Below are 136,704 nucleotides of genomic sequence, written 5' to 3' on the forward strand. Positions count from 1 at the left end.
TACAACATGATGAACCTTGAAAACATTATGCTAGGTGAGAAAATCCAGACACATAAGATCAAATATTGTATGATCCAATTTACATGAAATGTCCCTACTAGACATATCCATAGAGATAGAAAACAGATCAGTTGTTGCCTGGAGCTGGGGGTGGGGAAAGGGATTACAAGGGATACTAGGAAACTTTGGAGCATGATACTTTCACTATCTTGATTGGGGTGATGGTTTCACAGATATACACATATGTCAAAGCTCATCAAATTGTATGTTTTAAAAATGTACAATTTATTGGATATCTATAATGCCCCAACAAAGCCGTAAAAAAAATGGAACTCAGAAAAATAAATAAAAACATTTCAAGGTTAAAATAATCATAGCCTTGCAAGATGTAGAACCATGGGGTCTCGCTTGCCTATGTATCTGTGCACAGGATCAAAAAATTTTTGTGCAGGTCAGTGGAGATTCCTGTGGTGAGTGTGTGTGTGTATGTGCGTGTGTAAGAAAGAGAGACATCTCCCAGTTATCCACGATCATGGCCAGGCTCTTGCCCAGCCAGCTTCTCCTCATGGTCTCAAACACACAGCTGCTTGAAACATGCTAAAACTATCCCACAGTGGTGATAGTCATTAACTTTGAGTTAAGGTGGTGTGATGTTTGACTATGTAACCCAGAATAACGTGTTTGTAAAGTTAAATAGTTTTCCTGTGTGAACCCATTGTAAGTAGGACATTTTGATAAGGTTACTTCAGCTAAGGTGTATCCCACCTCAATCAGAACGGGTCTTAATCCTATTGCAGGAGTCCTTTATAAGAGAATGAAATCCAGACAAAGTGTGAGAAAGCCAGAGGAAGCAAGAAACTGAAACAGAACGCAGAAGAGAAGGAAGAGGCACCACCGCCTTGCCATTTGACAAGCTAAGGATCACGAGTTGACAGCAGCCAACCCCAGAATGCCACGGTCTTGGGGAAAGAGCATAGCCGTGATGGTGCCTTGATTTGGACATTTTCCAGACCTCAAAACTGTGAGTGAATAAATTCCCATTGTTTAATCCGATACGTTTTCATGGTATTTGTTTAAGCAGCCTAGGAAACAAAAACAGATTTTGGAATTGGGTAATATGTAGAGTCTGGAAGAATTGTGAGGTGCCTGATAGAAAAGGCCTAGATTGCTTTGAAGAGACCGTTGGTAACATATGGACACTAAAGGTACTTCCAATGAAACTTTAGAAGAATATGATGAATGTGTTCCTGGAAACTGGAAGAAAGGCAATCCTTGTTTTAATGTGGCAGAGAACTTGGCAAAACTGAATTCTAATATTAGATGAAAGGCAGAATGTGGGTATTTAGCTGAGGAGATTTCCAAGCTAAATGTGAGAAGTGCAGCCTGGTTTCTGCTTGCATCTTATGGTGAAATGTGAGAGGAAAGGGATAAGCTAGGGACTGGACTCCTGGGCACAAAGAAACCAGAAATTGATGGTTTGGAAAATTCTGGGCTTCCTGAAAGCCAGTCCCCAGAGAACAGTGCTCCATTCAAGGATTTAATTGAGCATGGAGCCAATCAGCAACTCTTGTGCTACTCAGGATTGGAAATGCAATTATGCAGGAAGGATCTGTGGAAAGTTCTTTTGTTTGATGGTTTAGATCCCTGTGTACTACATGCAAACAGATACATTTTTTTGCGTAATTTATATGAACAGAACCACTGCAGCCTGGACTAAAAGAGGTAGAGAAGGACAAGTTGAAGGGAAGATCATTTCAAGGGCAGAGCCATGGAAGCTGAGAGTAGGCCCACTCATGTGTGTGGAAGTCTGCCCCAGTGCTTGGAGAAAGCAGGCATTCTGCCGCATTGTTCAGAAAGAGTGCTGCTACCCCAATGTTCTCAGAGGGTGGAGCCTGTGATCTGGAGATTTCAGAGAGTCTAGATGCCACCCCACTGCTTGGAGAGAGTGAAACCTTCACCCCAATGTTCTGAAAGGGCAGGGCTGCTGGGCAAGCACTCGGAAGGGGTGGGGCTCCTGTTCTATCAGGTGCAGAGGACAAAATATTCTTCCATAGATGACTCTCAGATCTTGAAATCTAATGGGGTATATCCTACAGGGTTTCAGAATTGTTTGGGACTCATGCCTTCTGTTTCCTTCCAATTTCTCCATTCTGGAATGGAAATGCTTAACCTATGCCTGTCCCTTCTTTGTATATTGGTTGCATATCACTTGTTGTCTAGCTTTCACAGGTCCACAGACATAGGGAAATTGTGCCCTAGGAGAGACCACATTCATAGCCGACTTTTTAAAAATTTAAAGTATATACCAATAATCTTTTTTAAAAATATATTTTATTTATTTATCCCTCCCCCATTGTTTGCACTTGCTGTCTGCTCTCAGTGCTCATGTGCTGTGTGCTCTCTCTGTCTGCTTGTCTTCTCTTTAGGAAGCACTGGGAACTGATCCTGGGACCTCCAATGTGGAAGCAAGGCATTCAATCACTTGAGCCACCAGAGCTCCCTGCTTTGTTGTGTCTCTCGTTGTCTTTCCTCTTTGTATCTTCTGTGTTGCATCATCTTGCATCAGCTCATCATGCCTGCCTGTCACTCCAGGTTGCTGTCTTGCTGGTCTTCTCCAGGAGGCACTGGGAACTGAACCTGGTCCCTCCCATGTGGTACGCAGAAGTTCAATCACTTGAGCCACATCCACTTCCCTCATAACTGATTTTGATGAGACTTATACTTAGCATTGCTACTGAAATGATTTAAGACTTTTGGGATATTGTGATGGAATTAATGTATTTTGTATGTGGAAACAACATGTTTTTTGGGGCCCAGAGGTTAAAGTAGGCTGTTTTTACTGAAAATACGTCTGATTTTCCCACTATTCACCATAGCCAAAAGGTGGAAGCAAACCAATTTGTGGTAAAATCATACAATGGAATGTTATTCAGCAATAAAAAGAGTGAAGTTCTGATGCATGCTATAACATGGATGAACCTTGAAGACATCCTGTTGCATGAAATAAGCCAGGCGCAAAGGACAAATATTATATGAGCTCACTAATATTAAGCAATTAGAATATGCAAATTCATAGAGCCAGAAATTAGATTATGGGCTGAGGTGGGGCGTCATAGAGAGACAACAGAATCCACTCCACTTTTAGGCCAAAAGGAACTTTTAAAATGGGAAAAATTACTCTCAAGGAGGGCAGAGAACAGGCCTGGACACTACACAGCCAGAAGATGTGGTCTGTCATGGAGCTCTTGTAACAAGCACTGCTGCTGTTGGCTCCCCTTACTCAGCACCTGTGACACTAGGGGTTGGAAGCTAAAACCGTGTGTAGCAGTTTGATATGGTTATGAATTCTAAAAATAGATATTGGATTATGTTTGTAATCTGGTCTGTTCCTGGGCATGATTAAGTTGTGATTAGGGCTTTGATTGAGCCACGTCATTAGGGAGTTGAGTTCCCACCCCTTGGTGGGTGGTAACTCACAGGTAAAAGGCATGGGAAAGGACAGAGTTGAGGGTTTCTGGTGTTAGAGTTTTGATGTTGGAGTTTGATGCTGAAGCCTTAAGCTGAAGGCCCAGGATGTAAGGACACAGAGGAAAGAGAAGCAAGCCCCAGGAAGAGAGAACCCCTTAGCCCAGGAAGAAGCCAGCCCTAGGAAAAGAGGAACCCTGAGCACAGAGAGAAGCAAGACGCTGGAACGGAGGAACTCGGGAAGCCTGAAACCTCATAGCTGTTGACAGCCATCTTGCTCCAACATGTGGAAATAGACTTTGGTGAGGGAAGTAACTTACACTTTATAGCTTGGTATCTGTAAGCTCCTACCCCAAACACCCTTTATAAAAACCAACCCTTTCTGGTATTTTGCATCAGCACTTCTTTGGCTGACTAATACACTCTGCCTCAATGTCACAAAAGAATCACGTGCTTTCACCATCATTCTGACCAGGTGGTCTGATTTCTCCACACAGAACCACCATCTCATATGGTCACTTCCCCATGGCAATTGCATGGGGGCCTCTCCTGGAGGAAAGCAGGCTGTGGGAAGAATCCCAGCTGCAAGAAATACTGTTTATCTATTTCCAGACAAGCTAGAAAGGGATGTCATGAGTATGTAATATCCACTCAACTGTTTTCTGCACTAACTCTGGTCCCTTTCCCCAGTTACCCTTCCCTGCTCGCCAGGTTCCACCCCACAGGAGTAACCAAAGTACATATTTATCTGGAAACAATATACATTTTAAGTTTATATACATTGTATTATGGTTTCTATTTTGAGGGAGGAATTTTTTCTCTCCCCCTGCCCACCACCCTGCTGTTTTGCTGTCTGTGTCCATTCACTGTGTGATCTTCTGGGTCTTCTTCTTTTTGTCCTCTCTTCTTGTTTTCTTCTCTAGGCTTCCCCGGGATTTGATCCTGGGGACCTCCAATGTGGGACGGGTTCCCTGTCACTTGCACCACCATAGTTCCTGGTTTCTATTGCGTCTCGCCTTGACTCTCCCCCAGTCTCTCTTTTGTTGCGTCATCATCTTGCTGCATTGCTTGCCACACAGGTCTAGCCCTCCTTTACGAGAAGATCCTGGGGATAGAGCCCAGTCCTCCCACATAGCAGATGGAAGCCCAATTACTTGAGCCACATCCACTTCCTGGGAGGGATTTTTTTGATGGATACTTTTGCCAGATATTTTATTTGCTTTTTTCCTAACTATTAAAAAGACTGATGCTATGTACAACAGGGAAAGAATAGAAAGATTGAAGGGTGAATAATTTTGTTTGTTTATTATTATTATTGAAATAATGAAAATACTCTAACGATAATTGAGGTGATGAATGCACAACTATGTGATTATACAAAATACCATTGACTGTGCACTTTGGATCAATTTTATGTATATCTGCTTCTGTGTTCTTGATTAAGTATCTGTTTATATAGCTCACAAGGAGGTTGAGTCTGTTACACTATACTGATGTAGTCGAATCAAAAGCCCTAACCTTACCATAATTTAATCAAAGGCATCTCAGCTGAACCTAATACAATCAAAGGGTCTCATGCCCAGAGGAACAGACCAATTTACAAACATAATCAAATATCTCTTTTTGGAATTCATAAATAATATCAAACTGCCACAATATGTATCAGTAAAATTGCTTTATTAAAAAATTAAAGACTGGTAAAAAAAATTTTTAAATTCTTTATTGCATTCTTTTTTTTTAACATTTTTTTTCCTTATTTCTCCCTCCTCCCCCATTGTCTGCTTTCTATGACCGTTCAATGTGTGTTCTTCTGTGTCTGTTCTATTCTCATTAGGTGGTTCCAGGAACCCATCCTGAGACCTTCTGGAGTGGGAGAGAGGTGATTATTCTCTTGCTCCACCTCAGCTCCTTAGTTCACTGCATTTCATATTGTCTCTTCTTGGTGTCTCTCTTTTGTTGCATCATCTTCCTGCATCAGCTCTCCATGTGTTGGCTCCACTCCTGGGCAGTCTGTCTTCCTGTGAGGGGCAGCACTCCTTGCGTGGGGACCACTCCTTGCACAGGGGGCACCCTGTGCAGGGCGATACTCCTTGTGCATGGCAGCACTCCACATGGGCCAGCACACCACATGGGCCAGGAGGCCCTGGGTATCGAACCCTGGACCTCCCATATGGTAGGCAGAAGCTCTATCTGTTGAGCCATATCTGCTTCCCTATTGTATTCTCTTAGAATCCTTTTAATTTCTTTAAAATTGGTAGTATTGTCCCACTCTCACTTTTTTTTTCTTTTTTGAGATACTAGGGTCAGGGATTCAACCTGGGACCTCATATGTGAGAAGCTGGTGCTCAACCACTGAGCCACATCAGTTCCCCTGAGTTGATTTTTTCATCTAGTTTACTTGTTGTTGTTGTTTTTTTATGAAGGCACCAGGAACTGAACCCAAGGCCTCCCATGTGGAAGCAGGCACTCAACCACTTGAGCCACATCTGCTCCACTACTCTAACTCCTGACTTTAGTTACTTGCATCTTTTTCTTTGTTAGTCTAGCTAAAGTTTTTGTCAATTTTATTCATCTTTTCAAAGAAAAAACTTTCGGTTTCTGTGATCCTTCAGTTCTTTTTCTAGTCTTTATTTCATTTATCTTTTCTCTAATCTTTATTATTCCTTCATTCTGCTAACCTTGGACTTAGTTTGCTCTTTCTTTTCCAGTTTCTCAAGATGTAAACTTAGGTTATTGAATTGAGATCTTTCTTCTTTTTTAATGTAGGCATTTACAGCTATAAACGTCCCTGTGAGCACTGCCTTTGCTACATCCCATAACTTTTGGTATGTTATGTTTTCATTTTCATTCATCTCTAAGAACTTTATAATTCTATATATGGCAAAATTGTCTTTAAAAAATAATGGGAGGCAGGGTGCATAAAAATGTTTGGATATTTTCATAGTGGTTACAGTTGGGAATGACAGCTGGGGGAGTGCTGAGTTCCTGGCCAGGGGAGCTGTGTCGCATTCCCTAACGGAACAGCAACAATCCCCCGAGTGCAATGGCTAAGACCAATAAGGAAGGATGGTCCAACAATGAGCCCTTGATGCTAATCAATATGCTTGTGAGCCTGTGCACCCGAAATAAGAACTAGGCCTAGAGCTGCAGGGTGCCTAAGAGTTACCTCCTGGGAGCCTCCGTGTTGCTCAAATGTGGCCAGTCTCGAAGCCAAACTCAGCATGTAAATGCATTGCCTTCCCAGCATGGGACACGACTCCTGGGGGTGAGCATCCCTAGCACTGAGGGATTTACTACCAAGTACCAGCTGATGATGTGGCTGGAGAAGGACCTTGAATAATAGGGTTAACTCAGACCAGCAGAATATCTCAGCCTACATGTAATATCAGGAGTTAAAAATGCTTTTTGACCTTGAATAAAAGGGGGAAATGGAAAGGACAAATGAGTTTATATGACTATGAGTCTCCAAAAAAGAGCTGGGAGATCATCAGAAGGGTTGCCCTTATGCACACCTCAGCAGGGTCCCAGAGACAGGTAAAGTAGATACAACCCCAGGTATTAGTTCTTCTGAGGGCTACAGAGACCCACAGGTCCTATGGTCATGGCAGATGGACTTCAGTGCCATGTCAGTTGGCCCTACTTTGGAGTTTGTGTTCCTGAGTGTGATGGAGTTGGACTCAGATGTGATCTTTGTTCACAGGCCTCTCCTGTCACTTTTACCGGACCTGTGGTTGGCACCAGGGTTTAGTGTATACTCAGGGGACTTGAATCTCTGGCCTGTCCATGTGATAGCCAGGCCCTGAGCCTCAACAGACTTGTAACTCCTACACTCTTGTTTATTGAACTTACCCCAGCCAGCTAACAGGGAGGTGAAGAAGGTCAACCACCACACCAGGGAACCAAGAGTGCCTACAACTGCAAACAGGAGTATTGCATCCATCATCCAAGTGGAATCTAAGCACCCTCTTGATACAGAGGTAGAGTGGACATAACCATCCCAGGTCCACAGAATGGAGGAATAGAGTATGGATTAGAGTGGACTTATTGATACTCTGTTCTGGAACTATTGTGATTAGTAATGGAAGTAAATATAGCATTGAGATGGAGAAAGTGGCCATGGTAGCTGCTGAGGGTGGGGAGTGGGAAGAAGAGATGTGATTGTGGGGGCATTTTCAGGACTTGGAGTTGTCCTGGGTGGTACTTCAGGGACAGTTACTGGACATTGTATGCCCTCCCATGACCCACTGTGTGGACTGGGGGAGAGTGTAAACTATAATGTGGACCATTGACCATGTGGTGCACCAGTGCTCAGAGATGTATTCACCAAGTGCAATGAATGTCCCATGATGTTGGAGAAGATTGTTGTTATCGGAGGAGTGGGGTGAGGGGGGTGGGGAGGGGTACATGGGGACCTCATTTTTTTTAATGTAACATTAAAAAATAAATAAAGACAAAGAAATTTAAAAAATAAAAGTAAAAAATTAATAATAATGGGAGTAGCAGGATTCTTGATCACATGGCAGTTCTATATTTAGCTTCCAGAAGAACCTCCAAACTGTCTTCCACAAAGGCTGTACCATTAGACATTCCCAGAAAAAAATAAAGGAGTATTTCTATGTGACCACATCCTCTATAGCACATGTAGTTTTCTGTTTTGTTTTTTTTTTTTTCAATAATGGCCATTCTGTAAGGTGTCAGATAATCTCTCATGGTAGTTTTGTCCTGCATTTCTCTAATAGCTAGTGATATTGAACACATTTTCATGTAGTTTTTCACCATTCATATTTCCTCTTTGGAAAAATATGTACTTATGTATTTTTAATGTATTTTTATTTTTTATTTTTATCTTTAAACAAATCAATTTTACTGATACGTATTAATAAAGCACACAATCCATCCAAAGTGTATAATCAATGGTATATGGTATTCACATAGTTGTGCATTCATCAGTTCAATCATTATTAGAGCATTGTCATTATTCCAATAAACAAACACAAAAAACAAAAACAAATAATGAAGAGAAGAAGATGTGGCTCAACTGATAGAGCGTCTGCCTACCATACAGGTCCAGGGTTCGGTACCCAGGGTCTCCTGAGCCATTTGGTGAGCTGGCCCATGCACAGTGCTGCCGCACACAAGTAGGGCCATGCCACGCTGGGGTGTCCCCCACACAGGGGAGCCCCACGTGCAAGAAGTGTGCCCTGCAAGGAGAGCCACCCTGTGTGAAAAAAGCACAGCCTGCTCAGGAGTGGTGCCACACACATGGAGAGCTGATGCAGCAAGATGCCGCAACAAAAAAGAGACACATGTGCCACTGACAAGAATGCAAGCAGACATGGAGAACACACAACAAATGGACACAAGAAAGCAGACAATGGGGAGCAGGGGGAGAAGGGAGAGAAATAAATAAAAATAAATCTTAAAAAAAATTCACAGTTTAGAAAAAAATAATGGAGAAATCAAGACATTCCTAGAAAAACAAAGGCTGAAGGAGTGTGTTACCACTGGACCTTCCCTACAAGAAATGCTGAAGGGAGTCCTTCATATTGAAAGGAACAAACACTAAACAGTGATCTGAAGCTGTATGAAGAAATAAATATCCCCAGTATGGGTAACTATATGGATAAATATAAATGCCAGTATTATTGTAGCTTAGTTTGTAATCCACTTTTTATTACATGATCTAAATAAAATTCATAGAAAATAATCATAAATCTACGTTATTGGCAAACAATGTATAAAGATGTAATATGGGGAAGTGGATGTAGCTTAAGCATTTGGGCTCCCGTCGACCATGAGGTCCAGGGTTTGATTCCTGGGGCCTCCTGGTGAAGGCAAGCAGTCTGTGAGCTGGCCGGAGCAGAATGCTGGCCTGCACAGGACTGCTGGCCCATGCGGCAAGCTGGCCCGAGCAGAGAGCTGGTGCAGCAAGATGATGCAACAAAAAGAGACATAGAGGAGAGACAATAGAAACACAGCAGACCAGGGAGCTGAGGTGGCACAAGAGCTTGGGTACCTCTCTCCTACTCTGGAAGGTCCCAGGATTGGTTCCTGGTGCTGCCTAAAGAGAAGACAAGCAGACACAGAAGAACGCACAGCAAATGGACACAGGGAGCAGACAATGGGAAGGGGGGAGAGGATAAATAAATAAATCCTTAAAAAAAAAGATATAATATGTGACATGAACAAGAGAAAATGGTGGGATAAGGACAGGTAAGGAGTAGGGATTATGTGTGGTATTTTTTTTTCTCTCCCCTTCCCCCACCCTACCCCCAGTTGTCTGCTCTCTGTGTCCATTCGCTGTGCGTTTTTCTGTGACCGCTTCTATCCTTATCAGCAGCACCAGGAACCTGTGTTTCCTTTTGTTGCATCATCTTGTGTCAGCTCTCCGCGTGTGCGGTGCCACTCCTGGGCAGGCTGCACTTTTTTTATGCTGGGTGGCTCTCCTTACAGGGTGCACTCCCTGCATGTGGGGCTCCCCTACATGGGGGACACACCAGCGTAGCATGGCACTCCTTGCGCACATCGGTACTGCACATGGGCCAGCTCCACACGGGTCAAGGAGGTCCAGGGTTTGAACCGTGGACCTCCCATGTGGTAGGCAGATGCCCTATCCATTGAGCCAAGTCTGCTTCCCTATGTGTGGTATTGAAGTTAAGTTAGTATCAATTCAAGGCAGTACTCAAGGAAATGAGGGGCAAAAAAGGTTTAGCACATAAAAAATGTGTATGACAAAAGTAGGCCTGCCTTACCAGTAATTTAACTTTAAATGTGAATGGATTACAGTCTCCAATCAAAACGCAGAGGTTAGCAGAATGGACATTAAACATATATTCACCTAACAAGAGAGCCACAAATACATAAAGCAAACATTGACAGATTTGAAGGGCAATATAGAAGGTTCTACATTAATAGTAGCAGAGTTCAATGCATGACTTTCAATAATGAAGAGATCTACACAGAAGATCAATATGAAAGTAGAGGTCATGAACACTGCTATAAACCAATTAACCCTAACATACCTAGAACACTCCATCCAACAACAGCAGAGTACACATTCTTCTCAGGTGCCCATGGAACATCTCCAGTATAGATCATATGTTAGGTTACAAAACAAGTCTCAATAAATTTTAACAGATTGAAGTCAAACAGCGTGTCTTCTCCAATTACAATGGAATGAAGTTAGAAATCAATAATAGAATGAAAACTAAAACATTAAAAAATGTGGAAATTAAACACAATCTAAACAACCAATTGATCAAAGAAAAAATCATTCATCCTTTGCTTTAGTTTCCGAAGCTGCTCAAGTAAACACCAATGCAATGGGTTGGCTTAAAGAATGGAAATTTATTCACTTATGGTTTAGATGCTAAAAGAAAGTCCAAATTAAGGTGTCATCAAGATAATGCTTTCTTCCTGAAAACTGCCATTCTGGGGCTGGCTGACAGCAATCAAGCTGTCACACGGCAAGACACACAGCAAGGTCTCCTGGTGCTCTGTGACTTTCTGTCTCTGAATTATACTCCACTTATAAAGGATGCCAGTAACAGGAGTAAGACCCATCCTGATTGAGATGGGCTACACCTTCTTAATTGAAGCAACCTCATCGGAAGTTCTTACTGACAATGGCTCCATACGCACAGGAATGAATTCCGTTTAAGAGCATGTTTTTCTGGGTACAGTCAGCTTCAAGCTACCACACCCTTCAACAATAGAACCCTTAGGACAGCAGCAACCATTGGAGCCAGGACCACAGGGGACCTCATTTACCCCCAGCAGAACTGTCTTTCCAAAATAAGGGAGGGGCTTAGCTTTGCATTTTGGTCCCCTTCTGTCATAGATCTGGCACTGGGCTACTCCTGAGAAGAACATGCCAAACCCAGCCAGTTCTGACCCCTGCCCATTTCTGAGAAAGCCACCTGGGCCACAGCTGCCCTTGCCTTCAGTTCAGCTTCCTTCTCGACACTCCTGTGGTTGCCTGCCAGAGGCCATGCCTAACCCTGATCTTAATTCAATGCCTCTTGCTTGACTTTTGCTGGAGGGGTCTAGGGTGGTCAGCTAAGCTGTTGGGCTCTACTCCTAGACTTAAGAAATGAATGGCAGGATGAAGGAGAAGGAGGACTCAGACAAGTGTGGCTTCCACAAGCCTCAGTTTTCATCTCTGTGGAAATGGAGACAATGGCAGGACCTCTTTCCCAGGACTGTTGTAATTATAACATGAGGTTATGCAAGACAAGCCCCTAGCACAATCCCAGGACATAACAAATGCTGAAGAAACTGGCCCCTGTTCAGCCCAGAAAGGGCCCTGCCCTGTGACGAGTCACTGAATCTCTGGTATCAGGAATTGAGACAGAGATAAAGGGAAGGAAGGAAGGGAAGCTGGGTGGACAGGGTGGGGGAGGGGAAGCTGCATTTATATCTCTGCCCAGGGCTGGGCTCCACAGAGCTATGGACGCCTCGGGGTACAGCAAGTGGAGCAGTGCGCCCGACGAGGTCTCCAGCGGTAGGGGCAATGGGGCTCCTCCCTGGCCAACTGGCCTGGGGTTTGATGGGAGAGGAGAAGGAAGAGGGTCTGGGCAGGGGTTACAGGAGAGAGAGCTCAAGCCCTAGATCCAGTAGGACCTGGGTTCAAATTCCAACTCTGTCACTGGGGGGTTGTGTAACCTTGAGCAAGCAACTCAATCTCTCTGAATCTGTTTCCTGGGAGGGACTCAAGCATCCAGGTCTGGGTCCCGGGAGGCCAGGGCTGCAGGAAGCTCCTGGTGCAGAGCACCCAAGAGCCCATCTGTGTTCTCCCAGGGCCCTGGGGACGCTGGGAGCGCTGGGGTTGGAGGCCCCTCTTCGTGGCACTAGCCCTAGTGGCTGGCATTGTCCTGTGGGCACTTGTTCTCAGCATCCTGTTTTCAAAGGGTAAGTGACAGCGGGATGGGGGCAGGCTGTGTCAGACGCCCTCCCCATGACGCAGACCTCAGGGACACATGACCCACCAGCTGGGTCCAGGACACTTCCCTGGGTCTGAGTTGTGAGTACCCGTGAGCAAATGTGTGCGTATCATTGTGCTGTGCGCTCACACGTGTGTGCACGTCCCTGGGGTAGACATCTGTGTCTTTGTTCCTCCCCGCACGTGTGCACACCTTGTACTCTGTAAGCCTGCCTGCTCCCTCTGCACATCCCTTGACCCTGCCAGGCATCCCCGGGGCGTGGAGAGGGTTTCCGATTCCCTGGGCCAACCCTGCAGGAGCCTCTCTCTGCAGCCTCCACGGAGCGTGAGGCGCTGCTCCATGGCCAAGACCTGCTGAGGACAAATGGTGAGTGTGGAACACTGGTGCCAGGGCCCCAGGGGTGTGCAGAGTGGGAGTGCCCGGGACTACCGAGACAGGGCAGTGGGTAGACAGGAGCCCCATGATCCCAGGGGCTGGTGGCGGGGCGGGGAAGCGTATCCCGTTAGCACCTGCTGGTGACGGAGAATGTGTGGGGGTGTGTATGTGTGGGGGTGTCGTTCCAGCATCGAATCAGAGCGCGGTGCTGGATACCTTGACGATGGAGGTCGGAAGCTGCAGGAAGTGCTGTGAGCGGGCAGGCTTTGGTCGAGGCTTGGGGTATGAGCGGGGTGGGACTTGTGGCCCAGACTGGAAGAGGGGAGTCCGCAGTGGGCTCGGGAGATGGAGCGGGGCTTGTGGCAAGTGGGGGTGGAGCTGGTCGCAGATCCTCTGCCCCTAACCCCTCTCCTTACCGCTCCCCTACTCCCCCTCCATCAACTTCCCAGGCTTGGAGACACAGGGGATGCTAAAGACTGCGCGGGTAGACCTTGGGGAGGCGCAGAAGAAGCTGCTGGAGCAGGAGAGCACCTTGAAAGAACTGAGCGAGCGAGGTGAGGCGGCAGGACATATCGAGACCTTTCAACTCTGACTGCGGCGGTGACATCCTAAACCCGCGGTGATTCCGGCCCTATCTTGTCATCCAGATCCCTGAGCCCCTTTGTGCCCTCCGTGCTGACCCTGACCTTGACCACGCGACTCCTAACCCCAAACAACTGGACCCGACCGGGCTAGCACAGTCCTTCAGCATGATCTCATTTTTAACCCACAGTGACACTGACCTCTAACATGGATCCTGACCCTTCCCCATTCTTGACCTTCCTCCGGTTCCTGATCCCCGCTATAATCTCCACCCTGACTCCGCAGTGACCCAGGACTTGGCCAAGGCAGGCGAGGACCGCGAGAACATCCGCACTGAGCTGTTGCGAGCGCTGGAAGCCGCCAAACTTGGGAACAGTGAGCAGACCCGGGGAGAGCGGGGGGTTACAGTGGACCCTTCCGGTGGTTCCCAGATCCGCCTGGTCCCGCCCTTTGACTTCGGTCGGGTTTCTATCCCACCGCTCCCGAGTCCGGGGTACAGCGCTCCCTGTTCTCTGACTGCTCTATGTTTTGACACCCTGACTCCCGCAGGCTCCTGCGAGGCGTGTCCCGCGTCGTGGCTGCCCTTCGAGGGCTCCTGCTACCTTTTCTCGACGGTGCGGGCCCCGTGGGACGAGGCGCAGAAAAATTGCGCGGGCGCGGGCGCGCACTTGGTGATAGTTGGCGGCCTGGAGGAGCAGGTGCGAAGCCCCGAAGAGTCCGGGGGCGGTTGCGGTGTTGGTGGCCTGAGCGGGCGCAGCCCTGGCGACGGCGTGGGGCGGAGCTGCTGGCTCAGATCTCCTCTTTTGCTCAGACCTTCCTGAGCCGGAACACACGAGGCCGCGGTTTCTGGCTGGGCCTCCGGGCTGTGCGCCTTGGGAGCAAGATCCAGCGCTACCAGTGGGTGGACGGCGCCCCGATCAGCTTCAGGTGAGGAGAGGGATGAGGACAGGTGAGACACTAGGTGGAGTACTTTGGCCAGACTTCAGGGATTAGATCCTAGGGGTTCACACTCTAGATCCCAGGAACCTGCTGAGTTAAATTCCAAGGGTTAGAAAGTTATATCCCCTATGTGATTAAACCAAATACCATTGATTGTAAACTTTGGATCGATTTATGCTTTATTAATATGTATCAATAAAATTGATTTGTTGAGAGAGAGAAAGAAAAAGAAAAAAAGAAGGAAGGAAGGAAGGGAGGGAGGGAGGGAGGGAAAGAATTTATATCCCAGGGGCAAGCTCAGGTGAGACCCTCGCGAGTGCCTAGGTTAGACCCAAGAAATAAACCGGCAACGCCCTGGGAAGACAGGCTGGCCCCCGGCCCCTCCTCGAGGTAGACTCCCAGTGACACTGCACCCAATCGCTGCAGCCACTGGAACCAGGGGGAGCCCAATGACTCCCGAGGACAAGAAGATTGCGTCATGATGCTGCGTACAGGGCTGTGGAATGACGCACCGTGCACCAGCTTGAATGACAACTGGATCTGTGAGAAGAGGCGCAGCTGCTGACCCTGCCCAGTGCCCCGGAGCCACGCCTGCTGCCACCGTGTAGGATCGCTGGGAGCCGCCCACCACCCGGCTCTGCCCCCAGCCCGGCCCCTCCCCACCTGGCCACCACCCACTACAGAGACCCTTGTGGCCCCTACATCTCCTGTCCTCAGGTCTCCTCCTGGTTTCAAGGGCCTCGTGCTCTGACTCCACCACCTCCTTCCCTAGCCATGGTCCTAGCAGTGCAGGATGGAGCAGTTTCCTTTTCCTGCATTTCTCCCCAGAAAAGCAAGCCCAAAGGATTGGAGTTTGGTGAACTGTCTTCACAGCCGGTGGGGGCATGAATAAATATTTTAGAAATGAATCTTGGCTCCTGGCCCAGGCCAGTTATTTTAAGTTTTATCCCAGTGACCCTGGCATGATTCCTGCTAGTAACCCCTGGCTTTTTTATTTGACCTCATGGTCCTATGATGCCCCCAAATTGGTGACTATCCTGTGCTGGGTGGGGAATTGCCCACTCACCTCTGTTACATCTTCATCATCTGGCACCCAGCTTGGATCGTAGGGTGCTGGGGACACAGGGATGGGTCAGCCCCAGGCCTTACCCCTGGAACCTCCCCATTCTGGACTAGCTGGGCACAGAGACAGTGTGACCTGTGACGTAATGGATGAAAGCACAGTGGACTGACACCTGGTGCCTGTGGAGGAGTCTCCTTTGTCTGGGGAGAAGGACAATGCTGAGATGCTGCACTGACCCCTTCCTTCAGGAGATGGGAGCCCCACTGTGCAGGTTCCAGGCAGCCTGGGACAAGGCCCTGAGCAGGTTGGGGAGGGGCGGCCCTAGGGAGGCATTGAGCCTGGGGTCTGTGAGCAGGTCCCCTCTGCCTTCGGCACCTAGGTCCTGGGACTATTGGATGGGGCAGGCAGGAAATACAGCCCCAAGAGGATGGAAGTTTTGGTTTTCCTGGCTGTTGAAGTAAGCATCAATGCAGTGGATTGGCTCACACAATGGGAATTTATTGGCTTCTGGTTTTGAGGCTATAATTCAAATCAAGGCACTGCCAAGGTGACACTTTCTTCCTGAAACTGGCATTCTGGAGTTGGCTGCTGGTGATCCTTGGTCCTGGGCCCATCTGTCACATGGCAAAGCACAAGGCAGCCTCTCCCAGCTTCTCCCTTCTAGTCTGAATTCCACTGATGTTCAGCTTCTGGCTGCTCCTCTGTGGCACACACTCTATCTCTGTATATATATATGAATTTCATTCTACTTATAAAGGGCTCCAGTAATAAGATTAAGACCCATCCTGATTGGAAACAGTCATACCTTAACTGAAGTCACCTCATCAAAAGGTCCTACTTATGGGAACTAGATGTGTCTCAAGTGACTGGACTCCCGTCTACCACATGGGAGGTCCAGGATTCCATTCCTGGGACCCCGTGGTGAAGGCAAACTGACGTGCTCTGCAAGCTGGCCCAAGTGGAGAGCTGGTCCTTGTGGAGTGCTGGCCTGCGCAGAGGGCCGGCCCATGCAGTGAGCTAGCCTGAGCGGAGTGCTGGCCAGTGTGGCAAGCTGGCTGGAGCAGAGAGCTGGTGCAGCAAGATGATGCAACAAAAAGAGACACAGAAGAGGGACAATAAAAGATACAGCAGACCAGGGAGCTGAGGTGGTGCAAGAGATTGAGGCCGTCTCTCCCACTCCAGAAGGTCCCAGATTCAGTTCCTGGTGCTGCCTGAAGAGAAGGCAATAAGATACAGAAGAACACACAGTAAATGTGCACAGAGAGCAGACAACGGGGGTGGGGTGGGGTAATAAACAAATAAATAAATCTTTAGGGAAAAAAAGGTCTACTTACAATGGATTCACACCCACAGGAATGGATTAAATTTAAGAACAGGTTTTTCTGTAGTACAGGTATCTCCAAACCAACACACCTTCCAGTGCCAAGAAGGACCTTGTCCACCCCCAGCACTCCCAGCCAGCATTCCCACAGATGGCCCTGGGCCCCCTCCATTAGGACCTTCCCGGACCCCTGGGTCCCACAAGTGTTCCATGGAGTGGTATCCATGGAGGTGCAGGTGCTGCAGGCATAGGTATAAATTTAGACTCCACCCCCTGTCCCACCCAGCCTCCTGCCTTCCTTCCCATTGCCTTGGTCTCAATCCTGGGTACTAGGGACCCAGTGACCAATCTCAGCATGGGGATCCTCCTGGGGGGGGGGGGGTTGCGGAGTGGAGGCAGTTTCAGCTTCCCTGGCCTGAAGGCAGCAGTCACATCCCCTCAGCTGATTCTGGGGGCTTTGCTTTGGAGCTCATCTGTGACTCATAGGTCTGGGACTGGGCTTCCTTCTGAGAGAGACATGCCAAACCCAGCCAAGTTCTGGCACCTACTCATTCCTGAGAAAGCTCCCTGCAACACAGCCACCCTCCCCATCAGTTCACTTTCCCTCTCAATGCCACTGCTGTATCCGACCCTGATCTTAATTCAGGACCTCTTGTTCGACATTTGTTGGGGGACTGGTCAACTAAGCTACTGAGCTCTATCCCACGACTTCAGAAATGAAGGGGAGGGAAGAAGATTTGGCTCAAGGATAGAGCATCCACCTACCACATAGGAGGTCCAGGGTTTAAACCCAGGGCCTCCTGACCCGTGTCATGCGTTGGCCCGTGCGCAGTGCTGATGTGCGCAAGGAGTGCCCTGCCATGCAGGGGTGTCCCCCATGTAGGGGAGCCCCAAGTGCAAGAAGTGCACCCCATAAGGAGAGCCACCCAGCGTGAAAAGTATGCAGCCTGCCCAGGAATGGCACCGCACACACAGAGAGCTGATGCAGCAAGATGACGCAACAAAAAGAGACTCAGATTCCAGGTGCCACTGACAAGAATACAAGCGGACACAGAAGAACACACAGCGAATGGACACAGAGAGCAGACAACTGGGGGTGGGGGGTGGGCAGGGAAGGGGAGAGAAAAAATAAAATAATCTTAAAAAAAAAAAGAAATGAAGGGGAGGGAGGACTCAGATATGTGTGTAGCTTCTAGAAGCCTCGATTTTTTCCTCTGTGAAAATGGGGACAACGACAGGACCTCCCTCCCAGAAATGTAATAATACATGAGGTTTAGCAGGACAAGCCCTTAGCACCATCCCAGCCCTGTACTAATACCACAGAAATGGCCCGCGCTCCCCGTCCAACAAAGAAAGGAGATGGCCCTGTGATGGATCACCAAGTCTCTGGTACCAAGAATTGAGAAGGAGAAAAAGGGAAGGAAGGAAGGGAAGCTGGGTGGACAGGATGGGGGAAGGGAAGCTGCATTTATATCTCTGCTCAGGGCTGGGCTCCCACACAGCGATGGACGCCTCGGGGTACAGCAAGTGGAGCAGTGCGCCGGGCGAGGTCTCCAGCGGTAGGAGTGATGGGACTGACTCTGGTCCCCTTGGGCCCCTCCCTAGCCCACTGGCCTAGGGTTTGATGAGGGGGGTGGGGGGGGTGGGGGAGGAAGTAGAGGGTCTGGGTAGGGGTTACAGGAGAGAGACCACAAGCCCTAGATCCAGTTGGACCTGGGTTCAAATTCCAAATTGCCACTTGGGGGCTGTGTGACCTTGAGCAAGACTGAAACAGATGCAATCTCTCTGAATCTGTTTCCTGGGAGGGACTCAAGCATCCAGGTCTGGGTCCCGGGAGACCAGGGCTGCAGGAAGCTCCTGGTGCAGAGCGCCCAAGAGCCCATCTGTGTTCTCCCAGGGCCCTGGGGACGCTGGGAGCGCTGGGGTTGGAGGCCCCTCTTCGTGGCACTAGCCCTAGTGGCTGGCATTGTCCTGTGGGCACTTGTTCTCAGCATCCTGTTTTCAAAGGGTAAGTGACAGCGGGATGGGGGCAGGCTGTGTCAGACGCCCTTCCCATGACGCAGACCTCAGGGACACATGACCCACCAGCTGGGTCCAGGACACTTCCCTGGGTCTGAGTTGTGAGTACCTGTGAGCAGATGCGTGCATATCATTGCGCTGTGCGCTCGCACATGTGTATGCATGCTCCCGGGAAAAACCTGTTTGTACTCTGTAAGCTTCCTCTGCACATCCCATGACCAGGGACCCCACACCCCCATGGGCGAGGGAGTTCTCAAGTCCCTGGGCCAACCCTGCAGGAGCCTCTCTCCGCAGCCTCCACGGAGCATGAGGCGCTGCTCCATGGCCAAGACCTGCTGAGGACAAATGGTGCGTGGGGAACTGCGGCGCCTGGAGGCCCCCCGGGGGGGGGGTCAGAGCGGGAGCGCCTGGGACGCTAGGGACAGGGCAATGGGTGGGTAGGAGCCCCACCGTCCCAAGGGCTGGCCCCGGGGTGGGGAAGGGCGTCCCAGAAATACCTGCGGGTGACCCCAGCGTGTGTGTGTGTGTGGGGGGGTGTTTATGTGTGGGGGGTGTCGTTCCAGCATCGAATCAGAGCGCGGTGCTGGGTGCCTTGACGAAGGAGACCGGAAGCTGCACGAAGTGCTGTGAGGGGGCGGGGTTCGCGGTTCCGAGTCTGAGCGGGATGGGGCTTGTGACCCAGCCTGGAGGAGGAGAGCAGGGGTGGGCTTGGGGAACTGTGCGGGGCTTTTCGCAGGTAGGGGTGGGGCTGGTTGCAGACCCCCCGCCTCCATCCACTCTTTGCCGCCCCCACCCCACCACCTCCCCAGGCTCGGAGGCACGGGCGCAGCTGAAGACCACGCGCGCAGATCTAGCGGAGGCGCAGAAGAAGCTGCTGGAGCAGGAGAGCACCTTGAAGGAACTGCGCGAGCGAGGTGAGGCGGCAGCTCGCACCGCGGCTTCTGAGCCCTGACCGCCGCCGGGACAGTCCGAACCTCCAGGACCCGACCCTACCTTGTGATTCGGACCTTTGAGCCTCATTGTGCCCTCCATCCTGACCCTGACCACGCGACTCCTAACCCCAAACAACTGGACCCGACCCGGCTAGCACGGTCCTTCAGCATGATTTCATTTTTGACCCACTGTGGCACTGACCTCTAACATGGATCCTGACCTTTCCCCAATCTGGACCTTCCTCCCGTCCCTGATCCCCGCTATAATCTCCACCCTGACTCCGCAGTGACCCAGGACTTGGCCAAGGCAGGCGAGGGACCGCGAGAACATCCGCACTGAGCTGTTCCGGGCGCTGGAGGCCGCCCAGCTTGGGAACAGTGAGCGGAGCCCAGGAGAGGGGGAAGGACGGGGGCGCGGGTGTTGGTGGGTTGTTACAGTAGACGCTGCCGGTGGTTCTCAGGTGTCCCCAGATCCGCCTGGCCCTGCTCTTTGACCTCGGTCTGGCTTTTATGACTCTGCCCCTTGGCCCATGGGTCCAGAGCACCCCATTCTCCGACTGCTCACCGTAGAGCGGCCCCGCCTTCTATGACACCCCAAATCCCGCAGGCTCCTGCGAGGCGTGTCCCACGTCGTGGCTGCCCTTTGAGGGCTCCTGCTACCTTTTCTCGACGCTGCGAGCCCCGTGGGACGAGGCGCAGAGCAGCTGCGCGGGCGCGGGCGCGCACTTGGTGATAGTTGGGGGCCTGGAGGAGCAGGTGCGCAGCCCAGAAGGGTCCTGGGGGGCGGTGTTGGTGGCCTGAGCGGACGCAGCCCTGGTGATGGCGTGGGGCGGAGCTGACTCGGCAGGCTCAGATCTCCTCTTTTGCCAGACCTTTCTGAGCCAGAAGACGCGAAGGCCGCGGTTACTGGCTGGGCCTCCGGACTACGCGCCTTGGGAGCAAGATCCAGCGCTACCAGTGGGTGGACGGCGTCCAGATCAGCTTCAGGTGAGGGGGCGGAAGAGGACAGGTGAGACACCAGATGGAGTACTTTGACCAGATTTCAGGGACTAGATCCTAGGGTTCACACTCTAGACCCCAGGAACCTGCTGAGTTACATTCTGGGGGTTAGAAAGTTATATCCCCGGGGCATGCGCAGGTGAGACCCTCGAGAGTGCCTAAATTAGACCCGAGAAATAAGCCGGCAACGCCCTGGGAAGGAAGGCCGGTCCCCCGCCCCTCCTCAGGGTGGGCTCCCAGCGACGCTGCTCTCCATCGCGGCAGCCACTGGAATCAGGGGGAGCCCAATGATCACCACGGACGGGAGGACTGCGTCCTGATGCTGCGGACCGGGCTGTGGAACGACGTACCGTGCACGGGGGAGAAGAACAATTGGATCTGCGAAAAGAGGCGCCACTGCTGACCAGGCCCTGAAGCCACCTTGGGGAATCGTGGGAGCTGCCCACAGCCCTGGCTCCGCCCACAGCCCTCCCCCTTCACCCCCCTCCACCATGGGATAAAATATATTTGGCTGGCAATTTCTTTTCTTTCCATATCTTAAATATACTATACTACTGCCTTCTAGTTTCCATGGTTTATGAGGAGAAATCTTATTGGTTATCCTTTGTATGTGATGGATCACAATTCTGAATGCTTTCGGAATTCTCTATCTCTGTCCCTTGACCTTCTGAGTACTATGTCTCGGGGTAAGTCAATCCAGACTTACTCTGTTTGGAGTATGCTGCCCTTCTTGGACATGAATATTTATGTCTCTCATAAGAGTTGGGAAATTGGGGACCATTATTTCCTCAGATAATCTTTCTGCTCCTTTTCCTTTCTCTTCTACTTCTGGGACACCCATAACAAGTTTCGTTTTGTTTCGTTTTGCCTTTTTTTTTTTCTAAAGATACATAGGTCACACAAAATATTACATTAAAAAATATGAAAGGTTCCCATATACCACCCCCTCCCCCACTCCTCCCACATCAACAACCTCTTTCATCACTGTGGCACATTCATTGTATTTGGTGAATACATTTTGGAGCACTGCTGTACTGCATGGATTATAGTTTACATTATAGTTTACACTCTCCCCCAGTCCATTCAGTGGGTTATGGCAGGATATATAATGTCCAGCATCTGTCCCTGCATTATCATTCAGGACAACTCCAACTCCCGAAAATGCCCCCATTTCACATCTCTTCTTCCCACTCCCTGCCCTCAGCAACCCCCATAGCCACTGTCTACACATCAATGATACAATTTCTTCCATTGCTAGAGTCACAATAGTTCTATAGTAGAATACCAGTAAGTCTACTCTAATCCATATTTTTAAAAAGATTTATTTATTTGTTTCTGCCCCGCCCCCTCCAGTTATCTGCTCTCTGTGTCCATTCACTGTGTGTTCTTCTGTGACTGCTTCTATCCTTATCAGCGGCACCAGGAATCTGTCTTTTTGTTGCATCATCTTGTGTCAGCTCTTCGTGTGTGCGGTGCCATTCTTGGGCAGGCTACACTTTCTTTCGCGCTGGGCAGCTCTCCTTACAGGGTGTACTCCTTGCGTGGGGGGCTCTCCTACACAGGGGACACCCCTGCATGGCAGGGCACTCCTTGTGCACATCAGCACTGGGCATGGGCCAGCTCCACACGGGTCAAGGAGGCCCAGGGTTTGAACCAAGGACCTCCCATGTGGTAGGTGGATGCCCTATCCATTGGGCCAAGTCCGCTTCCCTCTAATCCATATTTTGTTCCTCCATCCTCTGGACCCTGGGATGGAGATGTCCATTCTACGTCTAAATTGAGAGGGGGTTTAGATCCCACATGGCTCATGGATGGAATTCTCCTGCTTGCAGTTGTAGACTCTTTTGGTTCCCTGGTGTGGTGGTTGACCATCCTCACCTCCCTGTTAGCTGACTTGGGTCATAACAAGTATCTTCCCTGTCTGTTCTTTTGTCTTTTCAAATTCAGTCTTCCAATTCACTAATTTGTTTCTTTGCCATTTCAAATCTGCTGTTGTATGCCTCAAATGTATTTGTAATTTCACTCATTGTGTCTTTCATTCCCATAAGATCTGGTACTTTTCTTTGCAAGGTTTCAAATTCTTCTTTATGCTCACTCAGTGTCTTGTTAATATTCTTTCTTTCTTTAGCCATACTTTCCTTCAACTCTTTAAATTGATCCAAGAGATTTGTTTGACCATCATAAATTAGTCATTTTAAATCCTGTATTTCATCAGGATTGTTTTTTTCCTTTGACTGGGCCATATCCTCCCATTTCTTAGTAGCGCTTGTAATTTTTTGCTGATGTCTAGGCATCTGATTATGTTGGTGAGTTTACTCCAATGGACAATCACTCTCTCGACTAGGACTTTATATTTTACTGGTTTTGTTTTATCATGCTTCTTTGACTTTTTTAAAACAATGATTTTTTATTAGGGAAATAAGCTTACAGAACAATCATGCATAATGTGGGCCTCTTTGATTTGTGATTCAACTTATTCTAGATCTTTAAAATTGCCTGTGTTTAAGGTATGAAAACAGGGTCAGGGACCCACTAATTGGACACAGACCAGCTCCGAGGGGGCCTGGAGATAAGGACAGGAAAGATGCCAAAGAGCCTTTTTTCCCCCTTCACTTTGCCAGCCTGCCAGCAGATGGCTATCGTTGGCAAACCTTGCCCCAGAGGCATCTCTTCCAATCTCTACCAGAGGGTGTTTCTGGGCCCCTTGGAGTCACAAGTCAAAGCTGGGCCCTGCTGATTAAACTCCATGAGCAGAGTCCACACTCAGCTCTCTTCCCTCATCCTAGGGAGGAAAACATCTGCTCCCCTTTAGTCGACATCAGTCACCATGGTCTTTACCTAGGCTATTTGCCAGGGAGTGGGGGGTGGGCACTGTTTCCTGCTATGTGGGTGCAATTAACTCACAGTTTTTGTTTTGGCCTCTTGGTCTCTTTGCATGGCATTGCCCTGGTCTGCAGATCCCAAAGCAGGTGCTTTGACAACTTCTGCCTTTCCTCTGTTGTTTTTGTAAGAGAGGCTCACCCTGCCGATCTACTCGGTTGCCATCTTGCTGGAACTCCAAGGCCAGTTACTCTAAGCTTTAGTCCAGTGACCTTGGTATGCTCTCTGTAATGACCCTGACCTCTCTATGTGAACTCAGGGCCCTATGATACCCCCAAATCGGTGACTATCCTGTGCTGGGTCAGGGGGCTTATAGGTGGGGAGTTGCCCACTCGGCTCTGTTACATCTTCAACATCTGGCACCCAGCTTGGATGGTAGGGTGCTGGGGACACAGGGATGGGTCAGCCCCAGGCCTTACCCCTGGAACCTCCCCATTCTGGACTAGCTGGGCACAGAGACAGTGTGACCTGTGATGTAATGGATGAAAGCACAGTGGACTGACACCTGGTGCCTGTGGAGGAGTCTCCTTTGTCCAGGGAGAAGGACAATGCTGAGATGCAGCACTGACCCCTTCCTTCAGGAGATGGGAGCCCCACTGTGCAGGTTCCAGGCAGCCTGGGACAAGGCCCTGAGCAGGTTGGGGAGGGACGGCCCTAGGGAGGCATTGAGCCTGGGGTCTGTGAGCAGGTCCCCTCTGCCTTCGGCACCTAAGTCCTGGGACTATTGGTTGGGGCAGGCAGGAAATACAGCCCCAAGAGGATGGAAGTTTTAGTTTTCCTGGCTGTTGAAGTAAGCATCAAGGCAGTGGATTGGCTTACATAATGGGAATTTATTGGCTTCTGGTTTTGAAGCCACAAGTTCAAATCAAGGCATCTCCAAGGTAATGCTTTCTTTCTGAAAACAACATATTGGGTGTGACCACCAATCATCCTTGGTCCTGGACTCCTCTGTCACATGGTAATGCACGTGGCAGCTTTTCCTGGCCTCTCCCTTCTCTTTCATGTTCCATTGATATTCAGCTTTTGCCTGCTCCCTCAGTGGCTTTCTCTATATGTATCTGAATTTCATTCTGCTTATAAAGGATTCCAGTTAAGACCCATCCTGACTGAGACTTAATTGGAGTCACCTAATCAAAAGGTCCTACTTACAATGGGTTCACACCCACAGGAATGGATTAAATCTAAGAACATGTTTTTCTGGGATACATTGCTACAAACACCACAATGCACAAGGAGCACTGGAACTTCTGCAGGTAGATATGGGGAGGAAGGGCTTTCCAGGCAGAGGACCCAGCAGGAGCAAAGGCTGGGAGGTTTGGAAGATTTGCCATATGGCTGAACTCATGGGTGATGGTGTGATTTGCATAGAGCCTCTCTTTATTGACTTGGGGACTTTTGATCTGAATTCACCCTGCACTCCCAAAATTTCCTGCTCCCATCCTGGGAACCTGGGGGCTCTCCAAGAATTTCCAGCAGAAACTGATCCCACGAAGGGAGAGAATCCATAACTGAATGCTGCTAGGAGCATCCACTGAGCAGGGAGAGGAGGGAACGTCATCCAAAGTCCCTCAGCCGAGAGAAGCCTTTCTGTTCTGTAACTAGACAGCCCCCCCAACACTTCCGTGGATCCTCTACAGCTGAAGCTCTCAGCAAGACATGGAGCCATCTAACTTCTGGACAGACACCTTGTCTGCTCCTGCTGACACCCAGCCTGATGCATTTCCAGTCACCCTGGAGGAGCGTATTAGTTTCCTCTGGCTGCTGTAACACATTGCCACAATGGAAACACACATTTCTTCTCTTCCAGTTCTGTAGGTCAGAATTCCAAAATCCTTTTCACTGGGCCAAAACCAAGGTCCTGGACAGACCATGCCCCCTCCCTTTGGAGATCCTAGGGAAGAATTCATTTCCCTGACTTTTCCAGCTTCAAGAGCTGCGTTCCTTGAGTTCCTTAATCCAAGGCCCCTTCCTCTTCAAGGCCAACAGGATAGCATCTTGCTTCACCTTGCCTTCATCTTCAATTTCAAATCTTCCTTGGCCTTCTTCATATAAAGATGTTTGTGATTGTGTTTGGAGTCACTGGATAATCCAAGACCATCTCCCCATCGCAAAATCCTTAATTTGATCCCGTCTGTGATGTCTCTTTTGATATATAAAGCAACCGTCAAAAGTTCCAGGGCTTAGGATCTAGATATCTTGAGGGGGTGGAGAGAAGAGGTACTTACTATTTAGGGAGTAACCAGCTGACAAGCAATCGAGTCCCTGTCCTGATAGCAATCAGAGTCCCTGCCGGTTGGCTTAAGTGCCTAACCGCCTGAGGCAACTCAGGTCTGGAAGACTCACAGCCAGCCTCCATTCAAACACACTGACAGTTAGATGGAGGGTCTGGCCCTCTGACTTTTTTACAGTTCCATAGGTCAGAAGTCTGACGTGGGTCTCAAAGGACAAAACTCAAGGTGTCAGCAAGGCTGCTGTTCCCTTCTGGAAGCTCCAGGAAAGGATCCCTTTCCTTGCCTTTTCTAAGTTCTAGAAGGAGTCCACGATCGTTGGCTCATGGTCCCTTCCCTACCTTCAAGCCAGGTCGGGTCCTTCCCAACACATTGCATCTGAGTTTTCTTCTGAAGTCATGTCTCCTTTCCCTGACTTTCTTTTTCTGCCTCCTGACCTACAGAACTGTAAAATGAGTGGAAACATCTGTATACTAACTGTTTTAATTTTCTAGGCTGTACAAGCAAATACTGTGCAATGGGTTGGCTTAAACTATGGGAATTTATTAGCTCATGGGTTTTGAGGCTAAAAGAAAGTCCTAATCAAGGCATCTCAAGACAATGTGTTCTTCCTGAAGCCTGTGGCGTTCTGGGGCTGGCTGCTGGGGATCCTTGGTCCTTAGCTTGTCACTTGGCCAGGCACATGGCGGCATCTCCTGGCCTCTCCCTTCTCTTCCGGTTCCGCTGATGTTTAGCTTCTGGCTCCTCCCTCTGTGGCTTTTTCTCTGTGTCTGGATTTCCTTTTTTTTTTTTTTTAAGATTTATTTTATTTATTTATTTATTTATTTATCCCCCCTCCCCGCATTGTCTGCTCCCTGTGTCCATTTGCTGTGCATTCTTCTGTGTCTGCTTGTCTTCTCTTTTGGCAGCACTAGGAACCAATCCTGGGACCTTCTACAGTAGGAGAGAGGTGCTCAATCTCTTGTGCCACCTCAGCTCCCTGCTCTGCTGTGTCTCTTATTGTCTCTCCTCTGTGTCTCTTTTTGTTGTGTCATCTTGCTGCATCAGCTCTCTGCTCGGGCCAGCTTCCTACATGCGCCAGCACTCCAACATGGGCCAGTCCCTCCACTCTGGTCAGCTTCCCTTCACCAGGATGCCCTAGGATTCAAACCCTGGATCTCCCATATGGTAGATGGGATCCCAATCACTTGAGCCACCTCCATGTCCCTGGATTTCTTTTTGCTTATAAAGGACTCTGGTAATAGAATTAAGACTCATGCTGATTGGGTAGGGCCACATTTTAACTGAAATAACCTCATCAAAAGGTCCTATTGTAAAGTGAGTTCACACTCACAGAAATGGATTAAGTTTAAGAACATGTTTTTCTGGGGTACATATCCCCAAACCACCCTAGCCACTTGTGAGATATAATTGTAATCCTCTCATGCTGGATGATATACACACGTGACTCATCTTAATTAGGGTGACCTTAGGTGTCTGTTTTCCTCTCACAACCCTAGTTTGCACTTGTTCTCCCAGGTGTGATTCTGATTCTTTTAAAGTGGTTTTTTTTAAAATCATCTTTATTGAGGTATAATTCACATACAATAAAATGCACCCATTTCAAGTATACAGTCAATGAGTTTTGACTACATTCAAGACAGAACATTTCCAATGCCTCAGAAAAGTCCCTCCTGCCCCTTCCCAATTCATCCTCTCTTCCTGTCCTAGGCCACTAATGATCTGTTCTTTATCATTGATTAAACTTGTCTTTTCTAGAATTTCCGATAAATAGCATCACACAGTATGCCATTTTTTTGTATGTCCAGCTTCTTTCTCTCAGCATAGTCCTTGAGATTCATCTATGTTTTGCACATCAGCAGTTTGTTCCTTTTTATCACTGGGTTGTATCTCATTGCATGGTGGGACCATAAGTTGTTTATTCATTCACTTGTTGATGGACATATGGGTTGAGTCCAGTGGGCCATTATGAATAAAACTATGAACCTCCCATACAGATCTTTGGATGGATGCAAGTTTTCACTTCCATTGTATAAACACCTAGAAGTGGGATGGTGGGGTCATATGGAAAGGTGTATCTTTAACTTCATAAGAAGCTGTCAAACAGACTTCCAAACTGGTTGTGCCATTTGTCACTCACGTCCTCCGCCCCAGCAATGCATGGGGACCCTGGTTGTTCAAGGAAGAAGACACTTCAGCAGTTCTAGAGGGCAGTAGAGGGGCTTATTTTAGATAAGAATGTGACGGAAGGAAGTAAAGCTGGAAACTGAAGCAGATAATATGAGCAGGGAGGAAGCAGGTGATGTTCTGCCTGACAGCATGTGTCCTCATGGGATGACAAGACTGACCGGGGGTAGGAAGCAGGGACTAGAGGGTCTCTGCTGATTGGAAGTAGAATCCCAAGTAAAGGAGCAGGAGCCCCCAAATTGAGACAAGTAGAAAGATCAGTGGCTTTACCCAGAGGACGGGTCTTCTGGAGGTGAAATAGATGGAGGAGGGCTGGAGCTTCAAGAGACAAAGGAGGAAGTTGGCAAGAGAAAAACTGGAGAGAAGGGGTCTCTGCCCTCATGGGAAGAGTGAGAAGTGGGAGCTGGAGGTGAGGGAGCAAGTTTCCAATGAACAAGGGACAATTTCATTCATGCAATCATTTTCTCAACCACAAACATTTCTTGAGCCCCTATTATATACTAGGCACTGGAGTTCCAACAGAGAACAAGTAGTCAGGTGCTCTGAACTTGAAGGAATCTGAAAAAACTTATGTTGGGCAGCAAAAACCTTCCATAACAGAGTCCAGACTATTTAAATCCATTTATATGAAGTTCTAGAACAGGCAAAACTATTTCATGGCAGGAAAAATAAAAAAAGAAATATTGTTGCCTGGGAGTGGAGAGAGGGATTGCCTGGCAAGGGTCAGAAGAGAATTTTCTGGGATAATTAGTGATTTTTTTTTTGTATCTTAATAGGGGCTTGGGGGAAGCAGATTTGGCCCAACAGATAGGGCGCCCGCCTACCACATGGGAGGTCCAAGGTTCAAATCCAAGGCCTCCTGACCCCTGTGATGAACTGGCCCACGCACAGTGCTGATGGATGCAAGGAGTGCCATGCCATGCAGGGGTGTCCCCCATGTAGGGGAGCCCCAAGCACAAGGAGTGCACCCCATAAGGAGAGCCACCCAGTGTGAAAAAAGCGCAGCCTGCCAGGGAATGGCGCCGCACACACAGAAAGCTGACACAAGATGACACAACAAAAAGAGACACAGATTCCGGGTGCCACTGACAAGAATACAAGCAGACACAGAAGAACACACAGCGAGTGGACACAGAAAGCAGACAACTGGAGGGGGAGAGGGGAAGGGGAGAGAAATAAATAAAAAATAAATCTTAAAAAAAAAAATAGGGGCTTGGTTTACTCAGGTGAGTGCATTGGTCAAAACTCAAAGAAATGTTCCCGAGATTTGTGCATCTCACAAATGTCATTTTACTCAAAAGAAAATGTATGTCATTTTACTCAAAAGAAAAGAAAGCGAGGAGAATACTGGACTCTAGTTAATGCTCTGCATGCTGAAGTGTTTGGGGAAGTGGCAGATGACTACAAGTTACTTTGAAATGCATTTTAAAAATAAGATGAATTGATAGGTGAACAAAGGGATAGATGGATTTGTGATAAAGCAAGTATAGAAAATCTGAATGAAAGAATCTAGGAATGGGATAGTCATTCTAAAATTCACCTTTTCTGTATGCTTGCAAACAGTCATAAGAACCTGTTGGATTTCAGGTCTTGGTTGCAAGCCCTCCTGGGGCTTACAGCTTAGTGGGGAATGGAGGCAATGAGGACCACTCAAATGTGGTGTGGCTGTGTGGTGAGGGTAGAGGTGGAAAGTGCTCTGGGAAAGTATCTCCAGCCGCACTCCTGGCCTGAGAGTCTGCCTTAGAGGGGCCAAGGGGGCTTGTTCTGGGAAGCCTGAGGCAGAGGCAGGGACGGCCGCTCTCCAAAATTTCCTTGGGCAAGTGCACATGACTTTCCTCTCTGGGGCTGAGGCAGCAAGTCGGGTTGACCTTGGAGCCCAAATGGTTTCCTGGGTGGACTGACCCCTCTACCACCTGGCTTTCCAAGGAAAAAGCCTTGAGACAGAGTAGCTTGTTTTTATTCAGTCCCTTTCCTCCCTACTATCCCCTCCCTCAGTCCCAGGAAACTCCCTTGGATCCCAGCGTGTCCCGCAGAGGTCTCACACCAGGGAAGCTGAAGAGTCTGCAGAAGCACCCAAGGGACTCCCTGAATTATGGGCAGACCACACTCTCCTTCAGTCTCTGGCAGCCCCTTCCCCATCAGCTTTGATGCCTTCTCCTCCCCCAGTGAGGGCCTGGACTCTCCTTTCTCTCAGTTCACCAGTCTCCTGCACAAAGCTGGATGCATGGATGAATTTGTAAGAAACTGGCCTGAGGCCCAGAGTTCTAAACCTGTGCTTTATTTTAGTGGCCAGCTGATTTTAGGAGGAATGGGGGATTGAACCTGGGACCTCGTACATGCAAAGCAGGCACTCAATCACTGAACTACACCCACTCCCCGAGTTTTTTAAAATTTATTTTATTTATTTATTTATCCCCCCGCTTGCCACTTGTGCTCGCTGTCTACTCTCTATGTCCATTCACTGCACATTCTTCTGTGTCTGCTTGTCTTCTCTTCTAATCTCCTCTCAAGGAGGTTCTGGGAACCAGTCTTGGGATCTTCTCAGGTGGGATAGAGGTACTCAATCGCTTGAGCCAGCTCAGCTCCCTGGTTCGTTATGTCTCTCATCGTCTTTCCTCTGTGCCTGTTTTGCTGCGTCATCTTGTTGAGTCAGCTCTCTGCGCAGGCCTGCTCTCCGTGTGGGCTAGCTCACCACGCAGGCCAGCTCACCTTCACCCAGAGGCCCTGGGAACCAAACCCAGGGCATCCCATTTAGTAGACAGGAGCCCAATGGCTTGAGCCACACCTGCTTCCCTCCCTCTGTGCTCAGGCCCGCTCTCCACGTGGGCTAGCTCACCACACAGGCCAGCTCACCTTCACCAGGAGGCCCCGGGAACTAAACACAGGGCATCCCATATAGTAGACAGGAACCCAATCACTTGAGCCACACCTGCTTCCCTCCCCGTGATTTTTGACAAGGGTGCCAGTACACTCAATGGGGAAAGAATAGTCTTTTCAACAAATGATGCTGGGAAAACTGGATATCCACATACAAAAGAATAAAAGTGGACAGCTACATCATGCCATATACAAAATTAAGTCAAAGTGGATAAATGACCTAAATATATATGAGGTAAAATTCTTAGAAGAAAAATCTTAGGGAAATATCTTTAGGACCTTGTACTAGGCAATGGATTCTTAGACTTTACACCAAAAGCATGAGCAACAATAAAAATTTAGATAAAATGGACTTTACCAAAATTTAAAACTTTTGTGCATCCAAGGACATTATCAAGAAAGTGAAAATACAACTAACAGAATGGGAGGAAATATTTGGAAACCATATATCATATAAAGGTTTAATATCCAGAACATATTAACTTCTATAACTCAATGACAAAAAGCCAAACAACCCAATTTAAAAATGGGCAAAGGACTTGAATAGATATTTCTCCAAGTATACAAATGGCCAAGGAGCACATGAAAAGATGTTCAACATCATTAGCCATTAAGGAAATGCAAATCAAAGCCCCAATTAGATACCACCGCACACCAGCTAGAACGGCTACTATTAAAAAATAGAAAAGTGCTGATAAGGATGTGGGGAAATCAGAACGCTAATACATTGTTGGTGGGAATGTAAAATGGTGCGGCTGCTGTGGAAAACAGGGTTTTCTCCTTTTTAAAATTCTTTAATTTTTATTTCTGTAACATATATATGACATGACATTTCCCATTTTAACCCCTTTCAAGTATACAATTCAATGGTGTTAATCCACAATGCTGTGTTACCATCACCACCATCCATTACCAAAACTTTTCCATCATCCCAAATAGAATTTTTGTATCTATTAAACATTAACTCCCCATTCCTCACCCACGCCCCTGACCTTGCTACCCTGTAATCTGCTTTCTATCCGTTATGAAGTTGCAAATTCTAGTTCTTCCACATCTAAGGGAGAGTGTACAATGTTTGTTCTTTTGTGCCAAACTTATTTCACTCAGCATAATATTTTCAAGGCTCATCCGTGTTGCCACACGGATCAGAACTTCATTCCTTTCTACAGCTGAATAATAGCCCACTCTGTGGCTACATCACAACTTGTTTATCCATTCATCTTTTGACGGGCATTCTGGTTGCTTGCACCTCTTGGCTATGGCGAAGAATGCTGCGATGAGCATTGCTGTGCAGGTGTCTGTTCCTGCCTTCAATTCTTTTGGGTATAGACTGAAGGTGGAATGCCCAGGTCATATGGTAATTCTATGTTTAACTTTCTGATGAACCACCAAACTGTTCATGTGGAAAGTTTGGCAGTTCCTCAGAAAGTTAAGTATAGAATTTCCGTGTGACCCGGCAACCCCACCTCTAGATACATATCTCAAACCTGTGCTTGCCACACACTCCTGGGGTGAGCCTGGGCGTGCGAGTTTGCCTCTCTGAGCCTCAGTTTTTGCATCTACCAAGTGGAAATAGTAATCACACTGTTTACCTCCTAGGGTGGGGTACGATGATGAATAGTGGCCCCCAAAGATGTCCATATCCTAATCCCTGGGTGCTGTGAGTAGGACCTTTGACGGTAAAAGGGACTTTGCGAATGTGATTAATTTAAGGATCTTGAGATGGGGGAGATTGTCCTGGATTATTCAGGTTGGCCCAGTCATCTCAAGAGTCTTTATAAGAGGGAGAGATTGGAACACGCTACCCTGCTGGTTTTGAAGGAGGAGGGGACCACAAGCCAAAGAATGTGGGAAGGTTCTAAAAGCTGGAAAGGCAAGGAAAGGAGTCTCCCCTAGAGCTTCCAGAGGGAACAGGCCCACCGACCCCTTGACTTTAGCCCAGTGAGGCTGATTTGGGATTTCTGACCTCCAGACTGTAAGATAACACATGTGTGTTGTTTGAAGCCACTACATTTCTGACCATGGTGGGAAAATCATACAGATATGATGTCTGTGTGCCAGGACCTGAGCCATGGGTTAGGGACTTTGTGGTGACAATAGACACTGTCCCTTCATTTTGTTTTAATTTAAATTTTAATTTTTTTGAAGATACATAGATCACAAAAATTGTTACACTAAAAAATATAAGATGTTCCCCCATACCCCACACCCCACACCCACTCCTCCCCCATTAACAACCTCCCTCGTCATTGTGGCACATTCATTGCATTTGGTGAATACATTTTGGAGCACTGCTGCTCTGCATGGATTATATTTAGATTGGGGTTTACACTCTCCCCCAGTCCATTCAGTGGGTTATGGCAGGATGTATAACGTCCTGCATCTGTCCCTGCAATATCATTCAGGACAGCTCCAAGTCCCGAAAATGCCCCCACATCTCATCTCTTCTTCCCTCTCCCTGCCCTCAGCAACTACCATGGCCACTTTCTCCACATCAATGCTACAATTTCTTCCATTACTGGTCACAATAGTTCTATAGTAGAATATCAGTAAGTCAACTCTAGTCCATATTTTATTCCTCCATCCTGTGGACCCTGGGATGGTGATGTCCTTTTATTCTGTTGGGGGACAGACAAGAAACAAGCAAACCAGACACATTCGCTCAACAAGGGGGTTCACAGAGATCATGAAAGAGGTGACGGAGGGACCAGAGCTCCGTTTAGCTGGCACCACTTCCCTCTGAGGACCTGAAGGTGAGAAAGGGCCGGCTGCTCCATCGTCAGGGAGAGGGAATGAGCTTGTTGGGCTCAAAACCCAGAAAAGCAGGCTGGTGTGGCTGGAGCAGAGCAAAGAGGCAACGGAGTGGGGGAGGGGCCAGCCACGCGGGCTCTGCTGGAGTTTGGGGGGTTCTAATAAACACGAGTGAGACGTGGTTCTGGAAAGAGCACTCATAATGCTTCTGTTTACCGAGCGCTTCCCTGAGCCCGCCACACAGGGGAATTCTTGCCATCCCCACTTGACTGATGAAGAAACCGAGGCTCAGAGAGGATGATGTCCTGCCACAGGGAGAGTTGGGGAGCTGGGACTTCAGCCGCTGTGGGGGCTTCAACTCACCTAACAGCCAGGCTTATCCAGGGGGAAGGGGACAGTGAGCAGGTGTTTCCAGCAGGGGGCAGCACCCTTACTGTCCTGGCTGATGCAGGGAACCAGCGAATACAGAGATGGGAGAGGGAAAAGCCAGTCCTAGACCAAAGTCCCTGAAGGGTGGTGGCCATGTCCACCAGGGGGTCTCTGATGACCTAGTAGCTGGCTCTTCTGCATCCTTCAGGTCTCTGTCCTCTAAGGGATGTGACCCTGGCTATGGGGCTGGGGGCTGGGTCTCTGAGGATGAGAATTGGGGTTCCCGACCCCTGGGGGCCTGAGGGGTGGGCCACCCTCCAGCCTGGCCCCCAGATGACATGCCATCTCTCAGAGAACCACGGGCATTTGGTAGGGGAATCCTGAAGCCCAGGGCTGGCTCAACCCCTTTGATCCCGGGGGTTTCCTGGGGTGGGTAGTGGTCCTGGACCTCCCACCTGGAGCTCTGGGGTGCCCTCAGAGGGAGGGTGGGGACAGGCTGACCTCCATGCCGCCTTCATCCCTGCCAAACAACCTGGTGGCCCCCCTCCAATATCTCCCACCCATGCCATTTCCACACACACACAACAAAAAGCAAAACCACCCCAGGGGGCATTTTTGGGACTTGGGGTTGTCCTGAATGATATTGCAGGGACAGATGCTGGACATTAGATATCCTGCCATAACCCACTGAATGGACTGGAGGAGAGTGTAAACTACAATGTAAACTATAGCCCACGTGGTGCAGCAGTGCTCCAAGATGTATTCACCAAATGCAATGAATGTGCCATGATGATGAAAGAGGTGTGGATGTGGAGGGGTGGGGATCGGGTGGGGTGGGGTATATGGCAACCTCTTATATTCTTTAACGTAACATTTTTTTGTGACCTATGTATCTTTAAAAAAAAAAAGACAATTAAAATTGAAAATTGAAAAAAAAAACAAAACAACCCCAGGATCCAGAGGCCAGGGTTCCAGGAAGGCAAAATGCAGAACCAGCCTCTTCCCACTTCCACACGCCCTGTGCTTCTTCCTGTTGATCTGCCGTCTGCATGAGTGAGGGTTGGGAAGGATGTGTGGAGCGGAGAGAGCGGGCGGGGATGTTCAAGACTCTGGACACAAGAGCTTAGGCCAATCCTCCAGAGGCTCTCCAGGAAGGGCCCCCCGAATCCTGACCTCAGAGAGCTCCCCAAGTGCTGGAGCTTTGGGCTGAGAGCACGAAAGGCTATAAGCATGGCCAGGTGACCACAGGGCAAGGAAGGGACTGAGGAGGGGTTGTGGGCAGGGTTGGGGTCATGACTGGGGCGAGACAGGGAAGATTCAAACAGAGAAAAGGAGGACAGGACTTGGGGATGCTGGTGGTGGCTCTGCTAGGGGCAGGAGGGGCCTCTGGGGACACACCTTCCCAACCCTTGCTCATGCTGCCCCAGTCACCCTGGCCTCCCTGCTGTTCCTCCAGCATGTCATGCATGGCCCGGCCCCAGGACCTTTGCACATGTAGCTCCTTTTGTCTGGAACATACTTTCTCCCGGTTCTCCGCAAGTTGGCTCCATCGTTCCACTTGGGTCCCAGCTCTGTGACACTAAACACCAACAGACAGGTCCAAGGGATTGTGGACTGGCTCACTGCTCTAGCCCAGAGGGCCCTTTACAGCATCCGGTGCATAGCGGAAGCTCATAAATCCTCCCTGTATGAATGCATAAATGTGTGAGTGAGTGAATGAATGAATGTGTAGCTGAATGGAGAGTGCTAAGGAAATAGGGCTGGGTCAAAGACAGAGAGGTGGGAATCAGCAAGGATTAGGGGTAATTGCAGCCAAGGGATGGTGGGGAAGTGAATAGGAAGGGCCTAAGGGGAAACTGAGGCTTGAAGTGGGGGAGGAGAGCACAGCCCAGCATGAGGGGTGGGGCCCCACTAGCGGGCCCTACTTTTGTCCTCAACCTGTCAGCCTCTCCCTGGAAACATCTCTGCAAAGGGCCAGCAGAGGGTGCACATGTGTCTGTGTGTGCGTGCACACATGTGTGGATGGGCTGCATATCTGTGTTGGGTGACTCCGTATGTCTGTGCATTTTGTTTGTGTATGTGTTTCTGTGTATTTGCGTATCTATATGCACTCTACATCTTTGTGTGTATAATTGTGTTGTGTGGGTGTGTATCTCTGTACATTGGCTGTATTTAGTATCTGTACTTTAATTGTAGTGTTTTAAATCTGTGTATTTATGCTGTGTATGCCTTCGTGTGTATTGTTTCTGTGTGTTATGTGTGTTTCCACATATCTATGTTTTGTGTATGCCTATACATAGTGTTTCTATGATTTGTGTCTGTGTATGTATCTGTATGTGTTATGTGTGTGATTTGGTTGTACTGTGTCTGTGTTTCTATGTATTTCTTTGTGTGTATATGAATAAATGTGTGTGGTTTGACTGTGTTGTATCTTGGTGTGTGTTATGTGGATATTTTGATTGTGTTGTGTGATATCTTTATAATGCATTGTGTAGACATCTGTGTGTTATTGTGTTGTGTCTGTGTGCATATGTTGTGTGGTTTGGCTGTGTCATATCTGTGTTTCTCTATATTTATCTGTGTCCATGCACTGTGTTGTGTCCATGTGTGTGTGTCTGTGGTTTCACTGTGCTGTTTTCTCTGTGTGTATGTGTGTGTGTGTGTATGTGTGGTTTGGTTATCTTGTGATGGTCTGTGTGTCTGTATCTTTGTGTATTTTGTGCATCTGTGTGTCTGTGGTTTGGTTGTGTCATGTCAGTGATTCTTTGCATTCGTCTGGGGGTTTGTATTTTGTGTGTCTACATAGAGGTGTGTCTGTGGATTTACTGAGCTGGTTCTGTGTGTTGTATATGTTTTGTTTTGTAAGGAGGTACTGGGGATCGAACTCAGGACCTTGTACATGGGAAGCAGGCAGTCAAACCTTTGAGCTACGCCCACTCCTGTGTGTTCTGTATGTGCCTGGGCTTGGTTGTCTTGTGTTTGTGCATCTGTTGTGTGTAAGTGTTGCGTGGATCTCTGTGTTGCACCTGTGGTTTGATTGTGTTGTGCCTGTGTGCTGTGTACGTGCATGCTGTGTGGCTGTGTTGTGCTTGTCAGCCTTTCTGCGTCTCTGTGTGTTTGTGTGAGTCTGTGGGTGATGGTGCTGCATCACATCATGGTGCCTGTGTGTTGGGGTCCCCCCACACCCCACATCCCTCGCTCTGCTGTCTTTGTCTTTGGGCCTGAACCTAGTTCCTCAGAATTCCCACTTCCAAGCAGCGCTCCATCCCTGGAAGGGGTCTGGAGACTTCCAGCCTGCCCGGAAGCAGCCGACAGGAGCCCCAGGACAACCAGGGGAAACTGAGGCCCCAAGAAGGATAGACAGCTTAGACTATGTGGCCAGGGCGAGGAGAGGCCGAGGGGCCATGGGGGACCCCTCCCGGGACCTGGGCTTCTGGGAGAATCTCCCGGTGTACAAGAAAGGATGGTGGGGATTTCCCCAGCTGGGACGGGGACAGGCACGGCTCGGGGCTGCAAAGCTGCAGGGGACACCACCAGGCAGCAGGAAGTGTCCAGGTCAGACACTCAGGGTGAAACCCCAGCAGCGGCCTCCGCTCCCCCCGGGGGCTCTGCTCGGAGTCACCGCACGTGCCCCGGGCTTCTAGGCTGCCCCGACCAGAGCTGCCCCTCCCCAAAGCACACTCAGCCCCGCTTTCCAACCCTAGACTGTCCTGTGTCTTTATGGGTTTCAGACCTCATCTTCCTCCCTTACGAGAGCTGGGACTGTGTTCCCTGAGGCTGGCAGGTGCTCGATAGTGGTTGTTGAGTGAACGAAAGAGGACAGAGGCGACTTAGCAGATGAGAGGGACAGATGGACGGAGACGAGAGAAGCAGCAAACGTGAGGGGCCAGAGGCCAAGATGTTCTCCTCGTCTATGGGTCTTGGTTCGGCAATGCCCGGAGAGTCTGGAATATTTTTGATTATCATCACTGGCTGGAGGGGGTGGGGGGAAGGTGGAGGTGGTGGTGCTGGAGTCCAGTGGGGAGAGACCAGGGATGCTGCTAAACGTCGTACAATGCACAGAACAGCCGCCCATGACGAAGAATGACCTGTCCCCAATGTTAAATGGGCCGAGGACGAGAAACCCAAATTTGAAGGCATCTCTTCCTGGAAGCCCCCCTAGATTTGACATGCCTACTGTCCCCTCCCCTCCAATTCTTCTCTTCTCCACCTCCCAATACTAAGAGAGGATGGCTCTAGGCGAGGTGAGCCCGGCTTGTGCTGGGGATGGGGGTCAGGATTCCGGGACACCCTCACTTCCTAGTGACCCCAGGTGCCCCGTCCCAGGAGCTGAGATTCTGTGCCATCACAGTGGATGTGCTCCTTTCTGCCCAGAGCACCGAGGTCAGGGCCGGGGGTCGAGGTGGGGGTACGGTCAGGGTTGGGGCTGGAGGTGGATGAGGGCCCCTGACCGTGCCGGACCCCCGCCTTGTTCTGGCTGGACCCAGGCTGGGCGACGGGCGAGCCCCAGCCCCAGGGTGGAGGAGCCCTCGGCCTGAAAGAAGAACCGGCCCTTTCGGCTCTCCGGCCCACATCCGCACCATTTCCTGTTTTTTCCCCCAGACATGAGCAGAGACGCGTGGGGTTGACACCACAGAAGGGAGGGGCCAGGGCGATTGCGTGACTGCGTCCTCTTGGTCCCCAGAGTCCTGGGTTGAGGTTTTGCCCCCAAAGCATCCCACTTCTCTGAGCCTTGACCTGGCGACTCGGGCTCCCAGTAGGGAACCAGCTTGATGGGCCCTGCAGGACATGGTACGGCCGGTGGGCATGGGGCGGGCATGGGGTGGGCACCGGGCTCCACAGATGTCCCGGAGGCTCGGGAACACATCCCCCACCATGGCCCTAACCTCCACCTGAAGACCCCCTGCCCTCGTGTCCTGCTTCGGCACAGTCCAACAGGACTTGCTGCCCAGCTCCCTCCTCCTTCCTCACTGTGCACCCCGCTGGCCACCCAGACATCCCGGCGAGACCCAGGCACTTCTGTGGCTCTGCAGCCCCCCGCCGCCATGCCCACGGCTTGTCCATTGCCAAGCCTTCTCGTCCACCTTCGTCACACCAGCCTGCTTTTCTCCATCCACAGGGCTGCTGCCCCAGCCCCTCCTTTGCCCCCTGCACCAGGCAGCAGCCCCCTCTTGGGGCTCCCCCTGCCCATCCCTTGTCCACCCAGGAGCCCCCAGGGACCTCTTTCTGATGCTCCTCTACTTACAAGGTTCCTCCTCTGCCCCTTGGCAACCCCGCGATGGGTTCAATTAGCTAAGGTCAAGGTTGAGAGGGCCGGTGGCCCACAAATGAGCAGCCTTACACCTCCACATCACTCATTCAGCAGGCGTGCCCTGAGGCCGCCTCACCCCCAGGCTTGGGAATGCGTGTGATGGACACGGCAGTTCCCAGCCAGGCCCCTCCCAGCCATGGTGCGGGTCAGGCATCCGTGTCCAGCCCCCGTGGACAACCCGGCCCCATCTGATTGGGAAGTGGGATGTGGGGCCTCAGGCGGGTGTCTGGGAAGTGGGGTGGCAAACCTGGGGTGGGGAGGCTGCCCATCCAGGAGTGGGGGTTTGTGAAAAGTGGGAGAGGGTCCCCCAACTGGGAGTGGGGAGGAGGCTAAGGGTCTGGGAACACATTTTAGGGAGGACGAGCTGGGCGGGCACTGCTATTTGTGAGCAAGTTACTTAACCTCTCTGTGCTTCCCATAGGTTAGCACATAACTTACCTACAGGAAAGTGATAGACAAAGGTATCTATCCCTTAGGGGGACGGTGAAAATTGAATGTGTGAACACCTGCGAGACACTAAACCATTTTCAGCACATTTTGCTACTAAATTGTCAGTGCCCTGGTGGCATAATGGTCGAGTGCCCAGTCGCCTCGCTTGCAGGTCCACCTCTAGGACTGACCACCTTCAGAGCTTCTGGAGTGAGGCTCAGCGTCTCTCACCCTCAGTTCGCTCACCTGAGAAAGATAAGAATAGCGCAGAGCTCACCGGGTTGGTGGAGGGTCAAAAGAGACGATGCGTGGAATGCGACGATCCGGGTGGCAAGTCCCTAATTAGAGCAGTGAAAATAGAAGCTGAGGACAGGTCGACTTTCAGAGGAAGGCATCTCTCCTATTTAGAGCTGACCCCCTTCCCAGGGCCTGTGTAGTGCCTGCTGACCTCTCCAATTGCTTCCATCTGATCAGAAGGAGAGACACACTCAAAACTCACGTAAGTGTGTGAGTCTGCGATTGTTGTTCACGTGTGTGACTCTGTGTGAATATGTGTGTGATTTTTTAAAAAGATTTATTTATTTATTTCTCTCCCCTTCCCTCCCCACCCCGGTTGTCTGTTCTTTGTGTCTATTTGCTGCGTCTTCGTTGTCCGCTTCTGTTGTTGTCAGCAGCCTGGGAATCTGTGTTTCTTTTTGTTGCGTCATCTTGTTGTGTCAGTTCTCCGTGTGTGCGGCACCATTCCTGGGCAGGTTGCACTTTCTTTCATACTGGGCAGCTCTCCTTACGGGGTGCGCTCCTTGCGTGTGGGGGTCCCCTACGCAGAGGACACCCCTGCGTGGCACAGCACTCCTTGTGCTCATCAGCACTGCATGTGGGCTGCGTGTGACTGTATGTACATCTGTGTGAATATGACTGTGTTTCTCTGTGAGCGTACATGTGAGAGTGTTGCACATGCATGACTGTGTCTCTGTGTGGATGTGTACGCACATGTGTGACGGTATATGTGTGAGGGCAGTGTTTTTGAGTGTGTACACACATGTGCAAATGTGTGTGATTGCACCTGTGTGTAATGTGCACGCATGTGCACACATGTGTGTCTGCGAGCATGTGATTGTGCGTTTGCCTGTGTGAATGCATGTGCATGTGGTTGTGTCTTGTGTGAGGGTACACATGAGTGTGTGCAGGTGTGTGAATGTGCGCATGTGGGGCTCTGTGACTGTGCGCACACATGCCGCATGTGACCTGGGTGGGTGCACGGGCATACGTGAGTGTACGTGTGGTTGTGTATAATAGCGTGTGCATGTGTGAGTGTGTGTTGGGGGGGGAGTAGACATGAAAGGCTTCTTGGAAGGGGGGTGGCTGGGCTGAACCTGGAGGGCAGGGGTCCACAGGGAAGTTTGCTAGAGGGTGGTCAGCGTGGACAGAAAGGGGACGTGGCTCGGGGGTGTGCATGCTGGCCAGCTCCCGTGACCCAGCAGAGGAGGTAAGTCTGGTGCTGGCAGTGGACAGCGGAGGCCACAACCAGAAGTGGGGCTTCCCAGGTTCAGAAAGATGGCCCGGCCATGGCACCCAGCACACTGGCATTTTGCCAGCAGCCACCCACCAACTGGGGCGCCGTGTCCCAAAGAGGTTATGCAAACAGGCTCCTCCGCCTAACAGCCTGGTTCCAGTTCCGGTCCCACCAGCGGTGATGTGGACAAATGACTTACCCTTTCGGTACCCCAGTCCCACCGGGAAAGGCCAGGGCAGGAAAGGCCTTGCCCCGCTGACACCCTATCCCAGCAGGGGTTAACGGAGCACCCACTGCCGGCTCAGGCTGGCGCATGTCCAGCTGGCTGCTCTTTCACTGTCACGGCTGCAGGGAAGGGACACGTCTGACCTCCACCCAAACTGGCAAAAGGCGCTGGCTTGAGCTGCCGTTCATTAGAGCCTGGCTGCCCCCCAGCCCTGCTGCACCAAGGCTCAGAGAGGGGAAGCCACTTGCCCATTGTCACACAGCTGGGGGTAGCCAGGAGGCCCTGAGGCACATTGGACCCAGACAACCATGCACTTTGGCACATAGTGGGTGCTGCATGAGTCCATTGCTGAAAGGACTTTAAGGTCACCTGGGGGCACATTGGAAGAAGGAGCCAGCCAAGAGGTGGGTGACAAGAGTTGCTGTATTTCCCAGCAGGACCTGGCACAAGAGCAGGCACCTGGTACATGTGCCAGCTCTGAAGACCCACTGTGCGCAGCTGTGCCGAAAGCCTCATGTGCATTAGACTCTCCTTTGACCCTACCCCAACTCCCTGAGTTGGCTGCCGCCATGATCACCCTTTTACAGAGCGGGAAACAGACTCGGAAGTGTTGAGCCCTGGCTGAGGTGGTACAGGCAGTATTAGAAACAAGTCCTGGCTGCAGTGGAACAGGCAGAGATGACACGAGAGCGGAAAATGATCTCGGGGTTTATTGTGCACCAGGCTTTATCCACAGCACTTTACATACTCATGCAAAGCTCACCACCACTCTAGAGTATAGGTGTGATTAAAATCATCTTGTGGTCGAGGTGGACAGGTTCAGGCAGATTAAGCCACTTGGCCACAGTCACACAAGTGTGCAACTATTGAGCACTGGCTGTGTACCTCATGTGTGACGGGCCCTGGGGCATCCCGCTTCTGGTTTCAGGTCTGTGACCCTCCATACCCGCTGCCTCTCCCAGGTAGCCACAACACTGACTCCTGGTGGTGGGCTAAAAAATAAAATAGTCAGCCCATGGTGCCCCAGCACCCCGGGTCCCAGAGGCTGTTCTGTGCCAATAACGAGAAGTTGGTGTCTCACTTTAAATCTCATTAGAACCCAGATCCCAGCTTAAGCTGCGACTGTACCCCTCAAGTGGAGTGCCTGGGCAGGTGGTGAGCAACCCATCACCCGGAGAGTCCAAGCAGGGCTGCCATGGAGGAGCATCCCTATGCAGGTGGGAGGACCCTCTGGTGCTGATACTGGTGGTAGCAGGGGCCCTGAGGCCCTGCCTTATGCCCAGGAGAGGAGGGGGGCTCCTGGGTCCCTCTTTGGAAAGGAGGGTGAAATTTCTAGGAAAGGCCCAGGATGGGGGTGGGGGGTAAGCCCCGACTGGATTTCCTGGCCCAGGGCCAGTCAGGAGAGGGAAGCAGCAGGCCCCTCCCTTCTCTGACTCAACACTCTCCTGACCAAAAACGGCTCCAGCCAGGGGGCCGGGAGCCCGATGGCTGCGGAGGCCAAGCGGAGTGGGGATCCAGAACAAATGGAACCCAGCAGGACGGGTCCCCAGAGCCAGGGTGAGGGGATGGGGCCCCAAGCTAGAGCCTCGGGGGGGCGGGCAGGTGTTGGGAGTGAGACCTGGGGGAGGTGACATCTGAAGGGGCTGGGGAGGGGCTCAGTGGAGAGGGATGGCCTGAGACCCATGTCCTGGCTTGGGGTGGAGATAAGCATCAGGGTAGACCTAGAGAGCCTGGGGGTCAGAGGGGAAGGGGCAGGAGAACCCAGCCATCTGGGGGTGAGGGCATTTGGGGGTTATAACTGAACCCGCAAAAGGGGGGTGATCATAAGAGTTAAAAATGAAAGCTGGGTGCTATCTGAGGAGGGGGCCCTAAGGAGGAGGATCTCAGCTCCTGGTCCCAGGTCAGTTGTTCTGTACAGTGACCTGGACCCAAATCAGGCCTGAGTATGGCCAAAGGGAGTGGTGGACAGTGGAGCTGGACAGACAGAGGGCCAGAGGGGCAGCCTCAGAGATGCAGAGGTGGACAAAGGTCAGAGGGACAGATGGGATGCTGCGGACGGACAGGGGCGCGGAAAGCTAGCACATGCTGGGATGGCGTGCAGAGGAGGTCGGGGGTCCACTGAGACCCTCTGCTTTGGCGAAGGCTCAGGACAGGTCTCCAGGATGTTGGGGCTCTGGGTGATGATAAGACAGGCAGAGCTAGAGCCCAGTTTCAGCTTGCGGCCCTGCACCCGTAGATGTCGAGACCCTTCCCAGGAAGCCGTGCTGCAGGCAGGGGACGCGGCTCATGCTGCTGGGGCTGCTGACCACCGCGCTGTGGGCCGTGCTGCTGACGCTGCTTCTCCTGTGGCGTGAGGACACCCCCAGGCCCACACATCCCCCCAGCCCTCCCTGGGTCCCTCCCAGAGCCTGGGGAGCTAACACACCGTTTCCCCATGGGGAGCCCCATTTTCCCCTGGGGCTCCCACCTTTACCCTGACAGCCCCTATCGCCCAGCACCCCCATCTCCCACCCTTTCAGCACCTCCCATGTGTTTGGTCCATCCCCAGCTGGTGTGTGGGGAGGGAGGGGTGATGGGGACATCTGTCAAGCTCTCCTCTCCCCTTTTCTTACCTCTCCCTCTCCAGACTGGGACACTGCCAAGAACCTGAAACAGCTGCACGAGACCGCGTTCCGGAACGGTACGGAGGGCCGAGGGCGGGGTCCCAGCACCTGGCTCCCATCCTGCTCCTGCCACTGGCTGCTGTGGGCCCTGGGGGAAAGAATGTCCCTCTCTGGGCCTCTGTGTCCCCTGAGGAACTGAGGGTCAGCCTGTGTTACCCCCTTCCTTGGGGTGAAAACTCAGAGTGGCTTGGAGGGGAGGGCCCTGGCGAGTGCCTGGTAGAATGTTACTATCTGTAGCCAGGGGGCCTTATGTAACCCTTCCACGCCTCCGTTTCCCCCTCTGTTAAAGGGGTGTAATTTTCGTGCCACGAGGTGGGAACGAGCTAGGACTTGTGAAGCACTTAGAGCAGTGCCTGTTGTCCAATAAGCTTGCTTGAATGCCAGCTGCTTTGATCTTCAATTCTGTGGGGGGTGGAGGAAGATGTGCACATCCATTCTGTCCTTAACTGTATTTTTGTGAGTTGTTTCCCACCCCCCAAAAGGTAAAGCAAAAAAAAGCAGCAGCCATTGTGGTGGATTAAGGTGCTGAGTTAGGTTAAGAGAAATTTTCTCCTAGTTTCTAAACGTTCTTTGATGTGTGATTTATTTCACAGTGAGAAACATTCCTAAAAAAAAAAAAAAAAGCCAGAAAGCAGTGGCCATTGTGACTAAGTGAGGGGATCCCTGGCCCCTGAACTTGGGGCTAGAGTGAGGTTGGGGGTGGGTTTCCGGGATCCGCCTCTCCAGACACTGAGGACCCCTCTTCTCTCATGCTGCCCCAGTCTCTCGAGTTTCCAAGAGCCTGGAAAGAGAAAAGAATGACCGTCTGGCCCAGAAATCCCAGGGTGAGCACTTTCAAGCTGGAATCTGGAGCACAGAGCTGGGGGGGGGGGGCAGGTGGTGGCTTGGATGTCAGGGGGGCGTAGATGGTGCTATAGACCTACTGTGTCCCTTCCCACGGACTGCAAAATGAATGGGCAGCCCTAAAAGGCCAGTATGAGGCCAGGGAGGGGGGTGGGAGTTGGTGGGAGGCTCGCAGGACTTGCTTATGGCTAAGCCCCCTCCCCTGCCACCAGCTGCTCAGATGGCTCAGAACCTGGCGAGAATCCAAGCTGAACAGAATAGAATGGAAAATCAGGGTGAGAGACTGGCAGTGGGGTCGAAAGTGGGGTTGGGGGGTGTCAGGTTGACCTGGGGCCAGACTGAGGGTGGGGGGTGGTGGTGTCCCAGAGCCACAGGGAACCATGAGGCTGGGGGCCGGGCTCGGGGACTTTCCAGTTTATCTGAACTGTCCTAAAAGCAGCTTTCCACCCATCTGCCCACCCAGAAGCTGAGCTGTCCCGGAACCTGGATGAACTTCAAACTGATCTGAGCAACTTCAAGTCCAAGAGTGAGGCTTGGGAGGGGATGGGGGGAGCAACCAGGAAAGGGCCCTACAAGTCCATCTGTTAACACTAACCCTAACCTCCCCGTTCACCCAAGGCTTGAATGAGAGGCGCACAGACAAAGACTCACTGGACAGACTCCAGGAAGAGGTGATGAGGTTGCAGATAGAGCTACGGGAGTTGAACGGTGAGTGCTGTATGCATGCGTGTGCGCGCGTGCGAAAGTGTGTGTCTGCACGCAGATCTGGGTCTGGGCATTTTGGCATATGTGCATGTGTGACGACATATGTGTGTGATGGGAGGCAGTCTGACGATGTATTTGTGTGATGTGGGTGTGCTTGTGGGACACAAACAAAGGTTTGGGTGTACATGGAATACACAGTTGAGGTGCATGTGGCAACATGGGTTGTGTGTTTGCGTGGGGGACGGCAGGGCAGATGAGGGGCACACAGGCACCCCCTTGCTGATGCCAGCTGTTTCCCTCCACCGGTTTGGGAGGTCTCCCCACACTTTTTCCTCCTCCAGGTAAAAGCATTCCTGCATTCACCATCACTGGTTTCTCTTTGCTCCCCTGTCCTCCACCCAGCATGGCTTCACAGAGGGACAACAGTAGGATTCCCTTAACCATGACCCTCTGGAAGACCGAGCTTGCCTGGGGGCAGGAGAGGGGGACCCCTGCAGTCAAAGGGTGATGGTGATGACGCTGGCATCTTCCCTGGGGGTGGCAGAGATGGAGGTGGTGTTGGTGGTTGTGAGGGTCACATGGTGGCACCCAGAGGTTGCACAAAGACCAGATTGTGCCTTTAACCTTGAGTAGGAACCTGAGCTGTACAGCCTTTCGGGTGGCTTTTTTGCATGTCCTGTGGTCCGACCCCTTGGTTTCTGACCTCCCTCCTCTGGGAAGTCCCAGCTGCCCCAATTAGGTAAGAGAAGAGGAAGGATCTCTGCTTGGTGTAAAGAGGTCCTGTCCCCTGGGCTGGGATGTGGTGCGGCTTTGGGAATTCCAGCAAGAAACCCCGCTGTGCTCATTCTGGGGCGTAGGTGGGTCAGGATCAGGCTCACTTCCCACAGTTGACCTCCCCTTTCCTTCCCAGATCCTGAAGTCCCCACAGATTTGGCCCCATAACCAGGGGGTCCAGCTCTGGGGGCTGCCTCTTGGTGACCATGCGGCAAACATCCAAAGCACCTACCCCAAAGTTTTCTTTAAGGAGCCGGAGATGTTCTCTTCCTGTTTTTTTAAAAGATTTATTTATTTATTTATCTCCCCCCCCCCCCCCATTGTCTGTTCTCTGTGTCTATTTGCTGCATCTTCTTTGTCCGCTTCTGTTGCTGTCAGCGGCACAGGAATCTGTGTTTCTCTTTGTTGCATCATCTTCTTGTGTCAGCTCTCCGTGTGTGCAGCGCCATTCCTGGGCAGGCTGAACTTTCTTTCATGCTGGGTGGCAATCCTTACGGGGCACGCTCCTTGCGTGAGGGGCTCCCCTACGCGGGGGACACCCCTGCATGGCAGGGCACTCCTTGCGCACATTGGCACTGCGCATGGGCCAGCTCCACACAGGTCAAGGAGGCCCGGGGTTTGAACCGCGGACCTCCCATGTGGCAGACGGACACCCTAACCACTGGGCCAAGCCCGCCGCCTCTCTTCCTGTTTTAATGCTGCTCCCCTCAAGGGTTACATACTGATTATTGTTTCGTGTGCCACAAGCACCTCCAGCTCTGATCTCAAACTGCTGTGGACTCCAGATCCCTTAGAAAAATTCAACCAAGGCTACAGAATCCTCCCTAGATGTTATTATAAGAAAATCTATTATAAATCAATAGTGTGCTGATGCAGTAATGGTGGATTTAATCTCCCACCTGGTAATGTTGGTGACAGTGGCAGTGCCTGAAAGCTTCTTGAGTGTGGCGGCAGGGAGTAAGAGACAAAGATGGCTCCATGGAGAGGGTATGGGGACCCAAGACCCCTGCCCTCCTGTCCCTAACCAATCCCTTCAACTAGAAGAAAATAATCTCAATTTCCCAGAAAGTGGCCAGGAGTGTTGGTATCGAGGTGCTGGCAGTAATGATGGCCGGAGCTCTTACTGGAGCAGTTTGTGGGTGACTGCCTGTGCAAAAGTGATGGTGGTCTTGACCACACTGCTGTCTTGTGCTGCTGTTGGCACTGATGGTTAAGATGTGGTTGGTAATGTTGGTGATGAGGATGTGTTGCTGGCAAGAGTGGGTGTCTGTGATGATGTTGGTGATAAAGATGTTCCTAATGGTGGTGGCATTTGTGGTAATGGTGGTTGAGGTGTTGCTGGCCAGGAGGCGTTTGTGGTGATGGTGTTGCCAGTTGAGGTGTTCATTGCTATGGAGGTGTGGGGGTGATTAACTGTAAAGGTGCTGCTGGCCATGAATGCATTTGTGGAGATGGTGTTGGTGGTTGAGGGGCTGCTAGTCATGAAGTGTGTAGCAGTTTGATATGATTATGAATTCCAAAAATCAATACTGGATTATGTTTGTAATCTGGTCTGTACCTAGGCATGATTAAGTTATGATTAGGGCTTTTGATTGGGCCACATTATTAGGGTGTTGAGTCCCCACACACCAAGGGCATGGCAAAGCAGAGTTGGAGGGTTTCTAATGTTGGAGTTTTGATATTGGAGTTTGATGCTGAAGTCTTAAGCTGGAGCCCCAGGAAGTAAGCACACAGAGAAAAAGAGAAGCAAGCCCCAGGAAGAGAGAACCTAAACCAGGAGAAGAACAGAGAGGAATAGAAATGGCTCCTTAGACACCACAAAAATCCCAGGGAGAGAGACAGAGCTGTTCATCTGATAATCTACAACTGACCTTGTGGAGAGAGGCAAAGTCTAGAGAACCTCATAGTCTACAGCTGTCCTTGTGAAGAAAACAGAGGATCTGAGCCCAAAGGAAACCAGGCAGCTTGAACTGTCACAGACGTTGGCAGCCATCTTGCTCCAACATGTGAAAATAGACTTTGGTGAGGGAAGTAACTTATGCTTATGGCCTGGTATCTGTAAGCTCCTACCCCAAATAAATACCCTTTATAAGAACCAACCAGTTTCTGGTACTTTGCATGAGCATCCCTCTGGCTGATTAATACAAGGTGTTTGTGGTGATGGTATTGGCGGTTGAAATGTTCCTCACCATGGAGTCATGTGTGGCAGTGGTATTTGCAGTTAAAGTGCTACTGGCCATACAGTGTGTGTGATGATTGTGACTAAGGTGTTTCTGGCCATGGATATGTCTGTGGTGATGGTCTTGGTGGTTGAGGTGTTGCTGGCCATGTGGTGTGTGCAGAGATGGTGTTTGGTGGTGGAGGTGTTCCTTGCTGTGGAGGCTCCTATGGCGATGGTGTTAGTGCTGAAGAGTTGCTGGATGTGAGGTGTTTGTGGCAATAGTGTTGGTGGTTGAGGTACCTGCTGGCTGACCATATGCTATTTGTGGAGATGGTATTAGTGTCGGAGACATTGCTTGTCATGGAGATGTCTGTGGTGACTGTTGGTGGTTGAAGTGTTGAGCTATGAGGTATTTGTGATGATGTTGGTGGTTCACGTGCTGTTGGCCATGGGGTGTTTTCTGATAAGGGAGTTGGCGGTTGAGGGGTTGCTGGCTGTAAGGTGTTTGTGGAGATGGTATTGGTGGTTGAAGGGCTGCTGGCATGAGGCCTCTGAAGAGATGGTACTGATGACTGAAGTGGTTCTGTACATGAGGTATTTGTGGTGGTGCTGGTGGTTGAGGTGCAGCTGGTCGTGCAGTGTTTGTGGTAATGGTGTTGGCAGTTGAAGAGCTGCTGGCTGAAGATGTGTCTGTGCTGATGGTCTTATAGTTACAGTGCTGCTGGCCATGAGGTGTTTCTGACAATGGTGTTGGCTGTTGAGAGGCTGCTGGCTGTGAGGTGTTTTTGGAGATGGTGGTGGTGGTGGAGGTGCTGCTAGCCATGAAGTGTTTGTGGTGATGATGACAGTGGAGGTTGACTGTGAGGTGTCTGTAGAGATGGTGTTGGCAGTGGAGGCTGGCCATGAGGTGTCTGTGGAGATGGTGTTGGTGGTGGAGGTGCTGCTGGCCATGAGGTGTATGTAGTGACAGTGGTGGTGGAGGAGCTGCTGGCATGAGGTATCTGTGGTGATGATGGCAGTGGATGCTGGCATGAGGTGTTTGTGGAGATGGTGTTGGTGATGGAGGTGCTACTGGCCATGAGGTGTGTGTAGTGACAGTGGTGGTGGTGGAGGTGCTGCTGGCATGAGATATCTGTGGTGATGATGGCAGTGAAGGCTGGCCATGATGTGTTTGTGGAGATGGTGGTGGTGGTGGAGGTGCTGCTGGCCGTGAGGTGTTTGTGGAGATGGTGGTGGTGGTGGAGGTGCTATTGGCATGAGGTGTTTCTGGAGATGGTGTTGGTGGTGGAGGTGCTGCTGGCCGTGAGCTATCTGTGGAGATGGTGTTGGCAGTGGAGGTGCTGCTGGTACAAGGTGTTTGTGAAGATGGTGACAATGGAGCCTGTTTGACCCTCTGCTAGGCTCTGGGGTGGGTCTGCTTACAGCCCGAGCCCCAGGAACAACTCCAGGAGAAGTGCTGCCGCTCATTCTGTCCACTCTGTCCACTCTGCCTACTTCGGTGCCCACCACGGTCGTCCCCCTGAGCCTCTCCTCCACCCCAGGCTCCATGTGCAGCACATGCCCAGAGAATTGGGTCAACTTCCAGAGGAAGTGTTATTACTTTGGGGAGGGTGCCAAGACCTGGATCCAGGCCAAGTACACCTGCAGTGACCTGCAAGGGCGGCTGGTCAGCATCCACAGCGCCGAGGAGCAGGTGGGCCTGGGCTCTGCAAGAGGTGCAGTGGGTGGCGGCGGGGGGGTGGGGAAGGGAGGACCCAGGTGCAGCTCCCCATCCTCTGGCCCTGTCCTGCCCCCAGGACTTCCTAACCAAACATTCCAGCTGGAAGGGCTCCTGGATTGGCCTTCGGGACCTGGACATAGAGGGGGAGTTTATCTGGATGGACGGGAGTCCTGTGGACTACAGGTAAGGAGGGGGAGATGGGGAGGAACAAGACCAGCACTCAGAGAAAGGGAACCTCTGCGTTGAGAAAGGAAGAAATTCGGGGGCAGGGGCCCCAGGGAAACTTCTGGAATGCAACTGAGGTTGCCAGACCCAGACTAGGCTGCAGCAGGGGCCTAGGCTCAGAAAGGGGATATCTATGCTGCCGGGAATGGGATGGGGCAGGGGTCTCCTTGCTCTCCTGCCTCCCCTGACCTGAAGTCTTTTGTTCCAGCAACTGGCGGCCAGGGGAACCCAACAACGGGGGCCTGGGTGAGGACTGTGTGATAATGCTGGGCTCCGGGCAGTGGAATGACGGCTTCTGCCGCAGCGAGCAGAGCGGCTGGGTGTGCGACAGACTGGCCACATGCTGAGTGCCGCCACGTCACCTCGGCCTCCCCTCCCCACATCGGCCTCCCCACATCGCTGGGACCTGTTCCCAGCCCTTAACCCTGACAGCACCCCGCCCACCCCAGGCGGACCTCCCTCCACCCCCTACATTGCTCCCCCATCTTGCCCCCATCAACCCTTCCTGTGAGAACAGCCAGGTCCAGAGCAGGACGCTGAGAACCCCCCGAGTGAAGGGTTCCAGAGGCATTTTCTCTGGCCCTTAATGGTGGTCTGAGGAGACCCAGGCAACTGGCCTGTTCCCATCTCCCACAGATGCCCTCATGGCCCGCCTCTCCTCCTCAGCCCAGCTGGCCAGGTGTTGAGTTTCCTGAAGGCTAGAAGGTCCCTCCCTGCTTCCTGCCAGTGGGGACACCAACCCCTCACCCCAGTCCTCACTGCAGACCTCAGCATGCTTCCTCTAAGACCCCCACTTCCCCTCCCTCCCCAGCCTCACAGGGAGAGACCCCAGGCTCAGCAGGGTCCCTACACTCTGCTGCATCAATAAAATGGAGTGATGCTGATGGGCCCTCACATGTCAATAAAATGCGAGCTGGGGATTTCAGCATTTGGTGCCTGAGCACAGGGGCAACCCAAGTGGGATTCGTACCCTCCCCGCCATTTTTTCCTCCTTCATGCACAAGAAAGTGACTCGCCTGGTGATTAGGACATTGGAGTCCACCCCCCTGGGACTCCAGATGAGGAAACAGCCCACTCTGAGATTAGCTCCCCAGCCTGCAAACAGGCTCCTGGGGGGAGGACACGAGTCGGCACGGGGAAGGTGCTCAGGACCCAGGCCTGCTGGTACACAGAAGTTGCTCAGTAAGTGCTGACCAGCTGGAGAGGGAGGGGCATGGGGAGAGCCCCTGCCCTGGCCTTGAAAGGGAGGAGCTAGTCCTGCTGACGGGATTCTCCAGCCCTCTCCCCACATCTGCGTCCAGGCATCCTGAGGTCCAGTTGTGGCCAAGCAGGCAGAGGTCAGGGAGGAGCATGGACAGCTAGAGCGTTGGAGTCAGGGCCAGGTTGGAAGCCCCAGGCCATCTCTCTCCCTGCCACCCACTCCCAGACTCACCCCACCCCCACATCGCCCCTCCTAGGACTCCAGGCCGGAAGCTGCCTGCTCTGCCCACCAGGGGGCCGCAAGGTTCCATCCCAGCAGTTGCCCAGGCTGAGGATGAGGCCAGCCTTTGGCTGTCTTCTCACCGCCAACTTCAAATCTCTAAGAAAACCCCAAGGGCTCTCCCATCAAAACACATTCAGATAGATAAATAAATTTTTAAAAATTAAAAGAAAATAGAAAAAGGAAAAAAAAAACAAAACCCACACAACTCAGAACTCGCCCACACTCACTCCCACCCACAGGCACCTTGGTCCAAGACCCCATTTCTGCTCACCTGGACTGTACAGTAGCCTCCTCCCTGGGCTCACTCTCATCACTCCACTGATCCCAACCCTTCCAAAGGTTTCCTACCTGCTCAGAGGAAAAGCCAGAGTCCTGCAGGCCTGTGTGTGACCGCAGCACCCTCCCCACACCTCCCCTCCCCAACTTCATTTCCTCCCTCTCCTCCCCCCACCAGCCTTGAACCCATGCAGGCTTGCTCCTGCCCCAGGGCCTTTGCATTCGCTGTTCCTCCTGCCTGGAACACTGCTCCCATCTCCTGCCACATCACCAGGGTTTATTCCTTCAAGCCTTGGTTCAAAACTCTCCTTCCTGGTAAGGCCTATCTGGAGTGCCCCTCCACCCCATTTGAAATTCCACCCCTAATCCCCAGTTCCCTTCCCTCCACTCTGGTCCTTTTCTCCTTGTAACAAAACAGTTAACCTACTGATCGCTTGTTGCCCTCCCCTGTTGAGAATGTGTGGTTCACGAGTGCCAGGCCCTGGCACACAGTAGGTGCTTAAGGGCTGTCAGTTTTCTCTTGCAGCCTTTCTGCTGGGTGAAATGAGGTGATGCCGCCTGCCTCAGGGACTGGCGCCTGGCCAGTCCACCATTCACTGAGAGCGCCAGTGGATCTTTGACTTGTGCCCAAAGCATTCCAAGTCAGGCCATGTGGCTGGAAACTGCCTGATCACAGCCTCTTCCTGTCCTTTTTCCCCATCCTTGTTGGCCCCACACTGGGGCCCAGCCCCACGGTCCTACAGCTTGTGCCAAGCCCTGTCCACCAGTCCCCGACCTCACGCTCAGCAGGGAGGAACAGGCCCTGGGCCCCCTCTCTCGGCTCATCTCCTCTCACGCATTTTTCTGGCCATGCCACTTCAGCCTCCTCCCTCTTGCTCCTCAATCTGCCCCCACCCCACCCCGCCCCATCAGGCCCTGGAAACCACTTTCTCCAGGGTCCCTGAGGACCTTGGGCTGCTACGCCCAAAAAACACTCCTGCAGTTTCCCATGGAAACCCAGCTTCCCAAGCAACACACCTGCTGGGTCTCCCACCTCCTCACAGCCCAGGGCTCCAGCCACCTCCTCCAGGCCTCCCTCCTGAACTCACACCCCAAGTCCCCAGACCTGAGCACCTGGCGCCTCCTAGTCGTTGCCACCACACCCTCTCGCAGCAATCCTCCCCTCTTCTCTCTCCCAACCCTGCATTATTCCCCAGCTATTTCTTTATCCCCTGCTATATGCTATACCCTCTGCTAGACCTGGTAGAAGCTCAAGGTTTCCATCTGCCTTTGGTGACCTTCAGTGTGCTGAAGCCCAGCCCGGTCCACCTGTCCTGCTGGGACGACCAGAATTACGCACCCCTCCAACCATGCCCACTTATCCCTGGTCTCCCCATCCGTGCCACCCACCCCATGCAGCTGGATCAAGCATCCTGAAACAGCAAATCAAACCACTCCACACTCCACCCCAACACTGTTTTTCTCAGAAGCAGGGAGGCGGACCATATTGAAAGTACCTGTGATTCCTCTGCAGAAGAGACTTACTTGTTCAGGCCCCAAGGGCCAAGGGAGCTTCCCACCAAAAGCCTACAAGGACCCACCTCGGGGAGGAGGAGCAGTTGGGGGGCAGGGAGGTGCTAGTGGTGGGCAGAAGGGAAAGGCACATTCCCAGAGGTGTGATAATTTTTTTAACAAGGCAAATGTGCTCAGGTACCAATTGTGCATTTCCAAATTAACTTAAAAACACTTGAAAGCATCCAGATGAATCTGAAGTAATCCTTACCCTTGGAGAACCAGCTCCAGGGAACCTGTTAGTAAAGCAGATTCTCCAGCCTATTCCAGACCGGGAAAATCTGCAACCCTGGGGGTGGGGCCCAGTCACCAGAGTTCAAGCCCTCCAGGTGACCCTGCTGCTCAAGGGTGGGAACCACTGCTTTGCCAATGCCACTCGAAGAATCACCTGGGGAATCCTGCTAAAAGTCGGGAGGTGTGGGTGGCCTGGAATTCGTCATTTCTGGACAGTTCCTGGGTGACAGTGACACTGCGGGTCCTTGGACCACAGTTGGGATTGTAGGGTCTAAAGCAGGAGTCAGTAAACCACCACCTGCCTCCTGTTTCATGGGACCACAGCCACACTGGCTCCTTTTCATACTGTCGACAGCTGCTTTGCCTCTATAATGGTAGGGTGCTGTGGTCAGATGCAGACCCTCTTCTAAGGGAATCTATCAGCTTGATCCCACCCCACCCCCCATCTCTCCAACCAGCTCACGGGCCATTAACTGTGCTTCCCGATGTGACCATGTGACCCCCACCCCAGCCACATCAGCAGCTCCCTCTGCCTACTTTGTCTCCCCACACACATCCTCCTCCCCTTTGTAATGTCAACTTGTTTGGGCCTCCGCATCCCTCACCCACCTGGGCCAAGGTGCTGAGTGACTCCCTGAAGCCCCCCACACAAGACGTCAGACACACTTAGGGAGGGGGCTCTCTGCATCCTTTATCTCCCGAGGGCTCAGCGGCCCTCCAGGGCCCGGTCTCGGGCGATGACTGCCTCCTCGAACTTGATCATGAGGGTGGTGCCCTTATGCCAGTGCGCAGTGACCTTGGCGGGGAAGCCGCTGTGCGTGAGCACCGCCTCCACGATGCCCGCTGTGAAGCTGGCGCAGTTGAGCGTGCTGTTCTCCTTGGGCACGGAGATGTAGGTGTTGATAAGCGGCTCGCGCTCGATGATGTAGAAGGTGCGCGCGTCGTCGTTGGCCTGCTCCAGTTTGTCCGCCTCCTTGCCGAAGAGGGCCTTCCACACGGCGCCCTTGACGAAGAGCAGCGCGCCCAAGACTTTGGTCTCGCGCCGGGCACCCTTCTCGCGCGCCACCAGCGCGTCCAGCACGCGCACGCCCACCTGGCGGCCCAGCGCGGCCAGGCGCGCCTGCAGCTCCGCCACGGAGAAGACCCGGCTCTGGCAGTGCTGAACCAGCTCCGAGAAGAGCAGTGCGAAGGCGCTCAGGCTCACCTCCGTGCGCGGCCGCGCCAGCGCGCGCTCCAGCAGCGCCGACTTCCCGCGCGTGAAACGCGCCTCCATGGCGCCGCCCCTGCAGGGAAGCACAAAAACCAGCGGGTCAGGGGCGATGGGGAGGAGAGCACTGGGAACTGGCCCCCCACCGTTATTCCCACAGGGCTAGAGATAGAGGGAAGGCAAAGCACACACAACCTGCGCGTAAGGAATGCCTCTATTCGCGCGTGGTCAGCAAAGAATAAATGGGGGGCAGCAGGTAGGCCCCTACCCTGGACAGCGTGAGGACTTAGGGATAAACAGGTGGGAGGAGGGGCAAGAGGGTGACCAGAAGGGAGAGCTGGAAGCCACCCGACTACTGGGCTCTGGGGAGTGAGATCTAGTGCTTGAAAAGCGACTTCGTGCCCTCTCCGCCACCAGTGGGGGTAACTAGAGAACCAGAGCACTGAGGAGGGTGCGTGTCAGACCCAAGGCAGGGAGGGGACAAGGATAGGGGGCTGTGAGGTGAGGCGGTCGAGGACAATCGTCGCTCTCCCGCCTGTGCACCAGGGCAGCGACAGCGCTGACTTGCCGCAGGTGAAGCGAACCCCCTGCCGCCCTCGCCTGAAAGCCCGAGAATGGGAGACCCCCTGCGGCAGGAGAGTGTTTCAAGATCAGGCAGCCAGGAGGGTTGGGGGTTTGTGGAATCCCCCAATTCTGCGCCCTCGAGCAAAGCCAACTTGACACGCAAGAAGCGCGGGGGCCTGGGTTCAAAAGAAAGACGACGACGCGGGACCCGGAAAGGGCGATGGGAGCCCCCCGTTTCCAGGGACGGTGAGAAGCTGGAGGGAGAGGGCGGGCTGGGAGTCCTAAGGCCGAGGGAAGCCAGGAGGGGGAGCTGTGATCCTCGCATCCCCGCGCCAGAAGCGGGTACAGAAAGATGGGGAAGGGCGCTGTAGCAACCGAATCCCGATGGGGCGCGGGGACCTCCCTTGGGTGGCTCTGGGCGGGGGGCGGAGGGAGGCAGAGGACCGGAGGACCCCAGGGGCGCCGAGCCACCCACCCACACACACACCGCCCCCCCTACCCGCCCACTGGGATGAGGAGCCACCAGGCTGGGTGAGGTCGCGGCGGGGAGCTGAGGACCCCGCCCCTGCCGTGCAGACTCGAGGCCGCAGGGGCGGGGGGTGCGGAGACCGCCCCATCGACCTCTGCGCCGCGAGGTGTGACCAGAGGGGCCCAGCGGCTGCAGTTGCCCCCGAGGGCCCCGAGGGCCGTAGACCACAGGGGTTCTTGGATGCCTCCCCCTGGGCTGTGGTGCGGGTGGGCGAGCTATGCCGCGGCCGCCGAGACCCCCGGTCCCGCCCGGGGCCCTTCGGGGAAGAAGGAGGAGGGCGGCCGCGAGCCGGAAAGGCGACGACCCTCCTCGCGGCCCCCCTGGGTGAGCCGGGCCCAGCGGACCCCGAGACCCTAGCACAGGACGCACGGGCCCGCGGAGACCGGTGGCGGCGAGGACTAAGCCAGACGCGGGCAGGGGGCGCGGGCGAGCGGGGTCTCACCGAGAACTGCGGCCGCCGGCCCGGCCGAGCTGCTTTACGGCGCCGTAAAAGGCTCAGCGTGCGCAGGCGCCGCAGCAGGACGGGAGGGGCGCGCTCGCGCGGCGATTCCCGGGGACGGGCACTGGAGGGCGCTCGTGTCCGTGGGGCAGGGTGTAGGGGCGCGGCCACCGTCGCTGTTCTCCCCGCGGGCAGGGGCCTCTGTGGCCTTGTGGTCTCATGCTCCAGAGGCTCACGTGGACACCTGCTCAAGGGCACACGTACGCCCTTAGGCAACCATTCTCTTAGAGGCGCATATCCATCCTTTATACGTAGGCTTAGCACTCTTAGGAGCACACACAATCATGGATGCACGCTCAGGGACAAACATACCTCATGGGCACACACTCGCGGGCACAATTACACCCGCGGGTACCTGCTTAAGGGCTCGTGTATATCCATGGGCCCATAAAGGCTTAGGAGACATCATACCCCACAGACCATGCACAGCGGGGGCACTCATCTGTGGGAAGATACACGTTTAAAAGCTCAGGGGCACATCGTGTGCTTATGGGCACACACTCGGAGGCACAGCAACTCAGTTCCACCCTGAGTGCATGTTCACGGCCACATAAGGACATATAGTGGGGCCTTCATTCTCACACACTCATGGGGGCCTGGGGCCCAGCCCTTGGCGTCCTGTCCACACACGCTCATATGTGACTGGCCCCAGCCCCCAAGTCTGAGCACTTGCAGACTCCGCCAATCAGGTTCCAACGCCCCCCTCGCCCAACCCAGACCCCCAACAACCAGTCTGAAAGCCACATGATTTCCCATTATATTTTCTATTCACACATCACAACATGCAAGTGCAGAAACAAATGGACACATACAAACGTTATGAATGCACAGGATTACATAATCACATCAATAAGCCACGTTCACGTCCACCTGCACCCACCCACAGTAGCACAGGGGCACACATCTCACCACCCACATTCACCATCACACGAAGCACACACAACACGTCGCCAGCACCCACACTCACAGTGACACATTTTTGTGTCCTCACGCAGCCACCCACCATGGCATGATTACTCTCACAACACACAGCGGTACACACGTGTACGTCACAGGTGCAGTGAGCCCAGGCGTGATACTGCGCTAGCTGGGACATCCATGCTCACAGTAAATGTATTCCTGTGATGTGCTGAAACGCCCACTCTCGAAGAAATGCTGACATGCACACAACGCCACGACACTCATTCACCATGACAACGAATTTCTATATGTGGGGATGAGGACGGGTTCAGATTGGGCTAGGACCTCCGCGTTTTGTCTTCGCTGGGAGGTGCAACCCTTCTCCAAGCTGCAGATATGGCTCTGACGTCTTCTCATTTATACAGATTTGGGCTCTGGCGGGGGAAGAGACCCAGTGTCAGACAGAACAATGCCCCTGGGACAGTATCTGGGACCAAGTCCGTCCCTCACCCTCGCCCACCTCCCGCTGCCCTGACTTACGTGAATTCAGCTTCTCCAGCATCTCAGAGATTTTCTGAATATTCTGTACCTTACTCTTGATTTCGGTAATATCTGTGGGGAGGGGGCAGGAGGAAGCTGGGAAGTTGGGCCCCCACCTTCATTGGTAGGCCCCTTCCTCCCTGCCCAACCCCCAGCTTGGGGTGCAGCCAAGAGCATTTAAATAGCTCCCAGGCTAGTCTGGGGGCACTGGCCATCACCCCTCCAAACCCTGAGCTTTAGAGAGACAGGCACCCCGACTCTCCCCCATGATTCCCAGCACCCAGCCCAGCACTAGGCAGTGATACAGACTTGCCAATTGGAGACAAGCTCTGTGAGGGCACCTGTTTGCAGCTGACTCAGTTTTTTGTCCCCGCGCTGGACACTGGACTCGAACACATTTCTGTTCTGCTGGACAAGTCTCCTGATTGCCTTCTGCTCCTCCTGGCATTCCCTCACCGAGTTGGAGACTGAGGGCATGGAAGCAGGGGTGTCCATCTCAACGCCACTCTCCCAGGAGCCCCTGCTCCTGCCCCGACCTCTTGGGCTCCCATAGTCCTCCCTTACTGTTCCACAGCTCCTGTTTCATGACCAGCAGCTCCTGGGACCTCACAGAACCTGTCAGAAAGGGACAGGAGAACCTGTGAATCTCCCCAGTTCTGCCTTCCTGGGAGCAGGTTTGGGGAAGGAAGAGGGCCTGGGGGAAGACAGACAGGATGGAAATAGTGGGCCCACCCCACCCCTGAGGACTCCTCCCCACTGCCCCAGGCCAACTGCCCCCCACCAAACAACAACAACAACAACAACAACAACACTCACTCTTCACCAGGACCAAGGCTGAGAGAATGATGCAGAAGAGAAAAATCAGAGCTAGAAGAATGTACAGGCCCATGAAGACTTTGTGCAACTCGTGGGGGACCTGGGCAGAGTCCGAAGGTGGGCTGGGCTTCGCTGGGACTGGGGCAGAGAAACAGGCCAGGTGACTTCCAACATCCAATACCATCCTCAAACCCTCATACCTCTGTCACACATTCTCTCCCCAATGCCTCCAGAAGCTGTCCCCATCAACCACACTCTCACCTCTTGTCATCACCACCAACAGTTGCCAACACTGTCACCACAGCAAGCCTCTCCCAAGCACTGTCACCAGCTCTGTCACCTGTGCCTCCCTGATCAACCACATTGTCATGTACAGTCACCATTGCCAGCACCGTCACCCAACACTTCCACCAACACCCACTCCAGCACCATCACTAGCAGGGCAGATACCCACTGCTAACATCACCTGCAAAGCTACCTCCACCTCTGTCACCATCACAGTCGATGATGCCACCACACCCCACACCACTGATCCAAGCCCCACACAACACCCCTCTCCCAGCAATGACCTTCCACTTGTTGCTTCCCCAAGTTGCAGCATTGGCTCACCCTGATTCTTGGGTGGTAAATGACTGCTCTTTGGCTGGCCATGGTTTCTGAAGGTGAAGGCGATATTCTCATAGTCAGGGTCATCTGCACCTGTGGGGTGAGTCGGTGGGAGGGGGTTTTGGAAACCTGCCCAGAACTTGGCGGGGGGGGGGGGGGGGGGCGGGTTTCAAAGATCTTGGCTCACTAAACTCCTGCACATAATAAATTTCTGGGGGCATAAGATAAAGTCTAAGGACCTGCAATCTTCTTGGTTACGTAGAGGGTGTGGATTAAGGGACACACACACACACATCGTAGGCAGGGGAAGGAGCCAGCTTCTGGGCCCCCCTTATTCCTCTCACCCCAACCTTTCCTTCTTGGTCTCTCTCCTTCCCACCCCAAGGTTCCTAACCTTTGTTTTTGGCAGCGCCCCCCCGTTTCTTGTCTTTGAAGTCTGCCATCTGCATCTTCACCTCCTAGTTCGTGAAGATTTCCTCAGCCTCCATGGTCCCTGACCTGCCAGTTTGTCCACACACATCCCCGCCCACCGGAAAATGTCAAGGGCAGATGAGGAAGTCCTGGGGTGAAAGGGGGAGGAAAAAGGGGCCAGACTTCTCTCTCCAGGGACCCAGGATTCTCCCATCCTTGCCCCCCAGATCAAGAGAACCTTAGGAAACCAGGGTCTCGAGGATGCCCAAGATGAGAAGCCCCCAGACTCAGAGATGGGACTAAAATGGTCAGGAACTTACTGGGAAGCTCTGTGATGTCTATCTAGGTGGACCTTATCCTCTGGTCTCCTTTTGGTCTCCAGAGGGAAGCTGTGGGACCCCAGAGTCCCACCTTTCAGGAATCAGAGCAGCTGGACTTGGAAGCAAGTTTCCTGGGTTTCCCAGACTTCCCGCCCCCAGTCCCACCACCAAGAACTTCTCCGAGCCCCTGTGGAGGAAGGGAGCGGATGTGAGGCAATGGAGCTAACCACTGGAACTCCACACCCACTTCTGGGACAGAGGCCAGAACCATTCGCCCATCCCCAGCTATGAAGGAGCCTGGAGGCAGTTTCCCCGTCCCCACCTCAGGGAGAGCCCCCCAGATTGCAGGTGTGCTCACCCACATATCTGCTCCCATGCTCAGACTCAGACACACTCCCCCACTTGTACACACTTCTCAATACCCACATTCACACTTTTGCCCACAGATGCACACCACACATTCATGAGTCTACTTGTACACATGCTTGTACAGAGAAATGCACATATTTATGCATATAAACACCTACAGTCTGTGTAGAATATTTTCACTGGGATTGACTCATACAACCATGGGGATTGGCAAATCTGAATTCTGTAGGGCAGCCTGCAAGCTGGAAACTTCGAAAACGGTGATCCTGAAATCTGGCATGTCCAAACTCTGTAGAGCATGCCACAAGTCCTGAAACTCTGACGGAGGTGGAGTTGTATTCCCTAGGGGAGAAGCTGGCTGACTGAAGAAAAGGCAGAAATTCTTCTTTCTGACATCTGAAATCCTCAGTTCCTGCTTTAAGACCTCCCAACTGATTGGTTAAGGAGACTCCTCTCACTCCCAAGGGCAAGCTCCTTGTTGATTGTAGATGCAATCAGCCATAGATGCAATCGACTGACTATAGATGCAAATCCTTCTATGAAATACCTCACAGTAAAAATCAGATCAGTACTTGCTTGACCAAACAACTGGACAGCATAACCTAGCCAAATTGACACATGAAATTAACTATCACAATGTCTTAGTTTTTTTTTTTGTATTTATCTGACCTTCAATGTTGGGGATAAAAAGGGGACAAAATATATGGGGAATTTTCTCTTGTGTCTAGAGCAGTGCCTTCCAATCAATGAAAGTATAATGTGAACCCATATGTAGCCATTTGAAAAAGGTAAAAAGAGCAAGCTAAATTAATTTTAATAGTATATTTTATTTAATATCATATGTCCAAAATATAATCATTTCAGCATGTACACAATATTTTAAAATTAGTAATGAAATATTTTACTTTTTTTTTTTTTTTTTTGGTACTAAGTCTTCAAAATCAGGGGTGTATTTCCACTTAAAGAGCATCTCAATTTCAACTGGCCACATTTCAAGGGCTCAGTGGCTACCATATTGGGCAGCACAGGTCTAGGGTTTTATAATTTTCTCCCTTTTGAAAAAAAAATGATAAGGGAAAGACTTTTAAGTGCAGGAACTATGTTTTAGTTTAAAATGTAGGGTAGATCTGAGATAACTTTGGAACGGTCCTAAGATCTGTTTCCTAAAATATTGCCTAATCCAGTCTCAAGAAAGATACGTTTAATTGTGACTAAATACCAGTTCCTCTGCCTAAGAAGGCCTCTTTTTAGGAAGAAGTCTGCTCTTGAGAGTTGCGAACTCCTTCTGATGTAACAGTCACCGAGGAAACAGACCAACGGGAGCTGGCCCTGCTCTGCTGGCCAAGAGCGGGGGGCTGGGCTGCAGCATTGCACAGGTCCCTTGCTCAGTGGGGCTAAGCCCTGTCCCTAAATTGGAGGTCCACATGCAGGCCAGTCAAAGTGGCCTGAGAAGGCTCCATGGGAATCATCAGTGGGGTTGTCCAACTAAGCACCTGCCCCCTTTCATGGAGGAACATTCTCAGCTTTTGCGGGGAAAGGAAATGTGTTCCAAGTGCAGCCAATAAGAAACCAGGGATTGATTTAGGGTGGGCACAATGTCCAGGCCCAGCCAAAAAGAGCCTAAGAATTGACACGGGTATGGGCATATGAGTCAGGCCTTGCCAGTGAAACTGGGTCTTGGACTTCTGCTGGATTAACCATACACAGAGGCATTCTCTCTCTTTCCTCTGCTGGGGCTGCCAGACTAAGAAGATGTAAGTGCCTACTTGAGAGGGAAGCCAGCACCAAGCAAAGCAGAGCTGACAGGCAGTCTGGGGCCTGGAGATACCATTTGAGATCCTGGATCCAGCCATACCTGAATCCTGTATTCTAACCCTGGGCTGCTCAGTGAACACAATCCAGACACATCCATTTATTTATTTGTTTGCTTATTTATTTTTGCTCAAGCCATCCTGAAGTGGGGTTTCCCACACTTGCAACTGAAAAAAATCTTGGCAACCACAAGAGGGCTGGGCAGTTGGAGAAGGAGGAAACAGAAGCTTGAGAAGGGGGTCTTGCCTGTCCAAAGTCACAGAGGCACTAAGAGGTGATCTCCACATCTGTACTCCGGGTCAGGGGGCTGACCGAATTGAAGACTCTGGAGAGGCCCACTTTGGGTCCAGGTACAGGGGGTAGTTTGGTGGGGCTTGAAGACAAGGAAAATTCACAGAGAGTCTGGAGGCAAAGAAATGCCCTACCATATCAGTGAAGGAACCATGCTCTCTGGTCCTGGTCAAATTCCTAATTCAGTAATCTCACCCAATCCCTATCAGCAGTCAAGAGAGAGGTGCTGAAAGGGGAATTCCTGGATTGGGGTCTGGGTGGGTTCCAAGGGCACCAAGAGTGGTAGAAATTATTCTCATGACTGACCAGGATTGCAGGGGACTGGGCCATCTTAGATGGTGGTGGCACTGGAATGAGGGTCTCAGACCCCACCCTATAACCCCTTCTCCAGCCCCTGGACTGTGCTACTGGGAACTGTGACATTCGAGTCTGGGCGACTCTTTCAAGACTGGACACTAGGGATTCTTCCATTTTTTTAAGGAGGTACTGGGGATTGAACCCAGGGACCTGTACATGGGAAGCAGGTGCTCAACCACTTGAGCTACATCCACTCCCTTCTAGGAATTTTGAGGTCTGTGTCTCTCAGGAACTGGTTTTTGTTTTGTTTTGTTTTTCTTTCTTTTTTAAAAAGGTATTTAGCTCCCTGGCTGCCTGAAGAACTCCAGCCATCATGAATGACACTGTAACTACCCGGACCAGGAAGTTCATGACTAACACACTACTTCAGCGGAAACAAATGGTCATCGATGTCCTTCATCCTGGGAAGGCAACAGTACCTAAGACAGAAATTCGGGGAAAACTAGCCAAAATGTACAAGACCACACCTGATGTCATCTTTGTATTTGGATTCAGAACCCATTTTGGTGGCGGCAAGACAACTGGCTTTGGCATGATTTATGATTCCTTGGATTATGCAAAGAAAAATGAACCCAAACACAGACTTGCAAGACACGGCCTGTATGAGAAGAAAAAGACCCAAGAAAACAGCGAAAAGAATGCAAGAACAGAATGAAGAAAGTCAGGGGGACTGCAAAGGCCAATGTTGGTGCTGGCAAAAAGTGAGCTGGAGATTGGATAACAGAAGGAGTAAAGATTCTTCAGTGACTTGATTGGTGATTTTGCAGATTTTTCACCAGAGGATTAATAAAACTATAAAAATTTTGATATGTTTGGTTGTTTGAAATACATTTGAAGTTTACTGGAAATGTCAGTCTGCTGTTACGGCAGATTTAGCTTGATGCTCAGGGTTCACCTATTGTCCCATTAAACATTCAGTGAAAACTTAAAAAAAATAAAAAATAAAAATAAAAAGGTATTTATATCACAAAAGTTGTAAACTTACGAAACAATCATCCACATGTGTATAATTCCCATACAACAACCCTTCACCAACACACCACACCATTGTGGAACATTTGTTACAGATTATGAAATTCTATCATCAGACTATTATCACTAACTATGGCCTATAACATACATTTGGCATATTTTTCCCATACCCCCTGTATTAGTCAACCAAAGGGGTGCTAATGCAAAGTACCAGAACTCTGTTGGCTTTTATAAAGGTATTTATTTGGGGTTGAAGCTTACAGTTACAAGGCCCTAAAGAATCCAACTCAAGATTACTTAAGAAAAATGTGTGGGAGAAAGAGTAAACTACAATGTAAACTATAATCATCGTTTAGTGGCAATGCTCCAAGATGTGTTCATCAGTTGTGACAAATGTACCACATTAATGAAGGATGTTGCTGATGTGGGAAAATGTGGGAGGGCTAAGGAGCAGGGGATATGGAATTCCCTATATTTTGTGTGTAACATTTATGTAATTTAAGTTTCTTTTAAAAAAATAAAAATAAAAAAGTATATTTAAAAAAAGGTTACCAAAGAGGTACTTTCTCATCCAAAGTCTCTTGTCACATGTTGATGCAAGATGGCGGGCGATGTCTGGGAGGAGTCAGCTTTCCTCTTCCTCCTAAGGCTCCGTCGTCCCAGCTACTCCTGATCTCAGTTGTAGGTTGACATAAGGCTCGTCTCTCTCGCAGTGGCTCATTTCTTTCAGCTGCTCTGGTCTCGTCACAGGGTCAGCTGTAAACTATCAAGACTCATCTCTTCCTGGGGCCACAGGATCCTGTCTAATGAGCTGTCTCTATTCCTCTGTGTTCTTCTCCTGTGTTTGCTTCTTTGTATGTCTCCCTCCATGTGAGAAACTGTTTTATCCACACCAAAGGGTGGGGACTCAACTCTGCACGTGCTAATGATGTGGTCAATCAAAGCCCCAATCTTAACACAATTTAATCAATGACAGCGCAGCTGATTCTAATATAATCAAAAAGTATTATGCCCAGAGGAACAGACCTGTTTGGGAACATAATCAAATATCTTTTTTGGAATTCATAAATAACAGTAAACTGCCACACACCCCTATTATTTGGTGTGTGGGGGGGTATCTTTTTTTTTTTTTTTAAGAGGAGAGCGTGAATACAGTCCCCACTACCACAAATTTTGCAGTCGAGTTTCCCGCATTTGGGGAAGTTGCACATCTGGAGTACAATGGATAAGCCTCACACTGGGAAAAACACCTTTGTGATCATGGTACCTCCCATGCCAGTTAAGTATACACCCCTATTGTTGACACAATACATCTTTGGCACTGATGAAGGATATTACAGTATTGCTGTGAACTCTAGTCCAATGTAACTTTAGGTTACAGTAATTGTATTTTTCCCATGCTTCTCCAATTTCCCACCGCCCTGCAGTAGTAATGTATATCCGTTCTAGCTCACAGAAGGATATTCTTGCATTTGTACTATTAACTACAATTCTCATCCACCTCTGGGTTCACTGTGTTATTCATTCTCTCAGGTACTGGATTTTAAGGCTCCTGGACCAGGATTCCCAGGCATCTGGACCTGAATCACCTGGATTTGTGTCGGAAGCAGGGGATTCTGGGCATTTGCCTTCCAGGGCATTGGCTGCTGATCCAGACTGGAGTGGATCCAGGCTAGGCCTTGAAGTGGGAAACCCCTAGGCCTGTCTAGGGTATGAATGTGACTGCCCCATTTATGGGCCTGTCTGCAGTTTTGTGGGTGCATCCACATTCCGAGCTGCCTTCTTGTGTCTGTGGGCAGAGGTTGGGTGGGGCATGTCTGTGAACCTGTCCCCGTGTGACCGTAGTAACTGGATTGTGCAACCGTATGTACGCATAGTACATGCACCTGCGTGGTATATCTGAAAGTACCTGTGGTTATTTATTCAGCAAGCATTTACTGAGCGCCTACTATGTGTCATGCTCTGTTCCAAGCACCAGCGATCCAACTCAGAGCAAACAGGGCCCCTAGGCTGAGTTTTCATCGTCCGGTGTTCATGAGGGTGTACACACCCCTGTGTACCGCTGGTCGTAATTGCTTTGCAACTGCACCTCCAAGAGTGAAGATAGGTCATCGTGGCGCTTGACTGCGGGTAGTTCTCAGCAGGCCCGTGTGAACACACCTTCCTGTCCCTTTCCTTCCCAAAGCTTCTGTCCACTCCTTGGGGGTCCTTGGATGCGAGTGGGTAGTAACAAAGAGAGGCCCTGAATTCAGGCCGGTCAACTACCTGGACTGCATGCTGGATGAAGTCTCCAAGTGAGGCGCCGGCAGGGAGGGGATGACTCAGCAATTTCTTGGGAGGCCCGAGACCCAAGATTGACCTTCAAAGTGGCCCCGAAGGTAAGATCATGCCACCTCCTGAATGTGGGGGTGTCACTGGAGGAAGCCGGAACCCCATTTTCAGAGGTAGGGGTGGGGCAGGAGAAAGTCGCCCCCCGCCCCAGCATCACGCGCCCAGCTTTTCCCGGAGACGCCAGATCAGCCCCCCATACCCCACGAAAGAAACGCGCACCATGCCCGCATGGGTTCCAAAAGCTGGAGGTTTCTTTCCAGCGCCGCCCCTCCAAGGCCTGGCCCCAGCCTCCCTCGCCGCCCCCAGCCCTCGTGGCGCACGCGCGACCTCAGAGGGTGGGCTGCGAGCGACAGCAGCGCGCAGGGGGCCAGTGGGTGTGTGCGCCTTCGCAGTGGCTGTGGTCCCGGCGCACACGCCCATAGGCTGAGCCACACGTGCCGCCAGTGGCGGTGACGGTGACGGCTCCGGGAGGGAGCGGAGGCAGCTGGGACCTGAGGCTGGGAGGCTGGGAGGCTGGGGGACGTGAGCCTCCGACTCCAGGGCATGGGCGAAGGACACGTGGGGGGCTGGGAGGCCGTCCCAGGGAAATGGAATCCTGCTAATAGGATCCTAGAGAAGTAGAGGCCTGGCTTTGAGGATTCTAGCGAGATGGAGACTGGGCATTGGGGTGGGGGTGCTTCCCAGGGGACTTGGAACAGGAGCTAGGGGCCTGGAAACCAGAATTCTGCACCAGGTCTCCTATGGACATCATGCTTCCTTAGACACTGTCCCTTCCTGGGGTCCTGGTGGTTTGGAGATAGGCAGAGGGTTAAGAAAACTCCCCTGGTGTATCTTGTCATAACCATTATAAAATGGTGCGGGAGAGAGTGTAAACTACAGCTTAACCTATAATCCACGCTCTGTGGCAGTGCTCCAAAATGTGTTCATCAATTGTAACAAATGTACCCCACTAATGAAGGATGTTGTTAAAGTGGGAAAATGTGTGTGTATGGGGGTAGGGAGTGGGGCATATGGGAATCCCCCATGTTTTTTATGAAACATTTATGTAATCTAAGTATCTTTTTTTATTTTTTAATAGTATAATTGTTTTCAAGATTTATTTTTATTTAGTTCTGTCCCCCCCCCCATTGTCTGCTCTCTGTGTCCATTTGCTATGTGTTCTTCTTTGTCCTCTTGCATTGTTGTCAGAGGCACCAGGAATCTGTGTCTCTTTTTCTTGCATCATTTTGCTGCGTCAGCTCTCCGTGTGTGCAGCACCACTCCTGGGCAGCCTGCACTTTTTTTGCGTGGGGCGGCTCTCCTTGAGGAGTGCACCTTGCGCGTGGGGCTCCCCTACATGGGGGGCACTCCTGTGTGGCATGGCACTCCTTGCACACATCAGCACTGCACATGGACCAGCTCACCACACAAGTCAGGAGGCCCTGAGTTTGAACCCTGGATCTCCTATGTGGTAGGTGGATGTTCTATCCGTTGAGCCAAATCTGCTTCCTGTAAGTATGTTTTTTAAAAAGTTTATATATAAAAACTCCTCTGGGGAAGGTCCAGGTGATAGAGAGCTCACTACTTCCCAGAGCCCTATCTTCACAAAAGTTGAGAGTAAGGAAGAATTTGGGGTTAACAGTGGGGCTAGGTTTGGGTGGAAGTTGGAGTTCGGCTTGGAGCTAAGGTTAAAAGATGGGCCTGGATTGGTGTTGGGTAGATGATGGAGCTGGGGTTGAAGTAGTTGGGTTGAATTTGAGCTTGGGTTGGGGCTGGGTTGGTGTATTGGCCAAAGTGGTGCTGATGCAAAATACCAGAAATCTGTTGGCTTTTACAAAGGGCATTTTTTTTTTAGGGTAGAAGCTTACAGTTACCAGGCCACAAGGCATAAGGTACTTCCCTCACCAAAGTCTGTTGCCTTGTGTTGGATCGAGATGACTGCCAACATCTGCAAGGGTTCAGCCTTCCTGGGTTCCTCTCTTCCTGGTGCTTGTTTTTCTCAAGACTCAGCTGCCCTGCTCTCTCCACAAGGCCAGCTATAAACTTTCAGGCAACCAGCTCTGTCTCTCTCACTGGGGCTCGATTCTCTCTGGTCTCAGCTGCTCTGCTCCTCTGTGTACTTACTTCCTGGGCTCCAGCTCAAAACTCCAACCTCCCTTCTCTGCGGTTCAGTTTCTCTGTGAGTCCCTGCCCCCTGCAATGTTGTACTGACGTGGCCCAACTAAAGCCTTAATCATTATTTAATCAAGTAAAAGTGAAACCTCTGAATCCAAAGTAATCTAATATGCCCAGAGGGACACACCAGTTTATAACATAATCCAATATCTATTTTTGGAATCTACAGTTGGGATTGGGTTTCATGTTGGGAGTGGGGTTGGGTTTGAGGTTGGGAATAGAATTGTGTTTGAGATTGGAAGAGAGGTTGGGTTGAGGTTGGGAATGGAGATATGTTTGAGGTTGGCAGTGGGGTTGGGTTTGAGGTTGAGAGTGGGGTTGGCCTGTAGGTGGAGATATGTTGAGGTTGGAGTTGGGTTTGAGGTTGGGAGTGGAGTTATGTTTGAGGTTGGCAGTGGGGTTGGGTTTGAGGTTGGAAGTGGGGTTGGACTGCAGGTGGAGATCTGTTGAGGTTGAGGTTGGAAATAGAGTTGTGTTTGAGGCTGGGGGTGGGGTTGGGCTGAGGTTGGGAATGGGGTTGGGATGCGGGTGGAGATATATTGAGGTTGAGTTTGGGAGTAGGGTTCAGTTTGAGGTTGGGAATAGAGTTGTGTTTGAGGTTGGGACTGGGGTTGGGTTGAGGTTGGAGGTTGGCTTGTAAGTGGAGATATGTTGAGGTTGGAGTTGGTTTTGAGGTTGGGGGTGGAGTTATGTTTGAGATTGGGAGTGGGGTTCAGTGTGAGGTTGAGGTTGGGACTAGAGTTGTGTTTGAGGTTGGGAGTGGGGTTGGGCTGCAGGTGGAGATATGGTTAGGGTTGGGGCTGGGTTGAAGCTGGTCGTCATCAGGGACCACAGGGGCCCCTGAGGCATCAACAAGGGTGGTCCCGAGACTCCTCATTTAGAAATCTGGTGCCCTCCTGGATCTTCTGATTGATGTCTGCATCCATAGGAAACAATGCCTCACTGGACACCAGCAACCCCAGGACAGGGAGATGGAGGGGGAGGAAGGAGAGAAGCTTCCTCCTGCAGGTGCAGCTGGAGGAACCCAGAGCTGGGTCAGACCATTCCCATCCTGGAGATAGGTGGATGTAGAATCTGGACCTCTGGGTCCCTGTGGGGAGTCAGGGCTGTAGGCTCAGCTTTACCCTAGACCCCTCACTGGTGTTATGGGTGGGGCAAGAGCAGCTGCACTTTCCCTCTCTCTGTGGATTCCGCAGGCCAAATCTGGGACATGGATTACGAGTCCCACCACAGCCTCCCCCTTCAAGGCTTCCAAGCATGGGACTTCCTGCTTTGGCTAATAAGTCCTTTGCCTCCCTGCCCTCACTTCCCACATCCGGGCCAACAGTCTGCTCCAGGGGCCCAGGGGTGGAATGCTGCACCCTGCTCCCTGCCAGGACTCCTTCAAGAGCACTAGCCTTCCCCACATCTGGGCTGAGGACGTTCCTCAGGGGTAGTGGGGGCTTAGTTAGGGAGCCATGGTCGAGGGAGAGGTGAAAATGAGATTCAGATGCAGGGATGGGGGGTGCAAACGTGACTAGAATAATATCCCTGTGCAAGGATTGTGTACCAATGGATTGTGTGCCAATTGTGGGCTAATGGATAAATAAAACTGTGCTTTATTCCTTCAATGGAATACTGTACAGCAGGGATTGGCAAACTAGGGTCCATGGGCCAAGTCCAGCCCATCATCTGTTTTTTGGTTTTTTTTTTCTCAATATACATTTTATTTATTTTTAAAATACACAAAAAGATCATGCAAAATGTTACATTAAAAAATATAGGAGGTTCCCATATGCCCCACTCCCCCCGCCCCCACTCCTCCCACATCAACAACTTCTTTCATTAGTGTACATTCATTGCATTTGATGAATACGTTTTGGAGCACTGCTACCCCGCATGGATAATAGTTTACATTGTAGTTTACACTCTTCCCCCAGGCCATTCAGTGGGTTATGGCAGGATATATAATGTCCAGCATCTGTCCCTGCAATATCGTTCAGGACAACTCCAAGTCCCGAAAATTGCACCACATCACACCTCTTTTTCCCTCTCCCTGCCCTCAGCAACTCCAGTGGCTACTGTCTCCACATCAATGATACAATGTCACAATAGTTCTATAGTAGAATACCAGTAAGTCCACTCTAATCCATATTTTATTCCTCCATCCTGAGGATCCTGGGATGGCGGTGCCCACTCCACCTCTAAATTGAGGGGGGTGCTTAGATCCCACCTGGCTGATGGATGGGATTCTCCTGCTTGGAGCTGTAGACTCTCTCAGTTCCCTGGTATGGTGGTTGACCATCCTCACCTCCCTACTAGCTGACTTGGGTAAATCCAATGAACCAGAGAGTAGGTGTTGCACCTCCACTGAGGCTCAGGACCCAGGTGGCACATGGACAATCCAGAGATTTTCAAGTCTCCTCGGCATACACTAACCACAGCACCTGTTTTTTGTGTGGCCTGTGAGCTGGAGAGGGGGGACCCAAAATATAATATTATACTACTTAGTGACAGGTGAAAGCATGTGAAGGGGCAGCAGTAAACAATTTAGGTCATGTCCATGCAGAGCAGGGACCAGCAGCCTACCTGCCCCTCTGTAATGCTCAACCCCTGGCCTCCCTCTGGCTCACCTGCCCTGGCCAAGAAGGAAGCAGCCATTGATGGCTTTTATAAAGGACTCCAGGAAGAGGTTTAAGACCGGCCCTGGGCTACACTTGGATGGAAGTAACCTCATCAAAGGGTCCTACTTACAATAAGTTTACACCCACAGGAATGGATTAGCTCTAAGGACATCATTTTCTGGGGTACATACAGTTTCACACCACCACAGCATATATTGTTTGAGTCCCTCCTTTCAGTTCTTTGGCGGATACACCCAGTAGTGAAATCGGGTCATATGGTAGTTCTACGTTTAACTTTTTGCAGAACCACCAAACTGTTTTCCACAGTGGCTACACCATGTTACACTCCCACCAGCAATGCATGAGAGTTCTTTGCCCATTTTTAAATTGGGTTGCTTGCTTTATTGTTACTAAGTTATAGAGGCTCTTTATATATTCTGGATACTAGACTCTTATCAGATGTAAGACTTGCAATTATTTCCTCCCATTCTGTAGGCTGTCTTTTCACTCTCTTGACAGTATCCTTTAATTCACAAACATTTCTTAATTCTCTTTCAAATAAACAAAATCCTTTTAGTCCCCTGATTTCTACCAATGAAGCTGAGCTCTAGTGGCCTCAATTTTGCTCCTAATGCTATCTAGTAAAATTCCAGAGCCAAGCCTTTAAAAAATAAAATAGAACAGTCACATACTTACAATTTTTAAATCAACTTTATTGAGGTATAATTTAAATATAATAAAATGCACCTATCTTACATGTTCAGATGCATTTTGATGTATACTGGTATGCTCCATGATTTTTCCCATTTTTTTGTTTTTTCAGGAGGTACCAGGGATTGAGCCCAGGACTTTATACCTGGGAAGAAGGCATTCAACCACTGAGCTACATCTGCTCCCCAATGAGAGGTGGGTTTTTCATTTGTTTGTTTTATTTTGTTTTTAGGAGGTACCGGGGATCAAACCCTGGACCTCGTACATGGGAGGCAGGTACTGAACCACTTGAGCTACATCCGCTGTCCATCCCCAGTATCTTTTAAAATCAGATTTATTAAGGTGTAATTTACATACAGTAAAATTCACCCTTTTTAGTGACTTCTATGGGCAGCAACAAATGCATTCAGTTGCATAACCATCACCACCAGACACTCATAATTTAAATTATAATTTGAAAAAAGGAGTTTCTGAAAGACATGTTGGAAATGGCCTCCCTCTCTTCTGCAGCCACAGAGAGAATCTTTCTGCCCCCACATAATTGGGTTCCTGTGCCGTGGGTGCTTTGTGAATTATTCCTAGCTATTACCAGCTTATTCTGGCTTTCTCGGTTAATATACATTTGTCCTTGAAGTGTTACTTGAACAAAGGGGGTTTGTGTAACCCTGAAGACTAGAAACTGTTGCCATGTCCCATGGAAGTGACCTTCAGAGGAAACCTGAGCCTCTGATTGGTCACTCTCCTAAGATGCCAGCTGGGAAAAGAGCCAAGCGTGCTTGTGTCCTCCCCTCTAGGCATGAGGGAAAAGCAGAAGAAAAGTCTTGGAAGCTGCCAGAGTTCTTTAGCAAAGAGAGGGAGAGTCTGGCTGGGTTTCCACAGGCAGTTTCAGACTGTGGAAGAACCACCGTGCAGCCGGAGAGGACAGGGGGCAGTTCTGTGTGGAACGGGACAGGCTCCCACCTTGCTCTGTGACCCAGGAATGAACCCTGAGCTCGGTGGCCCAGGAGAGAGGATGAATGTGGACTGACCTCCTCCTTGGGGCTCCTGGACATAAAACCTGTTCCCTAGCGGAGAGGGGTGTGTTGCACATCTCAACCCCTTTTGCCCTGAGCTTTTGGAAGCAATCCCAGAGATTGGTCTGCTAAGCGTGTGACTTTTATGGCATCTGGTCAATCCTGCTGTGTCTGTTCTCTCCCTCTCTTTCCTGTGTGGAGAGAGCAGCACAGAGGGTGCATGTGCATCATCTTTCTGCGTCAGTTGCGGATAGAGACCCACTGGCCCTGGGGGATGCGCGCGGGGGAAGGTCCGGGTGTCTCTTCTCTGTATGTACAGCTGTGTTGCATCCAGTGCCTGTGTGAGTCATACTTTTTTTGGCCACCCTGACACCTGCAAATCAGGGTGGCTCCATGTGGTGCCTGGGGTAAGGACAGCAAAAGCCTTGGGGCTGATGGTGAAAATCATGGAGGTGCCTGTGTTAGCCCCGCCCTGGACCTTCCTCGGCATAGACCCACTCCTGCCTCTCAATGTTCCTTGGTGCACCGGCTCTTGCCTCTGACAGAGGGGAGCCCTGGGGCTATCAGAATCTACATGCCGAGCGCTTAGCCTAAGGTTGAGCAGTGCACATGCATGACCTCGTTTCACTGCCATAACCACCCAGTGATGGCAAAAATTACTATCTTTGCTCCAGAAAAGGAGAAACTGAGGCACAGAGGCTAAGTGACTGGTCTAGGGTGGAAGAGCTGGGATATGAACCCAGGCCATCTGGCTCCAGGACCTGCACATTTCAGCACTCAAGGGGAAGGGGGTCACCTCGCTGGACGGTTCCAGCCACCATTCCAGCTTTTCTCTAAGGAAAGGAAGGGGAGGGGAGGGAAGAAGAGAGAAGAGAAAAGGAAAAGGAAGAAAGGAAGGGAGGGAGGGAGAAGAAATGTTCTTGGGAAAGGATTCCTTTGGCATTTTTTTTCCTTTAAAGTCTTAAAGAAAACATTCTTTAAAAAAAAAAGAATCAAATGCAGAAGTATGTGAAATAAAAGTGCCCTCCTCTTCCTACTCCCCAGGAGTAACCAAGAAATTGGGGGAAATGGGAATCCTGTGGACAGAAGTTTATGAAATAATCCACACCACTCCCCCCATTTGAGGAACTGCCAATGCAAGGGGACAGGGTGGGGTGGGAGGTCTGGCCACAGCTTCCTGGAATAAAATCAAGTCGTTGTGTTGTCCCCTCCCCGCCGCCACAGCTCCTCAGCCTCTACAGGCATCACCTCCCTGAATTATCAGAGCAACCCCATGTCATTTAGCCCCATTTTACACATGCAGAAGGTGAAGCTGCGTGAAGTTGAGCCATTTTTGCAAAGTCCCACAGCCAGCTAGAACTCAGATCCAGATTTGTCCTGTGCCGAAGTTCTCGCTCTTAACCAATGCTTTCTCCCACCTACTCCATGGGTGATGGGGGAGGGGGAGGACCCGGGGCTGGGTGTTGGTGCATCGAGGGTACAGTCTAGGGGGACAGGAACGGCCTTGGGGAGCCTCCTCCCTCAACGCAGCCCATATCTTAGGGCCCTGCCCACCAGGATGGGCTGTCCTCCCAGCCCCTCCCGCTTTCCCCTCCCTCCCAGCTGTGCCCAGGGCGCTCAGACAGCAGACCAGGAGCTGGAGGAGATTCAAGGAAAGGGTGGCAGTTATACTCAAGAGGGGCGCAGCCGCCTTCCCAAGCTCAGCCATCTTCAGTAGTTGGGTGACCATGAGCGAGGGGTTTAGCATCTCTGGGCCTCAGTTTCCCCATCTTTGAAATGGGAGCATTACTAGCGACTACCTCACAGGGTCATGGTGAGAGTTAGGGAGGAGACTGCGTGCATCTAGGGCAGGGCATGGCACTCCATCCAAGCTTCACAAATGTCACCTTTCGGTATCATGATTTTCCCAGAAGTTTCCCCAGCCGCCAACACAGAGACTGAGCCTCTGAACAGTCTCGAAAAGGAACTGTGGTAACCCAAAGTGAAGGGACCCACAGCCAGGACTTCCCTTTCCTGTCCCGATGCTGTGGCTCTGGGGACCCCAGCTCAGGCCCTCCAGGGTGGAGCCTTCCCACTCAAGGGGCAATTTCCTCAGGCGGACACCTTTTTCACAATATTCTCATCCGCGGCTGTTGGTTAACTTGGGTTTTAAGAATTTGAGCAACTTTACAAACAAAAATAAAGGCGAGGGTGGGGGAGGGAGACACACACAGTGCACTCCTCCTTGCTTCCTTGATTCCCCCACCACTCTGTTTTTCTCCTTTCTTCACTTCCTTGGTCAACTTGTTCACATCCTCAGGACTGAAGTCCTTGTCCAGACCTGGCTGTCCTCAGTCCTGGGCTCTGGAAAACTCTCTGTTGCATCACTTCCTTTCCCTGCTTGGGGCCACTGAGGCCCTCTGGAGGCTTCCAGCACTTCGTATTTTGTCCCCCTCCTCTGCCTGATGTCACCATCCTACTATTGCTCCTGGTACAGCCAGCTGGTCCAGGTTCCCTGGGGCCCTCATATTTTTTTTAAGAGTTCCTATTCTAGAAGAGGCCTGTCTACCCCATGGGGCAAAAAACTGCCACCCGTAATGTGGATAATTAAGCACAACCATAAGTCTTCCTACATTGAGAATGTAAATGCCCACTTCATCCCAGGTGTGCCATGGAACTTTCCAAAGCACTGGTGTTAGCCCGAGGAATCCTGTTTCTCAGTGGGGGGAGGGAGGGGGGTCCCTCCTTCTCACTGGGAACCACCACCCAGCCCAGGGCCAGGCCCCATTAGAGTGCTGAAGGAAGGATGATGATGATGATGATAGTGGCAGTCAGTGATCCTGGATGCCTCCTATATGCCTCCAGTGTGACCACTGGTGACCCTAAGACCTGTCCCCATCTTGAGCCTCCCTGCCATGCTCACGTGTCCAGGGGCCTCCTGGGCATCCCACAATCACATGTCAAGGAAATCTACCAGGGAAGCGGACTTGGCCCAGTGGTTAGGGAGTCCGTCTACCACATGGGAGGTCCGCGGTTCAAACCCCAGGCCTCCTTGACCCGTGTGCAGCTGGCCCATGCGCACTGCTGATGCGCACAAGGAGTGCACTGCCATGCAGGGGTGTCCCCTGCGTAGGGGAGCCCCACGCGCAAGGAGTGCGCCCCGTAAGGAGAGCCACCCAGCGCGAAAGAAATTTCAGCCTGCCCAGGAATGGCGCTGCCCACATGGAGAGCTGACGCAGCAAGATGACGCAACAAAAAGAAATACAGATTCCCGAGCCACTGACATCAACAGAAGTGGACAAAGAAGAACACAAATAGACACAGAACATACAACTGGGATGGGGGGGAGGGGAAGAGAAATAGATAAATAAATCTTTAAAAATATATATTAGCAAAAAAAAAAAAGAAAATCTACTAGGTTGCTACTTTCTGTACAAAGCAACTAGGTCGCTGAGGGAAAGTTCGTCTTTGGAGAACCCCAGCTACTTGCTGTAGAAAGAATGAAAAGAGTTGGAAAAGGACCTTCGGGGAGTAAAGGATGGAGGCATTGAGAACTGATGGCTGCTAACACCTGGACGGGGAGAGCTGGTGGGGTCCAGGGGAGACGCCATCTGAACCTGCACATCAGTCGTGGGGACAGGAAACCTGGCCAGGCAGAACTCACTGGAGAGCTGATGCCACGCCCAACAGGAAGTCCCAGCCCTCCCTCCTGAAATAAGTCTTGCTTACAAGCCAACCTGATCTCTAATCAGGCCTGTGGTTTAGAGAGAACTGTTCATAGAGAACACAGCAGGGCAGGGTGGGGTGGGAGGGGGCTCAGGAACGCCTGGTCATGAAGGCACAAGGAAGCGACCAGTGAAATCCAGAATAGAAGCCATTCCACAGGACAGGAAAAGAACCCCAAAACAACCAGGCTGGAAAAGTTTTGGGAATGGATGGTGGTGATGGAAGCACCACATTGGAAACATAATGAACAGCACTGAATTGTTAGCACAGTGACAAAAGTGTTCTTCCAACGATTGTAACAAATGTACCAGGCTAATGCAAGGTGTTTATAGGGTGGTATATGGGAACTCTGTATTTTAAGTGTGCTTTTTCTGTGAACCTATGACTTCTCTAATAAAGTAAATAAATAAAAGAAAGAAAAAGAAACCATACCAAGTGCTGCCAAATACTATGAGGAAATAAGTAAAGGGTTTTTAAAAAATTTTTAATTATCTTTATTTTTAAACAAGTTTTTTTTTATTTTTTATTTTTGAAGAAGCTTTAGATTATATGAATATTACATTAAAAATATAAGTGATTCCCATATGCTCCACTCCCTCCCCCTCCCACACTTTCCTTCATTAGTGTGGTACATTTTTTATAATTGATGAACCCATATTGAAGCATTGCTACTAACCATGGACTACAGTTCACATTATAGCTTACACTCTGTCCCACACAATTTTCTAAGTTATGACAAAACATTCACTGGCCTATATCCATCACTGCATTGTCATGCAGGACAAACCCAGAGTCCCCAAAATGCCCCCAAAACACACCTATTCCTCCTCCCATCCCTCAGAAGCTCTGGTGACCACAGCCTTTACATCAAGTAAAGGCTTCTTTAAGGGGGCAATCTTTGAGCTGAGATGGGAAGGGGAGGTTCAAGGATCGGGGCTGGGCATTGCTGGCGGGGAGAAGGGCGAATGCAAAGGCCCCGGGGCAGGAGGAGGGTGGCGTGTTTGAGGAAGCCCAGTTTGGCTGTAGCACGGTGGGGGAGGAAGAGGTAGTGGGATGCGGTGGGAAGGAGCCTTCCACCCTGCAGAGGGGAGCTCGGGTTTCATTCTCCTGGGTTTTGAGGATTCTCCGGAATGTGTGGGGAGGGCTTGGCGCCGTGCCTGGTTCCTGGCCAGGGCCTGGTGATGCCAGTTTGTGTCACCCACGGGGGTTCGTGAACACCTGTGGAACCGACAAAATGTCTTCAGTGTGGAGACGTTACATCATGTAGGTATAAAATAAAGGATCGGGCGGTTCAAGCAACGAAGTTTTGTTGCCACGGAGAACCACTGAATAATCCCTGACCTACTTCCCCGTCGCCCTAATTAGGGTCACCCTACTCCAGTTCCAGACACCCCAAAAAACAAAGAACCCAGGGGAAAAAAATTGAGCCACAGCGCCCCCTGGTGTTAGCACTTAGCTATCTAGGTGGGTCCCGGGTGAGTTGAAATTTCCAACTTGAAAACCGTCGTCGTCGTCGTCCCCCCCCCCCCCCCCCCCCCCCTCGCCAAGCGGAGCATCCAGGGCGGGCGTCTCAGGGGTCTGCCCGCCCCACTTTCTCCGCCGTCCCGCAGCCCCGCTCCCCGGCGCAACCTTGCGCAGACGTCTTTCCGCCCTGGTGGGGACTCCCTCGGCTACATCCTAGAAGCTGGGCCAAAGGGTTAGAGCTTTCCTAAAGCCTGCAAAACTGTGCGCGTATTATTTTTTCCTGGGAAAAATGTCCTTGCATTTTTTTTCCTGAATTCCCAAGGGAGTATGTGACCCAAATTTAAGGGCCGAGCCCTCCGTGGGTGTGGAAGGAGGGCACGGGTGCTGGGTCCCCGCCCAAGCCTTCCGGGTTTCAGGATGGGCCACATGCCTGGGGGGGGGCTAGCCTGGAAATGCGCGCTCCACCTGGGGGCGCTGTGTCCAGCTTCCTCGCCCACCCACGGCCCCTCCCCAGGCACCCAGGCCGCCAGAGCCTGGCCTCCGCCATTGGACCGGCCCTCCTACCTGCCCCCGCAGCCTGCGTGGCTCAATTCGCTTTCCCTCCAGCATCTCCGCTCGGGCAGGCCTCCCTCCCTTCTACCCTTCTTGCCACCCGCTGTGCCCTCACCTCCCCTGACTCCACCTCCATCCGCAATTCAGACTTCATCTTCAGGAGGCACTCCCGGACTACCCCCAGCCTGGCTGCCCGTGTCATGGGGTGTCTGCCTGGTTGTGCGTGCCCCCAGAGGGAAGGCTCCTTGCCTGCCTTCCTGGCTCTAGGAGAGGCACACCTTATGGCAGCCTTGTAAAGGCTCTGAGAAGTCCTGCAGTTAGGAACTCCTGGGGACAAGGCGAGTTTGAACTCGTGGGAATGGCCTCCGGGTGTGTTTGTCGCTTGCCCATCCTCACTCACACATGGCCTCAGATCCCCTGGAGCTGGAGACAACTCGCGGCTGGGCGGCTGCAGGCCCCTCTAGGACAGTTCCTGAGGGGTGCTGGGCAAGGAGGGCGAGGCAGGAGATAGCACATTCTACTTGCTCATCATAATACTGATAGCTCTTTCAGAGCAGCCAAACTAGTTCTAGTGCCAACCAAGTAACAGCAGCTGTCACTTTTTTTTAGGACCACCAGCTTTACCTGCATCCCTGCCATCCCCTCTGTGATTGGCTGTTAGGATTAGCCCCCATTCTTCAGATGGGGAAGTTAGCCAGTTGATCAAGGTCTCAAGGCTGGGAAATCCTGGAGCTAATACTCAAACCAGAGCCTGAGTTTCTAACCTCCAGGCAGGGCCCTCAGTCACTTCAGATGTCAAAGAAGGGCTCTGGCAGGACCATAAGGAGTGGTGGGGCCTGAGGCACAGGTCCAGGACTGGCCCAGCCCAGCTCCCAGGGGCTCCCTCAGAAAGAAGGAGAGATGGCAACTGGCTAGCAGAGAAGAGAGGGGTTTATTTATCTGGAAAAGGAGGGATGGGGTGGAGGTGGAAGGGTCAGGGCAAAGAAATGTTCTCCAGCTTCTGGTCCAGCATCTTGAGGTCATCCAGGAAGCGGGTGGGCGTGAGGATGTGGGAGGAGCCTGGGTGGGAAGGCAGGCTGATGAGGTGTGGTTGCCCTGCCAGGGTCCCCGCTGTGGGCCCCCAGCCCTAAGGACCCAGGAATCTAAAACCCTAGGAACTCTAGGAGTCCAGCCCCAGCTTTCCTCCCCTCCTCCAGGCGTCCCACACCCTACCCATCCCTCCAGGGGCTCCAGGCTGCAGCCCTTCAGGGGCCCAGCTGTCAGCCCCCATCCTTCGAAAGAACCTAAGAGTCCAGCCCCACCCCTCAGGGACCCAGGGATGGGGGAGTCCAGCCCCCAGCTCTGCCCTGCCCCTGGGACCCCAGGGCGGTTACTCACCGATGAGCACCTCCCACTTGCCTTCTGTGGCCCTCGTCACTTCATAGGCGGCCCTCATTTCCGACATCGCCACGCCGCCCATGATGTACACAATGAGCCGGGGCCCCGCCCGTGCCTCCACGCCCGCCTTGTTCTTGTGCCAGTGGCCAAAGCGGGCACTGTGGGAAGGGGGGGCGGCGGTCAGACGTGGCAGGTGGGCTTCTGGGTGCCCCCCCCCACCAGGGTCCCCAGGCCTTCACCTGACGGCAGCCTGGGAGCTAGGTGTGGGGGTAGGGTCAGTCACGAAAGGCCACAGCTTTCGGTCTAGCCGGTCCTCCACAGCATCCTGGGGTGGCCAGAAAGGGGAACTCAGAGGGAAACCCCAGGCTGGGGTGGGGTAGGGCAGACAGAGTCTGAAGCCCCCACTCAGTGTGCAGACAGGAGGGCCTGGCAAACAGGTGGCACCATCTGCATTGTGCTCCAGCCCCCTGGGGACCTGGGATTCTGGGACACCAGCCCCTTGGGGACTCAGACATTCGAGGCCTCAGCCCCTGGGGAAGCCAGCAGTTACCACCCCTAAGCCCACTGGGGAATCAGAAGTCAGGGCCACCAGCCTCTTGGAAATCCAGGAGTCAGGGACCCCAGCCTCTTAGGGACACAGGAGCCCAAGCTCCAGCCCCTTTAGGGCTCAGTGATTATCCTGCTCTAGCCCCTTGGGGACCCAGGAGACTGGCCCCCAAAAAGATGTCAAGGCCCAAGGTTGCCACTAGGCCCCCAAGTGGGAGGGCCCAGGAGTCCAGGGATGGCGCCAGGAAGCCCCGAGGCCTGGTCAGTTTGGGATACGGCGGCTTTGGGTTCCCAGGATAGGCAGGGGCTGGGGGAGGTCAGGAGTAAAACAAGCTGATGGGGAGACAGCAGAGCAGGTCCCACAGGAGGGGGCTGGGGACTGGCGAGGAAGTCAGCTTTCGGATGAGGGGCCCTGTGCCACCCCAATTCCTCAGATGTGGGCTTGGGCCACCCCTCACCTGGCAGAGCAGATAGGATGCCAGGGGAATGAGGTAATGAGGGATTTTCTACTAAGCTGGAGGCTTAGCAGCATGAGAGGCTGAGCTGCTGACAGGATCAGGGCAGGACGGGGGGTGGGGTGGGTGCCGGGCACCTCGCCCCCAGCTGCCCACTGCCCACCCCACCAGCAGCACCTCCATCACGTCCTTGATGATGGGCGTCCAGCGAGACAGCTGATAGGTGGGCTCCAGGCGCTCCCTCCGTTCCAGCCGGCTGGAGGTCCCCGAGCCCTATGGGGGGAGGGCAGGGCAGGTAAGGGGATTGGGGAGAAGGAAGCAGGTCACAGATGGGGCTGGGGCCTCATCTGGCTTGGGGGGGCTCCTGTGCAGATGAAGACAGAGAGAACCAGAGAAAGAGAGATGGAGTGAGAACTATAAGACAAGATAAAGAAAGAGAGAGGGGTGAGAGCAGAGGAGAGAGACAGGCGGAAGGAAGAGGGAGCAGAGGTGATGAGGCAAGAGGGCCAAGAGGGAGACGGGCAGCAAAGGGAGCAAAGGGAGACAGAGAGAAAGACGCTCAGAGGCAGAGATGGGAGCTGGGGAGATGCTGCAGGGGAAAGGGACCTGGAGGGAGCTGTAGACCAGCAGTGGAGGGCAGGGAGGCCACAGGGACTGAGAGGCCACACTGAGAGCTGGGCTCAGGGAGCTGCTGAGGGCTGGGGGTGGGGAGCACCTCGGAGACCTCCAGGGGCCTGGCTCTGACCCCACCCCCAACGCTGATGGCTCTGCTCTCCACCCCGGGGTGTTGCCCACCCGCCCATGAGCAGGGCTCTGATCACCTTACTCCCGCTCATCACATGACCCAGGGTTGGGATGGTACCCCCTGGCCCGCAGACCATCCACACCTAGCGCTCGTTGTCCGCCCGGGACCCAGGCTCCGACTCCGATGCCCTCTCCCCCAAGGGCCCCCCTCAGGGCCCAGGCCCCCAGCTCCTGGCTGGTCTTTGCCTGGTCTCTGGCCCTGGGGCCTGCTGCCAGCATACCCCGGGGTTGGTGACAGTGCCCCCCAGCTGCTCCAGGTTGCGGATGAGGCTGCTGTGAGTCTGCACGTTGGCGTGCTGGATCAGCTTGGCCAGGTTCTCCTCGCTCACACCTGGAGGGGGATGGTTGAGTGGAAGGGATGCTGGGGGAGAGGGCCTTCCAGGAGGGGAGAGATGAGGAGCAGGGTCCTGGGTGGAGTAGGAGGGCCCAGGATTGGGACGGGGGTTAGGAAACTTCTGGTTGGGGAGCTCCGAGTGTGAACAGGACTCGAATCTTCTGCAGTTAGTTGGGGGCACCCTAGATTCGGAGAAGTCATAGATTTGCCAATGGGATCCCCCAGGGCAACGGGGGGGGGGGCAGTTCCAGGGTCCAGAAGGATGTCTGTAGGGTCCTGGTAAGCTTGTTGGGGGACTCCCAGGATCACTGGATTCCGCCGTGACTGGACGTACCCAAGCCTGGGGTCCCCCATACTCCCCAACCCCCCCGCCCACACACCATTCCGCAGGAGGATGTAGAGCAACAGGACGCGGATCTTGTCATAGGCGGGCACAGCCGCGTCCAGCAGCACGGGCACGATCAGTTTCATGGCGTCCTTGATCTTCTCACCCTCTGCATCTGAGCCCATGGCCAAGTCCTGTGGGGCGGGCCGGGCGGCTGCGGTGTCAGCAGCCACGCAAGAGTGGGGCAGGCCAGGGACACCCCCAGGGCCACTAGCTCTCCTCAGGCCCCACCTGTACCCTGACAGGCCACGCCCCTGGCCCAGGACTGTCTCCCCAAGCCCCGCCCCCACAGGCCCGCCCTCCTGCTGGCCCCGCCCCTACCTGCTCCACAGTGCACAGTTTCTCCACGCAGCCCTTGAAGCGCTTCATGCAGTCGTCGGCTAAATGCAGGTGTGTGGAATACTGCAGGGTGAGGGGTGGGAGTTAAAGGTCAGAGGCTGGGCCAAGGCAGACTGGGGTGCGGGGGCACGGCACGGCTTCGGCTTCGAGGCCCCCGGCAGTCCTGTGGGGGGGGGGGGGGTTCCCGCCTCCCAGACCCGCCCCCCTCCCCCGCACTCACCTTGTTCAGCTCCTTCTGGTACTGCGGCATCTTTTTCAAGATGTGTGACAGGTCTTTGATATTGGCCTGGGGGCGGGGGTGGGGGCAGGCAAGGGTGGGCTTGGGGCCAGGCCTGGGAGCCCAGCTCCTGATGGCTGATAGTTTTGAGGCCCCGCCCCCTGGTTCTGCGCCTCCCCTTACCCCACCCCTAAGCTGCCCACCCTGACCCAGACCCGCCCCCCACCTTGTCCGTGGTCAACCTCTTGCTCTCACAGAATGTCTTCAGGAGCTCCGTGACCCTCCTGGCAGTGAGAGTAGGCAGGGGTGAGGTGGGGGATTGGTGTCAAAGTTGCAGCGTGAGGGTAGTGTGGGGTCGAACGGGTGGGCGATGGAAGCCAGAGGACAGGGTATGGGGGGCCCCCGCCGGGGGCACTGGGAGGCAGGATGAGGCTGGGTGGGGCCTAGGTAGGAGTGAGCTAGGCCAGCCTGGTGTGGGGAGGGGCGCTTATGGACTGGGTGCTCCAGGACCCAGAACCAGGACCGAGAGAGGGAGGCGGTGGGGGTGGGGGCAGGGGCAGGCGCGGAACAGCGCAGAGGGGCCGTGCTGCCCAGCACACGCACTTGGACACGTCCGCGATATGCATGTGTCGAAGCTCCACCCACAAGTCGTCATCCTCGTCCAGCAGCACCGCCTTCTCACGGGCCTCGCTCAGCCCCGTGGTCTCATACCTGGGGGTGGGGGCGGGGCGAGGGTAAGGGCCAGGTGCACGGCGGGGGGCGGGGGGGGGCGCACCCTGGGGTCCGCCCACCTATACGTGTCCTGCTCGATGTCCAGCAGGTCATAGGCCATGGCCTGGAACGTGAGCTCGTGCAGCAGCGGAGACACGGGATCAGCCGCGCGATCCATGATCAGCAGCTGCGATCGGGTCTTCTCAGGGCCCTGGTGGGGAGGGAGGGTTGGAGGGGAAGGGGAGGGGTTAAAGACACAGGCCCTGCCCCTCGGGGGGGCCTTGCCCACCCCTCTTCAGCACTCCCCCTCACCTCTCCCAGGCTCGGTGTGTCTGCCTTGAAGGCATTCAGCTTGGCCAGGACTGCGTGAGCCAGCTGGGCTGTATCCTCTGGGCCCCTGGGGGATGGGATGGTCGGATGGGGGTGGGGGTGTCAGGAAGGGCCGACCACAGACAGGGGCACAAGGAGGTGAAGGAAGGGAGTCAGGGGGTGGGGCGGGGGTCAGAAGAGAGGGTCAAAGTTGGGTGCAGGATGGGGTCAAGGCAGAGAGTGGGTGGCAGCAGCCAGGGGCTGGGGTGGCTCCCCACTTGTGGTAACGGATGGCCGGGTACTCCTGCAGTGTGGCGCACAGTGTGGCGATCTGCTGGGCCAGAGCATCGAGCTGCCGTGCCCGCTCCCCGGCGCGGAATGGGCAGTACAGGTTGTAGGTGCTGTGCGGGGTGTCCAGGGAGAACACCTGGGAGGGCAGAAGCGCCAGGGCTGCCACTGTCAGCTCACCCCTGCTCACCTGCCAGCGGGCAGCCCTTGCCTCTCCCCAGGGGCTTTCTCCAGGCTCTGAAGCCTCCTTGGCAGCCCCCAGCCAATGTCTGGCAGAACTGGTGGATAAATACCCCTTCCCATTCTTCTCCTACTGGTGTTCCCATTACCCATGTGCCCAAGGCCTTGTCCCTGTGTGTGTTCCTGGTACAGGGAACCTGTGGATATTTGGTCTCCAGCCTGGGCCATACCTGGGCCTCATAGGGTAGGAAGGCGAGGTGGATTTCTTTCAGCGTCTTCAATGCCTTTGCCAGGCGAGAGCGGCCCAGCTCACTGAACAGGGGCTCCGGGCAGGCTGGGGAGGAAATGAGGGGGTGTTGGGGCCAGAGCACGGCCCCCACACCCCAACTAATCCCTCCCCAGCCTCTCCCCACTTACTGTCTGTGAAGAAGACGTGTGCTGCTTTGTAGGTGAAGGTTGGTGTCCCTTGGAAATCCGCAATCAGGGCCTGTACCGACTGGGGGATGCAATCACTCTCAGGCCTGGCCCTGCCCCCCCAGACCCGGCCTCTGCTCGACCACCCAGCCACTGCTTGTCACCCACACAGACACGTGCACACACACATGCAGATGCCCCATGCTCACACACGCACCTTCTCTGTAGGACTCAGCAGATAAATGGCTTCCAGGCTGGGAATGGGTTCTCGCCGTTTGTTGATATCTTCAACAACTAGTAGGAAAAGGGGTGGCAGGAGGCACGTGGGGAGTTGAATGTGTGGGGAGGAGGGCCAGATATTCTAGGGGTGGCACTCCCTGAGGGTCCTAAGCAGGTTGCACAGCGAAGGGCTGCAGAGGTAGGGCTCTGCGCATTTGGGGGTTTCCCACAGAACTCCACAAGCAGAAGCTGCACCCTCAGGAAAGCTCACCCTCTAGGGTTCACAGCTGAATAAGTTCTGCACAACAGATCTGCCCAGCCCAGGGCCCCCTACTAAGATTGCATGCTGGGGAAACATATTTAAAAAGAAATTCATTTGGGGCTCTTTATACAGGGAACAGCATACCTGGGAGATCAGGACATTGGCTGCACCTTGGGGGGCAGGTGTTCCCGCATTTGGGAAGCTGCGCATTTGGGAAGTCCCATTTTGGGGACATGGTGGGATTGGAGCATCTACTCACTGGTGATGCCCTCGGCCAGGATGTCTGACATTTTGCAGCAGGATGACAAGATACGCATGCTCGGGTGGTCCATGATGAGCACCTGTCCGGATGGATAGGCAAATGGACAGATAGACAAGTAGGCAGAAGAGGGCTGGCAGTGTCAAGGGCTGGCCAGGGCAGAAGGACCCTGAATCCACCTCCATTCCAGACCCACCCACCTGGCTCTGCCCTGTGGAACAGCAGCCCCCTTCGGGAGCCCTTGGGGGGGGTCCCACATTCGGGTCCCCACCCCCAGGAGTTTGGAAAGGGGCTGTCTCCAGGAACCCCGGTGTTCTGCCTTGCCCCTACCTTCCACTCCCCATCCTTCTTGACACTCCGAATAACTCCGCTTAGAATTTCTGCAGGGAAGACAGGGGTGGACTTAGGATGCTGGGTCCTTTCAGGCTGGGCCCCCACCTTAACTCCTGTTACTTCTCTCCACAATCCTGTGATGTAGCTGCTGGTGTCACCCCTGATTTACAGAGGGGGAAACAGAGAGGGGATACAGAGATTCCAGAAGGCACATGTATCTTGCCCAAGCACCCTCAGCATCTAAGTGGCAGATTGCCTGGGAATACATAGCCACTTATGAAGAGGTTTTTGATAAGTGAATAAATGGAAAGCCAGGGCTCATATATAGGTCTACCTGCCCCACCTGAGCTGGCCTCTTCGGCCTCCCCATCTGCTACCCCAGGATCTCCTGCTCTGGAGGTGTTGATGGGCCCCCCACTCCAGCTCCATCAATTCCCCTGGATCAGAACGCAGGACCCCTGGGTGCCCACTCTGAGGCCGTGGTCATCCTATCATCTAACCTCCAGACTCAGTTTCCTCATCTGGAAAATGCAATCACCGGTTTTCTGATCTCCTCATTAAGTCCTGTATAGGGCGTTCCGTTTCTAGCTCGGGTGCTGGAGACTTAAACCACACTCTGCCCTGTTCAGCTGAGGGAAAGTACAAGGGAAGGAGTGGCCGCACCCTGCCAGCTTCATGTCCACTGTTATCAGGACCCACAGGACGGAAGGAGCAGTTGAGGCCGGAACTTCACCGGCTGTGGGAGGGGGGAGACCTCCACACTCTCCCCCAAGCACCCGGGCGTGGGAGCCTGGATTCCCGAGTCCTCACTTGCTAGGGGTTCTGGAGGGCCCGGCATGGAGGAAGGCGTCTCCCCATCCCCTCGCCCCCGGGAACCCTTGAGCGCTCAGGCCACCTGGAATCGATAACAAGACACCCAGCTGGCCCCGATCCGCGCCGCGGGTCCCCAAGAACCCAGCCCCGGAACTCTGCCCGTCTCAGACACCCGGGAGCCTGGGCGCCCAGCTGTGCTCTCCCCGCACCGGCACCCGGGGGCGCCCAGGGGCCCGGGCCCCCGCGCCGCCGTTGGAAGTCCTAGGGGGCCCACGCCACTTCCAGTCCGCCCCCTTTGGGCCCCCGGAGTCCAATTTCCCAACTTTGTTCCGCTCGGCCCCGGCAGCCGTCTGGGACCAAGTTCCGCCCGCCCCTTCGAGGGTCCAGGTGTCCGGGCATCTGGCCTGGTCCCTGACTCCCCGCCCCCCGGGCCCAGGGGTCCGCGCACACTCCCCCCAGGGGACCCCGGAGCCCGGCCCCGGGCGGACACTCACTTTCCCCCACCACCGCCTTCAGCCCCGAGGGCGCCATCTTTCCCCCAGGGGCGCCGCCGCTGCTTCCGGGTCTGTCCCTAGGTGGGGGCGGAGCCCGCGGCCCCGCCCCTTGCACCTGGCCCCGCCCCCTGGCCACGACTGGGAGCAGCGCAGGAAGGTTCTGACCCTCGCGGGGCCGGCGTGCACCACAGCCACAGCGGCCGGAGAGTGCACCCCCGACGACACCCTCGCCCCTCGTACTGCACATGCGTGCACAGACACATCCTTTCCCTGCTTGTGTGCTGCGAGGGGTGGGATGGCGGGGCGGGAAATAACTCCTCCGTCTTCCCCAAGTCTGTCCGCTGGGCCACAAACTGGTGTCTCTGGGCTCGAACCGTGACCGTCTTACCTTCTGCGTCCTCGAGTTTGGCAGTGGTCACAGGCTGGAGCAACATTTGACAAACACCGCGGGAAGCCAGAGGGAGGGTTGGAGCTAACTGGCACCTACTGGGTGCCGTTCACCCTTCTCGTTCAAGTCTTCCTGGAGAAGCCCCGCCAGTAGGAAAGGTGGCGAAACTGAGGCTCGACGGGACCCCCCACATCCAAGGCCAGGAGGAATGCTTGTCTGCCCTGGCGCCCTCATGCTTGACTTGCGTGGACTGACAATTGCATTTGTGGGCTGAGAGACAAACGTGGGTTTAGTGGCAGGCTCAGACCTTGCAGGTATGCACACAAGCCCCTCGATTCCCACTCCACTTGGAAATGTCACGGCCTGCTCTTGCACATTCCCGTGTGGATGAGCAGAGTCATGCTAGGCTGAGATGGTACTTCCATTTGGCCATATTTCAGTAAGTGTCTGCAGGTCCCAGGCCTTCTGCCACTTCCTGGGACAGACAGGGGCCAGACAATGGGAAAGAAGACTCAGGAGTCAGAAGCACCTCCAGCTTCTCAGCTTTACCCCTGGGGGTAAGTGTCCATGACATCTGCTGCCATCACCTTCCTTCCCTGCTACCCAGGTTGTTGCTAAGGATTAAGACATCATGTTGGGGAAGTGGACGTGTCTCAACTGACAGTGTGTCTACCTACCATATGAAGGGTCCAGGGTTCTATACCCAGGGCCTCCTGACCCATGTGGTGAGCTGGCCCATGCAGAGTGCTGTCGCATGCAAGGAGTGCCATGCCACGCAGGGGGGCCCTATGTAGGAGTGTGCCACGTGCAAGGAGTGTGCCCTGCAAGGAGAGCTGCCCCTACATGAAAAAAGTGCAGCCTGCCCAGGAGTGGCACTGTACAGAGAGAGCTGTCGCAGCAAGATGACACTACAAAAAAGATGCAGTTTCCCAGTGCCACCTGGTAATACAAGCAGATGCAGAAGAACACAGAACTAATGGACACAGAGAGCAGACAATGGGTGGGGGGGGGAGAGAAATAAATAAAAGTAAATCTTAAAAAAAAAAATGGCATCATGTTGGGAGTAAATGTGGCCCAAGCAATTGGGCACCCGCCTCCCACATGGGAGGTTCTGGGTTCAGTTCCCTGCGACTCCTAAAGAAGATGAGCAGATGCCATAACCAGCGGATGCTGCAACGAGCAGATGCTATAAGGAGTAGATGCCAGAACGTGAAGATACTAGAACACGCAGATGCTGTAACCAGCAGGAAGCAGAAGTGGCTCAAACAGTTGGGCACTTGCCTCCCACATGGGAGATCCTGGGTTCGGTTCCCAGTGCCTCCTACAAGCAGACAACAAGCAGACAGACAAGGGAGCCATTGCAGGGGGGGAGGAGATGAATTAAAAAAAAAAGACATCATGTTGGCATTGAAGACTCCAGGCTCTGAAGAGGATTTGAACTTGGACCCTGAATTGGGCAAAGGACTGAGTTTTATGTCTGGTAAACAGGGCTGGTGGCAGTGCGGCCAGCAGATTTTCAGAAAAGAAACTTCACCTGGTTTCAAGAAAGGCATCTTGGGGAAGAGTTAGGGTGCAGTTTGGGGCCTCCCCAGTGGCATCCTCTCCTAGAGCACTGAGGGAGAGCCAGGGCGGGACTTTCTGACCTCCTCACCTCCCTCTCCAAGGGTCTAGCCTCCCACGTGGGGGCCAAAAACAGCTTGACATAGCATTCGGGTGGCTGGGAGATAGGCGATTCCAGACCTCCTTGTCTTAGCCTCATTCCTAGGTCCTGAATCGCTCAACCCAGGGGCAGTGAGTAGAGGGGAGGATGGCCAGAAGACCTCTTGGAATTGCTGCCAAGAAAATGGAGATGGAGCTAGGAAGCTGCCTCAGGAGGGTGCAGTGGGGGAGGGAAGGGTCCTTGGTCCAGCTTCCCCTTCTTTTACCCCCCTGCAGATAGCAACTGCGCTTCCAGCAGGATGAGGCCCAGGACCAGTGGGGGTGGAAGAGCTGGGCAGCAGGGGTGGGAGGCACCCAGCACTGCTTCCCACTGCAAGTCCCACTCAAGCTGGCCACTCCTGTGCCTGGTTTGCCCATGCTTTCCCAGTGGGGTCCAGTCAGTCCTCCTCCACTTTGCAGACACTGCTCTGGCCTTCTGCTGCATCCCACCAGAGTCTTTGGGGCCAGGTGTGTGCTGCTGGGCCCACAACAGCCTGCTGCCTACTCCCACACCGGGCCCACCATCGTTCTGGGAAAACAATTATCTGGATCATCTTTATGGAGCTTAAGCTGGGGTGGGAGCAGATGGGGCGTGAGCTGGGGATTTGGGGCTGGGAAGGGTATCTACTCCCCTTACATCCTGGCCTTAATTTAAAAAGCCTGCTCTGGCCTGGGTCAGGGGAGGCAGAAAAGTGAGCAGAGACCAGGGGAGGGGAGCGGGGACGATGATGGACCAGGAAGAGAAGGCAGAGTATGAGGGTGCAGCCCCCTGTGTCCGGGTAAGCAAGCCCCACCCCCCTTCCACCTCCAACTCTCAAGGTCTCAGAGACACTGAGTGACAGGACTAATTAATTAACTTGTAGGGCAGCTAATTAGTGAGTTGGTCCCCTGGGATCCCTGATCCAGTTGCCATCCGAGGGAGGTACTGGTAGGCCTGAAGGTCTGAGTTCCCAGTCCCAGGGCAGAGGTCAAGGCTCTCAGTGCTGACCCAGGGTGAGGTAGGAAGGGGGATGCTGGTACTTGGGGAGGACCCTGAGCCTTGTTTCCCAGGCACGTACCCCAGCCCCCAGGCTCCCTTCCAGTCAGGCCGCAATCTAGGACAGTGAACAAGACGGTGGCACCAGCAGCCCCTCTCCTGAGGCAGCACCACGTGAAGTGGCACTGCCTGTGGGGCCCCTGGGGTGGGGGCTGGGAATAGGGAGGAGACTCACATCTTATTCCGAGCAGCTCTGTAGAGCAGCAGGCTGGTGGAGGCAATGGTGAGAACCGAGGATGGGAGGAAGGCAGGCCCCAGGCTTGGGGTAGGGGCTGGGGTGGGGTGGCGGTGCTGAGGGCCTGGCTGGACAGTGTGTCTGTCCCCAGGCAGGCTCCCCAGACCAGGAGGGCTTCTTCAACCTGCTGAGCCACGTGCAGGCTGACCGGATGGAGGAGCAGCGCTGCTCGCTGCAGGCGGAGGCCCCGGCTGCCGAGAACCGTGAGAGTGGACCTGAGAATGGGTTGGGGTGTGTGGACAGGGCAGGCATGCAGGGGTGCATGGTGAGTGGCCATCTGGGAGGGGGGAGGATGGCTGAGGACAAAGGTCTGTCTGGGGGAATGAGCAGGCACCTGGGGACATAGGCACCTGTGAGTCTGTGAGCAAATATGCATCTGGGGACGAGGGGTAGGGGACAGATTAGGTGCTGGGGCGAGTGGGGCCCTCAGCTGGATTGTGTCCTCCTGCGTCTGTGTATGTGTCCCTGCACCCTTGCCCCATGCAGAGAGTGGCCCCCCACCTGAGATGGACAGCCTGATGGACATGCTGGCCAGTACCCAAGGCCGCCGCATGGATGACCAGCGGGTGACAGTCAGTGCCTTGCCTGGCTTCCAGCCTGTGGGCCCTAAGGTGGGTGAGGTGCTGCCGGAGCTAAGGAGAGCCCAGCCAGGCTGCACCCTTGACCTGGCCCCCTCCCATCCTTAACATCCATCACCCTGCCACATGGGGATGGGTGGGTGTCTGGAACAGGCAGGAAGTGCCTACCCTGGGTCTCTGCCCATCAGAGGGCCTGGACCAATCCAATAACTGACTTCAGGCGGGAGGACCAGAGCCCAAGGGCAGACAGTGAACACGTTAATGTGAGAGTTGTGGCTAGAGGTCACGGCTCCCTCCTGCCCTCAAGTAAGGGCATTTCATGGAGGCCAAAGGGAGAGAGTAGGCCCCCTTCCTGGAAAGACATCCCCAGAAAGTCAGGCACGTGAGCTCACACCCAGGACACACACATCTGTATGCTCATGTATGTCTATATCCCATGTACTCACCCAGCCTTGGGTTCTGACCAAGACGTCAGTGAGGCCCCCACATAAATGGTGGGTAACAAAGACAAACCCAAAAGAAAGTCCAGGGTGGGGAAGGACAGAGCCATGTGCCAGAAGGCAGGATGTTGGGGTTCCCACATGCACCCTCCCTTTAGTGTTTATGTCTCTTCCAGACTGCTCCCGCCCTCCATTCTCTTTCTGGCTGACTCCCTTTCCATCCGCAGGACAGGGCACAGAAACGAGCTGGGACTCTCAGCCCCCAACCACTCCTCACCCCTCAGGACCCAGCCGCTCTTGGCTTCCGTCGAAACAGCAGCCCCCAGCCCCAGACACAAGCCCCATGAGGGTCTGAGCCATCCCCTTAGGGTCTATTTGGGCCCCTGAAAGCAGAGAATAAAACACTCCACAAGCAACAAATGATTGAGTATGTGTGTTATTTTGTGGGCAGAGGGGCTAGAACTCAAGTACATGGGAGACCTCAGGAGCTGTGCTGGGCAGCTCGAAGAAGCTTCTCCTCTCGCTGCTTCCGTATCCTCTCCTTGAAATCTTCTAGCTCTTGACGCTGGGTTTGGGATGGGAAGGAAGGAGCCTGTGGGCCCTAAGGTGGGTGGCCTGGACCCCTCTCCCACCACCCTGGGCCCTATTCCCCCAGGCCATGGCTTCAGAGTTCAGCATGGGGAATATAATGGTCACTGGGAGCTCATGACCATTACAACTGGGTACCAAAAAGGATCAGATTCACCCTTCAAAGAGAGAGCAATAAAGAAACCCTATGCTCCTCTGCTCTCAGGTGCATGGCTTTGGCTGAGGGTAATATTTTAATTCAAACCCATCATAGCCAAAGGGACCCAGCCCCCTCCATCCATCTGATGGAAGGCAGAGTTTGTCACTTACCTGGCCCTCCTGCTCAGGTGGCCACAGCTCCCTCTGTGGGGACAAAGTCACAGTTGGAGGCACGAGCCAGAGCCTTCAGAACTCCATTCCCAGGGCATGGCTGGGACCAGCAGGTGGGTGCCCCATACCTTCCCCGAACCCCTAGAACGAACCACCAACACTTTCCCAGGGCCCACCTTGCGCTGTATGACATAGTCCTCAAACCACTCGGCCTGATTGGCAATCCAGAACATAGCCACAGGGAAGGTGAGGTAGAGTGCCATCTGGAAGGGCAGGCAGCAGGTGAACAGAGCCAAGGACCATACCTCTTCCTCCCCCTGTCCCCCATGTGCAGAGGTCCTTCAGAACTTGGGCACATCCTCCTGCAGAGCCTGGGAAGACTTCCTTCTCAGGGCCTTCCCAAGAACCCTAGAACTGCTGCCAAAGGTACAGAAGCCTCACATCTCAAAATCTCACCCCCATAATCCAGGTGACCTCATTCCTGAGAGCCCCAACCTGAGTCTGGGAGTTACTCTCAAAGACAGATACACACAAACATACATACACATAAACTGGCCCCAGGAGCATAAGTGTTCTTGCTACAATCAAATACCTGGAGACCTCCTATCGCAGAGACACGTCCTCCCATCAAAGCCCGGGAGCGTTCCCCAAACCCAGGAGGCCTCCCAGAGGCATCTGAATCTCTCTTCCTTAGAGACCCCTTCTCCGATCGCCCCTCTCAAGAAACCCTTCCTTAGAGGGCCTAAACCCTGAGGTCCCATGAGGAGCTCCCCCCAACCTATCGCCCCCTCTGAGTTTCCAACCGTTAAGGCCCCTTTCAAATCTCAGGAGCTTTCTCCCCGGAGCGGACCTCCACCCCCTTTCATTTTCAGACTCTTCTCTTCAGATCCAGAGAGACCCCGTCTGAGCCCCCGCCCGCCCAGGATCCCACCCGCTCCGACGCTCACTTACCCGAAACACTTCTAGCTTCACCCCCATCTTGCTTCTCCAGGTCTCCAAAGCCGCTTCCGCCCAAAGTCGACCCTTCAACAATATAGTAGCTCATTGGCGCTTCGTTAGCTCCGCGGCAGAAGCTGATTGGCCAAGGAGCTCTAGCTTGATGTCATCTTTGGGCGCCGGACCCCTGCTTCCGGTCGCAGGCGTAGCTTAAGCGCAAGTCAACAAGGCGGACCGCGAGGTCAGGAAGGGTTCAGCCAATAGGAAGTAGAGTCTGGCTCGGGGGCGGGACTTCGGGAGAAACATCATCAACGCGCGACCTTAGCCCTCACCCGGAGTACCAGGAAAATGGTGGTGATGGCGCGTCTGGCTCGGCCCGAGCGGCCGGACCTTGTCTTCGTGAGTTCGCGGTGGGACCCTGTTGGCCCTTGTTGGGGGGATCTGGGCCTGGACTCCTCAGGAAGCCAGAGCCCGGCCATCCGGGGAGTCTAAACTAGAGCTCTGTGTGCTCGAGGACTGGGGGATCCTAACGGGACCAAGACTTGGCCTTGATGTCCAGAGTAATGATCTGGTATTAGGGCCGGACCCCTGATTGCCTGAATGAAGAGTACCTGTAGGTTAAGGGCCTGGAGTCTCCAGCCTGGGGCGGAAATGGGGGCGTGAGAGCATGGGAGGGGAGGGAGATTCAGAGAGCTGAATCTTAAGAGGTAGAGGCAGGGTGTCTGAAGTAAAGGCTGGTGTCTAGACCAGGGATTTGGTTTCTGTAATAAAGAGTGGATGTTCTAGGTAACCTCCTAAGTCGGATAGTGAGTGTTGGAGAGTGGGGTGAAGGTTTGTTGTTTGGTCTAGGAGAACTTTGGAGTCTGAAGTTGAGGCCTGGTGATGAGCATCTGGGAGGGGCTGGGTCAGTAGGACCCTGAAGAACCAAACACTTGGTGTCTGGAGAAGAGGTCGGCATTTTCACCAGATTCTTGGTGTCTGGCATTAGAAGTTTGGTGTCTGGCCCGTAGCTCTCCTTCTGAGATAAAGGCTTGGCTTCCAAGAACTAGACCCCGACTATGGGATTCTGAAGGGCTAACGGCTTAGTGTCTGGACCCGAAAGTCCTGTTGGGGCAGGTGGTGACAGTGGGGTCCTGATGGACCAAAGGCCTGGTATATGGAAAAAGGTATACAGGAGGAGGTAAAGACTGGTGACCAGGGTGGAAGCCTGGGTTCTTGACCAGGGTTCTGGTGGTGACTAAGGAGTCTGGTGGTCTGGATTACAGACCAAATGCATCGTGTCCAGGTGATGGTCTCATGTCTGGCCTGGAGCCCTTATGATTGAGAAGTTTGGTGGTCTGGTTCAGATCGTGGGCAGTAGAATTCTGAGGGGTAAAGGTCTGGGCCAAGGTCTTGGTGCCTGGGCATCTGGTGACCTGGTTCCGACCATGGATGGTAGGATTCGGTATCTGGGTAAAGGTATGGAGTTTGGACCTGAGCCCCCAAAGTGGTGCTATATTCAGGCTCTGAGAGCAGAACTCTGTTCTCCCCATTCCCTGGCCCTGGCAGGAGGAAGAGGACCTTCCCTATGAGGAGGAAATCATGCGGAATCAGTTCTCTGTTAAATGCTGGCTCCGTTACATTGAATTCAAACAGGGGGCACCAAAGCCCAGGCTCAATCAGCTGTACGAGCGGGCACTGAAGCTGCTGCCCTGCAGGTAGGAACAGCTCTGGCAGCCCTGCCCACCCCGCCCCTTGCCCCACCCTTTCCAGTCACAACAAAATTGGCAAGTGGGTCCTCAGAGATCACTACAGGTTTGGCACTGAGTATACATCTCCTGATAGATTGACACAGACCAGTCATCCCTCCCCAGGTGTCCTCTGCCCAGCATTAGCCTCCTGGACAGGGTGAAGGTTCTGGTTCCATAAAGTTGACCAGTCAGGTTCTGTTCCCCACCCTCTCCCCCCAGCTACAAACTCTGGTACCGCTACCTGAAGGCACGCAGGGCACAGGTGAAGCATCGCTGTGTGACTGACCCTGCCTATGAAGATGTCAACAACTGCCACGAGAGGGCCTTTGTGTTCATGCACAAGGTGGGGGGCTGGGCCTCTGTGAACACAGCAGGGGACCAGACAGTGGGAGCAGGGCCAGGGGGTGAGTGGGGAGATGGGGCTCAGAGTCCATGGAGGTACACAAAGCAGTGGGGCTGGACTCAGCACTGTAAGGACAGGGGATTGGAGTCCTGTTGCCTCCATGCAGTAGAGGTTGGACTGGACTTGCTTCTGGAGGGTTGGGGGTTCATGTTGAGGCCCCAGGCTAGGCATGGCTCTTGGACATTGGGTGTTTGGGCCAGGCCAAGGGGACCTGCTGCTCAGACCTGCCTGCCTTCACACCTCCAGATGCCACGCCTGTGGCTAGATTACTGCCAGTTCCTGATGGACCAGGGGCGCGTCACACATACCCGTCGCACCTTTGACCGTGCCCTCCGGGCACTGCCCATCACACAGCACTCTCGTATTTGGCCTCTCTACCTGCGCTTCCTGCGCTCACACCCACTGCCTGAGACCGCTGTACGAGGCTACCGGCGCTTCCTCAAGGTAAGCCTGTCAGGCCAGTAGGCAGAGCCAGGCTTAGGCAGGCAGCTCATTTCTCAGGTTAGAGTTTCCACGAACTGACTCCCTAGATTCTAGCCCCTTGGGGGTGTCATCTGACATCTGGCTGTGGGAAAAGGGCTTCTTGAGACAGGCAGGTTTTTGTCTAAGTTTGTTTTTTGCAGAAGGTTGGCCAGCACCTACTCCACCCCAGGCATTGAAGTAGGTGCTGGGGACAGAGCATGAATAAGATAGTTCCTGCCCTTGTGAGCTTTTGATCTAACTCAGTAGACAGAGGTCAGTTAGCTGACTGCGTAAACCAGCGCAAAACGGTAACACTGGCAAGGACAAGGGTGGGAGATGAACAGAGCTACGGGATGTAAAGGGGCAGGGTTGAGTGTTGAGTTGCATATGGGGGTGGGGTGAGGTACAGCTTCTCAAACATATAATATCTGTTAGATGTTGTGAAACCCTTACCACAGCGAGGGGGGGTGAGGGCATATGACGGACACAAGGCCGGGCTTGTGCAGGCTGGACTGTTGCTATCTAAGCCAGACCAGTCAGGACTGGGGTTGAACCAACAGGGCGGAGGCTGGACCTATCAGGACTGAGGCTAGACCAGCAGGGTCAAGTCTGAACAGATGTGGCTGAGGCTAAGTTGGCAGGGCTGGCTCCTGGCCAAGGCATTGGTGGGTGGGTGACGGAAAGCTCTGGATCACCGAGTGGCCGGCAGCCTGGTGCTGTGGCCCTGCAGCCTCATTGACTCCAGGCGGTGGATGTGTGGTCCCCAGCTGAGTCCTGAGAGCGCAGAGGAGTACATTGAGTACCTCAAGTCGAGTGACCGACTAGACGAGGCCGCACAGCGCCTGGCCACCGTGGTAAATGATGAGCGCTTCGTGTCCAAGGCCGGCAAGTCCAACTACCAGGTGGACCTGTGGGGAGATGGGGGCTGGGTGGAGGGGTTTAAACCAACCCTTCCCAGGAACGAGGCTGACTCTCCCCCCTGTACCCTACAGCTGTGGCATGAGCTGTGCAACCTCATCTCCCAGAACCCGGACAAAGTGCAGTCCCTCAACGTAGACGCCATCATCCGCGGGGGCCTCACCCGCTTCACTGACCAGCTGGGCAAACTCTGGTGCTCACTGGCTGACTACTATATCCGCAGTGGCCACTTTGAGAAGGTGTGTGGTCCAGCAGCCTCAGGGCACAGGGCAGGGTCTCCCTCCCTCTTGGCTCTCTGGGGTCACCGTCAAGCACATGCAAATGGACCTGCATCTGAGCAGAAAGCAGGGGCAGGCGTGCCATTGGGTGCACACATGCATGCCCAACACTCACACTTGCTTTCCTGAGGTGGGGAGAGGTGGAACAGCCCTGCAGTTAAAAACCGGACCCAGGTTCAAGTCCAGGTTCTGCTCTTCCCCGGCTGTGTGTCCTTGGACCTGTCTCTGGGCCCTTCCATGCCTTGGCATCCTAGTTTGCAAAACGGACAACAGCAGCTCCTTCTTTTGCAAGGTGTGAAGGTAACATTGTCAGAGCCCTGAACCTGTGCCCCAGGGAGGCATCTCTCCCACAGTGGTTGGCATTCCTGCTGTTTCTGGGCATAGAGTGGCAAGCTCGGGAACAGGGGCATGAGCCAGGCTCTGGAAAGTCTCTGAGGGCTGGCTGCAGGTATGGGTCCCAGAGCAAGGCGGGAGCAAAGGGTCCAGAAGGGGTGATCAGGAGGTCAGGAGGTAGGTGGGGTACCAGTCAGGATGGCCCTTGCAGGCAGGAAGAGCGGCCTCCAGGGGGCCTGTGCTGGAGACCCTTCAGGCTGCTGCTTCTGGAGGAACTCGAGGGCAAGGCTGGCTGTGAACCGTGGCAGGAAGCTGCTGCAGCCAGAGTCAGGCAAGGGCAGCAGGGCAGGGCCTGCCTGGGTGGAGGTAGCTGGGGTGGGGCCTGTACTGGGGATTTGGGGGCACCTGAGAGAATGTGAGTTGGGGGGGGGCTGTGGCAGGAGGGTTGCTCTGTAGCCAAGGCTGAGCCTCTGTGGCCACGCTGAAGTTGGTGTCCCTGCAGGGCTGGCTGTGGGGCCTGGGGGAGTTGATCACTCTTTTGTTCTATCCTGGGTGCCACAGGCTTTGCCCACATCCCACCTTCATTCCTCAAGGTGACTCTGCCTCAGGGCTGTGGAGGGCCTGGGGCTCTCCCCAGGTGAAGTCCTGTTTCAGTTTGCCTCAGCTGCTACAGGAAACATCACAAACTGGTTTGGGCTGAAACAACTGGAATTTCTTTGGCTCATGTTTTTTTTGTTTGTTTTATTTTGTTTTGTTTTTTGTGTTTGAGGTACTGGGGCCAGAGATTGAACCCAGGACCTCGTATGTAGGAAGCCAGCGCTCAACCATGGAGCCACATTGGCTCCCCTGAGTTGGCTTTTTTGTTTTTTTGCTTGTTTGTTTTCGTTTTTAGGAGGAACCCAGAACAGAACCCGGGACATCCCATTTGAGAAGCAGGGCTCAATCGCTTGAGCCACATCCACTTCCCCATGTTGTTTGTTTTTGTTTTTATGGAGGAACCTGGAGCAGAACCCGGGACCTCCCATGTGGGAAGCAGGGCTCAACCACTTGAGCTACATCTTCCCACTTTGGCTCATAGTTTTGAAGCTCAAAAAGCTCTAAATCAAGATACTGGCAAGACTCATCCTGCCCCAGAGTCTTCCCACTCTGGTGGGGACTGCGGGCCATACTCTGGGTTCCGTGCTGGTGTCTCCACCTCCCACTGTGTAGCGACATCCTCTCCCTTCTGGCCTCTCTGACTTGGGGGGTCCTCTTTAGAGGGCCTCCAGCAATGCAGATTAAGACTCAGCTGGATTCATTCAGGCCCCACTTTAACCAAAAAGAACATTTTTAGAGGTCTGATTTACAGTGGGTTCCTGGCCACAGGGATGTGGGTTAAGATTGAGGACAAGCCTTTTCTGGGGTACGTGATTCAGTCTGCTACAACTCCCTCGCTCTAGCGTCTTCTGGCAGGGCAGCTCAGGGCAAAGGGGGGGGAGAGCTCCAGCTCACTGCTCAGTGCTTGACGGCTGAGCAGTACAGCCCGAGGCTGCCGAGCAGGCCCCAGGGCTGAGACCAGGCGACATTGCTGCTGGAGGCTGCGCTGGTGGACGCGGCACCTCTCCGCTGAGGTTCCCCTCCTGCCCCCACAGGCCCGGGACGTGTACGAGGAGGCCATCCGCACCGTGATGACCGTGCGGGACTTCACCCAGGTCTTCGACAGCTACGCCCAGTTTGAGGAGAGCATGATTGCAGCCAAGATGGAGACCGCCTCGGAGCTGGGGCGGGAGGAGGAGGGTGAGCCACTTGGGCCAGTCCAGGAGGAGCCAAGGGTGGGGGCTGGAGACCAGGGACTAGGGAGGGTCGGTGCCTGGCGGAAAGGGAGGGATGGCTCAGGCTCCATAGGTGGGTGCGGGGAGGGCTGGGGCCGGAGCTTGGAAGGGCAGGTAGGCTGGGGGAGCAGAGGGGGTGGGGGGTTCCAGAGGAGCTGGGCTGGGTGTGTCTCAGTCCGGGTGGCCCTGGGATAGCCCAGGCCTGGACCAGCAGGAGTCTCAGGCCCAGAGAACTCGGTGGAGGCTGCCAGGGAGGCAGGGAGGGAAAGCACTGTGGCCCTCACCCTGGCCCCTGCCTGCCCCCCCCATGTGTCCCAGACGACGTGGACCTGGAGCTGCGCCTGGCCCGCTTCGAGCAGCTCATCAGCCGGCGACCCCTGCTGCTCAACAGCGTGCTGCTGCGCCAGAACCCGCACCACGTGCACGAGTGGCACAAGCGAGTGGCCCTGCACCAGGGCCGCCCCCGTGAGGTGGGCACTGGCCTCGCCCCCACCCCCACTGCCCCCCACCCCCGCCTGGCACCTGCAGGGCCCCTGATCTGTTCCCCTCCTGCCCCCAGATCATTAACACCTACACAGAGGCCGTGCAGACCGTGGACCCCTTCAAGGCCACCGGCAAGCCCCACACCCTCTGGGTCGCATTTGCCAAGTTTTACGAGGACAACGGGCAACTAGATGATGTGAGCCCTGTGTTGTGTGTGTGTGTGTGTGTGTCTGTGTGCCTGGGTGTCCCCGCAGTCGGCCGCCACGCACCTTGAGAGGGCTACTCCTGCACGCGTGGGTCAGCAGACCCAGCCTCTGCCTGAGGACCCAATAGGTGGGAGCGTGTGTGCGAGTGCCGTGTGCACGCATGCTCATGACAGAGGCGGGCGGGGTCTGACCTGGCCCCTGCACACCCCTGGCAGGCCCGCGTCATCCTGGAGAAGGCCACCAAAGTGAACTTCAAGCAGGTGGACGACCTGGCCAGCGTGTGGTGCGAGTGCGGCGAGCTGGAGCTGCGGCACGAGAACTACGACCAGGCCCTGCGGCTGCTGCGGGTGAGGGCAGGCCCAGGTCCCGGGGAGGGGCTGCAGGCCGGGCAGCCAGGGCCCAGGACCCCTCCCTGAGCGCCCCCACCCTCGCCCCACAGAAGGCCACAGCGCTGCCTGCCCGCCGGGCCGAGTACTTTGACGGCTCGGAGCCCGTGCAGAACCGTGTGTACAAGTCGTTGAAGGTGTGGTCCATGCTCGCCGACCTGGAGGAGAGCCTCGGCACCTTCCAGGTGAGCCGGCCAGCCCGCCGGTGGGGGATGGGGTGCCCAACCCCCCGCCCTACCTGACAGCATCTGCCCCATAGTCCACCAAGGCTGTGTACGACCGCATCCTGGACCTGCGCATCGCCACACCCCAGATCGTCATCAACTACGCTGTCTTCCTGGAGGAGCACAAGTACTTCGAGGAGAGCTTCAAGGTGAGCTGCAAGTCCCACACAGCCATGGCCCCTGCCCGGGAGACCGGGGCCTACCTCTAGGGGTGTGTGCAGGCCGCGCTGCCCTGCGTGTCCCCTGGCACATGGAGAGTCTTGCCCCTGCTGAGCGGTGTTTGCTTGTGTAGACGGCACACATTTGTGCTTACAGTGAGGTTATGCAGGCACAGAGCCCCTGGTCTGTCCCTGTTCTCTGCTGAGGGGCATGTTTGTGTGTGGACGGGGACAGCACCGACATACTGTACAGGCAGGTGGTGTGTGGATGTGGATACCAGCCTGTCCCCAACCCTGCCTCCGTGATGGGGAACCCTCTCCCAGACCCCTGGCTCTCTCTTTGCAGGACTGAGGACACTTCTTTTCCCTTAAAGTCCCCTGCTGAGTGCCAGATCTCATGTTTAGCGACAGCTCTGCTATCCTGGGGGTCCTCGCGGTTGTTGAGGGAGGCAGGGCAACATACATCGCCACCCACAGTGGGGGTGGGGACAAAGAAGAGGCACACTTGCTGGGCCCCCAGAGAGGCATGGGCATCCCCTGGCAGCCGTTCCCTGTGGGCATCCTGGGTGCCCTGCACATTCTGCCTCTCATACTCACACTCAACGGCCAACCGTTCCCCCCGGGGCAGGCGTACGAGCGTGGCATCTCGCTGTTCAAGTGGCCCAACGTGTCCGACATCTGGAGCACCTACCTGACCAAATTCATCGCCCGCTACGGGGGCCGCAAGCTGGAGCGGGCACGGGACCTCTTCGAGCAGGCGCTGGATGGCTGCCCTCCCAAATACGCCAAGAGTGAGGAGGGGGCTGGGCGGGCTGGGGCGGGCAGCGGCGTCGCGGGCTGGGCTCCTGACCACTGGCACACCTGGGTCCTTGGGCAGCGCTGTACCTGCTGTACGCCCAGCTGGAGGAGGAGTGGGGCCTGGCCCGGCACGCCATGGCCGTGTACGAGCGCGCCACTCGGGCCGTGGAGCCCGCCCAGCAGTATGACATGTTCAACATCTACATCAAGCGGGCGGCCGAGATCTACGGTGTCACACACACCCGCGGCATCTACCAGAAGGCCATCGAGGTGCCTGCTGTGGGGGAGCGGGGCTGGGGCCACCCAGGGCACGGGGCAGCCGCCTCCCTGCCTCACACCCCCCACCACCATGCCCAGGTGCTGTCGGATGAGCATGCCCGGGAGATGTGCCTGCGCTTCGCAGATATGGAGTGCAAGCTCGGGGAGATTGACCGTGCCCGTGCCATCTACAGCTTCTGCTCCCAGATCTGTGACCCCCGGGTAGGGCAGGGGCAGGACAGAGTGGGTGGAGGGTGGGTCTGGGTGGGCTGGGGCCCAGCTCACACACACGACCCCCACGCACATCTCCCTAGACAACGGGGACCTTCTGGCAGACGTGGAAGGACTTTGAGGTCCGGCACGGCAATGAGGACACGATCCGGGAGATGCTGCGGATCAGGCGCAGCGTGCAGGCCACATACAACACGCAGGTCAACTTCATGGCCTCACAGATGCTCAAGGTGTCAGGCAGCGCCACGGGCACCGGTGAGCCCCACGGCCTGCCCCGCCTCGCCTTCTGGGGGCTGCTTCTGCCCCTCGTTCTGGAAGCTGCTAAAGGCCGGGTCTTCAGGAACGGGGTGGGAGGGGGGCACCCAGAGCGAGAGGGACTCACCAGGCCCTCAGGGTCTCCACTCGCCACATCTGACCCCCGCCCTCCCTCGCAAGTATCTGACCTGGCCCCTGGACAGAGCGGCCTGGACGACATGAAGCTGCTGGAGCAGCGGGCCGAGCAGTTGGCCGCTGAGGCCGAGCGGGACCAGCCCCTGCGGGCCCAGAGCAAGATCCTGTTTGTGAGGTGAGGGCCGGGCCGGGCAGGCGCTTCCTGAGGGGAGGGCCCCCGGGCTGCTGGGTGTGGGGCTGGGCCCACCTCCCCTCCCTTCCCCACCCAGGAGCGACGCGTCCCGCGAGGAGCTGGCGGAGCTGGCACAACAGGCCAACCCTGAGGAGATCGAGCTGGGGGAGGACGAGGACGAGGACGAGATGGACCTGGAACCCAACGGTGAGGGGCCGGCTGGGTGGGGCGGGGTGGGGGCAGCAGGGCCGGGGCCTGGCCAGTGGGGTAACTGGTGCCTCACCCCCTCCCCGACAGAGGTGCGGCTGGAGCAGCAGAGCGTGCCAGCTGCCGTGTTCGGGAGCCTGAAGGACGACTAATGCCCCCGCCCCCCACCCACCCCCAATAAAGCCTCTGTTTGTACACCACAGCCTGCGCCTCCTTCCTGCTGTCCAGGTGCCCGCTGGGATTGCCAGCTTAGTAGTGCCCTGGCACCAGGCCCAGCTCCCCCCCCCCCCCGATTGGCTGGTGCCGGAGGTGGGGCAACTGGGCGCCGGGCCAGGACACCCTACCCGCCCTCACCCTCACCCTGCAGAGCCAGTTCTGAGTGAATGGCCAGCCGCTCTTCTGCCCGAGGCCTCAGAGTCAGCCCTCCCCTCCCAGCCAGCTCGCTCCAGCCCCAAGCCTGGGGCTTGGCCTCCAGCTGCCCCGGGCTCTGCAGACCCCTGCTCCCAGGACCATCAGGCCCACCTCCCTGGGCAGCGATACCCCAGGTCTCCTTAGCAGTAGACAGCTTCTCCCTGGGCAAGGGCCTCCTCTGGCCCCTTAAGAAGGCAGGTCCAGGCCCTGCAATGTGAATTTAGCCAGGCACTTCCGGCCTCTGGGCAGGGAGTGAGGCAGGAGGATCTGGGAGCTCCAGACCTCATGCCTTGCTGCCACTGGGGCGTGGTCTTCTGTCTAAGCTCCGGGAAGCCATTAGCCCTGGATTATTAAAGTGTTCTAAGCATCGGGATATAATCGGATTTGTGCACTGGGAGAGGTCACAAGGCTGCCCTGCGTAGACCAGCCTTGGGCAGGCGGGGGCTGAGGTGTGGGGAGGCCCAGGCCACGGCGGAGCAGGGAGCTGGAGATGGCTGTGGGGTTGGGGAGAGGGGGGCCAGGCTGAAGAGGAGCCTAGGAGGTAAGATACCCGGCGCTGGGTGGGGTCAGGGCAGCCGGTTCTGGCCCGGCACCTACGCTCAACCTGGCATAGCTGGTGGAGTAGGCAGCCGTGCCAACGAGGCAACAGGAACCACGGACGTGGTGCTCAGTGAGGCAACATGGGAATCCCTGGCCCAGAGGCAGTAACTCGGCCCAGAAACGCAGACGGGCTGGCCCAGGGAGGGAGCGGATCGGGTTCAACAGTGGCCTTATACCAAACGCAGACACTCCAGTAACAGCCAGGCAGCAGGGGCAACTCAGCAAGTGTAGGAGAGAAGGGCCAACGGCTCAGAAGCACATGCACCAGAGGTCAGCCATGAGGCGGCTGGAAAACGCGCGAGGGAGGTCAGGACAGATGGACCTGGGCCCAAGCTGTGGCAGGGCTGTCAGGGTGGGGGCAGCCCAAGCAGGCTCCAGAGAGAACAGGAGGCAGAAAACTACCTCTCAGAGGCAAAGGAGAAGCGATGGCAAGTCCCCAGGCAGTGTCAGGGAGAGGATGAGGCGCGACCTCTTTAAATTATTTTATTCAAGGAGGTGAGAGAGGAGACGGGGGAGGGGGGCCGAACCGAGCACTGAGTCCCTGAACCTCCCAGCTCAGCCCCCCACAGCAGGACAGGACAGGACTTCTGGGGGTGGGGGCCCCAGCCCCACCCAGACAAGGCTGGGAAGGCAGACAGGACCCAGGGTTCCACCGGTCCCGCAGGGGAGCGGCGGCTGGGGCGTGCAGGGGCCCAGCCTGCAGACCGCCCGGGGCGGGGCTATTTGGGGGTGCTGCCCCCCTTCTTGGGAGTAGTGGGTTTCTTGCTCTGCCAGAGGTGTCCCTGGATGGTGAAGGCGTCCACGCTCATGGACATGGTCTTGGCAGGGATCTGGGTGAAGCGCTTGCGGTCTGAGTTGTACTTGTAGATGCCCTCGACCATGGCTGGGGTCACGGTGCGGGGCCCGTAGCCCGCCAGCCGCGACAGCTCCTCCGTCTCCCCAGACAGCGTGTACAGGGCCCGGAACTGGCAGCTCGAGTCGCGGAAGAGGATGAGGAAGTGGTTGGCTTTGCTCTTCTCGATTTCCTGGTTGAGGGAAGCGAAGGGGGTCAGCCAGCCCAGCCCGGCCAGCGCTGCCACCGCCGCCGCCTCTGCTGCCGCCGCCACCCCCGGCCCCGGCTCACCTCGAGGATGCGGTTCTTCTGTGGCTCGTTCACCTTGCCCGCCAGGCAGCAGTGTGACAGGGCGTTGTGGATGATGAACTTGTTGGACTTGGCGCTGGGCTCCTTGTACAGCCGCGGGCCTAGGGAGCGGACGGTCAGGGGGGACAGTCGGGGATGGCCCGCAGGGTGCCGCCAGGGGCTACACTCACCTGTGTACTCGGGCACAGACGCGGGGGACGAGGCATTGCTGCCGTTCTCCCAGTCGCGCTCGCGGCTGCCAGGCAGACGGCTCGGGGACATGAGGCCGGATGGGGAGGGCGCCCTGTTGGCGGGGGAAAGGGGTGAGGATGGGATTAGGATGCGAGGATTTGCAAAGCCTGGAACATTCTGCAGAGGGGTAGGCCATGCCCAGGGAGACATACGGGCATATTGTAAAAACTCACAAATCCAAGAAAGGGCCCCTGTCTCGTATGCTCCCCGGCCACACATCATGTTCACTCAGGGACATCGAGACATTCTGGGGTCCTCTCTGTCATTTACGCACAATCTGCCTTGCACACATGAGCATCCTTTTGCCCCTTCAGGGACACAGATACACTGTCCAGGACACACGTGCACACACACAGGGACTGAGAAGCTACCTGGCTCGTGACCACCTGCCTGCCCTGGAGGACTCACCGAGACGTGGGTCTCCTCACACCGAGGTTATTGGGGGTCTCGTTAGCCACAGTGGACAGCGACAGGGTGGACTGCGAGTAGACCTTGCTGAGCCGGGAGCCTGCGGCCCAGGGCACTGGGTCAGCTGCCACCCGAGACCCCTCACGCCCGAGCGAGTTTGCCCAGCAGGACATGGGGCAGGACCACTTGCCACTGCCCCCACGACCTCGCTCACCTGCCCACAGCCCCTCGCCCTGCTGCAGCCCGTCCCCACATCCTGGTGGCAGTCTTTACCAGGGTCAGGCCATACCCAAATCCCTGCAACCCTGCTTTGCCTCCCCACCCGTGACGTGTCCATGGGGGACCTCACCCGGGGAGTCCTGGAAGGCGGCACCAGGCAGCCCCCATGCCAAGATGCCCCCCTCCCCCTCCCCGGCTCCTCACCCAGCAGGCCGCGGGCTGGGCTCCGGGCCAGGGCTGAGTCGTCACAGCAGCCAGAGCGGGGCCGGGGGGCCCTCCGCCCGCCCCGGCCGGGTCCCCCGGCGGCCCGGGGCCGCAGCACCTTATCCAGGTCATCCATCAGTTTCAACTGTGCCCGGCGCTCGTATTCGAGCCGTGTGAACTCCCCCCGCCGGGGGCCCACCTCCTCCTCGGCTGCAGCCCGGGCGGAGGGCACAGCAGCCGCAGGGCCCGCGGGGGCCGCAGGGGCCATGACGGGGGCCGCCTCCTCCTGGGCCAGCCTGCAGGTCAAGGGGAATCGAGCCATCAGAACGGGTCAAGGGGCCAGGGGCTCCCTGGGCTCCCCGGGCCTCACCGCGCAGCCTCCTCCCTCCGCTGCTCCTTCTCCGCCTCTTGCCACTGTTTGCGCCGCCGTGCCTCCTCTGCCCGCCGCTGCTGCCGTTCCAGCAGGCTGGCCCGCTTTTGTGCCATCTCGTCCTCGGGTTTGTCTTCATCCTGGGGACAGACGCTGAGTCCAGGTGGCCACCCCTCCCTCGGTTTGGCTGGAGTCCTACCTGCCGTCCAGCCCGCCAGCCGCTCGTCTGTCCTTGTGCATTCATGTCAAAGGCATTTAGTCGGCGCCAACTTCATGCACAGCCCCACAATGAATACTGGGACACAGGCCGGGACCAGGGCAGACCATGTGCTGCTACTCACACAAAGCACTTAACCCGTTGGGAAAGACAATGGAATATCTCACAGACAGCAGGGACTACTGGAAGAAGAACGTGGCACAGCTAAATGACTGAGGAGGAACTATTCCCATCTAGGGACACCCAGGGAGACTTCCTGGAGGAAGCAACCCTGGAGAATGAGAAGGACTGGACTAGAGGGGGCTGGGGAAGGGGAGAACTTCCCAGGCAGTGAGAACAACATGTGCAAAGGCCCTGGGGTTCAACTGAGGCCAAGAGGGGCAAGGAGGCCAGGGTGGCTGGAACACATAGCTGGGGGTGGGTGGCACAGGACAATGTCAAAGGGGCCAGGCAGAACCCCAGGCTGTGGGGAAGACTTTCGCTTTCATTTGAAGAGCAAGGCGAAGCTATAGAAGGATTCAAAAGAGCAAAGTGCCAAGGTCCAATGTGCATTTTGTAAAAAAAATTTCTTTGGCTGCTCGACAGACAATCGCCAGGAGCTGGGGGTGGGGGAATGAGGCTTAGCAGCAGAGACCAGCCAGGAGGTGACTTCCCATGTCCAGGTGAGAGGATGGTGGCCCAGGCTGGGGGTGCCATGAGGACAAAGAGGAGTGATGACATGGGACAGGGTCAGGAAGGGGAAGTGGTAGGACCAGGCAGGGGGAATGAGGGAGAAGGTGCTATGGAAGACCCTACTCTGTTTGTCCATCTTCCCACTCCTGTCCATGTGTCCACCTGTCCACCCTCCCTCTGCTGATCTACCCAGCCCATCTATTTGTTCACACTGTTGATGTACCTCCATCCACCCATCTGTCATTCATCCACCCATCCCCTTACCTTCTGTCCATCTGTCCATACCCACCTATCTACCTACCTTCCATTCATCTGTCCATTCCCATCTACTCATCCATCCATCCATCTACCTACCTTATGTCCATTTCTCCATCCCCATTCATCCACCCATCTTCTGTCCAATCCCACCTACCTTCTTTCCATCTATCCACTCCATTTTTGTCCATTCTCATCCACATATCCATCTACCCATCCATTCACTTTTTGACTCACGCCACCTGTCTGTCCATATGTCCATCCATCTACCCACCTGTCCATCTGTCCATCCTCACCCACCCATCCACCCATCCACCCATCTGTCAGCCTTCTGACCCACTCCACCTGAATGTCCATACGGCCATCCATCCATCCAACCTTCTGACCCATTCCATCCAAACGTCCTTTCTGTCCATCCATCCAACTTCTTTTGTCCATCCACATGTCCATCCACATGTGCCCCTCTGCCCATCTATCCACCCACCTCTGTCCATGCCCCCACCTGTTTGTCCACTGAACCTTCACAACAGTAGAGCTCTAGGCACCCAACCACCTGTCCATCCATACCTGCTCACACTCCTAGCCACCTGCCCACCCGCCTGCCCATCCATGCCCCCACTTCCTGACCTTCCATCTGACGCCTGGCCCTCCTGCTCAGGTATACTCTCACCTTATAGTAGAACCCGAGTCCAGCCCGCGGCTCTCCCTCCGAAGAGGCCTCTTCTTCCAGGGAGTCCTCAGCCCCGGGGGGGCTCCCATCTCCCTCATCCTCAGCTGCAGGTTCTTCCAGGCTTCCCAATGGGATCTCCACGAGGCCGGGCCGGGCGGCGGGCCCCTCGGGGGATGGGTCCTCAGCCAGGAGGAGAGAGGAGCGCGTCTGCACGGGCACCTGGCTCGGCGAGAACTTGCGCAGGTGGGGGAGGCTGTCCACGTCGTGGGGAGGCGTGAGCACCCTGGTCAGGGGGGCCAGCCGCAGCTCGGCCGGCCGGGCGTGCTTCGGACTGCGGGATGTGGGGCTGGGGCCGGGCCCCGGGCTGCGACGTGCAGCAGGGGCGCGGCGGGCAGGGATGGGCGATGAGACTTTGGGGCTCGTGCTGGGCCCAGGGATGACCCAGGCTGCAGCGGGTGGGGCGGGCCCGGGGGCCTCGGACGGGGCCAGGAGCCGCTGCTGCTGGTCCGTGAGCCTCTGCATGTCCCGCTGCAGCGAGCTCAGGGCGGCACTCAGCTTGCTGACCGCACGGTTATAGTCCCCCAGCCCCTCGGGGGGCACCAGCCCCAGCTCTGGGGAGAAGGTCACCGACCTGGGCCGGGGAGACGGCTCACCCTGGCCCTCGCCTGCTGGCCGCTCCCCACCAGGAGCTGGGTCCAGCTCGGTCTCTGCCTTGGTCTCCCCGCCAGCCTCCCGCGGCTGCACCTGGAGGAAGGCACTCTTGCCCAGCCGCTGGCGGTGCTTGGCGAAGATGGCCTCGATCCGTCGTTTCTGAGCCTCTATGGCCCGGCGCTTCTCCTCGAGCCGGGCACCGAGCTCGCTCATCTCCGAGCTCAGGGCCTCGGGTGCAGCTGGGGTGGCCATGGGGGACGCCCCTCCAGCCTCGGCCTCAGCTTTCACCAGCTGTTTCTTGCGCTCGGCAAAGCTGGTCATCCTCACCTCTGAGTTGGCAGCTGCTGGGGATAAAGCCGCCGCCTTTGGGGACCCCTCGGCTGCAGCTAGCGGTTTCGATACCTCCCTGGCCGGGCAGGGAGATGGTTTCGAGGGGCCCTCTGGAAGGGGTGAGTAGGCAGGTGCTTTGGTGGGCCCATCGGGCAGGGACTTCGAGGCCCCCTCGGGTGGGTAGGGGGAGGCCAGCGGCGGTTTCAGGGGCCCCTCGGGGGAGTGGAGGTAGAAGCTGCCGTCGGCAGCCCCGTCGGGGAGCAGCCGGGGCTCGGCACTGTGGATGATTTGCAGGGCCTCCTCGATGGTGGGCAGGTCGCCAGGCTCCGGGGGTGGTGGGGCGCAGGGCCGGGCCGGCGCGGGGCGTGGGGGCCCCAGACTGTCCGAGCTGACCGAGCGGAGCAGGACAGGGTCTCCCATGACGACGTCCACATCGCTGTCCAGGCCAAAGGGGGTGCTGAACGACACCGCCTGGGAGAGGGGACGGCTGGGCGGCCGGAGGGAGGGGTCAGCCCCTGGGATGAGCCTGGCCACCCCAGCCTGCTCCCTGGCCCGGGCCCCCTGGGAGGCGCTCACCTGAGCTGACGGTTCCAGACCTTGCCGAGGACCTCCATGTGGGACATGGACGGTGAGGATTTCAGGGAGCCTGGTGAGGGGCAGTGAGCGGGCCCTCAGTGGGCAGGACAGGGGATCTGGGGACAACCCCTCAGGAATCAGTGGCCAGGTCAGGAGGGTCACCATGGGGTGTCACTGAAGGGTCATTATGTGCTCTAGTCAGACCAGAGGTTTGCAGAAATGGACAGCTGGGGGACCTGCAGGTGGGGCTCACCGTCACCCTGGGGCCCATTGTGGGGGTCACCAAGTGTCACCATGGGGTCATTCAGGTGCCGCAGGACCCCATGGAGGGGTCATGAGAAGACGGGATGAGGTCAGCTGGGGTGGGCTTTGAAGGGGTGGGCTCCTCAGTGACAGCAGTCACCCGCCCCCTGCCCCCCAATTCCTCACCTGTGGATCCACGGAGTGGGGACTGGGGGCCGGCAGGCGACAGGAGTGGGTGGCGGAAATTGAAGACGGGGGAACTGCCGAGAGACAGACGTCAGACGTGGGGCCTCTGTACCCACCCCACCCCCGTGGCCTCTCTCCCTGGTGCAGAGACCCCCACTGTCCCCCAGCCCTGTCCCAGCGCCAAGCCGGGGCCGGCCCGCCTAGGAGCACTGTACCTGCTGCCGCTCCTGTTCTGAGGCGAGGAGGCCTCGGTGCCACGGGGGGAGGCAGCTGCCACACAGGAGAGAGAATCAGGCGTGGCCCAGCCTCCCCACCCCCACCCGGACCCGGGCGGGGCCTCACCGTGGCCGTCAGGCAGGTCCTTGGGCTGCACAAAGTCAGGCTTCAGCACCTCAAAGCACATGACATCTCGGCCAGCAGCACCAGCAGGTTCGTCTGGAGATAGACAGAGGATCAGCCAATCCAGCCCCGGGCCCCCGGCCCCAGGTGCCCGCCCCGGCCCTGAGACGGCCCTACCTTGAGCGGCGGTGGGACGTAAAGCAAGTCCTCCAGGGACAGTGGGCAGCCCCAAGGAAGGCGGGAGGCACAGAAGTCCTGCACCAGCTGGAGGTTGTACAAGCTGTCCGCCACGGACATGGGGTCCTTGAGACAGACCTCTGTGGGGACAGCACACCCGGGTCCCTGACTCCAGAGAGGAGGACGGGGGCCCCAGGGAGGCGGGGGCCCGGCAGCACAATCTATGAACTGGGGAAATGTGCCCATGCTCTCGGCCAGGTGGCAGGTGCTTTAGGTAGGTCCTTAGATACCCTGCCTGGAACACCAGTCTCCCAGGAGCCACCCAGAGCTGGCCTCTCCGGGTTTCGACTTGAGTGGCCTCCTTTGTAAAGCGGTTCTTGAGCACCCCTTTGCCGTTCAGGATGTTTAAATGTACTTATCAACAAGTGTAGCATCTTTCTCCCCTAACTACGATGTGGGCCATCTATGGCCAGGAGATTTTCTTGTTCTCACTGGATCCCTGAGCACCCCAAACCCAGTCTGGTACAAGGTACCCATTCGATAAATACTGGTTGCAGGAATGAATTATAGGAAGCTCAGAGAAGTTTAGAAACATGTGCAAGGTCACACAGCAAATTAGGGAAAGAGAAAGGCTCCAGCCCAGGTCTGCAGATCCTGGAAGCTGCACTTGTATCCATTACACCACACCGCCTCCAAGCAGGGTATGGATGTGCACATCTGGGGACGGAGTCAGAGGCTTACTTGGTCCAGGGTCTGGCCCAGACCTGACGACTCACCCTCGAGCCGTAACAGCTGGGGACAATAGCAGTGGATAGTGGCGGCCAGTGCGGCCCCGCTCGCCAGGTCCTGGAGGCTGGTCACAGTGGGAAAGCAGGGGGCGCGTCGAGCCACGGCACGGTCCTTGCGGTATCGGATCTGTGGGTGGGAGCCAGGTCAGGTCAGAGGTCAGGCCGGCCCCTAGGTCAGAGGTCATGCTGGGCGGGGAGGCCTGGGGATCTCGCCGTGAGAGGGCCTGAAGCCGGGGGTCCCAGAGCCAGAGTGAGGGATGGGGGTAGGGGCAGCCTGGAGCAGGAGAGGGGCAGCAGCGAGAGGCAGAGGAGGGGTCTGCGAGCAGCCAGGCCAGCAGCAGGGGGCCGGGGGCGGGGACTCCTGGGACCCCGGGGGCGGGGGATACATTACCATGGGGGGTTTGCTCCCCGACTCCTTCAAACAGAAGGCAATTGCGTGCTGGGGGGTGGAGAGGAGCAGCTGTCAGCAGGGCGGGAGGAGCGCTGACGTGCTGGGCCCCCAAGCCCACCTCTGGGGGGCATTAAACCTGACCTCCATTCCAAGCCCTGGCAGTCCAGCTCCCTAACTGCATTCTGGCCAGCTTTGGGGACCCCAGCTCCTCCCAGCCCCATGAGACCTTACAGAGCAGCTTCCCATGCAGGGACACCCCTCACCCCCCACCAAAGACCCAGGCCCAGAGCGCAGGGAAAGGAGGCGGAGGAAGCAGGGAGGCAGGTAAGGAGCCCCCCAACCCAGGCCCTGGGGCGGGGGGAAAGGTGGCCCAGGAGTGAGCAAAGGCGGGGACCCCACCCAACCCAAAGCTGAGCCCCTTGGAGCTAGAAGGGGGTCCTCCCCGTCCTGGCAAAGGTCTCAGTTTCCCCTAGCTGTGCTTCTCCCAAAGCTGGCGTCTTGTCCTCAGGAGAGCTGGGGTGTCGGTTAGGAAGGTTCTTTTGGCCTCTTCTAGGTTTGAGGGTCAGTCTCTGGGCCAGAGGGGGTCTGCCCATCAGTCTCCATGTGTCTGATGAGCTGGGGAAGTGCTGGCGGCCTCCCCATCTCTGCTAAGGGTGGCACAAGCTAAGGGGCTCCACCTGCTAAGTTAATGAGGAGTTTGCCCTCTCCACTAATGGGAAGTTGGGGGCATCCCCTTCCCCACTTAGTTAACTGTGGAGGGAGGGGTCCACCCTCTTGATTCGTGGTGAGGTGGCGGGACTCTACCATCTCCTAGGCCCCCCAGGGCTGGGGTCCCGCCTCCCATGCTCACAGCTGGAGGGAGGCAGGAGAGGGTGCAGACAGGCAGGCGGAAGACAAGACACATGATGGACAGAGCAACAAGTGGGGCAGGCAGACGGGGCGGAGAGACGGCCCCACTTACAGGAACCAGCTTCCAGTACCAGCGTGTGGGGCACTGATGCCAGAGAGGCAGAGAGGAGAGCAGAGGCGGGCACAGGGGAGAGGGCAGAGAGAGAGAGAGAGAGAGGGAGCGTCACCTCCAGCCCGCCACTTCCGGAATAGCTGCCAGGCGCAGCCCTGCCCTGCCCCCCCAGCCCTTCGCAGATCCGTCTGTCCAGCCAGCCAGCCAGCAGCCAGCCCGCCTCACCGCCTCACCGAGGGCTGTGCTGGGCCGCCCCATCAGCGGGGTCTGGGGCGCTGCTCGCTGGGCCGCTTCCTGCTCTGTCTTTTCCTGCAGCCGTCGGACGGTCTGGGGGTGGGGAAGAGGTGAGCGCTGTGGCCACTGGAGCTCCTAGGCCCTAGCCCGGCCCGGTCTGGCCCCACCTACCGTGTCCACCCAGAAAAGGAGCTTGTGCTCCAAGCTGGCCAGAGCCAAGGGACCGGACGGTATCTTCGTCCACTCGATGGCAAAGGCAACCATGAGGGCGTCAATGACAGCTAGGTGGGCTCCCTGCGGGGCAAGGGTTCGAGGATGAGACCAGAGTACAGGCTGGGGGATCCCCTCGTCTCCAAGGGAGAAGGGGGAGGACCTGGAAGGGGGAGGAGCTGGAGGTGGAAGGGATCCTGGCATAGACTTGAAGGTCAGACACTAGGCCTTAGGGCCAGTGGGCCTTGGGCCAGAGTAGCACCTTTAGGGGAGGGGGCCAGGCCTGGTGGGAGGAGTCCTGAGGGGAGGAGTCAGGTATAGTAGGAGGAGCCTAGAGGGAAGAGCCAGGCTTGGCGCCTAACCCTTGGGGGAAGGGCCAGGCCCTGGTGGGAGGAACACTGGGGGGGAGGGGCCAGGTCTGGTAGAAGCTTGGCTGGGGAGCTTACCATCAGGATGGGCTGGTGCCTGAGGTCGGCCTCGCACACCGGGCGCTCGGACAGCGCAGGCACCGTCCCTCTCCGTGCCAGCAGGGCCAGCAGCGCGGAGGGGCTGGGGGGCGCCTCGAGCTGTGGTAGGACCTGGCGCCAGGCCCGGCAGTAGAGCTCAGCTGAGAGAAGCAGCCGCGTCACCGGGGGCTTCACATGCTCCTGTGCGTACTGGTCGGTGTAGAAGGGCTCCCACAGCTCCGGGGGCACATGTTCTGTGGGGGCGCGCGGTGGGTCAGGGCCGCCCTGTACAGTCCCAGTCCCGCACCGAAGACAACCCCCCACCTCAGCCCCCACGAGCATAGGGCCGCATGTGCCCAGTGAGTGGGGGCCTCTGGGCTGAAGCCCACGAGGCTCGAGGAGGAGCCAAAGGAAGCAGAGATGGCGTCCCAGGCAGAGGGGTGGCAGGCACAGAGGCCGGGAGGTGGGACTTAGCACAGTGCCTCAGGATGTAGAAGGCGCTCTGCCGGGCTGGAGCTCAGCAGGGGACTGGAACCGAAGGCAGGTGTGGGTGGCACAGGAGGGAGGGGACCTGCCCAGATTTGCCCCTTAGAAGGGCCTCTCTAGATGCCTGGTCAGGGGAGGACAATAACACCCCACTTGTCCATACTCCCCATGTGTGTGGATTCACGGAAGCCTTACAGCAGGGGACGTGTTGGTGCGGGGGTGATATATTTATTCAATAATATACAGTATAGTGTGGACTTAGTAAGGGGTCCGCGGTTTTCACCGCAAAGGGGTCCATGAAACAAAAAAGGTTAGGAACCCCTGCCTTACTGTGACCCGGGGGCAAGTGTTAACTCCCCTTTACAGATGGGATGACCGGAGCAGAGAGAAGGAAAGTCACAGGCTGGAGGTCACACAGCTGGTCAAGGCCAGGGCTGGGATTCACAGGGTGACCCCGTGAGGAGTGGGGGACTGGCTGGCAGGGGGCCATGGCAGACATGCTGATGGGGTGGAGGGGTCTGAAGGGAGTGGGTGGCATCCAGGGCCCCAGTGGATCTGAGGGGTGGGAGGAGGGGTACAGGTGGGACAGCAGATGAGGGGGGAGAGGCTGAAGCCTTGGGGACGCCCTTGAGGCTTAGGAGCATGATGAGGTCATGTCACAGAGGTGGCCAGGAAAGCCTGGGTGACATGGATAGGGTGGAGAGAAGCATGAGGGAAGCCCCAGGTGGAAGGAAAGGCAGGTGGGCTGTGCCCCAAGTAGCACCAGGGGTGGGGAGGAGAAAGCAGAAGGAGCTGTCGGGAAGCAGTGATGGAGGCCAAGAGCCATCCTCTCAGGGGTCCCCCGGGGACCCCTATTCTTGTTCCAGTCAAAGGAGCTGTTTGATTCTTGATACGTTTGAAAGAAGGGGGGTTCTAATGCTTAAAAAATATTTGATGAGCCCCTAGGCGATCCGTTTCATAGCTATCCTTCCTAGAGACCCCTCCTTGCCCACAGGCACCCAGGCAGTCCTCCCTGCCCCCTAAATTCACACTTGACACCCCCCCCATCCAACACCCCCTGTGAGATTCGTGTCCTCTCCCTGCCCCCACCCAGCTCAGATCCTCGAAAGAAAGGGCTTCTCTGGGCTCCACTTCCTCCCGCCCCAATCTCCTGGACCTGGCCTGAACCCATGGCGCTCCCAGCCTCCCCAAGGCTGACAGTGGCCGTCCAGCACACTTGTGAGCCCGTATCTTCCCCGGGCTCTCTGCCGAGCACCTCCTTCCGGAAACCTTCCTCCCCCAGCGGCTCCTGGCCAAGCCTCCCTCACAGAGGTCTCCACTCGCCCCTTCAGGGTGGGGCTCCCCACAGCTCTGTCTGAGCTGCGTGGTAACTGGAGGTGCATACCCCCCCACCGGCCCCACAAAGGTTTCCATGACCATCCAAAGCCTGCCATTTACTGCCGCCCAGGCCACGTGTCCCACGGGTCCCCGGGCCTCTCCACAACCCTCTTGTTTCAAACCTACCGCTCCTCCCAGTCCCATTTCAGTGGGAAGTCACCTCCCCCCAGCGCTGGCACACACACTCCTCCCCACGCCCCCTTCAAGTGGTCCTCTGGCTCCAAGCTCCCAATAGCTCCCAAATGCAAAGCCTCCTTCCTGTCCCTCCAGCCACTGCCAAAGATCAGGTGCCGGTCATTTTCTGCTCCCACCTGCACAATTAAGTTTCTTTCCTCCAGAACTTCTCAGGGCTTCAAGATGAAAATGTGGGCTAGAATTACCAATAGTGAATGTGTACCAAGCACTTACTCTACACTGCAGCCTCCTCACCTTTGTTGTTATTTGGGCTGAGTAATTCTTTGGGGGGAGAAGGGGGGTTCTGGGCATTGTAGGGTGTTGAGCAGCCTCCCTGGCTCCCACCCTCTAGATGCCAGTAGGACCCCCTCCCCCATTGTGAGAACCAAAAATGTCTCCAGGCATTGCCAAATGTCTCCTAAGGGTTTTTGTAAAATCATCCATGATTGAGTACCAGCCTTCTATAAGTTACTGTAGAGCAGTGCTGTCCAATAAATATAATGCGAGCCACGTATGTCATCTTAGATTTTTTAGCAGCCGCATTTAAAAAGGAGAAAGAAAAAAGTCAAATTAATTTAGTAATGTATATTTTATTTTACCCAATAGCCCCCAAATATCATTTCAACCTGTATTCAATATAAAAACATACTTGAGAAGACATTTTACTTTTTTTTTTTTTTTTACTTTTTCTTTTTTGTTACTAAGTCTTCCGAATCGGGTGTGTGTTTTCCAAGCACAGCACATGTCGATTCAGACCAGCCACATTTCAAGTGTTCCGTGGCCACATACTACTGTATCAGATAGCACCGCTCGCCGGCATAGCCGACATTTACTGAGCCCAGGACCTGGCATGCATCTGCTTCCTTAATCCTTACTTATCCCCATTTTACAGATGAGAAAACTAAGTAAGCCCGAGAGTGCTAATCTGCCCAAGATCACATAGCTAGTCAACAGCACAACTGATATGAACCCTGTTTAGGACTATATGCAGTGTTTCCCAAACTTGCTTAATAAGGAATCCTTTGGAGACCTGTCTTATCTTATCAGAGCAAGTCCTCTGCTGAGCCCACCAGCCAGCATTCCTGTGCCAGCTCCTCTGGCTGCCCGTGCCTCGGGCCACCAGAACGGGCACCAGAACGACCTCCACCCGGAGGCCAGGTGGAGGCCACCGTTCCCAAAGGGTATCTGATCCCATCAGTCCCCAAACACCTTCTGTGGCTCCCTATGCCCTCAGATTTCCAGGTAACCCAGGGCCTGGGAGGCAGTCTCCCTCATCTCCTGCTCCTCCCCTCCCAGCCACCACCAGGATCTGCATGCTCTTCTCTGAGAACTCTTTGTTGGTCCACACCCCATGCCTTTGCACACGCTGGACTCTCCCCCTGAAAACTCCTACACAATCTTCAAGGCTCAAACCCTTCCTCCTTGGAAACCTTCCCTTCTCCCTCCCTCTCTGGAAGAGATCAGGGATTGCCTCCCCAGGTCCATGGAGGCTGTCTGCCTCCATAGTAGGGACTTTATCATTCTAAGCAGGTGATGTGGGTCCGTGTCCCACCCCCCACCCCCTTCTCAATGCCCTGAGCACCCAGCCCACCCCCGAGTCCCAGAGTTCATGTGCCCTGCCCAGCTCTGCTTCCCACTTCCCTCGCAGGGGCCTGGTGCCCCCCTTCCTCAGTCCCCTGTTGAGGGCAGGCGGTGGGGGACAGTTTGAACTTGACCTCAGGATACTGGCAGCACTGGAGGTGTCACACAGGGCAGTCTGACCAGGCCAGTTGGGGTATCTGGGATCTTATCAACACCCCTCAGGACACTTCACTTTCCTTCCAGTAAAATGGCATAGTAATTTCTGCTGTCGCCTGGCTAGTATTAAGATTCCTAATAAAATTTTGCTAATAATCACAGCAGCTGTTTAGCATGTACTGTGTGCTCAGAATTCTCCAGTTAGTATCTCTCTTCCTCCTCCCAGCAACCTCGCAAAGAAACATCAGTGTCTCCTGAGCACACCCTGGCACACAGCAGAAGCCCCAAACAAGCACTGGCAGCATGGATAAATAAGTGATCTCAGACCCTCTTTTGCAGGTGGGGAAACAGAAGCTCAGGGACTTGGGGTCGGCTGTCCACGCTCTGTTGTAAGGCAGAGGTTCAATGGCAACTTTGCCTCCCCAAGTCAAGCCCTCAGAGCCTGGGACTGGAGGGCTGGGCCATCCTGGGTACCCCCCCTTCAGAGCCCCTTCTCTTACTCAAGCAAGATCCTGGGGGGTGGGTTCCGCATGAGGGTGGGGGACAGGGAGAGAGACTGGGAAAAGGAAGGAACAGGCTCGGGCGGAACCAGGAGACGGACATTTGTCACCGAGACCCACACCCAGAACTGGTTGATCTGGGAAGGCCACTGAAGAGGGGGATGGGCTGTGCCCAGCGGGAGCCAGGACCAGTGGGCAGGGCGAGTGGAGGGCAGGACATCCCCCCATTTCACCCCCAGGTCTCCAAGGGCCCAGACCTTAATGAACCCCTCTCTCCAGCAGCCAGGCCCTGGCTCCCAGCTCTGGCATGGGGTGATGGGGCTGCCCTGACCGAGCCAGCCCCGGGCCTCTCATCCCGGGGAGCCGCCCGCATGCATCCTCTCCAGACCTGTGGGCCTGGGGGAGGGGGTGGGGAGCGGCGGGCCTACCCCAGGAGAAGGCTCCCCATCCCCAGATGATCTTGGACAAGCCATTTCCCTTCTACCTGACTCCTTCGCCTCCTCGGTAAAATGGGGCAATCAGTCACACCTGCCACTGGGGCGAAAGAGGGGGTGCCGCGAACGCCCCGGCGGCCGCCCGCGGCGGGGTGTGCTTCCCGGTTGTGGGGCGCGCAGTGGCAGGGACCCGTGCGCTTTGGGGCCCCGCGGCGAGGGCCCGGGGGGTCCTCGTAAGCGCGTGATGTGAGTGTGTAAAGCGAAGGCTGGGGGGGCAGCGTGCAAGGGAAGGACCCGGGGGGAAGGGGTGTGAGGCGGGAGCCGGAGGCCCGCGGAGCGTCCGGGGAACCCACCCGGCCCGCAGACCCCGCCCGGCTCACCTAGGGCCTGGGACGCCGGGGTCCGGGCGCCGAGCTGGGCCGCCGGCCCCACCCCCACCCTCCCGCGGCGAGCAAAGTCCACGGCCGGGGCGAGCAGGAAACCCCGGGCCCGGAGGGCCGGCCACGGGCCCGGGGACCCCGGCAGCCGGCGCTATTGTTCCCCCGGCCCCGGCCCGCGCCCCGCCCCCCGCACCTGCCGCGCGCGGCACCCCGCTCGGCCCGGTACCTGCGCCCCCGAACGCGGCCCGCAGCACCCACGCCAGGCTCGCCGCCGCCTTGGCCCGCGAGAAATCGTACTGGTCCAGCGACTTGATCTCGGGCACCAGGAAGGTCCTCCGCAGCGGCCCGGGCCCGGGGGGCGCCGCCTCCACCATGGCGGCGCCGGGGCTGCGGTGCTCGGCGCGGCTGAGCGGGGCTGGGCAGGGCTGCGCGGCGCCGCGCTCGTCCCCCGGCCGGGCCCGCCGCCGCCGCTGAGCCAGGTGCGACCGCCCCGCGCGAGGGACGCTGCGTGGCCCCGCCCCAGGGCGGAGCGCAGGTGCGCCCCGCCCCCCGGCCTGGGGGCGCCCGGGCTCCGCGCACCCCCTCCCCGCCCCTCCGCTCCCGCCGCCCGGCCCCCTCGCCGCGGGTCCCCGCGGGATGCAGTGATGGCGAGGGAGGGCGCGGCGCGCGCGCGCGTGTCTGTCTGTCTGTCTGCGGCCCTGAGGAGGAGGAGAGAGCCTGTGTGTGTCTGTAGCTGCGGGCTCCAGTGGGTGTCCTCCAATGTGGGATTGTTAATTTGGGATTAAAATTGTCATGCGGGATTGGAATTTCTGGCCAGAGGGAGCGGATGCATGGGTGCACCTGTTTCTGATCGTGTGGGGGACAAGCCAGTATGTAATGGCTCTCCTCATATCTGTGTGTGTCTCTGAAGGTATTTGGGTTTGTGGATGAGTGCGAGACTGCGTGTGCGTTTCTGGGTATGTGTGTGTCAAGGTTTGTATGTGTGTTTGTCCATGTTTTAAAGGACCTGTATTATGTAGGTGTCTGCATCCGAGCGTAGGGAGTGGTGAGTGTGTAAGTAGATGTGTGTGTGCAAGTGTCTGTGTTTTGTCAGTGGATGTGTGTGCATATTTGTGTACACGTAAATGTACTTGTTGAATGTATAAATGTGATTGATGTAATGTCAGTGAGGGAGTATTTGAGAGCAAGTGTGTTTACACAAGAGTGTGGTAACGTGTATTTAGGAGCGTGGTTGTGTGGTGGTTCCTGGGTATATTTGCAATCACTGTGTATACACACAGTATTTGGGGGGTTTCTGATTGTGCGTGGATGGGCACGTGTTCTAAGTGCAGTTGTGAATGCGTATATGAGCGTGATTGTGTGTATGTAGTAAGAGTTTTTTATGTATTTTATGTGCAGAAATGTGAGTTTATATATGCGTATATTTGTGAGAGTCCATGTGTGAATTTATAGTATGATTCTGAGTGTGACATGGTAAGCTGTGGAAGTAGGTCCAAGTGTGTAAGAAGATATCTGACGCTTTGTGAGAGTGTGTGTGTGTATTTCTGAGAGTAACTGTCTTTGTGTAGTGTAAGAGTCTGTGTCTGTCAGCATGGGTGTGTGTTAATGTATTTGTACATGTGTGAGTACAGGTATTTGCATACATCGGTGCAACTGTGTGGGTGTTACTGGGTATATTTGTAAATGTTGGATTCCCTGTTGGTAGATACTTGTTTAGCATTTGTTTGTGGCCCTCATTGTGTTTTTGTAGCAAAACAATTGCTGTGCACCTCTTGGCCGCATATAATTGTGAACGTGCAGGGTTTGTCAGTGTTTGTGAGAGTGTTGGGTCTTCATGGGCCTGTATGTCTGGGCTTGTATATCTGAGTATACTAGTATATGTATTTATACTAAATGTACATATGAGAGTGTGTTTGTGGGTTACCTGCTTATATGAGTATTGAAAGTATTGAGTGTACTGTGTGTGTGAAGCTGGCATTTACATCTGTGTGCATTTGTGGATATTTGTGTATATCTGTGTGTGAGCATAGTGTGACAAAGTGCAGGTGCGTGTGTGTGTGTGTGTCGGTTATCTGAAAGAAAATTGAGTGTCTGAATATTTCTCTTTACCTAAGTGCATTTGTGGGGGTAGGTGCAAGTGTATGAGTGTGGCTGTATATCTGCACTTTGAATGGCTTTGTGAGTGTGTAAGTGTATCTGGATGCCTCTAGATGTACTTGCGTGTCATATATATGAGTGAGACTAGGTGAGTGAATGTCTGCCCAAAGGAATATAAGTGTGATTTGTATATTTACAACTACAAGGGGTTTTCGGTCTACACACACCCACACACTGCCCACAACCAGTGTTTTCTTGACATATGTAAAGTTCTATAAGACAGGAGGGTCCTACAAGGCAGGCTCCAAGACTTCCAGCCCCTGAGCCCACCCCGGGTAGAAACCCCCAGGGGACCCCTCAAGCATGAGTTGCACACGTGCGTCTGGGGCGTGGGTCTCGTGGTCCAGAGCGTGTGACTAGACAGGGAGCGGGTGTGCCGGAGGGCGGGCTGCTGGGGTGTGGGCTCGTGTCTGGATGTGCCCGTGCAGGAATAGGTGTGGGTGTACAAAAGGGCCAGTGTGCACGTGTTGGAGCACACATGTGGATATGCATGACGCGTGAGCCCTGGCTCCTCCCCAAATGCCTCGAGGGATCCAGACAAGGTCCTTCCCCCAGTGGGCCTCCGTTTCCCCATCTGTAGCGTGGTCGGGGCGGGGGGAGAGGAAGTCTGGGCTCCTGGCTTGGGGAGGCATCTCTGGCAGGGAAAGGTGTGCCCGCCGTGCCCTGCCCCTCCTGTGAGCGTGGCGTGTCCTGCGTCTCACACGCGTGTTTGCTCTTCTTGAGAAGGTTCCCGTGACCTTTTGGGATCCCAATGGACTGACGCCAGCGAAGGCTGCACCTGGCCACTCACCGACGCTTTGGGGGATGCATGGTGGACAGCCAAGCACAGGCTTTCACCCCCCACCCCCAGGAGGGGGCCCTTGGGCCCTTACCTGTCCCGGGCTGGGTGGGCCTTGGGGCGCCTGGAGGTGTCAGAACAGGAGCTGGGCATGAAACCTCTGCCCAGGGCCCTGGGGCCTCTCCCCGCCCAGCCCCCACACCGGGCCAACTGGAAAGCCTGGCTGAACGGGACCGCCCCACCCACTCACCCGTGGCTGGAATCGAGGTCCCACCTGCCCCCCAGGGCCTGTTCTGGGGCCCAGGCCGCTCCAGACACACTGGCTCCCCAGTGTGCTTGGGGTGGCCCCCTCCCTGCACCCCGCCTCCGGCCCTCCCCCGAGTCCTTGACTCCCACCTCCTCCCTCACCTGGGCTCTCACGCCTGCTAACTCATGAAACAGGTCCTGGTTATCAGGTTGGGGGTGGGGATAATTTAGAGGGTTTATAGGTCAGGGGTCCAGATTTGGGGTAGTGTATGAACCCCCAGAAATCATCTGCAAAATTCTCTGTGCACACTTCGGAGATAACTAAAAAGTTTTTTGTTTTGTTTTAGTGTACTGTGCGCCAGAACCTAAGAAAGTATAGTATCCCCATTTTACAGATGGAAAAATTGAGGCTGAGCACCCCCCAAATCACACGGCAAGGAGAACAGAAGGGGATTTTGAGCTTAAGCTGCCTGTCCATGCCGACCTGCCATTTGGAGACTGGTCCTTAACTGTCCAAAGCACCCATGACCTCAAATGCGCTTGGGTAAGGTCTATAGCTGGGGGGAATCTCTCCATCCCTCCAGCCCAAATTGAACCCTAGTGGTGGGATTCAGACAGGCCAGCACTTGGCAAGCCCAGTACTGTTCTTAAAGATTATTTTGGTAATATTTTTTTTTAAATGAATAAAAAAATAAAATAAAATAAATTATTTTGACACACCTCAGACAATCCTGGGCTTGCCAAGTGCTGTCCCCGTGACACTTGGCATTTAGAGGCAATGAATGAATGAACAAATGCATCCTTGAGAGCATTTCAGCCAGGGATAAAAAGCTGGGGTGATAATAAAATAGTGGGGGGTGGGGGCAGCTTTGGCTGGGGCGGTGAGCAGAGGCTTCTTGAGGTTGGGAGAGGTGGAACGAGGATGGAAAGGAGCAGTTGGGGGTGGAGGATTCCCTGAAGAGGGAATAGCAAGGGCAGTGGTGGAAGATAGTGGAGGGTCTTGGGGGCAGTGCTTCTCAAACCACGTTTAAAATAAAATTTTTAATAACAATGAATTTCTGGAAAAATAAAATGTCAACAGACGTGCCTAGTGCGAAAAAGTAAGGAAGTTCTAAAAACAAGTAAAGCATCAGATGATGGCATGTGTCAGCGGGGCACAGGAGCCAACCAAAAGCTTTCCCAAGGTCAAAGCTGCACCACATGAGAAACAAATAAATGAAGTGGGGTTGGAATACCACCCAAGGTATAAAATATCCATGAGGCCATATTTTTTTTTAGCATTTTTTCTTTATTTTCAAAGGAGTTTATATTACATAAATGTTATGTCGAAAATATAGGGGCAGGAGAAAGAATCATGTGAAAAAAACGAACTTGTGTTTACTGACCCTCCAGTTAAAGACAAAATTTGGATATATATTATTATGGTTGAAGAGAGAAAATAAAATCGTATGAAAGACTGAAAAAAAAAAAGAAAAAGAAAATACAGATGATTTCCATATGCCCCACCCCCCACACACACTTTCTCCCAATTTATTACAATTGATGGACACATATTGAAGCATTGCTACCTACCATGGTCCATAGTTTACCCTCATGGTTTACACTTTGCACTGCACAATTTTATAGGTTTTTTCTTTTTTCCTAACTTGGACTCAGTTGCATTTTTTAAAAAAAGAAGCTTTAGAGTACATAAATGTTAAAGAAAAAAAAGGGGGATTACAGATGTGACTCAAGCAGTTGAACACCTGCCTCTCACATAGAAGGTCCCGGATTTGGTTCTCAGTGCCTCCTAAAGAAGACAAGCAACGAGTAGACAATGAGCAAAAACAATGAGCAATCAACCAGGGGAAAAAAACAAGCAGGGGGCAGATGTGGCTCAAGCAGTTGAGCATCTGCCTCACACATGGGAGGTCCCAGTTTCCATCCCCAGCACCTCCTAAAGAAGACAAACAAACAACCAGTAGACAACGAGCAAAAACAACAGGAAAAACAATGCGCAGACAAGGGAGCCATCTCAGCGTGGGGGAGGGGGACCTATAGGGGATTTCCATATGCCCCACTTCCTTCCTCTCCCACACTTTCCCATATTAACAACATCTTTCATTAGTGTGGCACATTTGTTACGACTGATAAACACATATTGAAACATTGCAACTAACTGTGGACTATAGTTTATATTATAGTTTACATTCTGTCCCACACAATATTGTAGGTTATGACAAAATATGTAATGGCCTGTATCTGTCATTGCAATGTCATGCAGAACAGTTCCAATGTCCTGAAAATGTCCCCACATCACACTTAATCTTCCCTCTCCCTTCCCTCAGAACCTCTCATAACCACTGTTTTTATATCAATGTTACAAGTTCCTCCATTACTAGAATAATAAGTCTATGTTAGTCCATAGTTGCATTCCCACCTTATATTTGTTCATTCCTCAATCTTGAGGATTTGGGGGCGGTGAAGTCTACTCTTCTCCCAATTGAGAGGAGACTTAGATCCCATGGAGCAGATGGATGGAACTCTCTTACTTGCGGTTGTAGATACCATGAGGCCATATTGATATAAATAAATGATTGACTCAATTAACAAATCTTCTGCACAAACCTCCCGTGCAGAAGATTCCAAATTTATGTAGATGCTCCACCCTTAAAGAAGGACAAAAGAGTTTCCCACCCCTTCAGCGACTTCCAGAGTGTAGTATGGAAGGGAGGGGGGCTGTAACTTTACAGTGGCAAACCCGACAAGCACAACCTTGTGCCAGGTGGTCAAGGGCAACATTAGCATTCAAAAGTCATGCTGCAAGTGCAACAAAAGAGAAAAATGGATAAACGGGATCTCCTCAAAATTAAACACTTTGCACCTCACAGGACTTTGTCAAAAGGGTGAAAGGGCATGCGACTCAATGGGAGAAAATATTTGGAAATCACATATCAAATAAGGGTTTAATATCCAGGATATATAAAGAGGTGCTACAACTCAACAATAAAAAGACAAACAACCCAATTAAAAAATGGGGAAAAGACTTGAATAGACATTTGACCAAATAAGAAATACAAATGGCAAAAACCACATGAAGAAATGCTCATCATCACTAATGATTAGGGAAATTCAAATCAAAATTTCGAGATACCATTTCACACCTATCAGAATGGCCACGATCAAAAAGGCAGAGAACTACAAGTGTTGGAGAGAATGTGAAAAGATAGGAACACTTATTCACTGTTGGTGGAAATGCAGAATGGTACAGCCACTGTGGAGGACTGTTAGGCAGTTCCTAAAGGAGTTGAATATAGACTTGCCACGTGAACCTGCAATACCACCACTGGGTATACACCCAGAAGAACCGAGAGCAGTGACACGAACAGATATCAGCATGCTGATGTTCACAGCGACGTTATTCACGATTGCCAAAAGTTGGAAACGACTCAGGTGTCCATCAACTAATGAATGGATAAACAAACTGTGGTGTATTCACACAATGGAATATTATGCAGCTGTAGGAAGAAATGAAGTCATGAAGCATATGACAATATTGGATGAACCTGGAGGACATCATATTGAGTGAAGCAAGTCAGACACAAAAGGACAAATACTGTATGATTGCATTACAATGAGGCAAATACCTTGTGTAACATTGTATGACTTTTTAAAAAATTACATATATCCTACATTTAATCGAGAAATGTATGTTTTTATTCAACTGTGTTTTCTTTTTAGTTTTTAATTGTTTATATTTTTTATTAGTAATTATACAAATTACACTGTCAAATTACTATGAAGTTTCCATGTGCTCTCTTATCTGGGTGGGTAATCAGCAGTTCGGGATCAGCACAGTCTGTGGATCACACTTTGAGTAGTATTAATCCCACACTTGGCACTACTGACATCTGGGACTGGATCATTCTTTATCACAAGGGACTGTCCTGTGCATTGTAGGATATTTAACAACATCCTTGACCTCTACCCACTAGATGCCAGTGGCACCCCTCTACACCACTTGTGACAGCCAACTGTCTAGACATTGGCAGATGGCCCTTGATGCTGATGGTGATGTGGCAAATCACTGGTTGAGGACCACTGCACATATTCAGGGCATGAAGGCAGGCTGGAAACCTGGTCCAGAACAACCCACCTGTGGGTTTCAGGTACACCCTGAGAGACCTGGTCTTTCCAAGACAATCCTACTGGTGCCAGGTGGACCGCGAGATCCTCACTGAGGAGACAAATCTGGCTTTGGGCTTAGGTAGAACACAGGGATTTAGAACATGTGTGGGAGCTAGAATTGACAGGGCCTGCCAAGTGATTGGAGAGAGGAGGCAAGGAGAGGGAGAGGGGAACCAGAAGATGCTGCCTTTGATAACCAAGTAGATGGTGGTGCCGTTCGTTGAGATGGGGATACAAGATGAGGGGCTGGGTGAGGGAGGGGAGGAGGTCAGGTTTCATTTTGGACTGGTTGAGTTTCAGGTTCCTTCAGGACTTTTAAGAGGCCAAAAGTTCATAAAAGTGTATGTGTCATGATGAATGTGTCATGTGACCTCACCAATGCACGAGATTCCCAAAGGGATGGCTTGGCTCCTTTCCCTCTCACATGGGGGGCAAACTGTTGAACTGGTGGACCTAGGTATCTGGGGGGCTGGGGGGGGGGCCTGTTGGAGTTCTCTGTATGGGGTTTGTATTACTTTTTTTTTTAGGAGGCACTGGGGATTGAACGCAGTACGGGAAGCAGGCACTCAACCACCAAGCTACACCAACTCCCTTTGTATCACTTTTGTAACTGTCCCATAAGTCAGAAATTATTTCAAAATAAAAATTTTTAAAAATTAAAAAACCACACACACTAGGATACAAAAATAAATACTAAAGGGAAATAAATACTGTGGTTCAACCGATTGGTCTACCAATATCCCATCTACCTTGTGAAGGCAAGCTGGCCTGTGCCTGCTGATAGCTCACAGCCGGCGCCCTCCAAGAGCCGGCGCAGCAAGATGACACAACAAAGGGAGAGGAGCAGGCACAGAAGAACGCGCAGCGAATGGATACAAGGAGCAGACAGTGAGCCCGCGGTGTTGGGGGGGGCGGGGGAGGAATAAATAAATTAAATAATTCTTTAGAAAAAAATAAACTAAATAAATATCCTCAAACATGTGCTTGGACATTTACAAATACACCCAATAATACACGCACAATCGTACTTATAATCACAAATATCTGCATGCACACACACGTACACACAAATTCGTTCACATGTGTATCTTATTGATGAAGGTCAAGGGAGAGAGTTTGTCTCAGGTGTGCCCTCTGTCATTTAACGTGTCCTTGAAGGGAAGAGAGTTTCTGTGTACATCATTCCTCTTTTCCTTCCCTCCAGTGGTAGGAGGTCTTCTGGTAGACAGAAGCAAGGCAGTGACTTAGCAGAGGCATACAAACTGAAGACTGAGATGATTGTGGGAGGAGAAGGCAGTGGTGCAGAGAGAAGGGGGCTCTGTCTGCTCGTCTGATGTTGGTAAAGCCTCTTATCCAAGAGGGAAGGAAACAAGGGTCAGGTTTGGCATCATCCTCTGAGTCTCCGTTTATCTCTGTCAAATGGTAAGATGATTTCCGTTGGGGTCCTTGCTGTACCTACTGACAGCCAAAGGACACACAGGAAAAAGTGAATCACAGCCAAACTTTGGGATTTGGGTAGATATTTTTTTTTAATGTCTCACAGTGCCGCGATCTGCCAAGACGCTATGGCTTGGGAGCCCCTTGGGGGCCCTGGTCGAGGCTGGGGATCCATGTGGAGGAGTCAAAGAAATTGAAGTTCCATAAACAGTGAAACTCGGGCAAGGGTAGAGACATGAAGTACCCATAAGAGGCATCAAGGAAAAAGGGGGGAGAGTTTGGGCTTCCAAAAGAGGGAGGAGGGAAAACTAGAGAAGCTAAGGTTTCAGGAAGGCAGGAGTTGGTTGTCAAAGCTCAAGGCTGGCTTGGAGGGTCCGTGAGATAAGGAGTGAGCTGTCACGTTTACGTACAGGGACACAGAGTCCAGAGTGACCTTGAGGAAAGCAGTTTCAGTGGAATGTGTGGGGTGACACGAGAAAGGGAGTGAGATTAAGAAGTGAGATGAGAGGGAGTGGAAATGTCACCTCAAATCTCCTGTGTGAAACCTTGCTGTGCCTACATTTGCCGTCCCCTCCTTTCCTCTCCTCCTTTTGGAAGCTGTCCTCTCCTCCGGTCTCCTCCTTCCACCTCCTGGTGTGCTCACTTTGGTTCCTTTCCCACCTCCCATCATTGCCTTCCCCTACCAACTCAATCCCTGCTGCAGAATTGTAGAATATTAGAGATGAAAGAAAACTTAGACATCAGCTAGTCCAACCCTTCACCCAGAGCTCAAACCAACCCCCTCTCACCCAGCCTTGATTCTCTCCATGAGTGAGGGGTTCACTGTTGAAAGGTGCAGCCCTCTCCTGCATATTGGGTTCACAAAGCCCTTCCTTTGGCAGTCATGCATATAATACGTACTCAGTCCATGTCTGTGAGATCTGACTTCCTACTTTGCTGATAGTTTTGGAACTCCCAATCCCCTAAATACCTTTCACCACTCCTGTCCTCATTTCTCAACTACTCTATCACTTTATGTATCCTAGACATGAATATACATGTCAAAGTGTGGAGTGACTTGTGGGAACATAGGTTTTAATTTGTCTGTGTTAATAGAAGCTGGGGATATAACCTGGAAAAAGACAGTGTTTATCCTTATGGGAGCTTGTGTCCTAGTGGGAAGACAAACAATGAACAGCTGAAGGCACAATTAATTACAATTTAATTACAATTGCGATGAGTGCTTGTTTTCCTTTCCTTGGCTGCTCAAGCAAATACCATGCAATGACTTAAATAATGGGAATTTATTAGCTCATGGTTTTGAGGCTAGGAAAAAGTCCAAATGAAAGTGCCAAAGTAATACTTTCTTCCCAAAACCTGGCATCCTGGGGCTGGCAGCCAGTGACTCTGGGCCCTGGGCATCTCTGTCACCTGACAATGTACATGGTGGCCTCTCTGGGCCTCTACCTTCTTTTCTAGGTTCCACTGACCTTCAGCTTTTTGCTTCTGAGATGTTCTCTCTCTCTGATTTCATTCTGCTTATAAAGGACGCCAGAAATAGGAGTAAGACCCATCCTAATTGGGAACTGAAACAACCTTATCAAAAGATCCTATTTATAATGAGCTCATAGCCACAGTAATGGATTAAGTTTCAGAACATATTTTCTGGGGTATACAGTCTATATATACACTGTATATAGAGCACTGCATACAGTGCTCCATGAAGAAGAAATGTAGGGTGAAATCTAGACAGGAAGACCATACAAGGAGGAGGACATAATGTCTGTTCAATACCCTTGTTACACTTATATACATAAACTGGTCACACAAAACATGGATTAATGATATTGGTAGATAAGTCATTAAGCAGTTAATATAAAATTTGCCCCTTAGGGGCAGAAATTTACCACCGGGAGGGACTGCGTGTAGTAGGTTATTGAAATAATGGCTCCCAATTTGTTCACAAATGCCTGTATCCGAGGCCTGGGAGTGTGCTCTCCCATACTGACCCAGGTATGTAACATGTAACTTGTTTTAGTCAATGGGAGAAGAGCAAATGTGACAGCAGTGGCTTGAAAAGCACTTGCACACTGGAACAAAAGAGAAACAGTCACAACAGATCCTACAGACATTAAAAAGATGATGAGGGAATTTTATGAGCTTTATGTCAATAAATTTGACAGCTTAGATGACATAGGTAAATTTCTTGAAACACAAAACGACCAAAGCTTACTTGAGAAGAAATAGATAGCCCCAATAGCCCTGTATCTATTAAGTAAATGAACTTTGTGGGAGGAGATGTAGCTCAAGTGGTTAAGTGCCGGCTTCCCATATACATGGTCCTATACTTGATCCCTGGGACCTCTCTAAAAACAAAATAAACAAACAAATGAAAAAGCCAGCTTTCACTGGGGAGCAGCTATAGCTCAGTGGTTGAGAGCCTGCTTCCCATGCACAAGGTTGTGAATTCAAACTCCAATACCTCCTAAGGAAAAAAAAGAAATTTGTGATTAAAAACCTTCCCAAAATGATGGTATGGTAGCACAACATTATGAATGTAATTTTTTAAAAAGATTTTTTATTTATTTCTTCCCCCCTCCCCTCATTGTCTGCTCTCTGTGTCCATTCGCTGTGTGTTCTTCTGTGTCTGTTTGCATTCTTGTCAGCAGCACCGGGAATCTGTGTCTCTTTTTGTTGTGTCATCTTGCTGCATCACCACTCCATGTGTGCGGTGCCACTCCTGGGCAGGCTGAGCTTTTTTCGCACGGGGCAGCTCTCCTTGCGGGGCACATTCCTTGTGCGTAGGGCTCCCTTATGTGGCACGGCACTCCTTGCGTGCATCAGCACTGCACATGGGCCAGCTCACCACACGGGTCAGAAGGCCCTGGGTTTGAACCCTGTGCCTCCCATATGGTAGGCAGATGCCCTATCAGTTGAGCCAAATCCGCTCCCCTATTAATGTAATTAACATCACTGAATTATATATCTGAATGAGGTTAAAAGGAAGAAATTTTAGGTGGTTACTCAGACAAATTTTTAAAAACTTAATTATATTGTAGAAACTCTGAAGTGAAAGGGCATTTTTCTGTATCCTGAAGAATGTAAGGAATGTTTTAAAGGCAAAGAGGTGAATTTTCTTCTTGACAGATATTTTAAGAGTTTGGACTGAAACTTGTTGATTTTTCCCTATGTTGTAAAGATTTAGTTATTTTAAATGTGTGTATGCCGAAGGTAAGATAAGAACTATAGTTTGTAGTAATACTTTGGTGATGTTCCTTCATAATTTGTTACAAATGTTTCAAAACAAGGCAAAGTATTTGTGGCAGAGTGATGTATGGGAGCCCTGTATGATGTTATGTATGCACGTTTGTTTTCTAAGTTCACAACTTTTACTATATACTTATTGGTTTTTTAAAAAGATTTATTTATTTATTTATTTATTTATTTATTTCTCCCACCCTGCCCCTCCATTGTTTTGTGCTCGCTGTCTGCCTGCCGTGTCCATTTGCTGCATATTCTTCTGTGTCTGCTTGTCTTCTCTTTAGGTGGCACTGGGAACCAATCCTGGGACCTTCTGGAGTACGAGAGAGGTGCTCAATCTCTTGTGCCACCTCAGCTCCCTGGTCTGCTACATCTCTTATTGTCTCTCCTCTGTGTTTCTTTTTGTTCTGTCATCTTGCTGCGCCAGCTCTCTGTGCAGGTCAGCACTCTGCACGGGCCAGCATGCCACACAGGCCAGCCTGCCTTCACCAGGAGGCTGTGTACATAGAACCCTGGACTTCCTATATGGCATATGGGAGCCCAGTCACTTGAGCCACATCCGCTTCCCCTTATTGTTTATGTATGTTCATGTATGAATGATATACTTCAATAAAGTGTTTTTTAAATGAAAAAAAAATTTTGCGTTTGTGTCTATGGTCTCTCAGAATATTTTTTGAAAGGAAAAGCAGGACAAAAGGTGGCAATAAACTCTTCTTCCCATTAAAAAAGAACAAACTTTCCCAAAAAGAAAGCTGTATGCCCAGATGGTTTCACTAGTGAATTCTACACAAATGTTAAGAAGGAAATAATACCAATTCCACACAAACTCTTCCAGAGGATGGAACACTCTTCAATTCATTCTAAGAGGGTACCTGATACCACAACCAGGTAAGAACATTATAAGAAAAGAAAACCACAGACTAATAACCCTCATGATACATGGACACAAACAATCCTTAACAAAAAATTAACAAATATAGTCTAGCAATTTATTAAAAGGAAAACACAGCATGTCATGGTCAAGTGGAGTTTATTCCAAGAACGCAAGCATGGTTCAGCATTTGAAAATAAATCAATGTACTTTTCCATATTAAGAGATTAAAAAAACATGGGAAACGGACTTTGGCCCAGTGGTTAGGGCGTCCGTCTACCATATGGGAGGTCCGCGGTTCAAACCCCGGGCCTCCTTGACCCGTGTGCAGCTGGCCATGCGCGGCGCTGATGCGCGCAAGGAGTGCCTTGCCACGCAGGGGTGTCCCCCGCGTGGGGGAGCCCCACGCGCAAGGAGTGCGCCCATGAGGAGAGCCGCCCAGCGTGAAAAGAGGGAGCAGCCTGCCCAGGAATGGCGCCGCCCACACTTCCCATGCAGCTGATGACAACAGACGCGGACAAAGAAACAAGACGCAGCGGATGGACACCAAGAACAGACAACCAGGGGAGGGGGGGAAATTAAATAAATAAATCTTTAAAAAAAAAAAAAAGATTAAAAAAACAAAAAAGTGATGAGAATCATCATCTCAACAGATACAGAAAAGTCATTTGACAAAAATCAATCCCCATTTAAATTTACCTAATGTTGGGGATTGAATTATGTCCCCCAACAAAAAGCAAATTCAGGTCCCAACTCCTGGTCCTGCAGGTGTGAACCCATTTGTAAACAGGGCTTTTGAAGAGGTTGTAAGTCAAGGTAGGCCTAAACTGAACGAGGGTGGGCCTTCATCCAATATGCCTGAAGTCCTTATAAGCAAAGGAAATTGGATACAGAAGGAGAAGCCATGAGGAGCAATCAGAATGTGGACCTCAATGGAACCCAGAAGAGAAAGAAGACTCTGCCATGTGCATGGCCATGTGGCAGAAAAATCAAGGAATCCCAAAGATTGGCAGTCAGCCAGAAGACACCAACACCAAAAGGAAGCAAGTCTTTTAACCTCTGAAACAATGAACCAATAAATTCCTGCTGTTAAACCAACTCATTGTATGGTATTTGTTTTAGGAGCTAGGAAACAAAGACACTTCATAAAAAGAATCTGGGAAGCAAATGTGGCTCAACTGATGGAGCATCTGCCTACCATATGAAAGGTCCAGGGTTCAAACTCAGGGCCTCCTGGCCCATGTGGTGAGCTGGCCCACCCGCAGTGCTGCCACATGCAAGGAGTGCTGTGCCACACAGGGATGTCACCCGCATAGGGGAGCCCCATGTGCAAGGAGTGTGCCCTGTAAGGAGAGTTGCCCCGTGTGAAAAGCACAGCCTGGCCAGGAGTGGCGCCGCACACACGGAGAGCTGATGCGGTAGGATGACCCAACAAAAAAGAGACACAGATTCCTGGTGCTGCCGAGAATGCAAGCGGACACTGAAGAACACACAGCTAATGGACACAAGAGAGCAGACAGCAGACTTTTTAAAATAAATCTTAGGGGTTTGAAACAGAAAGCTCCCAAGTCCAGCCAGCCATCAATGAATCATTTTTCCTTCTCAAAATAAAAAATAAAAAATAAATAAATAGATAAATCTTAAAAAAAAAGAATCTATGAAACACAGCAAACATCATATTTAATAATGAAATATTGAATATTTTACCCTTAAAGATTGGGAACGAGGCAAAGATGTCTGCTATTATATCCTTTATTCAAAATTGTATTATTTTCTGTAATAAGGCAAGAAAAGAAATGAAAGCACAAAGATTGGGTGGGGGGAGTCAAACATGATCATCTAAATAGATCAGAAGAGAGAAAAGAAGTAAAACATGATCACCTACATAGAAAATCCTGAGGATTGTATACAAAGGGTACTAGAATTAATAAGTTAGCTTTTAAAAGTTGCAAGATGCAAAGGTAATATATAAAAGTGAATTGTTTATATTATGTATAAATTGTATTTGTACATGCTAGTAATAAACAATTGGAAAGAATGCCAAAATGGACACAGACATATACAATGTTCATGGACTAGAAGATTCATTAATGTCAATTTTCCCTAAAATAATCCATAAATTCAATGCAATTGTAGTCAAAATTCTAGTAGGCTTTTTTTGTAGAAATTGACAAACTGATTCTAAATTTTATATGGAAATGCTAAGGGCTTACAAAAGCCAAAACAATTTCAGAAAGAACAAAGTTGGAGGATTTACATTACCTAATCCCAAGACTTACTACAAAGTTGCAGGCATAAGGATAGACATATATATCAATGGCCTAGATTAGAGAGTCTACAAATAGACTAACACATACATGCAATTGATTTTGATAAAATTCTCAAAGTAATTAAATGAGAAAAAATCATTTTGAAAAATGAAACAGAAACAATTATATATCCATGTGTAAAAACTGAACCTCAGGAAACGGAGTTTGGTCCAGTGGTTAGGGCATCCGTCTACCACATGGGAGGCCCGCGATTCAAACCCTGGGCCTCCTTGACCCGTGTGGAGCTGGCCCATGTGCAGTGCTGATGCGCGCAAGGAGTGCCCTGCCACGCAGGGGTGTCCCCCACAGAGGGGAGCCCCACGCGCAAGGAGTGCACCCGTAAGGAGAGCCACCCAGGGCAAAAGAAAGTGCAGCCTGCCCAAGAATGGCGCTGCCCACACTTCCTGTGCCGCTGACGACAACAGAAGCGGACAAAGAAACAAGACGCAGCAAAAAGACACAGAAAACAGATAACCAGGGGAGGGGAGGGGAATTAAATAAATAAAAATAAATCTTAAAAAAAAAAAAAATGGGGAAACGGACTTTGGCCCAGTGGTTAGGGCGTCCGTCTACCACATGGGAGGTCTGCGGTTCAAACCCCGGGCCTCCTTGACCCGTGTGCAGCTGGCCCATGAGCAGTGCTGATGCGCACAAGGAGTGCCCTGCCACACAGGGGTGTCCCCCGCGTAAGGGAGCCCCACGCGCAAGGAGTGCACCCCGTAAGGAGAGCCGCCCAGTGCGAAAGAAAAAGTGCAGCCTGCCAAGGAATGGCGCCGCCCACACTTCCCGTGCCGCTGATGACAACAGAAGCGGACAAAGAAACAAGACGCAACAAAAAGACACAGAAAACAGACAACCGGGGAGGGGAGGGAAATTAAATAAATAAAAATAAAATCTAAAAAAAAAAAAAAAAAAATGAACCTCAGCCTTTTCTTCACACCATATACAAAAACTAACTCAAAGAGGACCATAGACCTAAAGCTAGGAGCGAAATCTATAAAACTTATAGATAAGAACATAAGGTAAAATTTCTGCATTCTAGGGTTAAACAAATATGTCTCAGATAGGACACAAAAACATATAAACCATTTGAAAGTGTTGAATTGAACTTCACGGAAATTTAAAACTTTTGCCTCTTGAAATATACTGTTAAGGAAATACAAATGCAAGCCACAGACTGGGAGAAAATATTCTCAAAATACAAATCTGATAAATGACTTGTTCCAAAATATATTAAAAACTTTTATAATTCAATAATAGTACGAACAAAACCTAATTTTTAAAACATGGGTAAAAGATTTAACAAGCACTTTAACAAAGAAGTTATACCAATGACAAATAAGTACATAAAAATATGTTCAACATCATTAGTCATCAGGGAAATTCAAATTAAAGTCAGTGAGGTACCATTCCATGACAACTAGAATGGCAACAACTTAAAAAAATCTGACAATACCAAACATTGGACAGAATGCAGAGCAACTAGAATACTCACACTTTGCTGATGGTAATGCAAAATGGTGCAGCCACTTTGGAAAATACTTTGGCAGCTTCTGAAAAAGTTAAACATACCTTTACACTAAAACCCTGCAAGTTCACTTTCCTTCAAGAATGTACCATTCATGGCACAGGGGCTATGTTGTGTTTTCCTCCTCATCACTGTAGCCAAAGATCCCAACATGATACCTGCCATGGTTGGTGCAAAGATGTGTTGGATGAATAAGGAAAGCAAACTCTCTGTTTAAGTTCAAGTTTTGTACATATACTGGTCCACAAACCCTCTTTACCTAGCTTCTAGAAAAAAAAAGATGGAATTCAGTTTGGGAAATGCTGATCTAAGTCCATTCTGGGAAATAGTCCCAAATTGGCCACAGAGAGATGGGTCCTCTGTCAGAATCCATCTGACTTACACAGCTACTGAAATACACATTAGGAAAGGGATACTTAAATTAATAGACTTTCCCATAAAAACTCTGAAACCAAAGTCAACATCATTAAGGTGAAGTCTCACAAAACTAAGAAGTCAATGTTATCCAATATCACTTATGGTTTTTAGCTTTGTTCTAGAATTGCTGGTCAATACAATAAGGTACAATCTGGAATGACTTGTAATTATTGGGGATAAGAAGGCAATTCATCACTGGAATGTTTGACTACTTAGAAAATCAATAGAAAAAATATTAGACCTAACAAGTGCAGTCAGTTACAAAATAAAAATAGAAAATTCAATAGCTTTCCTGAATTCCATAGATGGTCAATTATTTTATATATGCTGATACACAAGAGCAACAAAAATATAGGATAAAGATATAATTAA

At 53.3% G+C, this 136,704-nt stretch overlaps 10 protein-coding genes and 1 pseudogene across 20 annotated transcripts; 5 read left to right on the forward strand and 6 right to left on the reverse strand.

Annotated features, from left to right (window-relative positions):
• Positions 1 to 11,875: 11,875 nt before the first annotated feature.
• On the forward strand, positions 11,876 to 15,211 carry LOC101420947 (C-type lectin domain family 4 member G-like). The gene is made up of 9 exons (XM_058281103.2): positions 11,876 to 11,968; positions 12,265 to 12,375; positions 12,720 to 12,773; positions 12,971 to 13,033; positions 13,232 to 13,336; positions 13,650 to 13,739; positions 13,914 to 14,062; positions 14,176 to 14,291; positions 14,730 to 15,211. The coding sequence occupies exons 1-9, from the start codon at positions 11,914 to 11,916 to the stop codon at positions 14,866 to 14,868; spliced, it is 882 nt and encodes a 293-aa protein (XP_058137086.1). The 5' UTR covers positions 11,876 to 11,913; the 3' UTR covers positions 14,869 to 15,211.
• A 2,937-nt stretch (positions 15,212 to 18,148) lies between these two features.
• LOC101438148 (C-type lectin domain family 4 member G-like) lies at positions 18,149 to 21,201 on the forward strand. The gene is given in 11 exon segments (XM_058281104.2): positions 18,149 to 18,246; positions 18,585 to 18,695; positions 19,001 to 19,054; positions 19,270 to 19,332; positions 19,516 to 19,620; positions 19,926 to 19,951; positions 19,953 to 20,016; positions 20,246 to 20,394; positions 20,509 to 20,532; positions 20,534 to 20,625; positions 20,902 to 21,201. Coding segments are annotated over 11 exon segments (882 nt in total). The 5' UTR covers positions 18,149 to 18,191; the 3' UTR covers positions 21,041 to 21,201.
• Positions 21,202 to 39,982: 18,781 nt separating this feature from the next.
• Positions 39,983 to 51,414, forward strand: FCER2 (Fc epsilon receptor II). 4 transcript variants are annotated; one of them, XM_058281909.1, is made up of 11 exons: positions 39,983 to 40,168; positions 42,505 to 42,625; positions 43,645 to 43,758; positions 44,035 to 44,088; positions 44,833 to 44,895; positions 45,127 to 45,189; positions 45,378 to 45,440; positions 45,533 to 45,622; positions 49,979 to 50,247; positions 50,351 to 50,457; positions 50,708 to 51,414. In XM_058281909.1, exons 2-11 carry the CDS (start codon positions 42,604 to 42,606, stop codon positions 50,844 to 50,846), a joined length of 984 nt encoding a protein of 327 aa, XP_058137892.1. In that variant the 5' UTR covers positions 39,983 to 40,168; positions 42,505 to 42,603; the 3' UTR covers positions 50,847 to 51,414. The 4 variants fall into 4 exon arrangements, with proteins under 4 accessions (XP_058137892.1, XP_058137894.1, XP_058137891.1 ...); XM_058281911.1 differs by having other exon boundaries at positions 50,096 to 50,247; XM_058281908.1 differs by lacking the exons at positions 39,983 to 40,168; positions 42,505 to 42,625 and adding an exon at positions 42,889 to 42,965.
• Positions 51,415 to 54,714: 3,300 nt separating this feature from the next.
• TRAPPC5 (trafficking protein particle complex subunit 5) lies at positions 54,715 to 56,916 on the reverse strand. The gene is made up of 2 exons (XM_004477135.5): positions 56,786 to 56,916; positions 54,715 to 55,326 (listed from the first exon to the last, which is right to left on the reverse strand). The coding sequence occupies exon 2, from the start codon at positions 55,314 to 55,316 to the stop codon at positions 54,750 to 54,752; it is 567 nt and encodes a 188-aa protein (XP_004477192.1). The 5' UTR covers positions 55,317 to 55,326; positions 56,786 to 56,916; the 3' UTR covers positions 54,715 to 54,749.
• A 671-nt stretch (positions 56,917 to 57,587) lies between these two features.
• Positions 57,588 to 60,404, reverse strand: MCEMP1 (mast cell expressed membrane protein 1). Its single transcript, XM_004477136.4, has 7 exons — positions 60,099 to 60,404; positions 59,708 to 59,797; positions 59,099 to 59,236; positions 58,847 to 58,897; positions 58,624 to 58,749; positions 58,283 to 58,354; positions 57,588 to 58,176 (listed from the first exon to the last, which is right to left on the reverse strand). Exons 1-7 carry the CDS (start codon positions 60,151 to 60,153, stop codon positions 58,160 to 58,162), a joined length of 549 nt encoding a protein of 182 aa, XP_004477193.2. The 5' UTR covers positions 60,154 to 60,404; the 3' UTR covers positions 57,588 to 58,159.
• Positions 60,405 to 65,371: 4,967 nt separating this feature from the next.
• On the reverse strand, positions 65,372 to 65,523 carry LOC111760179 (U1 spliceosomal RNA; annotated as a pseudogene).
• Positions 65,524 to 79,681: 14,158 nt separating this feature from the next.
• STXBP2 (syntaxin binding protein 2) lies at positions 79,682 to 87,619 on the reverse strand. Of its 6 annotated transcripts, none has more exons than XM_071209958.1 (20): positions 87,509 to 87,561; positions 86,740 to 86,830; positions 86,199 to 86,248; positions 85,869 to 85,950; positions 85,346 to 85,422; positions 85,132 to 85,210; positions 84,945 to 85,048; positions 84,525 to 84,673; positions 84,250 to 84,334; positions 84,018 to 84,148; positions 83,830 to 83,937; positions 83,453 to 83,510; positions 83,230 to 83,295; positions 82,992 to 83,072; positions 82,666 to 82,804; positions 82,173 to 82,282; positions 81,325 to 81,420; positions 80,386 to 80,471; positions 80,147 to 80,304; positions 79,682 to 79,828 (listed from the first exon to the last, which is right to left on the reverse strand). In XM_071209958.1, exons 4-20 carry the CDS (start codon positions 85,939 to 85,941, stop codon positions 79,743 to 79,745), a joined length of 1,686 nt encoding a protein of 561 aa, XP_071066059.1. In that variant the 5' UTR covers positions 85,942 to 85,950; positions 86,199 to 86,248; positions 86,740 to 86,830; positions 87,509 to 87,561; the 3' UTR covers positions 79,682 to 79,742. The 6 variants fall into 6 exon arrangements, with proteins under 6 accessions (XP_071066059.1, XP_071066056.1, XP_071066057.1 ...); XM_071209955.1 differs by having other exon boundaries at positions 86,702 to 86,830; positions 87,509 to 87,560; XM_071209956.1 differs by lacking the exon at positions 86,740 to 86,830 and adding an exon at positions 86,865 to 87,096 and having other exon boundaries at positions 87,509 to 87,553.
• A 3,136-nt stretch (positions 87,620 to 90,755) lies between these two features.
• Positions 90,756 to 92,303, forward strand: PCP2 (Purkinje cell protein 2). Of its 3 annotated transcripts, none has more exons than XM_004477141.4 (4): positions 90,756 to 90,853; positions 90,957 to 91,068; positions 91,352 to 91,476; positions 92,111 to 92,303. In XM_004477141.4, exons 1-4 carry the CDS (start codon positions 90,851 to 90,853, stop codon positions 92,228 to 92,230), a joined length of 360 nt encoding a protein of 119 aa, XP_004477198.1. In that variant the 5' UTR covers positions 90,756 to 90,850; the 3' UTR covers positions 92,231 to 92,303. The 3 variants fall into 3 exon arrangements, with proteins under 3 accessions (XP_004477198.1, XP_023440037.1, XP_004477199.1); XM_023584269.3 differs by having other exon boundaries at positions 90,774 to 90,853; positions 90,961 to 91,068; XM_004477142.4 differs by lacking the exon at positions 90,756 to 90,853 and adding an exon at positions 90,861 to 90,877.
• On the reverse strand, positions 92,304 to 93,842 carry PET100 (PET100 cytochrome c oxidase chaperone). The gene is made up of 4 exons (XM_004477138.4): positions 93,732 to 93,842; positions 92,957 to 93,043; positions 92,781 to 92,813; positions 92,304 to 92,448 (listed from the first exon to the last, which is right to left on the reverse strand). Exons 1-4 carry the CDS (start codon positions 93,756 to 93,758, stop codon positions 92,365 to 92,367), a joined length of 231 nt encoding a protein of 76 aa, XP_004477195.1. The 5' UTR covers positions 93,759 to 93,842; the 3' UTR covers positions 92,304 to 92,364.
• A 63-nt stretch (positions 93,843 to 93,905) lies between these two features.
• XAB2 (XPA binding protein 2) lies at positions 93,906 to 103,366 on the forward strand. Its single transcript, XM_058281916.2, has 19 exons — positions 93,906 to 94,115; positions 95,265 to 95,413; positions 95,666 to 95,789; positions 96,096 to 96,293; positions 97,079 to 97,213; positions 97,304 to 97,468; positions 99,472 to 99,616; positions 99,970 to 100,121; positions 100,211 to 100,330; positions 100,556 to 100,687; positions 100,780 to 100,911; positions 100,986 to 101,099; positions 101,737 to 101,899; positions 101,986 to 102,176; positions 102,264 to 102,386; positions 102,479 to 102,650; positions 102,831 to 102,960; positions 103,055 to 103,164; positions 103,255 to 103,366. Exons 1-19 carry the CDS (start codon positions 94,065 to 94,067, stop codon positions 103,314 to 103,316), a joined length of 2,568 nt encoding a protein of 855 aa, XP_058137899.1. The 5' UTR covers positions 93,906 to 94,064; the 3' UTR covers positions 103,317 to 103,366.
• A 1,278-nt stretch (positions 103,367 to 104,644) lies between these two features.
• Positions 104,645 to 119,616, reverse strand: CAMSAP3 (calmodulin regulated spectrin associated protein family member 3). The gene is given in 20 exon segments (XM_058281917.2): positions 104,645 to 105,200; positions 105,299 to 105,417; positions 105,487 to 105,599; positions 105,956 to 106,055; positions 106,379 to 106,674; positions 106,749 to 106,888; positions 108,563 to 110,030; positions 110,120 to 110,189; positions 110,549 to 110,622; positions 110,764 to 110,818; positions 110,891 to 110,953; positions 110,956 to 110,983; positions 111,065 to 111,204; positions 111,841 to 111,979; positions 112,244 to 112,291; positions 113,438 to 113,456; positions 113,458 to 113,531; positions 113,610 to 113,732; positions 114,095 to 114,348; positions 119,409 to 119,616. Coding segments are annotated over 20 exon segments (3,777 nt in total). The 5' UTR covers positions 119,557 to 119,616; the 3' UTR covers positions 104,645 to 104,894.
• Positions 119,617 to 136,704: the final 17,088 nt, after the last annotated feature.

Source organism: Dasypus novemcinctus, chromosome 19, assembly GCF_030445035.2.
Source record: "Dasypus novemcinctus isolate mDasNov1 chromosome 19, mDasNov1.1.hap2, whole genome shotgun sequence".
Taxonomy (NCBI): domain Eukaryota; kingdom Metazoa; phylum Chordata; class Mammalia; order Cingulata; family Dasypodidae; genus Dasypus; species Dasypus novemcinctus.

Coding starts and splice junctions, on each gene's coding strand:
- TRAPPC5 (XM_004477135.5), bottom strand. CDS start 55,316: ATGGAGGCGCGTTTCACGCGCGGGAAGTCGGCGCTGCTGGAGCGCGCG.
- PCP2 (XM_004477141.4), top strand. Junction 91,069..91,351: donor GGCCCCGGCTGCCGAGAACC/GTGAGAGTGGAC, acceptor TGCCCCATGCAG/AGAGTGGCCCCCCACCTGAG. Junction 91,477..92,110: donor TCCAGCCTGTGGGCCCTAAG/GTGGGTGAGGTG, acceptor TTCCATCCGCAG/GACAGGGCACAGAAACGAGC.
- MCEMP1 (XM_004477136.4), bottom strand. CDS start 60,153: ATGCAGATGGCAGACTTCAAAGACAAGAAACGGGGGGGCGCTGCCAAA. Junction 59,798..60,098: donor GGGCGCTGCCAAAAACAAAG/GTTAGGAACCTT, acceptor CTCACCCCACAG/GTGCAGATGACCCTGACTAT. Junction 58,355..58,623: donor ACTGAGTCAGCTGCAAACAG/GTGCCCTCACAG, acceptor CCCTCCCCACAG/ATATTACCGAAATCAAGAGT.
- FCER2 (XM_058281908.1), top strand. CDS start 42,893: ATGGCTGCGGAGGCCAAGCGGAGTGGGGATCCAGAACAAATGGAACCC. Junction 44,089..44,832: donor CGAGACCGCGTTCCGGAACG/GTACGGAGGGCC, acceptor ATGCTGCCCCAG/TCTCTCGAGTTTCCAAGAGC. Junction 50,458..50,707: donor GGGAGTCCTGTGGACTACAG/GTAAGGAGGGGG, acceptor CTTTTGTTCCAG/CAACTGGCGGCCAGGGGAAC.
- LOC101420947 (XM_058281103.2), top strand. CDS start 11,914: ATGGACGCCTCGGGGTACAGCAAGTGGAGCAGTGCGCCCGACGAGGTC. Junction 13,740..13,913: donor AGCCGCCAAACTTGGGAACA/GTGAGCAGACCC, acceptor TGACTCCCGCAG/GCTCCTGCGAGGCGTGTCCC. Junction 14,292..14,729: donor GGCGCCCCGATCAGCTTCAG/GTGAGGAGAGGG, acceptor CAATCGCTGCAG/CCACTGGAACCAGGGGGAGC.
- STXBP2 (XM_058281912.2), bottom strand. CDS start 87,545: ATGGCGCCCTCGGGGCTGAAGGCGGTGGTGGGGGAAA. Junction 85,211..85,345: donor TGCTGAGTCCTACAGAGAAG/GTGCGTGTGTGA, acceptor TGCATCCCCCAG/TCGGTACAGGCCCTGATTGC. Junction 83,938..84,017: donor ATCGAGCAGGACACGTATAG/GTGGGCGGACCC, acceptor CCCCACCCCCAG/GTATGAGACCACGGGGCTGA.
- PET100 (XM_004477138.4), bottom strand. CDS start 93,758: ATGGGGGTGAAGCTAGAAGTGTTTCGG. Junction 92,814..92,956: donor ACTATGTCATACAGCGCAAG/GTGGGCCCTGGG, acceptor TTGTCCCCACAG/AGGGAGCTGTGGCCACCTGA. Junction 92,449..92,780: donor CACCTGAGCAGGAGGGCCAG/GTAAGTGACAAA, acceptor TCCCAAACCCAG/CGTCAAGAGCTAGAAGATTT.
- XAB2 (XM_058281916.2), top strand. CDS start 94,065: ATGGTGGTGATGGCGCGTCTGGCTCGGCCCGAGCGGCCGGACCTTGTC. Junction 94,116..95,264: donor AGCGGCCGGACCTTGTCTTC/GTGAGTTCGCGG, acceptor TGGCCCTGGCAG/GAGGAAGAGGACCTTCCCTA. Junction 95,414..95,665: donor CTGAAGCTGCTGCCCTGCAG/GTAGGAACAGCT, acceptor CTCTCCCCCCAG/CTACAAACTCTGGTACCGCT.